General features: G+C 39.8%; 1 long non-coding RNA gene and 1 pseudogene across 1 annotated transcript; both read right to left on the minus strand.

Annotated features, from left to right (window-relative positions):
- Window positions 1-23968: 23968 nt before the first annotated feature.
- LOC139035916 (uncharacterized) lies at window positions 23969-101412 on the minus strand. Its single transcript, XR_011488568.1, has 4 exons — window positions 101284-101412; window positions 85268-85361; window positions 26146-26309; window positions 23969-24099 (listed from the first exon to the last, which is right to left on the minus strand). It is a non-coding gene; the product is annotated as an uncharacterized lncRNA (long non-coding RNA).
- On the minus strand, window positions 79626-81153 carry LOC139035943 (S-adenosylmethionine decarboxylase proenzyme 2-like; annotated as a pseudogene).
- Window positions 101413-144179: the final 42767 nt, after the last annotated feature.

Below are 144179 nucleotides of genomic sequence, written 5' to 3' on the forward strand. Positions count from 1 at the left end.
AAAAAGGTGATGTTGTCTACAGCGCTAGTGACTGTTTGCTCGAGCACTATATGAAAATTATTAGTGCATGACTCAGAACCTCCAGTGATAGCCAGAAGCTTAAATCCCAGTGCTGACCCTATTCTTATAGTTTTATTTTCTTTTTATCCCATAATCTAAAAGGCTGCACTGAAGTCCATTGCTGCTGAAAAACTGGAATGAATTTAGGAGACAAAGTATTTATTTTTGCCTATATATAAGTCACCTGGGCTTCCCAGGTGGCGCTAGTGGTAAAGAACCCACCTGCCAATGTAGGAGAATTGAGAGATGTGCGTTCAATCCCTAGGTTGGGCAGATCCCTTAGAGAATAGCATGGCAACCCATTCCAGTATTCTTGCCTGGAGAATCCCATGGAACAACCCTGTGGTCCATAGGGTTGCAAAGAGTTGGACATAACTAAAGTGACTTAGCATGCATGCATAAGTCACCTATTATAAACCTACTGGATTTAGTCCACTTAGTCACTGGATATAATTTTGTGCATAACAAAAGTAAATAATTTTAAGAAAGAAATTTTAAAATGAAATAAATATATAAAATATATTAAACATTTAAAAATAAATATAGCTTTTTTGGTCACATCACCTCTTGAATCTCCAAATCTTAGTCTGTTCTGTTTGGTGAACACACTTGGACAGTTTTAGAGAATACACTCACCTACTCATCAATATTCCAGTTCTAGATCAGAATAGAAAATGTTCCCTGGCCCAAAGATAGAGCTAAATTCCCTAAGAAGTATTCTTGGACTTCTCCAGAAAACTGAATTTCTTGAGCCTTAGATTGCTTATTGAATTGACTTCATAGATTAACAATCATAAGAGGGAAATTCACCAGTGACTGAGAACCTGTCAACTGAGGGCCACGCTGCCCAGTTGAGTACGATGCATTTCCCCTACGAAAAGTGTGTCTGTGTGGGAGGGAGGTGCCCATGGCTGTAGTTCTAGAGTGCCAGGGCCCTTTTGAGTGTAGGTAGAGGCCAGCTACAGTGGAAAGGTCAGTCCGACACCTCCATGGAAGCCACAGCCTGAAAACCTAACACTCTTGGTCCCTGGACAAGCAGATCCATGGACAGGACAATAGACTGAGTGGCCCATCTGATAAAACCAATGAGACATGTGTGAAATAGATTAAGGAAGAAAGGCAGTAAACAGAATGAATGAGTCTGTGAGCTGATCCCCATGATGAATTTTGAGGATACGCTTTGATTTATCCAAGTTCAAATCTGAATGGAATGCTGCAATATTTCCAGAAACATGAGGCAGTGATTTGTCACCAGGAGAGGAAAGACTGGTGCAGACTTTTGTGATGGGAACAGAGATTCCTGTCCCTGTCCCACCCTCCTTTATCAGAATGACATTTAGAAAATCTGGCACTAAAATAAAAGGGAAACCAAAGAAGAAATGGAGGGTGACAGCTAGAAAAAATATCCTGTCAATAAAATCTTGGGTGCAGTTTTGAGCCCTACACCTCAGGATGCACTCCTGCTTTGGCACAGTCAGTAATACCAGAAATGTATTCACTAATCAATGAATATTTAGGGAAAGGAGATGCTTGATCCAGAGATCTGGTTCTCAATATGGACTATACAGTGGAATCACTGGGGAGGTCTAACAAATACTGACCCTGATGGAACCCCTCCCAAACATGCTGATTTATTTGACCAGTGTGCAGCCCAGGCTGTGGGATTTTTTAAACTCCAGGTGATTCTGAGAGGCATCGAGCACTGAGGATCACTGATCCAATGTGAAAGCCAGATGAGTGCAGTCAGAGGGAGAGCTGCTGGTTATTACAGTATTCCCTTTCTCCATTCCTCAGTTTCTCACTGGTGTCAATGAGGATATTAACAAGTAGTAGCTCAACGAAGGTCTGTCTGGTCAAGGCTATGGTTTTTCCAGTGGTCATGTATGGATGTGAGAGTTGGACTACAAAGAAAGCTGAGCACTGAAGAATTGATGCTTTTGAACTGTGGAGTTGGAGAAGACTCTTGAGAGTCCCTTGGGCTGCAAGGAAGAACCAACCAGTCCGTCATAAAGGAGATCAGTCCTGGGTGTTCATTGCAAAGACTCATGTTGAAGCTGAAATTCCAATACTTTGGCCACCTGATGCAAAGAACTGACTCATTGGAAAAGATCCTGATGCTGGGAAAGACTGAGGGCAGGAGGAGAAGGGGACAACAGAGGATGAGATGGTTGGATGGCATCATCAACTCGATGGACATGGGTTTTGGTGGACTCCAGGAGTTGGTGATAGACAGGGAGGCCTGGCATGCTGCGGTTCATGGGGTCACAAAGAGTCGGATACGACTGAGCAACTGAACTGAACTGACTGAGCTCACGTAATTGCTACTAAGGTGAAATAGAATTATCTATGTGAAAGCACTTTGAAAATTTCAAAGCACCATACAAATAGGATGTAGAAATAATTCTCAGTCCACATCTACTGAATAAGCTACTTAACCAGGCATCAGTTAGATTTTTTTTTTATTTTTAAGTTTGTATTGGAATATAGACAATTAACAATGTTTTGCTAGTTTCAGGGGACTCAGCCATATGTAACCATGTATCCATTCTCCCCCAAACTCCCCTCCCATCCAGGCAGCCTCATAACACTGAGCAGAGTTCCCTGGCACTAGCCAGGTTATACTAAGAGGGATTAGGGTGAAATAATGTAAAATATACGCCAAAAATCATATAAAATATCCTCAAAATTGTGTGGAGTTTTTTTAAAAGGCATGAAAATGAGGTGCATCTAATGGACTGTCCTGGGTGTGTGAGCATCTATCTGTCAAGAAGCTCCTCTCAAGGGCAGAAGTGGATGCTGAGGAAAGGTTTGAAGAAGGAGGGGGAGAAAAAGGAGCGAGAGAAGTGGGCAGAGGAAAGGGAGAGACAGGCCTGGAATTGAAGTCTTGGTTACATTTGCTTACCTGACTTATTCTTTTCCAGATTAATAAATACCTAATACAATGCTGAAGGGTTTTTGTTTTTTTCTAACTTTCAATCAAAAAGGCCCATTTAAATATATACATATATATGTGTGTGTGTGTGTGTGTATATATATATATATATATATATATATATACATGCTCTGCTCTTTACTGCTTTACGCACACAATTGATTTTATTAATGTATGTCTGACTCTATGCCTAAAAGAGCTAAAAGTTTATTCCTGGAGAATCCCATGGACAGAGGACCCTGGCGGACTACAGTCTGTGAGGTTGCAAAGAGTCAGACATGACTGAAGCAACTTAGCACACATCCAAAATATTAACTACTAGGAGCTTCCCAGGTGGTGCTAGTGGTAAAGAACATGCCTGCCAATGCAGGAGACATAAGAGATGCAGGTTTGACCCCTGGGTCAGGAAGATCCCCTGGAGGACAGCATAGCAACCCACTCCGATATTCTTGCCTGGAAAATTCCATGGACAGAGAAGCCCAGTGAGCTACAGTGACTAAAGTTACATGTCCACATGTAACTACTAAAGAACAGGCATATGCATGGCATAAACCTTTTTCAAATATGAGAATATGTCATACTTAAAACCCTGTATGTTAACGGAGCACAATTTTGCACAAAACAAAGCTTTAAAAATAACCATCAATTTATATTAAAAGATCAAACTTTAGTCAATGAATGGAGCAATATCAGAACCTATTCTCCATACAGATTGAAGTCAAAAAGAGAAAAACAAGTTACATATATTAATGCACACATATAGAATGTAGAAAATGGTACTGATGAACCAAGTAGAGAACAAACTTGTGGACTCATCAGGGGAAGGTGAGGATGGAATGAACTGAGAAATAGCATTGATATATATACCCCATCATGTGTAAAATAGATAGTGGGAAGTTGCTACATAACATGGGGAGCCCAGCCTGGGATTCTGTGATGACCTAGAGGGGTAAGCTGGGGGGAGGGGAGAAAGGCTCAAGAGGGAGGGTATATATATATACCCAACTCTTGCGACCCCATGGGCTGTAGTCTGCCAAGCTCCTCTGTCCTTGGGATTCTCCAGGCAATAATACTGGAGTGGGTTGCCATTTCCTTCTCATATAAATATATATATATATATATACACATATATATATATAGTCGTGTATATATGCATATATGTATGTATGTATATATATGGTATATATATGATTGAGTTGTTGCACAGCAGAAGCTAACTCAACGTTGTAAAGCACTTTTCCAGCAATTAAAATATAAATATTAAAAAAGGAACCTATTTTCTAGAACTAACTAGACACTCATTCTTAAGAAGATTCTGCCAGAGGGAAAAAAAGAAATGTTATATCTATTTCTATATAAAGGTTCTTTCCAGAGAAATTTCTCAGAAATGTGGTCCTCATCTCTGAACACAATGCTGTAAGTGCTGCCTGATTTGACTCCGACTGTCCCCCACCACCCTGGGGCTTTGGGGTTTTGCTCTCATGACACAGAAAACTCCTTATTTATTAAATGTGTTCAAAATAAAATACAAACAGCAAAATTTGATTCTTTCAAACTGATCGCCATGTCTCTCAGTTCCTAGCTAAGCTATTTTAACAACCTCTTTCAAAATTATCTGCAAAGAATTGAAATGATGATCCCTTCAAAGTTTGCTTTTCAAAATCTCTGCTTTGTTTTCCCTCTGAAATTCAAAGTTACCATTACCACACTACAGATATATAGTGACTTTCTCTAGAAAGCTCTAGTGGCCAAGTAGAAATGTTTCTCTTCAGATCCAGGAAACAGCGCTTTATAATTAAATTGTTTTGAGCAACACAGCTCTGCGTGTTTTATATTGCAGAACAGTGATTTTCTAGTAAATGGCTTTCATATTCTTATTCTAAAACAAGTTTTAGTTTTCCAACTTCATTTAAGATCTTTAAAATGTTTGCTTTGGAAGGAATTGCTATACAAGGGAGAAAGAACCATGAGCAATACCTTATCATTTAGGGAAAATATTCCATAAAGAAACTGGATTTCATTATGGCCTGTTTTGTGTAACCAGGCTACAGGTTCAGTTGCTACACATGTCATTAGGGTATTGCAAGTATCTGCTTTTCGTTACTGGGGTGCACAGCCCAGCCCCCTGCATCTGACTGCATTCATGCTGTGATTCATTACAATAACAGGAATTTGCTGCTGTTATTATTGAGATAAATCAACTTTGTGGTCTGGGCAGCCTTTTTGATAACCATGGCTCCACCTTAAATTTGCTACATGGTCTTAAGTCATCTGTAATATAGTCTGACTGAAGAAGCAAACATATACTATATTATCTTAGAATTTTTTTTTAAAGTAGTAACTGTAGGCCAGGAATTTAACTAATGCCTTTCCCTATATATTAATTCATTGAATCATCACAATGGCCTTAGGGGATTTAGCCTTTTCTTATTTGCTTTAAATAGATCAAGGGATTGCTATCCTCGGTTCAATAATTTGCCCAAGACACACCAGCTGATATGAAGCTCAGGTAGGCCCCAGGGCCCTGTCTCTGAACAACTTTTCTGATATACTGCTCCTGCCCCCAACATTGCTGGATCCAAGGTGAGGGCTAGGATCCACCCCTCACTGTTCACTTATGTACTGAGACTTAGTCTCCCACACTTTCCCCCACTCAACCAGCTACCTGCCCCCGGCTGGGTTCATCACTGACCATGGTATAGACAGGTCTCTGCAAAGCTGAGGGGAGGCCAGCCAACCCAGAGGTTTCTACTTGGTCACTCCTTCTAACTAGGAATGTCATCTGTGACTTCTCTCCTTTCTTCTATCCATTCTTGTATTTACTTACACAATAGAGAATTTTAATATTTTCTGTGCTGTGTGCGTAGTTGCTCAGTTGTGTCTGACTCTTTGTGACCCCATAGACTAGCTCCTCCGTCCATGGAATTCTCCAGGCTAGAATAGTGGAGTGGGTTTCCATTACCATACTTATATTTTTAAAAAATTACTTTTTGTTTATCTGAAATTCAGATTTAACTGGGTGTCTTATATTTTTATTTGCCTATTCTGGTCATCCTAACTAGAGGCGAACCAATAAAGAATGCCATTATACTCCTCAAAAAAACAGAAAAAGGCACAAACGTGGGGCAGGGGATTGGGGGTTCTGTCTAGAGACTACATTCTTTCTCTCTTCCCTGGTGCACTTTTGCTTGAAGTCCAGCATCACGGCCAGCTCATCACTCCTTTTTATGACCTTGGACTGTGCCAGCCCTTGCTGTCATCTGGTCTCAGCTTGGATGTCACCTCTTCATGAGCCTTTGCCCAAGCAGCTCCATCTTGCCTGCCCAATAATGCTACTTTATAGTCTCCAAAGCCTCACCATATTTGTTTAATTTGTGCGTTTGGTCATGCTCAATACTACCCCATTAGAAAGCAGGGATCTAGCCTGTTGGGCATTGGGACAGCCCTCTAACCAGAATAGTGCACATAGTGGAGTTCCTACTAGCAGTTGAATGAACAAATGAATAAATCCCCCAACGGGAGCTTGCACATTCATAATGAGTCTCTTACACACATTTCCTAGTAAGGTTATGTATCAGTGGTCTTAGCAACTACCTCTTCTGGTATGAAATGCCTCTAGCCATGTCAAGAACTCTTGGGCAGCATGCTAACACTGCACATCCTTCCACTCCAGGGCCGGTGTGCATCCTCCTCTGTCACCACAACTGTCTTAGAATTCCTTGCATATCTGTATTATCTTCTTAGCCAGACTGAGTTCACACAAAGAAGAGACCACTTCCCACTTGCCCCAGCAGCATGGAGGGAGCAACCAAAAGTCACCAACTCCAGAGCTTTGGGATGCATTGTTCAGGCGCTCATGCATTCAGATACTCCCTAGTCTCTGTCTAGACCAGGCTGACTGGGATCAGGTCACAGGGATGGGGTCATTAGGCAGACACTACACAGACACATGTGCAGACAGGGCCAATCAGGAAAGAGCACCAACACCTTGTAACTCCTGGGCAGTGTAAGCCAGGCAGGACAGCACGAAGCGGGAGCTAGAGCTCTAGTTACCAGCCCATGGTGACACAGAAAGTCCTAGATTTTGATGTGGGACATAATCAGAGAAAAGCAAAGGAGTTAATGTGTTTTTCAACTCTTTCAACTGTATCTAAGGAGTGCCAGCTGCTCTACCAGTCACTAAAAACACAGATGAATAAACTCCCCTAACCTTGGGGAGTTTGTGGTTTTCTCCCTCTCTCCACTCAGCTATGGTGTTCTTGGCCACACAAGGACATGTACTAATCACCTGGGATGTCTGGAACCTACGAGATAGCTGGCCTTAGTAAGGAAGATTCTGCCTGTTTCATGTTTCTCAAGAGAACAAACTAGAACAAAAGGGAGAAAGACTCAGAGCAAAGGAATTTGTCTAATAATATGAGCAAGATATTTTTAACAGCTTCAATTCTCCAGAGACAGAATGGGCTTCCCTTAAAGAGGTTGCATTTCCTTTTTCTGGACATGGTCAAGTATACATTGGGCTATCTCATAATGAGAAACCTCTAGAGGAAGTGCAGCCCCATTGGACATGACTGTCAGCTCTCTTTCATCCTACGGTTTACAGTGTTCACTTGGTGATGACAGTGCTGTTTTCAGATACTCTTTTCAGGGACTGGTATGGCGATACGAGGTGATTCTCTTAATGTTTATCAATTAATTGGCAAAAGAGGGCAGAAGCACAGAACAGTTCTTTCTGGGTGGTCAAAGTCTTTATTCATGGACACTGCGCTTAGCAAGAAAACAACTTCCATCCATCGTTCCCTCCACTGGCTCAACTTCTCGTCTTTCCCTGATCTCCCTTTACATCTGGCATCTCTACAGTGGGACTCCATCACCTTACAAATCACAGCCATGCAACGAAAGACTCCACAAGTGCAGAAGATAGGACTAGAACTTCTCCCTCTAGGGTGCAGAGCCTTGTCACACACTGTGGTCGCATTCCATACCAGTGACATATGTATTTGGAAGGACATGTTCTTTTAGGCTCAATAAAATTGAATCTCATCTCCACATCTGGTGCTAAGAAGGAAAACTGCCTTAATTAAACACAGCAGAATCCAGATTTATTGCTCCACACATGGAGTACTCTTAGTCTCTGAGGACCAAACCTGATATTCCAAAAAAGACATTTTCCACTGGCACTTGTACACTTGTCCCTCTACAGACTTCAGATGCATGAAACCAAGAAGAAGAAATGTGTTCCTCAATTTTCAATATGGTAAAAAGATTTACAATGTAATGAAAAACATAAGGCCAATACAACTAGTTGAAAAGTGAATGCAAAGTCAATTAGCTGTTTAAGCCATATTTCCTTCCAAGCAAGTAGGTGGACTATTTGTTCCCCCTCCTCCCATTGGAAGCATAGATGATTTTCTTTAACTTGTGCTTTGGTATCCTGAAGGTTGTTTTTAGTTCCAGGTACTGAAAACTATTGGCTGTGGGAAAGAGATTAGAGAAATAAAGTAATAGATCAACAGTACATAAAACTGAAGCCCTGAGAAATGAATTGTTTTCCCAAGCAAATAGGTCTAATCCGGAAAGGAGGAAACACACAAAGTGCCCGGAACAGAGTGAATGGCCCAATTGTACCACAAGCAATTCAGAAAGGCAGGCAACAAGGCTTGCCCATCTAGCAGTTCTCCCCTCTGAGTCATTCCTTTTAAACACCACTAATAATAAAATGCTGGAATTTTCATTGAATATGAAATAAAAGGTACTTTATAGATAAAGAAATAGTTCAAGTGTATATTAGATCCTTACTGTACTGGCCTTGACTTTGATCTTCCTCAGTTTGTTTTCTTTGTCTCAACCTGAGATTCCACAGCACCCAGTTGTGGGTGTGACTGGTGATGGAAGTAAAGTCCGATGCAATATTGCATAGGAACCTGGAATGTTAGGTCCATGAATCAAGGTAAATTGAAAGTGGTCAAAGAGGAGATGGCAAGAGTGAATGTCGACACTTTAGGAATCAGCAAACTAAAATGAACTGGAATGGGTGAATTTAACTCAGATGGCCATTATATCTACTACTGTGGTCAAGAATCCCATAGAAGAAATGGAGTAGATATCAGAGTCAAAAAAAGAGTCCAAATGCAGTACTTGGATGCAATCTCAGAACCAACAGAATGATCTCTATTCATTTCCAAAGCAAACCATTCAGTATCACAGTAATCCAAGTCTATGCCCTGACCAGTAATGCTGAAGAAGCTGAATGATTCTATGAAGACCTACAAGACCTTCTAGAACTAACCCCCAAAAAAGATGTCCTTTCCATTATAGGGGACTGGAATGGAAAAGTAGGAAGTCAAGAAATACCTGGGGTAACAGGCAAATTTGGCCTTAGAGTACAGAATGAAGCAGGGCAAAGGCTAATAGAGAATTAGCCTTTTCTCTTTGCCAAGAGAATTAATGCACTGGTCATAGCAAACACCCTCTTCCAACAACACAACAGAAGACTCTACACATGGACATCACCAGACAGTCAATACTTAAATCAGATTGAATATATTCTTTGCAGCCAAAGATGGAGAAGCTCTATACAGGCAACAACAAAAAAAAAGACCAGGAGCTGACTGTGGCTCAGATCCATACATACAACTCTCACATCCATACATGACCACTGGAAAAATCATAGCTTTGACTAGATGGACCTTTGTTGGCAAAGTAATGTCTCTGCTTTTTAATATGCTATCTAGGTTGGTCATAACTTTCCTTCCAAGGAGTAACCGTCTTTCAATTTCATGGCTGCAATCACCATCTGTCTAGTCAAGGCTATGGTTTTTCCAGTGGTCATGTATGGATGTGAGAGTTGAACTATAAAGAAAGCTGAGCACTGAAGAATTGATGCTTTTGAACTGTGGTATTGGAGAAGACTCTTGAGAGTCCCTTGTATTGCAAGGAGATGCAACCAGTCCATCCTAAAGGAGATCAGTCCTGAATTTTCACTGGAAGGACTGATGCTGAAGCTGAAACTCCTATACTTTGGCCACCTGATGCAAAGAATTGACTCATTGGAAAAGACCCTGATTCTGGGAAAGATTGAAGGTGGGAGGAGTAGGGGAGGACAGTGGATAAGATGGTTGGATGACATCACTGACTTAATGGATATGATTTTGAGTAAACTCCGGGAGTTGGTGATGGACAGGGAAGCCTGGCGTGCTGCATTCCATGGGGTCGCAAAGAGTCAGACATGACTGAGCAACTGAACTGAAGTGAAACTCCACATCACCACCACAACCATCTCTCAGGCAAGGACTCAATTCCTGACTCCTCCTCAAGGCTGCAGAGTCCCATTTCCTGCGCTTAACCGGATGTCCATGCTTATCTACTGGACCTCCCTAACATGGGTCCCACAAGACCTCAAATTCCATATACCCCCAACTCAACTCATTTTTTTCTCCTAAGTGTGCCCCCTCTCCTTTCTTCCCCATGCTGGTCAACTCTTCCCAGGACCTCAGGCTGAGAACTCAGCCATCACCATCATTCTCAGCCTGAATCCATCATGCCAGAGCTGTGATGCTCCCTGTCTGCACTGACCAACCTCCTGGTGGTGTCCCTGGCTCCCCCATGCAGGACCTCACCTGGCTTCTCCCCTCATCCAGCCCACATCCTCATAAGCACAGGTGAACAGGTGAACTCCTTTGACCAGGATTCTGACCAGGCTTATCAAGGTTGGAGCCCATCTTGCCCTGCAGTGCTCTGAGAAAGGGATCCAATATGCTCTGCTGTTGTGACAAGACCCATGACAACTCAGGGATGCCTCCTGTCTTTTCAGTTTGTTTGAGGAGTGCCACCTTGCCAGCACTATCTTTGCCCCGGAGGTGTATTCCTACGTTTGTCCCAAATAGCCAATGACCGTCCTCCACAGCATACACTGGCACCTAATACACCTCTCCAATCATGCCGCTGCCTTCCTGAGAGCATTACATCATTCCCGATTGTCTGTTAAATACAATCCAACTATTTCAGAAAATAAGACTCTTAAAATATCTGATCTACCCACTCAGCTTGCTCAACAGAATCCCCCAACACAGGAGGCTCAAGTGAACTCTGCACTTCTCTGCCTCTGTGCCATTTGTCACAAATACTGACACTTTCATGACTTCCAAATTCCCTTCTCCCTCTGCTGTGTTGCTGCAAAACCAGGAGTATAACTCTATTACCTTTTACTCTCTGCCTACCCCACAGCTACCCTGGAACTGACTCTCCCCCACCAACCTCCACAATCCCAGGTTAAACACTAGGCCAGAGGAAATGTCACTGTGAGTTGGCATCACTGACTTGGTGCCAAGCAGAAAATAGGGAATTTTCTAATGAGCTTATTTCAGTAGAAATTCTGAAATACCCCATGTGACAGATGAATTAAAACCCAGAAAACTCTTAAATCTACACTCTTTAAGCCTCATTGATTTATTTAATTCTGGCTCTGGAATCTCTGCCAGTAAGTTGGAAAGGGAAGAGGTAGGAATCAGTGTCCATTGCTACCTCATCTCCCAACAAAGTCTATAAGCAGATTTCTGACCCCGATGGCAAAATAGGTCACATGTTTACCTCTTCCTTCCCTCAATCCCATTGAAATACCTGAAAAAAAAAAAAAGAAAATAACGGCAAATGTTTACAAGCATAAAACAGGAAAGGTTCCCATCAGAGGACCAGAACCTCCAGGGAATTGCTGACTCTTGAGTCAAGGGGAAAGCACAGAAGGGAGGTCTCAGAAGGCACTGGGTCAAACCAAGGAACATGGCAGTACCGCAGGAACATCCCCTCCCCTCATGGATACAGGATGAAAGGGAAAGCAGCATCTACCTGGGACAGTAATAGTATCTGCCAAGGATCTCTGCCCCCAAACCAATACCTTCACTGCTGTCCCTATGGAAGGGGTCCCAGCCCACCTGTCTCCTCCAAAGCATCACCCTCCAGCCAGGGAAGAAGAAACTCAGATGGAGGGCAGGGTGGAGAGCTTGGCAGAGGAAATCAAACTCTGGCTTCACAACCTGTACACTAGTGTAAAATCACTACCCAATGTTCAATCTAGAACTTTCTCTACAAGTGTAAATGATACATGGTCACCCCAAATTTGAGGAAAATCAACTGCCTAAGGAAGATACAACAAGCTGGACCAGTAGAATAACTTGCCTTTGAGTAAACAGAGGTATTGCAGGCAATACAGAACTCAGAAAGGTTTATCAAAGGATACAAAATTATGAACAGATGGACAAGTTCTAGGAATCTAATGTACAATGTGGTGACTACAGTTGGTAACACTGATTTATATTCTAGAAATCTGATGTGAATAGATCTTAATTGTTATCACCAAAAAAACAGGTTAACTATTAATATGTGAAGTGAGAGGTATACTTCACAATGTATACATATATCAAAACATATTCCTACACCTTTAACATATACAGTTTCTCTTTGCTAATTATATTTGAATAAAGCTGGAAGAGGAATGATTTCAGTTGGCATCCTCAGAGAAGTTCAAAAGTAATCATGTGTATTAACACTCCTGTTCAAGGATGAGAAATAAATAATGTCCCACATATTAAAAAAAAAAAAAACCAGCAGAAAAGCCAAGCAATGGTACAAACTAAGGATAATACATAAAACATCTGTTAAAATGTCAGGAATGAGACAAAATCTATCAAAGATTATTACACGTGGATTAAATCCTGTACAACAAAACAAAAATTTCCTGATGGGGTGAGGGAAGTAGGGAGAATTCAAGATTAATGTTTTATTTATAAGACCAACAACAAATGATATAAAAATGCTGATACCTAATTGCATGGTTTGTATGACTGCATGAATAAATATGTGTATCATGTAAGTATCAACAAAAAGAAAACTGAAGCATCAATATTGCTAATATAGAACTCAAAAGTGAAAATGAAGTGACTCAATCATGTCCAAGCCTTTGCGACTCCGTGAACTGTAGCCCACCAGGCTCCTCAGTCCATAGTATTCTCCAAGCAAGACTACTGGAGTTGGCTGCCATTTCATTCTCCAAGGGATCTTCCCGACCCAGAAACTGAACCCTGGGTCTCCTGCATTGCGGACAGATGCTTTACCATCTGAGCCACAGGGAAGCCCGAACACTAAATGAGAGAGAAGCAATTTCATACTAACAGAAGATACTGTTCTCTCTGCCTAGAGGACCGCCCCCGCACCCAGCTTTTCAAGGGGCTGATTTGCCTTGTCTTTTGGCCTCCATTCAATATACCCACCGCAGGCTGGACTTTCTGACAGTACCAGCTTGATATCTTTAACAGTTGTCCATTGGTTTTCTTTATAGCACCAATCACAATTCTTTCAAACTAACATTTACTTATTTACTTCATCATTATTTGTTTCCATAAATATACATGTATGAATCATGAAATGCAGGAAACTGAGGGCTTTTTAAAATTTGCCATTGTATTTCTAGTGCTTACTTAGCACAGTACCTAAAACATAAGAAGCATTCAGTATTTTTAAAATAAATCCCAATATATAACATCACAAACCCTCAAGTACTCAAAAACTTCAAGAATACCTTACCAAAGTATGTTCTAAATAAGGACAAATTTAACAAAACTACATGATCAAAATAAAATAATTTAGTACAACTCTGAAAACAATGCTTCATATAGAAGTAAAACTAAGGATATATATTTTTTAATTCATTCAACAAATATGCTTAATTCCTATATGAGTCAGATCCTGTTAGGTATTTGGGGCAGAGTTGAGAAGGAAATGGACACATCTACCTCAATGAATTTGCACTGAAATGAATCCAGAACTCAGCTAATACAGCCCACCATCAGACCAAATATATAAATATAAGCATATGACAATGTGTATACCTGTGTTACTATACCCTAACACATAATATAATGGACTCATTATGTATCTTTGGAACACTGACAGAAATTGAGCATGTTCTAGGTGACAAAAAATACATTTTTTCTAAATAGAAATCCTTCAGACTACTTTCTTTAACCACAATGTAATAAAACCAGAAATTAATAAACAAAGAGAAGCCAACAACTCTAAGTATCCGGACATTCAAATAAATTTGGAGCCAAACATGGAAACAAAATTGTAATTAAACCACAATTAGGATATTCTGTACATAAACATCTGGGATTTAGTCAAGGTAACACTTAGAGGGAAAATTTACAGAATTAACTACTTTTTAGAAGAAAAGAAGTAAAATAAATGAATTAAGTATCCAACAAAATGATATAGCAAAATGATAATGAAATAAACTAAATAAATATGAAAAAACATTAATAGTAAATTCATAAATTAAAAATATAAAGGGGAAGATTACTTAATAGATAAGTAAAATGAAGAGCTGATTATTCTTGAAAATTAAACATTAAACAGACCTAAGTCAGGTCAAGAAGAAAAGAGATCATAACCATACCTGAGTATTGATTCTTATTGCTCCAATAGAAGGAATTCCATAATAATAACCTAAAAGAGACATGTTATATCATATTATAATAAAGGACCACAAAATTATTTTATGGCTTTGAAGGAGAAAACAGTATTTTTTTAACTTCTAACTGAGCAATCACCAATGAAATATCAACAACACTGACAAAGTTGGGAAATGTTTGATTAATGTTTACAACAAACACAAAAGCTTTCTTAGAAATTTTTCTTAGGTTATATAAAATAAATGTCATTTTTCTACAAAATAGTATGGAAGCTGGCATCTTTTTTTTTCATTTATTTTTATTAGTTGGAGGCTAATTACTTTACATCATTGCGTGGTTTTTGTCATACATTGACATGAATTAGCCATGGATTTACATGTATTCCCCATCCCGGTCCCCCCTCCCACCTCCCTCTCCACCCGATACCTCTGGGTCTTCCCAGTGCACCAGGCCCGAGCACTTGTCTCATGCACCCAACCTGGTCTGGTGATCTGTTTCACCCTAGATAATATACATGTTTCGATGCTGTTCTCTTGAAACATCCCACCCTCACGTTCTCCCAGAGTCCACAAGTCTGTTCTATACATCTGTCTCTTTTTCTGTTTTGCATATAGGGTTATCGTTACCATCTTTCTAAATTCCATATATATGTGTTAGTATACTGTAATGGTCTTTATCTTTCTGGCTTACTTCGCTCTGTATAATGGGCTCCAGTTTCATCCATCTCATTAGAACTGATTCAAATGAATTCTTTTTAATGGCTGAGTAATATTCCATGGTGTATATGTACCACAGCTTCCTCATCCATTCGTCTGCTGATGGGCATCTAGGTTGCTTCCATGTCCTGGCTATTATAAACAGTGCTGCTATGAACATTGGGATGCACGTGTCTCTTTCAGATCTGGTTTCCTCAGTGCGTATGCCCAGAAGTGGAATTGCTGGGTCATATGGCAGTTCTATTTCCAGCTTTTTAAGAAATCTCCACACTGTTCTCCATAGTGGCTGTACTAATTTGCATTCCCACCAACAGTGTAAGAGGGTTCCCTTTTCTCCACACCCTCTCCAGCATTTATTGCTTGTATACTTTTGGATAGCAGCCATCCTGACTGGCGTGTAATGGTACCTCATTGTGGTTTTGATTTGCATTTCTCTGATAATGAGTGAAGTTGAGCATCTTTTCATGTGTTTTTGTGCCATCTGTATGTCTTCCTTGGAGAAATGTCTGTTTAGTTCTTTGGCCCATTTTTTGATTGGGTCATTTATTTTTCTGGAGTTGAGCTGGAGGAGTTGCTTGTATATTTTTGAGATTAATCCTTTGTCTGTTGGGAAGCTGGCATCTTTAAAGATTTTTTTCATTGGAGAAATTATTAAAGATGCCTGATGGGTATATAATACTTATTATATTTACATCAAATATTTGCCTAAATATAATGTTCAGAAGTTTAGGGTCATTGTATTGCTACGTGATCACAGTTCATTTTTTAAATAACACTTTGTTTTTTTCTGAGTACAAAGGAAACATGGACTCACTAATAAAATGTGAATGTTCTAGGCATGTATAAAAAGATATTTTTTAATTCAACCACTCAGAGGAAAATGTCACACATTCTTATATCTAAGTTTTACAAAATTTATATATTCTTTCATTCTTAATTTTTATATAAAATTATATTTGATATATATTGAATCATTATGTTGTACATCTGAAAGTAACATAATGTCATATGTCAACACTTCAATAAAAAAGCAAGGAAATGAAAAGAGATACACTTGATAGATGTCATTAAGATTCATTTAATAAAATAATATCCCTTCATGAATGTGAAAAAAAAAAGAAAGAAGAAAGGGCTTGTAAACACAGACAGAGTGGAGACTAAATAGTTATAAGAGAGCACTATATTCAACCCCATACAACAAATGTGATTATGAACTAGGCAGTTTTTTAAGAAATCAAATATAAACAAAATTAAGCAAAAATTACAGAACTTGAATAGACCACAGAGAAACTACTACTGGGTTCAGTTGTGTAGCTCAGAACCCAGACCCTGAATTTTGGACCCTGCCTGGAACTTCTGTGCCTGCAGCCTTGGGTCACTACTTTCAGTTTCTCTAATGACACTTCCAAAATTGATGTTGTGTGGCCCAGCTTCTGTTTCAAAGCTCAAGCAGGTGTACCTGGTTGTCAAAGTCTGGGCTACATGGCCACATCATAGCTCAAAGGAGCCTTATCACATCTTCTGTGGAAGGTGGGCTCTATGTATGCATAAATGCACAAAACCTCTGCCTAAATACAAGTATGGGATTCAGAGACTCAATAATCAGAAAAGACACTCAGTCACCACAGTGGTTATATAAAATCTTTATTGGGGAGTAAAGCAGATTTTAATCAGCATTTCAGCAACCTCACCCCAGTGCCCAGGAAGTTGTATAATAGACACTTATCTATCCTCTCAAGTTCAGTACTATCACTGGAGGGTTTGCTTCCATATTTATATCTCACCCTGATTTCATCCAACACTTATTTACAGAGTTCCTGATATGAGCAAGGTGTGATTCCAATTGTTCTCTATATCGCCACCTATACACCTCCTATGATCTCAGTGTCAACAAGTCTCAAACCTGCCCATGACCTCCTTTACTCTCTGTAAAATAAGGAAAATCAAAGGACTCAATAAAGAGATTACAAGGTTTGAATGGGATCAGGCATGCAGCACTGTACCTGAAACATAATTAGAGATGAATAAACATTAGTATTATATATTATCTTTATTATTATCCTTTCTTGCCTCCAACCTGATCCTCCCACATCATTATAAACCCACTTGACCTTCATGTAGTTTTCAATCCCTCAAGACCTTCACATGCCACCTGCTCTGTGAAGGGCTGTGGCACCCAGGTAGAGTCCCCTCTCTGGACTGCAGTACTGAGACAGGCTCTCTGGACACTCCTAATCTCCAGTCACAGAGCTCCAGCCATATTCCCCTCCTTTTGTTCCCTGAACACTCCAAGATCTTTCATGCCTCAGGGTCTTTATTTGTACAGCCTAGAAGATTTTGCCCCAGATCTTTACCTGGCCGCACCCTTATCTTCTTCAGTTATGAGTTTATCCCTCCTGTCCTTTGAGAGAATTTCCTTAATCACTCTACCTGAAATAGAACTCTCTTCTTGCCTCATCCCTCTCCTCATTTCTTCACCTATTTCTTCTTTATAACTTTTTATTTTATATTGGAGTATAGTTGATTAACAATGTCACACTAGTTTCAGGTGTAGAACAAAGTGATTCAGTTATACATATACATGTATCTACTCCTTTTCAAATTCTTTTCCCAATTTGGTTGTTACATAATATTGAGCAGAATTCCCTATGCCACACAGTATATCCTTGTTTGTTATCCACTTTAAATATAGCATATAGATATAAATACAGCAGTGTGTTTATATCATTGCCTGCAATGATTCTTCTCTGTTAACCCAGATATGGTCTATCTTTCCCCCATTAAGCAAGCTTAGTCCCAGGACTTCAATAAATGATACATGGATGGACGAATGGATGGATGCATGCATTCATGAATCAATAGGCGCTTCTGTTATTCTGTCATAACACTTAAAATCTAAATGACTCTCTGCTTAATGTGTTAGAAAGAGTGTTGAAAGACAGAGACTGGATCCCTGTACACTGGTGCCTAAAGCCATGACACAAGCCTTCTGCTGACGTAATTTAACTCATTTTCTTTGTACCAAGACAAAGAAAAAAAATGGGACACTAGAGTACCATTCTAGAAGGCATCTTTAATGGTTAAGAACTCAGGCCTGCTATAGTGTCAGAATTGAGAAACCAAGGTGCCAATAATTAACACGTGTCTATTAGAAATAGGATGGTGACCCAGAGTCGAGTAACAGAAAGGATTTTGTGGTTGTATTGTTTCACTTTGTTTTGTTTTGTTTTGTTTTGTTTTTTAAATAAAGGATATGATGATGTTGGCAAGTTGCGCATTACACAAGGAGAGGGCTACAATCCAATGCAGGCTGATACCCCTTCCAGCTCTGATATAATAATTCCAGAATTCTGAGCCCTTCCCTTTCTTTCTAAAGCAGAAACCTGATCATGCAGCTCCGCTGCTGAAAAGCTATCAGGTTCCGATTGTCACAGCAAAAAGCAATTTGAAGCATGTGACCTTCTCCTCCCTCACCACCACCACCTCTCACCCTCTAGATCCCCCTCTGGTTTTATGCTGAACCAAAGGTCCTCACTATGGTACTCTGCTCCTTCTCCTCAGTCTCTGTCTCCCAAACAGCAGGGACTGAGTAAAGGGTTGATGTGCGTGTTGCCTTTGCTGGCTTCTATGTTACTCCTGGTCCATTACCCGTTGAAATTCCCTTAACTAAACTGTCGTTGGACTTGGAAATGATTTAGAACCAGACTGCTTTAAGACTGCCGTCCCTTGGGGTAACAGCCTGGCTTTGCACTGACTGTTTGCCATGCAGATTAGTTTTGGATTTACCTCACTGTTTGCATACCTTCCTCAGACTTGGTGAGCACCCCCATACTTCAGCTGAGAGTAAGAAGTTCCTCATCCCCTTCCCCCTCCACAGCCCTGTCAGATGCTTCTTCACTCAGTGCTGCAGAGAGAACACGCCTCACTTTATGCACTGCATGCACCTCTGCCAGAATACCCCAGCTCCTCCTCCGCTGTCAGCATCAGGAACGCTTCTACTGTCTGCTTTTAGTGCTTCCTGTTCTAGGAATGAGCACTTAGCACAGAGCTCAGCCTTAAACAAGGAGAAGGAAATGGCAACCCACTCTAGTATTCTTGCCTGGAGAATCCCAGGGACAGACGAGCCTGGTGGGCTGCCGTCTATGGGGTCACACAGAGTCAGACACGACTGAAGTGACTTAGCAGCAGCAGCAGCTATTTTTAACTTATATGCAGAGTACATCATGCGAAATGTTGGGCTGGATGAATGACAAGGTGGAATCAAGATTGCCAGGAGAAATATCAACAACCTCAGATATTCAGATGATACCACTTTAATGGCAGAACGTGAAGAGGAACTAAAGAGCCTCCTGATGAGGGTGAAAGAGGAGAGTGAAAAGAGCTGACTTAAATTCAACATTCAAAAAACAAAGATCATGGCATCTGATCCTATCACTTCATGGCAAATATGTGGGGAAAATATGGGAACAGTGTCAGATTTCATTTACTTGGGCCCCAAAATCTATGCAGACGGTTAGTGCAGCCACAAAATCAAAAGATGCTTGCTCCTTGGAAAAATAGCTAAGTCAAACCTAGACAGTGTTTTAAAAAGCAGAAACATCACTTTGCCAACAAAGGCCCCTATAATCAAAGCTATGGTTTTTCCAGTAGTCTTGTGTGGATGTGAGAGTTGGACCATAAAGAAGGCTAAGCACTGAAGAATTGACACTTTTGAACTGTGGTGTTGGAGAAGACTCTTGAAAGTCTCTTGGACTGCAAGGAGATCAAACCCATTGATGCTAAAGGAAATCAGTCCTTAATATTCATTGGAAAGACTGATGCTGAAGCTGAAGCTCCAGTACTTTGGCCATCTGATACAAAGAGCTGACTCATTGGAAAAGACCCTGATGCTGGGAAAAATTGAGGGCAAGAGGAGAAGGAGGTGACAGAAGATGAGATGGTTGGATAGCACCAATGACTCAATGGACATGAGTTTGAGGAGATTCGGAGAGATAGTGAAGGACAGGGAAGCCAGGTGTGCTGCAGTTCATGGGCTTGCAAAGAGTTGGACACAATTTAGTGACTGAAAAACAACAACAAAGTTATTTTTTATATCATTTCCTTGTCTACTTTTAAAATTATATAAATAACTTTTGGATAAATAATACATGGACAATATAAAATTGAAAAGTATTTTTGGTTAAGAGGCACAAAATTGGAAGCTTTTAACTACATATTGATTTTATCCAGCTTCCTAGTATTTGTCAAATCCAGGTGGTTTAAAATGTACCCCCAGGAGGCTTCATTTTCTCTTTAATTTGCTCAATAAATTCAGGATATCTTTCTTTTGGCATCATAAATGTATATTCCCAACATGTACGTGAATACAATACAATCAGCGTCAAAGTGTCTAGTTAGTCTAGCTATTCAGTCTCCTTACCTGTAACATTAAGATGAGGAAAACTGAGTCAGCATAAGCAATCTGCCCTAAGTAACAAGCTAGGAGGCAGAGACAGGCCTCGGAGCAGGCATCACAGCTATAAGCACTATGATCTTAGCCCTGGAGGACTCCAGCTCTGGGGCTGAGTTCTACCCTACTGGGTGAAGCAATCACACACACAGGCTAGGTGGAGGACAGAAAGCAAACCCTGGCTTTAGAAATGGTGGTGTCTAATAGCTAATAACCAGTAATATGCAGATCTTGCCTCAACTCACTGTCAGCCCCCCATGCTTAGAGAGGCAACTATGCCCAGGGCACCAGTCAAATGGGCAAAACAATAGTGCTTGGTTGACCGCTATACTGTGTGTGTGCTATACCCTGAAGCAGAACTCCTGTCAGTGCTGGACAAGAAGGCCTGATCCTTGGTCTGAAGGGCCTTCCTTCTCTCTAACACCTATCACTTCCTCCTGCTCCAACAAAAACCAAACCTCCCCTCACTCCAGCCACACAGAGCAGGGGAAATGACCAAGAAAGGTATTAGGCTGAGGCCTGATCAGGGGTCACAAGCCGTGGTTCTGGTTCTCACATCTGTGATGTGTGCAGATAATTTCAGAGAGGGAAAGAGAGAGGGGGCCACTGCTGGCCTTCCTGTGCTGCCCCAGGAAGCAGGAAGCAGGAAGTTTCCACCACACAAACGAGAGAATAAGTGAGTAAGTATATCCCAAGGACACTGCCCAAGAGCATGTCTGGCTCCACCAGAGCCCTGAAGGTGATGTCTGAGTCTATTTCCTCCTCCTGGCAGTGTTGTTAGGGAGACAGGGTGCCAAAGAGGAATCAGCCAGAGGGAACTTCTGGAAAGTTTCTAACAGCTGGCATTTCAAGTTTGCCCTTTCCTGTTCCCCCAGAATGTTAAAGAATATGGACATAAATCGGTACTAAGAGCATAGAAGGGCCTGTAAGTGAAACCCCAGTTCAATCAGGCAGAATATGCCTAATTTTTTCAGTCCAGAGAGTCAGCCTCCCTCAGGGAATAATGCACAGCCTTCTGAGGGTAGCTGTTCAATCTGTCTCATTCCTACTATTTTCCCTGGCTTCTCTCCTAGACGGTCTCTGGGTGTGTACTGGGAGGAGTCACATGCCTTGACAGCAGTGGAGGGGAGGTAATGAGTTCCAGAGTCTACGCTCAGCTGCCAAGGAACTACTCTAGTGTCTGAAACTGTTGTCGGCCCCATGCTAGGAACCAGATGCCCGTGTAGCAGTCAGAGTGGAAGTCTGTCCTGAGCTCAGTCAGCTCCTGCATTCCCTCTCCGCTGATCCACTAACCACAGAACATCCCGCGATGCTGCCTTACTCACTGTCTCCCCTGGACAAGCCCCTGACATGTACTAACTGCTTCCTCATCGTGATGAACACACTGGCAGAGCCACTGGCTCTCAATCCAGCATCCACTCCAAACAGGAGCCCCAGGTTGGATGAGGAATCTAGAGACCCTTCTCTGGCTGAGCCTGCCTTGCATGACCATTGCCTACCAGAGCCCCAAACTGGGAGCTCCCCCACACTCCCTGGGTGTCCCTACCTGCTGACCCAGTACATCTGCTTCCCTGGGTAAAGCCAGGGGAGCAAATATCAGTGCGCTCATCTGCTTGTCTCCTCCTGCCCCCACTCTTCCTCCAACCCTCCACCAACAGAGGATAAGAATCTCACCTACTTGCCCTGCCTTCATCAATGCACACTCCAGACTCATGGTTAATCCTTCATGGCAGGTTTCTTCTCAGCACTGTGGGAGGATCTCTGTCTAGGAGGATGGATATCCAGGAGAGAAAGTTATGTATATGGAACACATCAGAAAGAGAGCACATTTTTCTTAAAAAAAAAAAAAAATCCTCCTTTACAATGTCTGGGAGATTCTACAGAAAGAGCCCCTTCTTGAAGCTGGAGCCAGAATCCCACCCAGTGTCCCCTCCAAGGGATGCTCAGTTCAAGAGGACCAGGTTCCAAGAGGAAAAGAAGGCTTAGTGCACCTGGGGGACCCTGGGCTCCAGAAGGCTTCATGGGTAAGCCCTCAGCTGTCCCATCTCTCTCATGGGTGACATTTGGCCCTAGAAGAGCCAACTCAACCACTGTCCTGGGGTCTAGTCAGTATGTTAAGTGGGTAATCAGTGAGTGATGGGGACTTCAGTGAAGTGCAGGCCTGAGCACCTCACTTGCACACAATGTGGGGAATAGGCTAATAGGCTATACCTCCTCTGCAGGTAAACTGTAGTCCTAGGACATTAAACTGACCTGCCACTACTGGGGAAAACACAGAGCCCTGGAAGCTTCCGTTTCCAAAGTAAAAGAACAAGAATATCTCCCGGGTCGTGAACACTCTTATCAGGAAATAACCACAGGGCCCTGCCTGCCAATTCTCCTTTGAAGACAAATGGCAAAAACAAACAAAATCCTAAAACAAAGACTATAAACCACTAAGAAAAATTATTTCAAGGAGGGGTTGTAAAGAGACTGCCAAGGAGGATTAAAAAAAAAAACAACTGAGGTGTGTTCTAAATCAGCGGTTCTTTTATGGACATGCCAGTGTTCCAGGTTGCAACAGGGAGGGTCACTGAGGATGTGCAATCATTCAAAGTAGAAGTGCTGAGCCCAAGCTTGGAGTTCAGGCAGGAGAAAATGCCAGTAGATTTTCTCAAACAACTTGTGACCCTATCTCATTAGCTGAAATATTCAGAGGAGACCTCTGGGTTCCAAGAACAAGAAAGAGTGGGCTGATGATCAGCGTAGGTGAAAGCCACAGTTTCTAACATTAGAGTGACTGTGGCTCCAATGCACCCTCAGTTGTTCCTTGCTTCGGAAAGGTGATGGGCCAAAGGAAAAAGCAGAGAGATCTGAGTCGACAGATGCTTGAATCTTGACTCAGTGGCCACTGAGAGCTCGGGGGTGTGGCCTGGCAGACTGGAGAGAATCTGGCAGGGCATTTAGGATAACTGGGGGAAAAGCCAAGAGATTGAATGGATCTCATAGCTGGAGTGAGGAAGACAGGAAAAAAAGTTTTTTTTCTGGCTTTGGAGGATGGAGAAGGAGATGCTGGCCAGGCAGAAGGCATGAGGATTAGAGGTGAGCATCATATCTCCCAACTCCATGCCAACGCCCAACCCCAAAAGCTGCCTTCAACAATCCTATATTCTGTGCGAGGCCCCATGCTAGCAGCTGGAGAAAGGGATGCACTCTCTTAGTCACTGTGGCCCGTGGGGTGATTATCATCTGTGACCATCGTTGATCGTGACCTTTCTGTGTGCTGTCCTTTTTCCAGCCGTTCCCGCAGCCCCTATGCCTGTACATGCCAATTCATTTCAGTTCTTTATTTGATTCTCCCTTTGTCTACTTGAAAGAGGCTGTGCTCTGCTGTAACTCTGAGCACTTCATCTTCTAAGGTTATTTTCAGGCCCGTTCTATTGACTCATCCTCAGTTCAGGAACATTGGGAAAGTCCTTCTCCTCTCTGCAGGTAAACCTGCAAGCCAAGTAGGGGAGTTCAGGGAGATCTGAGGAATGGAGGCTTTGCCCATCAGGATGACCTCCCGGATTGAAGGCCACACTGTGAAACTGTCAGTTACTGTGTCCTTAGCATGGAGGAGATAACCCCACTTCCTAGTCCAAGAACAACACCCAGCTCCTTGTCTGGACAATTCTCACTTACAGGCTCACAATGCTCACTGTTTGCTTTTACTTCTGGACCGGCGACCTTGAGCAGCTATTATTGAGTGTGGTTATGCACATACTGTAATTATAACTTGTGACTATTATTGGTTTTCCCTCCAGCTCCACTATCTTTAGCCTTGGTCCTCATTATCTCTCACACTGACTTTGCCTTCTTGAACTGTCTTACCGTGTGTGTGTGTGTGTGTGTGTGTGTTTGTGTGCGTGCGCGTGTGATGGGGTATGTGTATGCTTGGTGTAGAGGGGGATTGTGGTGTTTGGTGTAGTGTGTGTGTGGTTGTGTGTGGGGGGGGAGGGAGGTGTGTATGTTGTATGTGTGTGTGTTTGTGTATGTGTGATGGGACAAATGCGTCTGACCCTTTTGTGACCCCAAGGACTGTAGCCCACCAGGCTCCTCTGTCCATGGGGTTTCCCAGGCAAGAATACTGAAGTGGGTTGCCATTTCCTACTCCAGGAGATCTTCCCAACCCAGGGACCAAACCCATATCTCTTACGTCTCCTAGCAGGTGGATATTTTACCACTAGCACCGCCTATGAAATCCTGCCCTGGAGGATGAGACTTTGGGGGAAAAAACTGCCCCACACCTGTTCTACTCTAGACAGGTGTGAGCAAACCTGCCACCCAGCACCTGCAGCCTGCTCTCCAGGACCCCAGTCCACAAATGACAGGTCAGCGTTTCCCTTTCCATAGCTATTTGACACGTGGATGTGGGGAACATTCTAGACCCACTGGATCTCTTCCCCTTCTGGCCACACAAACTACTTAAGAGATATCAATCTTGTCTTTGAAAATATCTATCATAAAGGTAAGAGCTTTTTTGATCATTTTTACATCTATGTAGCTAATGGGAGTTCTGAAAATTTGAAACAAATCATTAAGTATCAAAAAAAAGAAACAATGAAATCATTTCTGGCTTCTCATCTCATAATCATTATGACCAGACTGTATATGAAATCTCACTGTATCCTTCCAATGACACCATGTATAGTTATTACTATCCACTGCTTACACATTGAGGACCTGAGGATCAACTCACCCAGGATCACAGGTCCTGGCAGCCAAGACTGCCTATTCCATCTTTTTCTATGGAATGAATACATTTGTTAGGTGGTGGTTTAGTTGCTAAGTTGTGTCCAACTCTTGTGACCCCATGGACTGTAGCCTTCCAGGCTCCTCTGTCCATGGGGTTCTCCAAGCAAGAATACTGTAGTGGGTTGCCATTTCTTTCTCCAGAGGATCTTCCCAGCCCAGGAATTGAACCTGGGTCTTCTGCATTTGTTTAGTACACGTGAAATAAAAACTCCTTCACTGAACATGTTGGGTGGTGGTAATAACACAGCAGACAACAGGAGTGGCAGCATTTTAAGTGCCTGTGAAACAGGGCTGGAAGTGGGTCAGGGCTTCTCACAGGCATCTCTTTGGAATAATCTCTTAATAAAGGGAATTTGATGGCAAAAAGACATTAGATGTCACCCAAACTTACCTACCAAGCAATGCTTCTGTCTCATCCTGAACAACCACCATGAACATATGACTTTACAAAGCAACTTAATCACATTATGTCTGGCCTAATAAGTGGGCGGTTCTTTCCTCTATATGTTTGGATGAGATGCAATTAATCTCTTTCACATGCCAGCAGTCACAGACATTCTTGTTCAATCCTGGACTGTGACCAACATATTTTCTATTTTTGTCTGTTTTATATCAATCCCACATTAAGGCAGGAAACCATCAACTGTCTCACTGAAACACCTCTGGACAATTTCCAATTCCAAAAGATATCGGTCCTTTGAATACATTTGTTCATCCAGGTGCATACAAACCTATCTTTTCGCTTACCATTAAACAAGTGGTAGTCAGCATCAAGTGTGTGTTAAATGTTGGCTGTCGTGACAGTAAATGAGATAGTTAACTGAAGCAGTGAGCAGAAACATTAAGGGTCCTTGTTGATGGCTTGAAACTCTAACATTCAAACAAAATCCTACTCTCCCAGGTCAGTAATCCTGTCAAATAAAGAAAAGTATTCATTTAAAATAACTCAGGATTAATGGTCATATGAAACCCACAAAAGCAACTGATGATTCCTGCTTTATCTAACTGTGGCTTACAAGCTATCATTTCTAAAAATCCATCATGAAATATTTCCTGAGACCACTGTTACTCATTGGTCTGTTGTTTAAATAAATCATGTTATTTTGTTTTATTTTGTTGTAGTTGTGTTTGGTTTAGGTGGCAATGGATTTATCTGCCTAATATGTACTAACACATTTCACTTTCTTCAAGCCTCTATGTATCCCCAGTGCTAACGAAAGTGACCATACTGGGCAGGCTGGGAAATAATTCTTAGCAAAATAAATTCTGGGCCCAAGAGGCAAGGGAAGGTGAGTGGTTTATGGGCCAGATGTGGTAACATGGGAGTGAGACTTATAGACAAAGGCAGCAGCAAGTGCAATGGATCCATAGAAGACAAGATCATGGCATAATGTGAAATGAAGTCCCATATAAGACCCATAAGAGAAAAGCTGTTATGTATAAGACCAACATGCAAAAAAAATTAAATTCACCATGGACAATTAACTACAAAATGTATTTTAAGAAAGAGGACTTCATTTATAGTTACAAGAGACCATATGAAATCTGGTTTTAAAAAAGAATCCAACAGAAGAGACACAAAACCATTATGGAGAAAATTTTTAAACATTTTTGAAAGGCACAGAAGAAGACCCAAAAAACCAGATTGGACATCGAAGTTATGATTGTAAACACGTAGTATTGTATAGATGTCAATTTCTACTCAAATAAATCACATATGCAATGAAATTCCCATTACAATTCCAAAAAGCATTTTCATGGAACTTACTGGAGTGATCTTATAAAGGTCACTTGGAAGAGCAAAGGTACAAAATAATTTTGAAGTCAGAGTAAAAAGAGTAAGAAAAGAATAATAAAAAGAGTAAGAGTAAGAAAAAAATCTGACATACAGTATCAGCTATGACTTTTTTAAAGCTCTAGTGATTAAAGTAGTGTGGCATTAACCTATGGACTAACTTAGCAAAACAAAGAACCCAGAAATAGACCTTCACATTTATGGGAACTTGAAATATGACAGAGAAGGAATTATAAATCAATTGGGAAATTATAGGCTATTTAATAAATGATGCTGTGATAACTGGTTACCATATGGATAAAGACAAAACTATCCAACTTTATATCAGTTAATTTCAGATAAACTAAAGATTCCACAACTTACTAGAATTGTGATCTTCAGCAAGTTGTTTAACTTACTTACCCACCAGCTTCCTCATTTGTCAAATGTGAATAATACTACCTAACTCTTACGATTATAGGTGGGCTTCCATGGTGGCTCAGACAGCAGAGAATCTCCCTGCAATGCAAGAGACCCGGGTTCAATCCCTGGGTTGGGAAGACCCCCTGGAGAATGGAATAGCTACCTATTCCCTGGGTACCTACTCCAGTACCCTTGCCTGAAGAATTCCATGGACAAAGAGCCTGGTGGGCCCCAGTCCATGGGGTCTCAAAGAGACATGACTGAGCAACTAACACTCACTTTTCATTTTCATAAGGTTATCTTGAAGATTAAATGAGGTGATTGTTTGGAAAGCACTTAGAACAACATCATGCACAATAAAGTGTTTATTAAATAAATTAAAAGACAAAACTAAAAACTCCTGGAAGAAAATATATGCACATATCTCTATGACATCAAGGAAAGTGAGAAATTTTTCATCTAGATGCAAAAATCATGAACCTAATGGCAAAGATAAAGCAATGTGACTACATTAAAGTTCACAAATCTCCACAACCTAAGATATCATAACTAACATTTAAAATCAACCCAAGATTGAGAGAAGATATATGCAAGAGGTATAACAAGCAATATACTAATTACATAAAGGAATTCCACAATAAAGAAAAAGGATAATCTAACAGAAAATTGAACAAAAGATATGAATAGACAGTTCAAATGAAAGGAAATTCAAAAGGTCAGTATGCTATGAATTGGGTTCAACTGCACTGGCAATCGGGGAAACACAACTTCAAACAACTACACAATATCCCTTAACATCCATTAGCCTAGAAATCCTTGTGAAGAAAGCAGAGAAATGGGAATGCTCATATTCTGCAAGCAGAACTGTAATTTAGACAACCAAGTTGAGAGAAATGTGGAAATATCTGGTAAATGTAAGGCTTAGCATAGCATAGAATCCAATATAACTCCCCTACTATCACAAAGGTTTCCCGTCTCCATCTTTCCAGATACTTAAATCAAAAGTCTTGGAACCATCCTGATTTCTCGATTTCTCTCATTCCACATCTGGTCACTCAGAAAACCCATTGGCTTTATGGCAAAATATATCCAGAATCCTACCATGTCTCAACCTTCAGGCCCAAGGCCCCACCTTCTACTTCTGGGACCATCATAACAACCTCTGACTGGTCTATCTGCTTCCACACTTTCTGCCTTTTAATGAATTTTCAGCATATCAGCCAGAGGAGTCCTATAAAAACTCGAGTCAGATCAAGTTACTCCTATGTTCCCATGGTTCCTCATTTTATTCAGAATAAAATTGTATCAAAAGGTCACAAGTCTATGACCTGGTCTCCACGAGACTCTCATGACCAACTTTTCTGACCTCATCTTCTACCATTCTCACCCAGCCCTTAGTACACAGACTTGTGCACTGGTCTTTGAATTTGGGATGTGCTTCCATTGCAGCCCCTTTGCACTTGTGATTTTCTGTGACTAGAATGCTTTTCCCTCATAAATCTATACCTCCTTGATAACCTTACACTAATGACACTCCTCAATTAAGCCTTTCCTGGACCACTCAATATAAATTGCATCAGTGCTTTTCCACATTCTTCCACCAAAAAACATATACTCACATCAGTTCAGTTCAGTCACTCAGTCATGTCCAACTCTTTGCGACCCCATGAACCGCAGCACACCAGGCCTCCCTGTCCATCACCAACTCCCAGAGTCCACCCAAACCCATGTCCATCGGTGATGCCTTCTAACCATCTCATCCTCTGTTGTCCCCTTCTCCTCCTGCCCTCAATCTTTCCCAGCATCAGGGTCTTTTCCAATGAGTCAGCTCTTCGCATCAGGTGGCCAAAGTATCGGAGTTTCAGCTTCAGCATCAGTCCCTCCAATGAACACCCAGGACTGGTCTCCTTTAGGACAGACTGGTTGGATCTCCTCGCAGTCCAAGGGACTCTCAAGAGTCTTCTCCAACACCACAGTTCAAAAGCATCAATTCTTTGGCGCTCAGCTTTCTTTATAGTCCAACTCTCATATCCATACATGACCACTGGAAAAACTGTAGCCTTGACTAGACGGACATTTGTTGCAAAGTAATGTCTCTGCTTTTCAATATGCTGTCTAGGTTGGTCATAACTTTCCTTCCAAGGAGTAAGCATCTTTTAATTTCATGGCTGCAATCACCATCTGCAGTGATTTTGGAGCCCATAAAAATAAAGTCAGTCACTGTTTCCACTGTTTCCCCATCAATTTGCCATGAGGTGATGGGACCAGATGCCATGATCTTAGTTTTCTGAAAGCTGAGCTTTAAGACAACTTTTTCACTCTCCTCTTTCACTTTCATCAAGAGGTTCTTTAGTTCTTCTTCACTTTCTGCCATAAGGGTGGTGTCATCTGCATAGCTGAGGTTATTGATATTTCTCCTGGCAATCTTGATTCCAGCTTGTGCTTCCTCCAGTTCAGCGTTTCTCATAATGTACTCTGCATGTAAGTTAAATGAGTAGGGTGACAATATACAGCCTTGATGTACTCCTTTACCTATTTGGAACCAGTCTGTTGTTCCATGTCCAGTTTTAACTGTTGCTTCCTGACCTGCATACAGATTTCTCAAGAGGCAGGTCAGGTGGTCTGGTATTCCCATCTCTTTCAGAATTGTCCACAGTTTATTGTGATCCACACAGTCAAAGGCTTTGGCATAGTCAATAAAGCAGAAATAGATGTTTTTCTGGAACTCTCTTGCTTTTTTGATGATCCAGAGGATGTTGGCAACTTGATCTCTGGTTGCTCTGCTTTTTCTAAATCCAGCTTGAACATCTGGAAGTTCACGGTTCATGTATTGCTGAAGCCTGGCTTGGAGAATTTTGAGCATCACTTTACTAGCTTGTGAGATGAGTGCAATTGTGTGGTAGTTTGAGCATTCTTTGGCATTGCCTTTCTTTGGGACTGGAATGAAAACTGACATTTTCCAGTCCTGTGGCCACTGCTGAGTTTTCCAAATTTGCTGGCATATTGACTGCAGCATTTTCATAGCATCATCTTTCAGGATTTGAAATAGCTCAACTAGAATTCCATCACCTCCACTAGCTTTGTTCATAGTGATGCTTCCCAAGGCCCACTTGACTTTACATTCCAGGATATCTGGCTCTAGGTGAGTGATCACACCATTGTGATTATCTGGGTCGTGAAGATTTTTTTGGATAGTTCTTCTGTGTATTCTTGCCACCTCTTCTAATATCTTCTGCTTCTTTTAGGTCCCTACCACTTCTGTCCTTTACTGAGCCCATCTTTATATGTATGTATGTATGTGTGTGTGTGTGTGTGTGTGTGTGTGTGTGTGTGTATACACCTTTATATATGCTCACATCTTTATATATAGTCTTTATACATCTTTATATTTATACTCACATAATCCATAATATTCCCCGCCTCATTGTTTACTATTAGTCTTTCTCCCTTTTTTTCTAAGTCCGTTTCATCCCTATTAAATGTAAGCTTTGAGAGGACAGGAGTTTTTGTCACTTCATGGCAAGTAGAAGGGGAAAAAGTGAAAGCAGTGACAGATTTTTATTTTCTTGGGCTCCAAAATCACTGCAGATGCTGACTGCAGCCATGAAATTAAAAGATGCTTGTTCCTTGAAGGGAAAGCTATGACAAACCTAGAGAGCATATTAAAAAGCAGAGATATTACTGTGCCAACAAAGATCAGTCTAGTCAAAGCTATGGTTTTTCAGTAGTCATGAATGGATGTGAAAACTAAATCATAAAGAAGACTGAACACTGAAAAATTGATGCTCTCTAATTCTGGTGCTGGAGAACACTTTTGAGAGTCCCTTGGACTGCAAGGAGATCAAACTAGTCAATACTAAAGGAAATCAACCCTGATTCATTGGGAGGACTGATGCTGAAGCTGAAACTCCAAAAATTTGACCACCTGATGTGAAGAGCTGATTCACTGGAAAAGCCCCTGATGCTGGGAAAGATTGACAGCAGGAAGAAAAGGAGGTAGCAGAGGATGAGATGGTTAGATAGCATCACCAACTCAATGGAAATGAATTTGAGCAAACTCCTAGGAGATAGTGAAGGACAGGGGAGCCTGGCATGCTACAGTCCATGGGGTTGCAAAGAGTCAAATGTGACTTAGCAAATGAACAATAACATACTAATTATAAAACTACAGTCTTCCGGGCACTGTATTAGGGCTGGTAAATAGAAATGGGTTGGGGGCGGGGGTGGTGAGTAAAGGCCTCATTGTCAGGGAACTACAATTATCTGGAGGAAAAAAATCAACTAATAGACACATATATGAGTAAATAATTTAAAATAATTAAGGATGCTACGAAAGAAAATTCTGTTGTTTCCACCTCACCAAGCTGGAAATTTTTGTTGTGTTTTTAAGGTGCTATATTAATCATAAAAGTGTGTCATCTATCTTATGAGAATAGATCATTTCTTGGTATTCTTACTTGCTCCACTGTAACTATCAGTCAAATTTCAAGAAGTCAGAATACATGTTTCTGTCCTTTGTTCTGGTGTCAAAGGGGATCTCACTCAAATTTTTCATTGATGACTACAAGCTTGAGTGACAAACTAGAGAACTTCCTCTTCTTTTTGTAGACACAATTCAGCATTTCAAATCACAAGAATGCAAACAGCTATCTACCGAGTGGGGCAGATATTGTAAGAGGTGGGACTTCATGTCACCTTTTGTTGGAATTTCATGAGTGTTCTAGAACAAAAAGGAGCCCCAAATTGCTAATTTTTCATCATTTCTTCCAGCCCAGCCCAAAATCCACACTTGGTTGCATTTTAAAAGTAGGTGAAAGATCTTGGGAAAGAAGCCATAGAATACTTGAAGATTATGTTGGATGAAGTGAATTATCTTTATTGAACCCAGATACAAAGAGAGGCGCTTGCTCACGAGGAATTCCACCACCAGGCCAGGGCGCATTCTCTCTTGGCGTGGTGCACCCTGAACTGAGCCACTTATATAACTCAAAGGGTGAGTCTTTCTACCTCCTTATTTGGCAGGCACAAATCTGTTTTCCATTGTCTTCACCACATGTTCTTCCTCGGTGCCTGTAGTGATTGTTGACTCATAGAGCATCAAAAAGAAACAAAACAAATCTCTAAACAGCAGAATTTGGCCAGAGCCAAAAGCAACTCACAGAGTTTGAGCTGAACTTACTCAAAGCAAGGCAAGAAGACAGAGGCTTATAAAAATGCCAAAGACTGAATGAAGCCAAGCCATTGTGTCCAGAAGTTCTTGTGCATGGATGAAACTCCCATCTCAACCTCCCCAAGGCCAGCTAGACAAGGGAGACTGACTCTTGGCAATTGTGTTCCAGAGAAATGAAGCCACAACCTGCGTTGTCTTAGCATTCAAGTGTCTCCAGCCCCATGGAGCTTGGAAAGTTCTAACAGATTCCCTCAGCCATGGCAACAGTTCTATGCCTGAGTCTAAAATTATGCTCACATTTCAGACACAATGCATCTATTAGCTCAGTGACGCATTCTGTCATTCTACTAATTCTATCAGTCATAATCCAAACTGCCCAAAGATGCCATGCCTGTTGGTAAGACTTCAAATTTAAACAATCTAGGCTTCCCTGTGTGTCAGGCCTAAGGAGTCAGCACTGAGCTCAAGAAATGGAATGACTGGCACCAGAGAAGCTCTCCCCAAATGCCCTCCCAGTCCCCACACTGCCAATAGTAGCCACTGTCTGACTTATAGCAGCATAGATGAAACCCCTATAGACCATTCAGATTACAATTTCCTTATCACTAAATGTGCAGTCAGTAAATTACTTATGCTGCACATCTTAATCCCCATCCCCAACCTTCATTCATTCATTCACCCATACCAAGCAATAGAATGAGAAGTCTGAATCCAATTGTCAGGATTTGACTTCTGGCTCCATCACGGCTTACCCTTGTGACACCTCTGTTTCCTCATCTTTAAGATGACGGTGACAAAGTGGAATTATCACAAGAAGACAGTATGTGCAGCATGGTTAGAACTGTACCTAGAACTTAAGAAACAATCCCTGAATTCCTTTTCCCTTCCTTCCTCTCCTCCTCCATTCATTCCTTCAGTTCTTTATTTCTTTTCTTTTCTTTCACTAATTCATTCCTTTTTGTTTTCCTCAACAGCATCTCCTGGAAGCAGTCTCTGGTACCTCCTCCCCTTGGCAGCCGTCAGCATAGCCAGTTCCCAGAAAGGCAGGTCCCTGACAGCTCTGGACCACTTTCTCTGTTCCCACATAGTGTCCCATATCCGGCGGCAGAACTGCTCAGAGAGAAGAGATCCCAACCCCAGTGGGGCAGGATGCAACTGCAGGGCCTGCAGCTTCCTCACTCCCCTCTTTTGTGCAATCACAACCTCTACTTCCAGTCGGGTGGTCCCCAGAACCCAGGCTCTTCCCTTGCAGTCCCTCCTGCCCTGGTCCCCCTTGTGCTTCCTCCCTACTTAAATGGCATCACCATCACCCCAAATTTCATGGGCATTTCCTGAGCATTTCCTCTCTCAGCCCACCCTCCAATCAGTCTCTAGACCCTTTCTGGTTTGTCATTTTTAAATTTCTTCAGCCCTCCCCCTTCTCTTTACCCACTTTTCCTGCCTCGATTCATTCCAACATTTTTCCTCTTGGATTATAATGATACCTTCATAACAGATCCCACCTCCAATCAGGGTCCTTACCAGTGCCTTTCCAACCAGCAGAGCACTCAGGCCTTCTCAGGTAGCCCCTCCCACTTCCCCAGCCCCACCTACCAGCCCTACTCCCTGAATTTCCCAGGTTCCTTCCTGCTCAGGTACCTCAGCTCACACCTAAGAAGTTCAGCCTGGAGCTCCCAGCTCTTCACCACTCTTGAGGCCTAGTCCACATCTCCCTGGCCCTCAAGCCTCTACCCAGGTAGGAAGCCCTCTTGCCACGGGCCCACATGTCCAGGTAGGAGAAGAGTCATGCAGTCTGATTCACTGCCTTGTGCCTAGAAACCCTGTGGTCTGCACAGAAGAAAGCAGTACCCTAACCCTTCTATACCTATCGAGCTAGGACAATACTATGCCAGGCAGGAGTGAGGACAAAGGGACATGTAAAAGTGTGAAGAATGGTCGTTAGCATGTAGAATTCATGGTCCAGCATCATGGTCTTACCAGCCAAGGCTGGAGCAATGCTTTTAGAGTACTCCGTGAGCACAGTTACCTCCTTAGTCCAAAGCACCCCTCATCACGGGGACACCAGTCACCGTAGCCCTGAATAAGAGAGACTCCATGCTAGGGAAATGTGGGAATCAGATGGAAACATCTCTCCTTATTAGGAAGACCACTTAGGCTGTTACTGGGTTGGACTAGGTTGGCTGAAAGTTCATGGCAGGACAGTTAAGTGGCATGTTCTTGGCAGCCTCAGTGTCTCAATGTGGGTCACCAGCATCCTGTTGCTACCTCCTCTTCCACTAGCCTGTGAAGCACCAGCCTTTAAAAGGTGAGCTCCTTGCGGGAAACTCCACAGCCCTTCCCACATACACTGTAGCCCTCTAGTCCTAAATGTTGCCTCACAAAGAAATAAAAAGAGATGGTACACCTTTTCAATGACCAAGAGAAAGAAAATTCAAAAACAGCATAGGCCATTTAGTGAATATAGAAAAAAAATAAATAACCATTTGAAAAAACACAAAATCGAAAATGAGAAGATGGAAGTAAGAACAAGTATCTGAGATAATAGAGTATGTAAATGAGAGACATTTGGTTGGGGTAAAAGTACTCTAGGCTACAGAGATGAGGACTTCCTCAGCAAAGCAGCTCAGAGACAGGGAGAAGGTGAATCAGACATGAGTCAACAGAAAACAAAACAGGGCTTCCACAGTAACACAACAAAGCCAGTGGAATTTAAAGTTTAAAAAGGCATTAAAATTACATGAAAACCTGATAATGAAATAGATAATCCAAAATAAACACTTGACAGTCGTCATAATCCTCTGTCAAATAATATATCATTAAATATCAGGCAAACCTTGCTATAAATAGAAGACACTTCCCAATGTCTACAATGATCCTATATGCTAATCGTTCAATGCATATTTATTGAACAAATTAATTAATAACAAAATGAGAAAAGATTCCCCAAATTAGAAATGAAAAACAAGATTTTATGCCAAACATAAGGGATGCTAAAGCTGTGTTAGAGAATATTTTGCTCATCTATCTGGTAATAAATGAGAAAATTTGCATAAAACCAAAAAGTTTTCAAAGAAAAAGATAATTTACAAGTATTACTGCTTCTTCAAACTTTTTAAGAACCTAAAGTATAGGTTCTTAAAAAGAGGTATTATTATTTGGCTAGTCAGAGAGATAAATAGGTAGATAGATGACTGGGAGAGAGATATGGCAACATGAATATATATATGTGTGTATATATGTATATACATGAGACAAATATATGTGTATATAAACATATATGTATATATACATATATTTTTATACATATATGTATACATATATGCATATATGTTTTGAATACTTTATTTTATTAATTAGAAAAATATGATTGGAAAATTAATATCAAGCAAGTCATAAGGTTTATACTCAGGAGACAAATTACCAGATGATTAGGTAATCACATATTCAGTTTTAATAGGTTATGCCATATTTTTTTTCCAAAATGATTATATTATACCTCCACCAGCAATGCATGGCTTCCTATTTTACCAACAGCTGGTATGATCATACTTTCAATTTTGCCTAGTTGTGGGATTTAAAATTTTATGTTGTGGTTTTAATTTGCATTTCCCTGATAGTTAATGAGGTTTAGCATTTTCCATATGCTGGATGACTTTTGATATTTCTTCTTCTACAAAATATATCTTGAGTTTTTCTATTGGGTTCTTTTGGCTTGCAGGTTTATATATATGCACTAAATATAAATCCTTTGTGGTTATAGCTATTGAGATTATCATTTCTGTTCATGGTTTGTCTACTCACTTTTTGCATGGTACTTTTGATGAACATAAGTTCTTGATTTTAACGTGGTTGGATTTATTACCCTTTCTAGTTCTGGAGTGTATATTTTGTATTTCGTTGAGAAATGTTTCCAAATCCTGGAAGTCATAAAGATACTCTTCTATATGTGTTCTTCTAAAAGTTTTTGTATCTTACCTTTCACATTAATGTTACATACCAATTACTATAAGCCAAGTACTGTTCTCCACATTTTGTATTACTCTTTTAACAAACATATCAGGTAGGTATAATTATTATCCTGTTATCCTGTTTTACAGATAAAGAGACTAGGCCATGGAGAGGTTAAACAATGTAACAAAAGTCACATAACTAGAAATTATGGGGAATTTGAAACTGAGTTCATGTCATTAATCACTATGCTCATAAATTTCAAATTTATTATATTAATAATAATTACTAATGCTATTTTTAGTGTACAGAAATACAAATGACTTTTGTATATGGATTTTATATCCCATATATTTGCTAAGTTCTATTAATTCTAATAATTGTACCATGTATTCTGTAAAATTTAACATATAGACAACAGTATATATGCAAATAATATTTATATTGCTTCCATTCCAATTTTTATACATCTTAATTAGTTTTCTAGTTTTATTGTGAACCTCTCAAAGTCTTTATGTAAGATTAAAATTTTCAATCCCCTGAGCATCCAGGCAAATTACTTACCTAATTAACTGGGTCTGGTATTTTCCTCAAGGACAGAATTTTGTTTTATTTTTTTAACTAAGAATTCATGCTTTTCATGGACACAAGTTGATTGAGATTTAGTATTTCTTCTTAAGTTTTAGTAATATTTCTACTTTACCTAATTCAAATATATTACATATTATAAAGTTGTTCCTTATATTCTATTTCAGTATATTTTAAATCTCAGTTCTGTTTGTGACTAAGTCCTCTTTCATTCCTGGTATTGATTTGTTTTTAGTGCTTGTTTTCTCTTTTCTTATTCTGTCTTACCGGAGCTTCGTTAATTTTTCAGGCTTTCCAAAAGAACAACTTTGATGTTTTTTATCTGATATATCATATCTTTGTTTTTTATCCCACGTAATTCTATTCTACACTTATGTTTAGTATTTATTTTCTTATATTGGCTAAAAAAAAGTCTATTTTTACCCTTTTCATTTTAATATAAACATTTAAAGCTATAAATTTCCCTTAATATTAGTTTAACTGTAACATGCAATTCTGATACAGAGAACCTTATTTAGTTTTTAGTCCTAAAGAATTTCCATTATGACTTCTTCTACATTTCATGAATTATTTTGAAGTGTGCTTTTAAAACTACCGAACAGATGGTTACTTTATTAAGTATTTTTTGATTTTGAGTGCTGATTTAATTGCAGACCATAGACTATGGTCTGTGACATGAATCAAAAGGTTGCATGCACCCCAGTGTTCACTGCAGCACTGTTTACAACAGCCAAGGCAAGGAAGCAATCTAAACATCCATCAATAGAGGAATGGATAAAGAAGATATAGTACATTTATACCATGGAGTATTATTCAGCCATTAAAAAGAATGAAATAATACCATTTGCAGCAACATGGATGGACCTAGAAAGTGCCATGCTGAGTGAAGTAAGTTAGATAGAAAAGGAGAAATACTGTAATAACATCCCTTATATATGACATCTAAAAAGAAATGATATAAATGAACTTATTTACAAAAGAGAAACAGCCTCACAGACTTAGAGAATGAACTTACAATTGCCAGTGAGGGAGAATGGGGGAAAGAGGCAGGAAGTTTGGATCGACGTGTACACACTGCTATATTTAAAATGGATAACCAACAAGGTCCTACTGTATGGCACAGGGAACTCTGCTCAATGTTATGTGGCAGCCTGGATGGGTAAGGGGTTTGGGGGAGAGTGGATACATGTATATGCATGGCTGAGTCCCTTTGCTGTCTACCTTAAAATATCATAATATTGTTAACTGGTGATACTGAAGTATATTTTTTTAAAAAAAGAAGAATATGGTCTGTATAATAATGACTTATTAGGTGAACTCAGGTTTATATCTTAATATTATATCTTCCTGGAAATGGAATATTTTATCAGTAGTATCCTCTTTTTTTCCAGTAATGCATTTTTCCTTAAAATCTTTCTCAAGTTACTACTGCAACTAGATCAGCTCTCTTTTAGTTACTATATGTCTGGTACATTTTCCCAACCTTGTTATTTGAACTTTTAGTGTCCTTATGTTTTAGGTGGGTCTCTCAATAGTCATTCTATGCCTACATTTTGTTTTATTTAATCTAATGTGAGCTTTGTTTTAAAACAAAGAAGAGATACCATTTACTTTTTTATGATTACAGATAATTTATTATTTCTGCTACATTATTTCTGTGTTTTTTGTTTTTATCTTTATTTTCCTTCTTTCAGACTAGTAGAGGGTTTTGTTTGTTTTTAACTTCTCATTTTACTTTTCCATGAAGTTTTGTAGTTAATTTCTATACTTTTGAATTGTTATTCTTTAAATTGTTATAGACATTTAACTGAAAGCAGTTCAGAATATATTAGCATATTTATCTTTCTTCCAAATCATTAAAGAACATTAAAATGTTTTAAATCTGCTCATTCCATTCCCAGCTTGCTTGGTCTTCCACAAAATTTAGGTTTCATTTGTTTTCTTTAAACGCTAAAAACTGGACATTATCAATAGAGTCTGTGTTGTTTACATTTTCACTCATTTTTACTACTTTCTTTGTGCTGTTATTTCTTCTTGTGTTATTTCTTCTCACAGGCCTTTCTCATGAGATCATTTTCCTTCTTCCTGAAATGTATCTTACGGAAAAGTACCATTGGTTTTGCCTTTTTTCTTGAAAAATAACACCATGGGCTATATAACTTTATGTCAGTTCTTTGATTTTTCCTGTCTCTTCTTTTTCATGGAGACATCAACATATAACTGTTAAGACCACTGGGTCTACGTGAATCTGAATCTTGATTCTGCTTTAGTTCTTCTTTTCTATAAAGCAATAAACATTAACAGTTTATAAATTTAAGATTAATAAAAGCTTACCTCATAAGGCTTTGTGGAGATTAAATAAGCTGACAATTTAAAACCAATTAGAAAAGAAACCACTTAGGACATCGCTTGGCTTCTAGAAAAATCCCACCACCATTTTCTGCTCTTGCAGGTGAGAAATCAGCTCTCATTCTGGCTGTCATTCCATTACAGGCACCATATTTCATTAGAGCCAATATATAACCAGTTGTTGATTATATCACTTTTCTATTTATTATTGAGAAAGAAAAATACTGTCAATTAAACTATGACACAATGTTTTCTATCTACTGGTTACAAATGTGAACATGCTCAATTGTTAAAATGCTCCGTTTAGATTTGAAGAAATATGATGGTATTTTTCTCTCTTGCTCGCTTCTTTCCCACTCTCAGCATGTAAGATCTTTTCTTTGTCTTTGAGGTTCTGGACCTTTCCTATATTTCTTGATGAGAATTTTATTAAATAGTGCCTGTTTTTCTGACCTTTCTGAATCTAAGGATTGATTTTTTTTTTCCCCTTTATCCCTCCCTCCACTCAAAAGCAAGACCAGTCCTATCTCAATTCTAATACTTGAGACCAGGAGTCAGTAACCTTTTTCTGTAGAGAATCAAACAAGAACCGTGTTTGGCTCTGTTGTCCATACGACCCTCACTGCAACTACTCAACCCTGTTCTTCCTTTGCAAAATAGTCATAGACAATACACTGACAAATGGGTGTGGCTGTTGGAGGGGATGACAACACACCATCCAAACTCTGCCACTTTGGCATTTTGATTATTTTTAAGTGACAGAAATTGAGAAACAGCAAATGTAGGGGGAACTCTCTAAACTTCCCCTTCTGCCTAAGAGCAGGGCATACATTTCCTTTTGTGAAGATATCACCCATGCCCTCTCCTGTCCCAGGAAGAACTGATGATGCTCATCACTGGGATAGCACCAACTTGAGTCTGGACAAACCTTTTTAACCCATATCTTCCACTAGTTTCCCTGCATATTTACCTCCCCATAATTTGCCACTCCCTTGGAATGTAAGCTCATTTTTCTGTTTTGTCACTTCACAATTTGTTGCCCTTTGTTGAAATGGTAAATAAGCCCCCAGGTCTATCATCTCTTTGGGTTTTAACTTCTTTTCTGTGAAGGGCCTATGTGCATGCATAGCAAAGTCTTTTCTCTTGTTAATCTGTCTTTGGTAAATTTAATTCACAAGACCCAGGTCCTGGATATAAGAAAGTAGAAGAAAGGGTTTTTTCTTCCCCTACTCTGTGTTCCAGTAAAACTTTAGAAAATCAGGTGGTAAGCTCAATTTGGCATGATAGCTGTAGTTTGCACATCCTTGCTCTAGACTCCAGGTCTGGATTGTTCAGTGTGGCAATCACTTTTAATATTTAAATCTGTGACAATAAATTAAGATTAACAAAACAAAATTTCTAGCATAGCGCTTCAGTTACACGAGTAACATTCAAGAGTTCAATGCCCACACACAGCTACAGATACAGAGCCTTTCTATGATCCCAGAAAGTTCTCTTTAAGAGTGCTGCTGTAAATCCCACTTCTGGGCATACACACCAAGGAAACCAGATCTGAAAGAGCCACATGCACCCCAATGTTCATCGCAGCACTGTTTATAATAGCCAGGACATGGAAGCAACCCAGATGCCCATCAGCAGACGAATGGATGAGGAAGCTGTGGTACATATACACCATGGAATATTACTCAGCCATTAAAAAGAATTCATTTGAATCAGTTCTAATGAGATGGATGAAACTGGAGCCCATTATACAGAGCGAAGTAAGCCAGAAAGATAAAGACCATTACAGTATACTAACACATATATATGGACTTTAGAAAGATGGTAACGATAACCCTATATGCAAAACAGAAAAAGAGACTCAGATGTATGGAACAGACTTGTGGACTCTGGGAGAAGGAGAGGGTGGGATGTTTCAGGAGAACAGCATTGAAACATGTATATTATCTAGGGTGAAACGCATAACCAGCTCAGGTTGGGTACATGAGACAAGTGCTCGGGCCTGGTGCACTGGGAAGACCCAGAGGGATCGGGTGGAGAGGGAGGTGGGAGGGGGGACTGGGATGGGGAATACATGTAAATCCATGGCTAATTCATACCAATGTATAACAAAAACTACTGTAATGATGTAAAGTAATTAGCCTCCAACTAATAAAAATTAAAAAAAAAAAAAAAGAATAATTGCAATGTGATTATTGAATGATACATTTAAGAAAAAAAAAAAAAAGAGTGCTGCTGTAGAGAATGGGTATTACCTAGGTTTATCCACTGAAGTTGTCATCTTTTCGAATCCCAGCTTTATGTGAAACTCTCTAGTTGTCCTAGAACCTTGATAAGATCCCAGATTCTCTCTTTCATCCTATTGTAAAGCCTATAAAAAAAAACCAAGCTCTAGGTTCTACCCTAGACTCAAATGCCTGTCCCCACTCCACTCCCAGGAGAAAACAGGATGAGGTTTGCTTGCCTTTCCAGCTTTGAACTTCCTTATCATTTCTGACCTCTGTCTGTATGTGTTAGTCATTCAGTCATGTCCAACTTTTTGCAACCAGTCTCCTCTGTCCATGGAATTCTCCAGGCAAGAATACTGGAGTGGGTTGCCATTCCCTTCTCCAGGGGATCTTTCTGGCCCAGGGATCAAACCCAGGTCTCCCACATTGCAGGCAGATTCTTTACCATCTGAGCAACCAGGGAAGAAGAGTAGTCCTAATTTTCACATATGTTTAACATGCATTTAAATTTTGTGACATTTTATCCAGTATTTTTTGGTGTTCTATACCGGTATGGTTTTTCCAGATACCTAGTCAGTCAGACTGCCAGAAATGGAAATCTCTTTAAGGGTTTTGCTATGTACTCAGTGGCTCAGTTGTGTCCAACTCTTTGCAACCCCATGGACTGTAGCTTGCCAGGCTCCTCTGCCATGAGATTATCCAGGCAAGAATACTGGAGTGGGGTGCCATTTCCTTCTCTAAGGGAGCTTCCTGACCCAGGAATCAAACCCACATTGCCTGAATCTCCTACATTGGCTGGCAGATTCTTTACCACTGAGCCATCTAGGGTTTTGCTGTAGAGCTCCTTTTTTCCTTCCTTCATTGCTTCTTTTCTTCCTTCCCTCTTTTTGTTTGCATCCTTTCCTCTTCTTTCTTGCCAGCTTGCTTGCTTCTGTCCTTTCTTTCCTATGTTGGAAAGTAGTAGAATGGAGCAAGTCTGACTCCTAAATGGAAATTCTTCCATTCTTAGGCAATTATTAGGGAAAAAAATATTATCTCAGAAAATAATATGAGGGATCTGACCTGGTTGCAATAATTTGACACCAGATTCCAAACACTGGCTTGCATTTGCAATAAGCATCATAAATACCTATTTCCAGCAACTCTTAATGTTGATCCTTAGATGATTAAATTGGTCACTTCTAAGGATGAACTGGTCAGAGTTTAATTGAGGACAATGTGAAAGAACATTCTATTATTCAGTGAGTAAACAGTCCTTTGGGAAGACTCAAAGGGAAAGAAAATAAGTAATTTGGGGGGCGGGGGTGCACAGTATTTTTCCCAGCAAGACCAAGATTGAGATATAGCTGATCTTTCAGAGCCTGAACAAGTAGTAAGAGTTCAGGGGAGATACTGGAGCAGTGAAATACCTAGAAGCTAAGAGGGCTGAGATGAGTTAGGAAATGATCTCACACTTGGGGAAAATCTTGTGACCCAAGTAAGGAGACTCCAGTTTTCCTTTTTTCAGAAAACTTGAGAAGGGTGATATTTATATTATCAAGATCATGTGTGTACACTCAGTCCCATCTCTTTTTGACCCCATGGAGTGTAGCCCACCAGGCTTCTCTGTCCTTAGTATTATCCTAGCAAGAATACTAGAGTGGGTTGCCATTTCCTCCTCCAGGTGATCTTCCCCATCCAGAGCCAGCTCATGTCTCTTGTGTCTCCTGCTTTGGCAGGCAGATTCTTTACCACTGAGCCATCTAGGAAGCCCAATATTTGTATGAAGACACATGAAAAAAATCAACACTTTACTTAAAAATTCTGGAGTTTTAAGGTTTATTATGGTTTGCATTCAATAAAATTCTTTATAATCTATTTCAAGTAACAAATTGCCAACTGCCCAACCAAGTACTTACAATGAGAGGCATTGTATATGGGTATATGCTAGCATATGGGTATATGCTAGATAAATTATGTGCTTTTTTATAATAGCTATTATTTATTATTAAATATCTACTGTCTGCCAGGTATTGCACTAAGCATTCTACATATACTATAGTAATTCTAATCCTAAAAGAATAACAAAAAAGAATTTTTAATGTGGGTAATATTCACCACATTTTACAGAATCAACTTGTTGTCCCATGAGTATTTCTGGTAAGATGGAGAAGTCATATATTTGCAACTTTTAAAATCACTGTTGTGCAGTTATTTGTTTTACTAGAAAATGCAACCAAATTACAGTATTCATTTACCATGCACCCCCACCCCCACCCCATCTGCAGTCCCTGGGCCTGCCTATTGTTTGATCCCAAAGTTCTACTGACAGAGCTGGCCTGGGAGACACACTACAGCTCTCAGGCCCAGCTTCAAGATGAAAGCTGCTGTTCCTTCAATCCTTCCTCTCCTTGGAACGATCGAGAACTTTGGGACTTTTTCTTGCATTCAAATGGGTACATAAAAACACAGTTAGCAAAACAGGCCTAAGAAGATGCACTGATGTGCCACATTCATGCAGCCTCCTGGAGACAATGCATGGTGATGTCTGTGGCACTGGCCAACCATGAAGATTGACCAAGAGACTACAGGCTGCCATGCTGTCTTCCTGTGGCTCAGCATGGGGGTTGGCCCCCAGGCTTGTTTTATCGTGATACAGTGAGGGGTCACGGACCCAGACATTGGCGCCAGACTCCTGGATTTGCATCCGAGTCCCAGTTCCGAATTGTGTCACCTTCCTAAAAGAATGTAAATCTCTGTGCCTCCATTTGCTGAACATGAGCGCTACTTAGCCATCAATCAGCACTACATTAAACGAAACGGAACCTGGAGAAGAACATCCGTGCTCAGCAGGTCAGCCAAGTTCTAGGTAAGAAGGTGCTCACCAAAGGTAACCAGAGCCACGGATGTGGGCACTGTGCGCCCTGCACGCCTCACACATGCGCAGTGGAAAGAGTGTGGATTAATTTGTCAAGTGCTCCTCCTCTCCACCGTGGTTTCCAAGGAGCTTTCTTCTACATTCAGAATGATCGCCTGGATGGTGAGTTCTGACGTCTTGCCCTGACTCAGACACTTACACTCTGATCCCAACTCAGAGAAGGGGATGCAGTGAAAATCAGCAATAAAGACCTCTGACGGATACCAGGTTTATGATACAGGCTCTGTGCCATTTCTTCTCCCTTGGGGCTTTCTTGGCCACCAGAATTTCCTTCTTTGTTGACTAGCTAGTTTTACCAATATCACAGTTACTATATATTTTCTCTTCCTTCCTTTCTTCCTTGCAAACGAGGTGAGCTCCCCCAGCAACTATAAGCATATGCAGCTATATGGTTAGAAAGCAACAGGGAAATTCTTATACATTGCCAGGAAGGGTCATCTATAAATATTATTGAGGGGAAGTTTCTCAGTGGGAATAAAAAAACCCGAGTGGTAGGCAGTGGGGAACGTTCCTGAAGAGCTGCTCGGATGTGGTTTCCAGTTACTAAGAAAGCATCCCATGGATACAGCCCAGGCCCCTTGTAACATGCAGGGAAGGGGCTCTCTGCAGTTATTAATAAGCATGACATTATTAGAACAAGAGAAGGTAAAATCGAGAGCTTCTAAGGTGTCTAGAATTCACTCTGGCATTAATGACTGTCATCCCAGCCTTCCCTCTGTCTGTTCCTTAGGGAGGCGTCTGCCTCTCCCACTCCGCTCTGTAATGCTCTTCCTCAGCTCCCTCCTCCAAGAAGCTTCTTTTCTGCCACTTAGATTCTTTGTAACTTTATTAACTCAGCACTTGGAATAATGAATTAACAACAAGGAAGAAAGGGACATCTTGGAGGGGGCTGGAGTTGGGTGGTGAGGTTAAAGCGGGTTTTCAAACAGCTAACCAGCCTGAGGCAATCTGAGAAACAAAAAGAGGTTCCAGCTCTAAGACTTCTTTCTCCCCTTCTCCTGCTTATCCTCATCCTCCTCCTTCCCCCTCTTCCACTCCTCCCTGCCCCCTTCGCCTTTTTCTTCTTTTTGAGAAACATAAGAAAAGAATTATTTTGAAATAACTGTTAGTAGCTGGACTGTGTTCATTTGACCACAACACTGCTCTGGGACTGAACCACATGGGTATCAGCTCTTTATAAGTGTTACATAATAATAGGGACCCCATGAGATGTTAAATCAGCTTCAAAACAAGTTTCTTCCCATAACCTCCTGGACAACATCCAAAATAAGGTCTAGGGTGGCTCAAGGCCCCACTATCCGCTGGAGCGGCCTCACTCTAAGCTGGCTCAGTGAAATGAATGTGCCCAATAATTTAAGACTGTTCCTACTTATGCAGAAAAGTGAACCACAGGAAATGTACTAGAGGGTTGTATTTGGCAGGTAGAAAATCATCAAAAGAAAATTGAAAGCAAAAGAACCAGAACATATTGGGGGAAATAGATATATAATGGCATTTGGAACCAAACTTTCAGGATAGTGCTTATTTGAGAAAAATTGTTTCTTCCATTGCCCTTTAAAATTTCTAATGGTTAGGATGTAGATCAAGAACATGTCCACACAGTTTTAAGCATGTGAGTAAAGCAAGTTGAATCAGTTACAGAATTCACTCTGCATAATACTGTCAATTGTCTAGATACATGGAAATCATATATCTGTTCAATTTGAGTTTTTTCATTGAAAGCAGGTAAACATAGACAAATAATAAAGTGAATTTTCAATCCCAAATGTTAATCTTATACCCAGAGTGGTATTAGAGAAAGGCTTTTTAAATAATAATCATAGAAATAACGCACTGTGCTTTTATCCCAGTCGTTCTTAGCAGTTCCAAATATATAAGATATTGTGTGCTAAAATTTCTTTGTCATGAAAGAGTTAGCAAGTAAAATTAGAAAAAGAAAATTCAAACTATAATATATTGTCAATATATTTATAACAAAATCCAAGTCTGTGGGGTTGGACCTGGGAGGGAGATTCAAGAAGGAGGAGATATATCTATACCTATGGCTGACTTATATTGATATATGGCAGAAACCAGTACAATATTGTAAAGCAATTATCCTCCAATTAAAAATATTTAATTTTTTAAAAATCCAAGTCTGTGATTCTTTCCTTATGATATTATAAAGCATAATACATTTCTCAGAAAATGCCACATCTTATATACGTGGCCAAAAGCTCACTAGAAACAGCATTCTGATAACACCAGTGACAACACTGTTAAAACACTCTAAGATTATACATTAATATTCTCTATTAAGGCCTTTTAGCTCCCATAATTTCCCCCAAATAGCATTATGAAGTCATATAAGTGTAGTGAGAAGGAAACAAAACTATTGAAAATATCCTCCAAAAAAATGAAAACATGCCAAAAATCACACAAGGACTTAATAACTGCAGTATTTACAATGGAAAATAATGCTTCTGCCAGAAACAGTAATCTGTTTTTACTAGCCAGGCATTTTTTTCATGTTTAATTTTATACACAGGCTTTTTGCCTGGATTTATCATTAAATTACTTTCCTTTCAACCTCCCCTAAGTTTTGTTCCCCTACATTTACTAATACCAAATCGTTTGAATTCGGCATCAACAGCAATAAAAGTAAAAGCTAACTTCTATATAGTGCTGATTGGGTCCAGTTCTCATCACTGAAACAACGCTGGGAGCTAGATACTATTAAGCCACTTTTTACAATGCAAGAGCTGAAGTACATACAAGAGAGGTTAAGTAATTGCCCAAAGTCACACAGCTGCTAAGCGGCAAAGTTGGGATTTGAACATTGGTGGGCTGGCTCCAGAGCCCATGCTTTTATCACTATTCTCAATTGCCTTCTTACAGCTATTATAGAACTCACAGAGAGCTGCAGCTCAGTGATTTGAGTCCAAATTCATCAATTTTGCAAGTCACAAAACCAATTTTCCCTTTGAACAAACCTCTCCTGAACTCAGCTGGATTTATGTTTTAGCATCTGTGCACAAGGCACAAGGGCAGACTAACACAACACAAAAATGTTGGTTCTAATCCTGAAAGATTCAGACTCCTTGAGTAAGATGAAGTTGTGGACATTCCATCTGTCATTTGATGAGGGGAGGAGCTATAGGATGGTCTCCTCTTGCTCGCCATGTCATTCATGCCTGGAGTTAGCTGTGAACTTTCTTCCTGTCCATCACGCTCTGGAGCCCACCTCTTCTGCCTGGGGTCTTGTCCCAGGACCACCCTCACACATTAATTTATCACCATGTCTCCTGTCTCTGATGCAGCAGGTAGAGCTGTCATCAGTAGAACATCTTCAGGTTCTCCTGTCTGACTCACAGGGTAGAGTCCAGACTCCTTAGGCAGCACTGGATACCCTAAATCATCTGCCACAGCCCCCAGATTCCACTCCTATCAGCTCCTCAGGACCCTCTGCTCTCTACACACAAGCATCCCTGGGCTCATCTGCCTTTGCTCAGGTCATCGTCTCTCCTCTCTCCCTCGTTCTCAACTCCTAGTCATATGCATCCTCTCAGATCCAACTCATGTGCCATCTTCTCCATGTGGTCTCCCCTACCTCTAAGTCCCTGAATCAGAGGTAAGAGGTTCCTTCTTTCTGTGTTCCTGGGACTTTGAACCTGCCTCTAGCAGAGCAATCACAGCAGTTTTGGCAGCCTTCTGGCACACAAAGGGGTCTTCCACAAGGAACCCGCCTCTGTGCCTGTGTCCCTGGGTACTCATCACGAAGTGCCGATTGAACTGCGGAAGGCTCTGTTCTGGGGCAGCGTGTGCTTCCAGGGAAGCCACTACCCCCCACTGCCACCTGCTCCCCCCTTCTGTGCACACAGATGGGGAGCCAGTGTGCTGGGACACATACAATGGCAGAAGTGGGCAGTGGGCTCCTCTGAAGGTTAAGTTTAAGGGCTATACTGACAACCTACTTCCTCCCTTCCAGAGGAGGTGGAAAAGGTCACACAATGTCCCATGAAACACGGCAACCCCACATGCTCACCTGGATGACTTTTCTTCACTCTCCCAGGTTTTATTAGTTTCTCTATATGCAATACCCAGAAGTGAAGGAGCATGTCTCTGAAACCAGAGTTCAAACAAGCTTCCAAAGGTGGCTCAGACCAGGACCAGGAGTTGCACAGGTGAGTGGCCTCTGGCCGGGTCAGTGGGGCCTGGTCTGGGCACTGTGGTTTCCACCCATGGAAGCATCTTCTTGCATATATCCTTTTCTAATCCCACATCCCAATCACATTCATCCATCCCTCCAATCAATACCTCATGCTGTTGTGAACAGAATGGATCAATCTCAATTCTAATCCCTTAAAACGCTCCCAACTTAGGTGAAATGACACACACATTAACATTAAAATACAATGTGGGGAGCAATGTTATACTGTGGTCTTTAAAGAAGCCCCAAATGAACAGGAAGGATCTGTCCTTGGCAGGGAAATCAGAGAAAATTTCCTGCAGATGGTGGCCCTCTAATTGAAGGACGAGGTCAAGATGTGACCTTCGGCTCATCCCCAAATGCCAGTCAGAGCTTACTTTGCCTCATTCCATAGCATCAACTCACTCACCCCATGCAGAGCCTATAGCATACAAAGAACTCACAAAGGCCAACAAGACGCAGGCCCATGGAGGCATCAAGAGGGTAGTGGGGAAAAGGAAGCACGGCACACAACTTCAGCCGAAGCCAAAGCTTATTACTCTTCCTCCAGCAACACTGATTGAACACACATTGCCCGCCTGGCATATTAAGGCTAAGATGATGAGCAGACCTGAGAGCATACCACCTTCCCTCACTCAGAGGCTGGGAAGGGGGCAGCCGTGACCTCATATGCATGACCACCTGCCCCCAGTGCCACGTGTCCAACTTATGTGACACATGACCTTGGCCATCCATATTTTTTGAAGCCCCACTGAGATTAAAGAGCCACAAAAAGGAATTAAACATTGCCATTTACAGAGATGTGGGTAGACCTAGAGACCATCATACAGAGTGAAGCAAGTCAGAAAGAGAAAAACAAATATTGTATAATATTGCTTATATGTGGAATCTAGAAAAATGGTACAGATGAACTTATTTTCAAAGCAGAAACAGAGGCACAGATGTAGAGAACAAACTTATGGATACCAAGGGAGTAAGGGGGAGTGGGATGAACTGGGAGGTTGAGACTAACATACACATACTACTTTGTATAAAATAGATAATAAATGAGAACCTACTGTACCGCAAAGGGAACTCTCCTAAGTGCCCTGTGGTGACCTGCAGGGAAAGGAAATCTAAAAAGAGGGATTATATGTATACATGTAGCTGATGCACTTTGCTATACAGCAGAAACTAACACAACATTGTAAAGTAACTACACTCCAATAAAATTTTTTTTAAAATCTTGCTCCTTGCTCATTCTGGGGCACCTTCCAGCCTGGGAATAATTCCTCACCTGGTTTTAGAAAGACTGAGAACACTAAAGTGTCCACTAACACTTTAGCTAGGGAATGCCACAGCCAATGGGGAAAAAAGCAGATGGCTGCTTCTGGAAGCTCTGTGATGAACCCCAGAGCCTCCCCATACATCTCACAGGCTCACCAAGTAATTCCAGCTTCAGAGGGAAAGCCAGAGGCAGCGATGTTTATAGAAAAGGCCAGCTGTCATTTTAAAAGTGAAGAACACCAACTTCCAGAAAGCTAAACCCAAGATATTTGATAATGGAATCATTAATCTACTATTTGGTGACTTTTCCAACTCACTTTCCCTGCCTATAAATTATCTATCAGCTCTGCAAAAATTTTTTTTAACTTCAAGGTGCCTTTGCAAATGGCCTTACCTCGGCCTCCTCCACATCCTTGTGGACACCATCAGAGGGAGAAATGTTCCCACTATGAGCCGCTCTGCCATGCTTCTGGCCACACCCTCTTTCTGGGCCCCTCAAATCACAGCTGCATCTGAATCCCTTCATTACTTTCATGAGGACTGTACTATTGGATCAACAGTGACATCCAAGCACAATTGTAGCATAATTTCAGGCTGGTTCAGTAGACATACTCAATCAAAAATTTGTTATCTAATACAGAAAATGGGCTTTGCTTTCTATTCTTCCAAAAGTATTACAAAGGAAAGCATAAATAATTTCTAGACAAAAAGGGACTTCTCCCAGGGCAGGTAGAAACATCACACATCCCTCTTCTCACCTCTATTGAAATCTGCAAAGTCCATCTTCTACAAAGAGACACACACATACAACCCATCTCTCCCTTGCTTAAGGACATGGTCATTGCCTGTTACCCACATTTTCTTCCCATGCAAAGGAAGGATTGTTGTGAAGGCATTCCAGAGCCTCCAAAGTGTCTCCTACAAAAATGCCAGAACATTTACCATGTGCACACACATACACACTTCACACTGGTGTTAGAAGAATTCCTGAAATATGAATGTCTTAAGATGAATCCTGAAAATGAATTCATTTCCCCAGGCAGAAAGGAAGGACAAATGAGAAAGGGAGACCCATATGACTTTGACATTTAATGACCTACCTGAGAGGTCTATTACCAGCTTAGGCTAGGGCATCAGAGGATGCTCACTGAGCCTTAGATATGCCCGTCACTCATTGTGACCTTACCTGTCACTTAACACCCTAGCCTTCAATTCCACATTCGTCTGTTGGATACCATATTAATCCTAGCCCAGTTACATCACATGGCACATATGGTAGAAAGATCTAGAAGCTTGTGTAGGGAATAATTTGCTAGAGTAATGTCAGTTGTTTCTATCATTAAAGTCAGTCTAGGACTTCCCTGATGGTGCAATGGATAAGAATCCACCTACCAGTGCAGGGAACACAGGTTCAATCCCTGGTCCAGGAAGATCCCACATGCAGCGGAGCAAATAACCCAGGCACCACAGTAGCTGTGGAGCCCAGCCTGAGAGCTCTAGAGCCTGGAAGTTCCAACTACTTAGCCCTCATGCTGCAGCTACTGAAGCACATGTGCCCTAGAGCCTGTGCTCTGCAGTGAGAAGCCAATACACCACAACGAAGAGGAGCCCCTGCTGGCTGCAACTAGAGAAAAGCCCTTGAGCAAACAAAGACCTAACGCAGCCCAAATAAATAAATAAAATAAAGTCAGCCTAATGTTCGGAGGTGTTAGTAGTTTACATTTGTTCAATAAGATGAGGGGTCAGATGTGGAAGACTTTGAATGCTAAGCTGATTCACAAATAGAACTGGTTGTTGTTTTTGTTTAGTTGCTAAATTGTGTTTGACTCTTTGCAACTCCATGGACTGTAGCCCACCAGGCTCCTCTGTCCATGGGATTTTCCAGGCAACAATACTGCAGTGGGTTGCCATTTTCTTCTCCAGGGATCTTCCTGACTCATGGATCGAACTCAAATCTCCTGCATTGGCAGGCAGATTCTTTACCATTGAGTCACCAGGGAAGCCTTTAAATAGTACTTAGACAAAAGGAATCCACAAAGGATAAAGAGAACTTGTATTTACTGAGCAACTGCTGGTGCCAGGCACAGGATTTTGTGAAGCTGGTGCTAAATATTTGAATTTCACAAAAAAGAAAATGGAGGCTCTCAGAGGATGAGTGATTTACACATTGACATACACCTGGTGAGTGGAGGGGCCTTACCTGAGAACCAGGTCTCTGTTCTCCAAAGGGAGTTATTTAGCAGGAAGGAGTAGATCACACCCCCACGGCTCTTGTACTAAAACTCCTGACAGTGCAGAGGTCCCAGGAGTATCTCACTTGTGTGCTTTCTTACTTAGTTGAGCTGTTAAATTGAGTTGTTTTCCGTTCCCCAAACCTATCTGCCTTCTCTATTTCTGTCCAGTGACCATTTCCCCCTTTGGGAGTGTCTCCTCATCGTTTGAGTCCTGCCCAGTCTCCTTCCGCTCCATTCCCATAAACCCCCATGTACAGCACTCCTCCTGCTGTGGGGAAATGCATCTGTTTTGTGCATTCTTTGAGGAAAAAAATTACCCTCATCTTCCAAAATATAGAACCAACAACTAATTATTCCACATCTGCTTTGTTTCAAAAAATGAGCATGGACAAGGCCAGGGTATTATCTCCAGACTATTCTAAAAAGCTCTCAGCACTTTCAGGACTCACAAAGGATATATGAGCAATCATTCAGTTAATAGATTATGACCTATTTCTGTATGACTCCCACAGATAGCCTCATGGCCAGGAATCCGGAAAGATCCAGCAAGAAGAAATTCACTCTAATCTTGGTCAGACCAAAGACCGAGGAAATAATTAAAATTCTTATGCCAAAGAGGATTGACACAAAAGTCATACTCAGGTACAGAAAAGGAACAGAGAATGGTTTGAAAATGCATTTTCTTAAGAGGTTGAATTGAGAGAACACAAAGGCTGAGCAAGTTTCAGCCTTCTGTGTAATATTAGCAAATCTACCCCCATTGTTCCTTGCTTCCTCCCCCTGCCACCATGTCAGTCTTACCTTCTCTGTAAAAGTTCATCTCACTCTAGCTAATCATCTAAACCTCTATTTTTTTAAATTGAAAGTGATTTCTGACATGCAGTTCCATTCACATCTGGGTTTCAAGCCACCTGCTTTCAAAATTCAAAAGCACTAACAGGATGGAATTCAAATTTTCACAAAACTTAGGACTCATAACTTGGCCAATTTTGCAAATTACAATTGAGTTTGGAGAGATATTCTATACTATTTGTTTGCCAAACATTGATGATTCATATCTCAGATTTAGTCTTAGGTTTTCAATCTAATTCTCTTATATTTATTTATTGAAATGTAAGGCAAGTATGTGTTAGAAAAAATCCAATACTACATAAAGGTTAAAAAATGAAAGGCAAATCAACCTCACAAATCAGACCCCCAAACTCCTTGCAAGATGTAAGCATCATTCACAGTTTCTGTATGCCTCCCCTGACACCCTGCATGTGCAACCCATATGCCCATCTGTGTATGTTTATATATACTCATGTCAAATGAGAGCATCAGAACCCATTCCTCTGCACCTAGCTTTTCTTTACTATAATAATACATTTCAGCACATACAAACCAACTCGTTCTTTTTCAAGATTGCATGGTATTTTATTTCATGGGAGAATGAGAAAGCATTTTGCCAAACCCCTATATAGCTTGGCATTTAAGCGGTTTCCTTCATTGGTTTTGCCAGATGGGTACAACACCCTTGTTTAAGTGCCTTTTTGGACATAAAGGAATGTGCCTTGTGGAATAAATTCTTAGAGGGGCAATTGTAAGATCCAAGAATCTGTCTTTTGTTCATTTGTTAGAAACTGCTAAATCACTCTCCAAAGGCAATGCACAAATTCGCACTCCTGCCCAAATGTAAGAGGCCCTTTCCCCTCTCGTTACCAAACAAACTGCAGGCATGCTGAGTTGCTTCAGTCGTATCCAACTCTTTGAGACTCTATGGACTGTAGCCCACCAGGCTCCTCTGTCCATGGGATTCTCCAGGCAAGAATACTAGAGTGGATTGCCATGCCCTCCTTCAAGGGATCTTCCTGACCCAGGGATGGAACCCACATCTCTTGAGTCCCTGCATTGGCAGTCGGGTTCTTTACCACTAGCACCATCTGCCAAACAGGCTATTCCTCTTGGCCAGGAAATTGATAGGTGAACAATTGATAGCTGAAACTGACAGGTGAACAACTGTATGATATAGGTTGTATTGTTGTTGTTTTTAGTCTTTTCTTTGTGGATTGGTCAGTTTTTCTGTTGGGTTTGGTTTTTGGTGAAGGGTGAGAAATTTCTACATTTACACTAGCATTATATTCTTTTCTGACATGTGTGGCAGATACTTTTCCAGCTTGACTTGTCTTTTAGTTTTTCTTTTGGTAATTTTTTTTAATGTGTACTCATATCTGTTAGTCTTTTCCCTTATAATTTCTGGGTCTGGTTTTGTTTTGCTTAGAAGGCCGCACCCACTCTCTTGAGAGACATAAAATAAGACTCAAGTAAACAGAGAGACATGCTTTTGTCTGGGAGAGAATATGTCATTAAGTAATAATTAATTTAACACAATCATAATAAGAAACCAAACATTTTTAGAAACTGTTTTTAAATTTTTTTTCAATATCAAAACTAAATATATGAGTAATCAAGAAAAATCAGAGAAATAAGTAGTTGGAGGGGGAAGGGTAATGAGGTTTGCACTACCAGATGTTAAAAGCTAGAAAATAACTAAAATCCAGGGGTTTCACTGCTAAAAAGAAATGACAATTATGTAACATGATAGAAGTGTTAATTATTGCCATAGTGGCAATCATATTACACTATATAAACTTACCAAATTAACATGTTGTACACCTTAAATTTACACGATTATGTCAAATATATTTCAATTTAAAACATCCAGTAGTTCAGATTCCAAAATAAGCAAATAGGACAGAATCAAGAAATGCAAGCAAGATTGAAATGAAAGTATTGACTTTTATAAATGTGACATTTCAGTAAGAGACAGCAGCTACTGAATAAGCAGTACATGGGCTTCCCCGGTGGCTCAGACTGTAAAGAATCTGCCTGCAATGCAGGAGACCTGCATTCGATCCCTGGGCCGGAAGATCCCCTGGAGAAGGGAATGCCTACCCATTCCAGTATTCTTGCCTGAAGAATTCCATGGACAGAAAAGCCTGGCAAGCTATAGTTCATGGGGTCACAAAGAATCAGACACGACTGAGTGACTAACACACACACACACCATGAAAATCGGCTACATTTGGAGGAGAGGGCCGATCATAGAAAACTCTCCCTCCTAAATCCTCATCCCAAACTTATTTGCAATTGTGGCAAATGCTGCTAAGTCACCTCAGTCGTGTCCGACTCTGTGTGACCCGAAGGACTGTAGTCTGCCATCTGTCCATGGGATTCTACAGGCATTTGTAGCAAATATTCAAATATAAATGAAATTATAACTACCAGAAGAGAATTTACTTTTATAATGCTGGGATATATAAAATCTTTCTTGAAATGCACAGAATTAATAATAAAGGAAAAAATAAACAAATTTGATTATGTAAAATGTAAGTAGTTCTGCAAAATCATCATAACCAAAATCAAAAGGCACTATAAAAACTTGGGAAAGTATAATGCACATGACAAAGTGACATACCGCAAGAGACAAAAAATTTTTCAAATAGCTAAGAAAGTAAGGAGATAAAGGTAATGATAGAAATTAATATATTAGAAAATAAAAAGAAAATGGATATATAAAACCAAGAGTTCAAATTTGGCATAAATACATTAAACATAACTATTTGCTTTCTTACTAGTCTTTTTCCTTTTTAATTTTCTCCTCCCTTTCTCTTATCTTTCCTCCTTGCAGCTACATCGACCTCCAAGCTCACATCCCCACACTCGAGCTGTCCAGGTTTACAACCAATTACGTCCACTTCCAAATGTATACTCATCTTTGGTGTTTGTGAGTATAAAGGTACAATACTTAAATACTAGCGAGGATGGTAGATAAATAGATATGACTCTAACAATTGTTTGATTGCTCAAATGGAATCAGATTATATGTGATTTCTTCATTTTGCTCAGTGGTATCAGATGGAAACTCCTCCAATTTAATTTCCCTCCTTCTTGCCCTCTTTCCCACTCTTTCTCTTCTTTCCGCTTCTCCCCTCCCCCTCCTTCTTCTTTCTCTCTTTCTCTCTCCTTTTGTCAGCTGCATAATAGCTTAAGATATAAACAGAATTATTGTTCTTTAATTGAAAAATGTTCAGTTTGTTTCCAATGTTTAGCCCCTATGAACAAAGCTGTAATAAACATCTTTGTCCAAAGATCCTTATATATGGTACTTTCATTTTATGGGACATGGAACTTACCCATATTTTAAAAATCTTACCATATTATTAGTATAGAAAAGGTCATAGATTATGCTACAGGAATTAGTTTTTTCTCTGTTTATTTGAAATTTTCTTTTCATATCTTCTAAAGTGACTAACAGCCTGAATATATGGAGTTTATGGGTTACAATATTTCTCTCTCATTCTCTGTAGGATTTTCCTCCTTAAATATAGTTGGAACAGTTTGAGACAAGAATTATCTTTTCCCCCTTATAAATGATTTTCTTCTTCCTGGATGCTTATTGGATTTATATTCATTTTTTAAATGTAGTCACTTTGAAAGAATATGTCTTAGCTAATGATTACTTTCTATGAAAGATGTGATAAACTCAATCTAACAGTATAGTTCTTTTTGTCTTTTCAACAAAGCCTTTTTAAACTCTTAAAAAAAAGTCCTTCCTAGATAAAATTTTCCATTTTGATGTATTTTTTTTTGTATTTCAAGTACATCAACTAATTTGTATGAAGGAATGTATTTGCCTGTCATTTGTACTTAACAAAAGTTTCCAAATTACTCTTTATCCTCATATCCTGTGTAATTTCTAAAATATCATCCATATTTCAGTTCCAATTTTTTCTTCCTTAAAGACTTTTTAAGAGTAGTTTTAGATGTACAACAAAATTGAGAGGGAGGTACAGAGAATTCCCATATATCCCTACCCACATGCACAGCTTCCCCCATTATTGCACCCCCAGAGTGGTGCAATTATTTGTTACAATTGATGGACCTACATTGACATCTCATAATCACAGAGTCTATAGTTTGCCTTAGGACTCCTTGTTCATATTGTACAGTGTATGGGTTTAAAGTGTTAGTAGCTCAGTCATGTCCAACTCTTTATAAACCCCTGGACTGTAGCCCACCAGGCTCCTCTGGTCATGGGATTCTCCAAGCAAGAGTACTGGAGTGCGTTGCCATTTCCTTCTCCAGGGCATCATCCCGACGGGATGGAACGAAGGTCTCCTGCACTCCAGGCAGGTTCTTTACCATATGAACCCGTATGGGTATAACCAATGTACAATTATATCACTAAACTACCATACAAAATATTTTCAATGCCTTAAAAATCCTCTGTGCTCCATCTATTCATCCCTCCCCCTTCCCTGTCCCTATCATTGATCTTTTTATTGCCTTCATAGTTTTGTCTTTTCCAATACGTCATATAGTTGGAATATTATAGTTTGTAGCCTTTTCAGATTGGCTTCTTTCACTTAGTAATATGCATTTAAGATTTCTCCATGTCTTTTCAAGGCTTGATAGTTCATTTCTTTTTAGTGCTTGGTAATACTTAGTGTGGTCTCGATGTACCAGTGTACTTGTCCATTCACCTACTGAAGGACATCTTCTTTTGCTTCCAAGTTTTGGCAATTATGAACAAAGCTGATATAAACATTCACATACAGATTTTTGTATTTTGTTTTGACATGTTTTCAGTTCCTTTGGGTAAATACCAAGAAGTAGAATTGTTGGGTTATATGAGAAGATTATTAGTTTTGCAAGAAACTACCACACTGTCTTCCAGCATAGCCATACCATTTTGCATTACCACCAGCAGTGAATGAGAGCTCCTGTGACTCCACATCCTCACCACCATTTGGTGTCACCAGTGTTCTTAATTTTGACCATTTACATAGATGTGCAGAGGTATCTTGGGCTTCCCAGGTGGCTCAGTGGTAAAGCATCCACCTGCCAACTCAGGAGACGCAGGAGAGGGGGGTTCAATCCCTGGGTTGGGAAGGTCCCTGGAAAGAGGAAATGGCAATCTACTCCAGTATTCTTGCCTGAAAAATCCTATGGACAGAGGAGCCTGGTGGGTTACAGTCGATGGGGTCAAAAGAAAAGAGTCAGACACAACTTAGCAACTGAGCACACACACACACGCAGTGGTATTTCATTGTTGTCTTAATTTTAATTGACCTGATGACATATGATGTGGAGTATCTTTTCACAGGGTTATTTTCTATCTGTACATCTACTCTGGTGAGATATCTTTTAAAGTCTTTGACCCATTTTTTTAATCAGATTATTTTTTCTCACTGTTGAATTTTAAGAATTCTCTGTATATTTTGGATAACAATCCTTTATCAGGTGTGTCTTCTGCAAATATTTCCCCCCCATCTGTGGCTTCTCTTAATTTTCTTTTTTGTCTTTTGAAAAGTGTAAGTTTTTAATTTTGATGAAGTCTAGCTTATCAAATATATTTCATGGATCATATTGTTAGTATTACATCTTAAAAAGTGTCACCAGATTCAAAAAAATCTAAGTTTTCTTCTATGTTATCATCTATGAATTCATAGTTTTACATTTTACGTTTAGGTCTGTGATGCACTTTGCATTAATTTGTGTGAGGGAGATAAGGTCTGTGTCTAGGTTTCTTGTTTTGTTTTCATTTGTCTGTCTCTGGATGTCCAGTTTTTCCAGCATCATTTGCTGAAGAGACCATCTTTGCTCCATGGTATTTTCTTTTCTCCTTTCACTATATTTATGTGGCTTAATTTCTGGGCTCTCTGTCTCCTTGTCTATTCTCTCACAAGTACCAGACTGTCTTGATTACTGTAGATTTACAGTAAGCAGGTCTGAAAGTCATGTCGTGTCAGTTCTCCAGCTTTGTTCTTCTTAAGTATTGTTGACTTTTCTGGGTCTTTTGACTCTCTATGTAATATCTTGCTGGGATTTTTGGTGATATGCCAATGAATCTATAGATCATGTTGGGAAGAACTGACTTCTTGACAATAGTGAATCTTCCTATCCATAAACATGGCCTATCTCTCCACTTATTTAGTTTTTTTTAATAATTTCCTTCATCAGAGTTCTATGGTTTTCCTCATATAGATCTTATACTTATTTTTTAGATTTATACCAAAGATATTTCATTTGGAGGGTATTAATGCAAGTGGCATTTTTAATTTCAAATTCCACTTGTTCATTGTTGGTATATAGGAAAACAACAGGCTTTTATATTATCCTTATATCCTGCAACCTTGCTATAATCTCTTATTAGTACCAAGAGTTTTTTCATGAATTCTTTCAAATGTTCTATGTAGACAGTCAAGTTGTCAACAAAGACAGTTTTGTATCTACCTTCTTAATCTGTATACCTTTTATTTTCTTTTCTTGTCTGACTGCAACAGCAAGAACTTGCAGCATAATGCTAAAAAGGAGTAAGAGGAGACACCCTTGCCTTATGCTAGATCTTAATGGGAAAGCTTCAAGTTTCTCACTTAAGTATGATGTTTGCTATAGAGTTTTCATAGGTAGTCTTTACCAAGTTGAGAAAGTTGCCCTCTAATCCATGTTTACTGAGAATTTTTATCACAAATGGGTGTGGGATTTTGTCAAACACTTTTCTGTATCTATTGACATGATCATGTGATTTTTCTTCCTATTGATGCAATGGGTTACATTAATTGATTTTCAGATGTTGAACCAGCCTTGCATACCTGGAATAAGTCCCACTTAGTTGTGGGGTATAATTCTTTCTATATTTTTTTGGATTTGACTTGCTAATATTTTGTTGAGACTATTTGCATATATGTTCATGAGAGATATTGGTCTTTAGTTTTCTGTTCTTATAATGTCTTTGTCTGGCTTTGATATTACGGTAATTCTAGACTTAAAGAATGAGTTAGGAAGTGTGCCCTCTGTTTTAATCATCTGAAAGAGGTTGTAAACAATGATATTAATTCTTCCTCAAATGTGAATTCACCAATGAATCCAGTTGGGTCTGGTACTTTCTGTTTTAGAAGGTTATTAACTTTTTGTTCAACTTCTTTAATAGATATAGGCCTACTCAAATCATCTATTTCTTCTTCTGTGAGTTTGGCAGGTTGTGTTTTTCAAGGAATTTATCCATTTCATTCAGGTTATCAAATTTGTGGATACAGAGTTCTTCATAGTATTCTTTTATTATCTTTTTGATGTACAGTTTCATTTTTCACAATGTCAATCTTAATAAATTTGATAGTCCTAAAATGTTATAATTGTTCTTCACTTATTAATTCTCTTTCCATTTCATTCTTTAATCTCTAGGGTATAGAGCTCAAGGCTGTATTTCCTTGAAGGTATAAGTATTTATCTTCTTAATTATCCTATTAGATAAGATATTTAGATATCTTAAGCAAGTGTTTTTTCAGATGGATTTTAATCAGTATTCTACAAACTGCATTCTTTAATATTTTAGGAAAGGAGGTATAGAAGTTTTCCATTTTCTTTTTGTTTTTCTTTGATTTTCTGCTTAATCTTCTTTTGACATTCATCTCAGGTCTGTTATTTGCCCCCAGAGGGTTTAAATAAATTATCCTCAACTCTATTCTCTGTTTATTTGAATTATATGGAATTCCATTTTAAATCACCTATTGGCTTTTTAGTCATACCTCATTGCATTACATTTTTAGTGATTACTTAGAAATTATTCTACATTTCCTTAACTTTTACAGCCTAGAGTTAATACCACCTTACATAAAATGTAGAAACTTTTAGGCCACATAGGATTTAGACAATATTTGAACCTCTCCTTAACACAGGAAAATGAGTGCTTGAAATTTATGAAATTCTTCCTTTCTCAGTTTCTTTCTTTTTTTTTTTTTTTTTTCATTTTTGAGCCATCTGAGGAAGAAACTAGAAGGAAATTATTTACCTTGAGTATTTTTCTTAAATTCCAAAAAGAAACAAACTATTCCCTTGCATTTCTTGTTCTTCCTCTCCATGAGTGAACACATGCAAGCAAGAGTATTCACACATTCACACACACATGTGCATATGCGTGCACACACACACTTATTCTACTACATACTTGTATAAATGAAGTTTCTTTTGTTGCATATTTTTGTTTTCGAATATCATTGTCATACGGAAATCAATAAGAAAATATTTTAACCTTAATAGACATAGTCATTGTGATAAAGAGCCAAATGAAGTGGAAAATGCACTGTAGTATGATGTATCATGGGCCCCAATTGTGTGACTACTAAGTTCCCTCAAATACAAAGATGTTCTGGCTCTAGAAGATGCTGTGTTCAAATATGTGAAACATCCCATCAGATGTTTAATTTGGTCTCATGTGCCCACAATGACCAGTAGGCTGACTTCTGTTTCATAAAATCAACCAGTGGCTTTGCTTGGCAGAACAGATCTGACTGTGGGCATCTCATGCTGAAGCACAGGCATCAGGGAGAGAGGCAGGACATCAGTACTACTCTGAGCTCCTCTGAAAGGGCAGAAATGGTTCCTGTGATAGGTGATCAGGCAGAGCCATGTTCCACCTGAAATTCTCAGGATCTTTGACAGCCAAAGTTTTCCAACTATAGCCAGTAAGCCATCTAGATAGTAACAGAGATGTTAATGCTTCCAAGCTTTTCCATGGACAGAAATTATCAGTCATCTTTTTTAAAGAAAAAATAAATTTCAAACTGATGTTGGGTTCAGGTATATGAGATGCTATTGGCTATCAGAACCTTCAATAGGTACTGAACTGATGTAACAACATTGTTAGGCAATTACTCATTCACTGGAGAAAGCAGAATGAATAAAACTATTTCTCTTGTGGTGACTGTTTAACTCCTAACATTTTCAGAGGCTGCCAATATTTTCACAGCTGCACTATTTCCTCTTAAGAACGCACTAGATCATCAATGTTCCATTAGTTAGCTTTCCACTTCAATAGATCCCTCATTCTTTCTTTCCCTCTCCTGCTGCTCTTAACTAACCTTTTAAAATTTTTTATAAAAGCAGTACATGCCGAAAGTAAAATATTAAACATTATAGAAAAAAATATAACACAAAAATGAAAAGAACTTCTGCTCTCAGACCCTGCATTTCCAGAGGTAGTCATTACAAACACTGCTTTCTTTCTAGAACTTTCCCTGCATACAATGTAAGAAACACAAATCAATAGATTGATTAATTAAAAATGGCTGAATAATGCTCTGTTAGTTGTTCATACTTAACATTTGTTAGACACATTTCCCTAGCAATTCACAAACAGGTTGATTGCCCTTTTCAAAATTTGCATTTTGTTACACTATACAATTGTGCCATCATATATTAACCAATATTCCATAGGTCACTATTTAGATGCAGAGGGCTTAATATTAAATGTTCCAATGAATATCCTTACACACAGTTTTTGAAAAATTGGGCTAGTGTATCAAGAGGAAATTTTTTCCATAGGTCTTCATAAACTTTTTAACTGATATAAAAATTTAATAATTTTCAAATATAGGGGAAATTGGGTTTTTTTTTCCATAGGTCTTCATAAACTTTTTTACTGATATAAAAATTTAATAATTTTCAAATATAGGGGAAGTTGGGTGTTTTTTTTTTATTTTGTTCTTTCAAAGTTTCTGTTCATTCTCAAATGACACTATTTCTTATTTTGGTCTTCTATAAGCCTACCCTAAGCTGTGACAAAATTAATCTTTTTAAAAAGTTATGTTGATCAGTAGGATCCATAATTTCTTCTTTATAGATCACTTAAATAATTATGTTTCATGGACAAAGCTCAAGGCTGGGGCATAACAGCAGCCTCCCCTGCCCCTTTGAACTGGGTATTCTGGAGATTTCACCCCTCAGCCTGACTGGCTGACCTTTGTTGATTTTACTTGAAGCTATTATTCTAATTGACTCAGTCCTGGCTGACATCTGGATGTGTTTTATAACAGACTGTTTTCATAATTCCACAAAAAAGTTCTCAGGATTAATACTTGTTTATTTTCATCTTCCATTGGACCTTAAATAAACTGGCAGCCAATTGTAGCAGAACTCCTTACTGGAAGCCATTTTACATAAATAAAGGGGATGGTAAATCCATCAAACCTTGGGCTTTCTGTTGCTTTAAAACTTCTTGCCAATAGAGCATTATTCAGGAAGCACCATAAAGGCAACCAATAGCAAAACATCCAGGAATAGTTACAGGTTTGTTGGAGTAGGAGCCGTCAGATGTACGAGTGGTCTATGCAGCTACCTTCCCGTTTGAGTAGAAGGGCAGCGGTAGGAGGCAGGAGTACACACATGCACATTTGGGCAAATGACCCAGCACACAAGTGGCGAGATATCTTAACAGTATTTTGTTCTCTCTGTTGTAGGCACTTTTTTTTTTCCTGTCTCATCTGAAGATTTTTCCAGTTTCCCTTTAAGTTTTCTGACTCTAAGATCCTAATTCAAGAAGCTTCCCCAAACCCAAAATTACAAATTGTTCTCTTGGATTTCCTTCTGATAATTTTTGGCTTTAATTGTTTATATTTAATTAACCTGATAAGGATCTAAATGTATTACTACTGTTATCATTTTTGTTGCTATTATTTTGCCAAATATAGCCAGTTGAGCTAATGTATATTTTACTGAGTAATAAACCTGTGCTACACTGATTTAAACACCACTTTTAGAAAGAAGATTTCAGAAATCTTCTTGCCTGTATACATCTGTTTCTAGATGCATGTTTCTGCTCCATCTCTCCCCACTGATCCATCTCCTCTGAGGTTAGTTCAAGGCTATCGGATCACTGAAACACTGTGATGTGCTTTAATAGCTACACTGCAATTACCACACAATTACCTTCTCCTTTTCCAGAATTTTCTTGGCTTTCCTTGCATGTTTCACTTCCAGATACACTTTCGAATTTGGGGGTATTGATATAAAATCATGTTGGGATACTGACTAGAGTTATATAATAGCATGTTTGCATATTAATGAAAAGAATAGACATCTATATATATCTGAATAATTCATCCTGACGATTGTTCTGCAGGTTAATTTTGAAGAGATATTTGTACTATGTTATCAGGCTTATGGTATCCGTTAAAGGGATTTGGCAATTATTTCTTTTTGCAGCAGCGTCTGGAACAGTTTCAGCAAAATAATTATCTGTTCCTTAAGTTTCAACTACATATTATTTTCTACACAGTCTGTAATGGCAGTTTTGATTTTCCCTATAGCATAAGGAGTTGTTTTTTATAATATTTTTGAGCTTCCAACTTGTCCACTTACCCTTCTGTCATTTAATTCTAGTTTTGCTCTACTTTCGAACACTTTTGAACTTTCCATGTGACCTGCATCTATAACTCTAACTTTTCTATAACAATTCTGCAACTTTGTGGCCTGTTGCTGTTCAGTCACTAAGTTGTGTCCAACTCTTTACGACCCCATGGACTGCAGCACGCCAGGCTTCCCTGTCCTTCACTATCTCCGGGAGTTTGCTCAAACTCATGTGCATTGAGTCAATGATGCCATCCAACCATCTCATCCTGTCACCCCCTTCTCCTCCTGCCTTCAGTCTTTACCAGCATCAGGGTCTTTTCCAATGAGTCAACTCTTTACATCAGGTGGCCAAAGTGTTGGAGCTTCAGCTTCAACATCAGTCCTTCCAATGAATATTCAGGTTGATTTCCTTTAGGATTGATTGTTTTGATTTCCTTGCTGCCCAAAAGACTCTCAAGAGTTTTCGCAAGCACCACAATTTGAAAACATCAATCTGTGACTCTCCTGCTACAGAATGTACCCTTAGTACACGGACTTCTGTGGCTCTGACCTTAGCGTCTCATCTTTGTCTTCATCAACCTTGTATCTCTACAAATTTTCTTTTCCTGAGGGAGGGCTTTTATGAACTGCTTTAATAGCCATACAGCAATTACCAACCAATTATTTGCTCATGAAAGTTTCTGCAGTACCTAATCAGTTCATCATTGCTTCTGTGCCATTTTCATTTGGGGTAATTATGTTTTTCACTTTAAATTCATCCATTTCTTGTCAGTTTCTTCTCCTTCATAAATTCACAGTACTCTTACATTTCACTGAGCATTCAAATCCAAAGTTTTAGGTGATTTCTACTTTTTCTTGGAGTCAGTCTGTTGTTCTGATTCCAAATGAAACCAAGTATAGGGTGTGTTTTTTCTATTTGCTTATCCTTACAAAGGGAAGTCCACACAGCATTGTGAGGGATCTGTCAGAGACCACTGGCTTCCAATTAGAATCTCTCAAGCTACAATCAAAGAATGGAAAAGCTGGAATTTCTAGGCATTCCCTTTTTCCAGGTGAGTTTCCATAGGGCTTAGGAGGTAGGCATGGATTAAGAACTGGAGATGGAGATAACAAGAGGTTTAAGCACAGTGCTAAATAGTTTATATTCAATACTCTTGGGGCACTGTCAAGGCCTCCCTTGATACGAGGGGACCACTCCTGCCACTGCATTTGATTTCACAAGGGCTTCTCTCTCCACCGCTTGGACTTCCCTGGTGACTTTAGTAAAGAATCTGCCTGAAAAGTGGGAAACCTGGTTTGGATCCCTGGGTAGGGAAGATTCCCCTGGAGAAGGGAATCTTCTACCCACTCCAGTATTCTTGTCTTCACTTTCACTTTCTCTCTGCACCAAGGCAAATACAAGTAGGTGAACAAAACTTTAAGGCATTTCATTTGGGGCCCCTGAAGTTTGATTCTACCCTCCCCCCCATAACCCATACATTCTCCCTGTAGCTTTCTACTCTCATTCCATAGACATCAAGTCTTCTTGTTTCCTTTGCGAGGATACCAAACAGATGTTTTCTGAAACATTTTTCTCTTTCCTATAAGTGATTTTAGAGATCTGCTCTTTCTCTAAGTCCTCTAGATAACATGCTATTTTCCTTGAGCTGCAGGATCATGCCATGGAAACTTCTTTTTAATGTTCACTCATACAAGGAAAAACTGTACCTAGGCCTGGCCTCCCCTGACAGACACAGGATGTGAGTTGCCCTGAGTCACCGTCCATTTTTCTCTTGAGGAGTTCAATGACCACCTCTCCAATGACTGTCTGGAGAGGTGGTAAAGAGAGTCCATAGCCCAATTTTCACTTTAGCATAGTCATTCAGATAGAGCTGGATCACAGATCTTCCTTAGTATGGCTATGACATCCCCCACCATGGACAGCCAGGGTCTATGGTAAGAGAGTCAGATGCAGTCTATGGACCTTTTTAGTGTTCACCATTTCCTGAACGTACAGAACAGTGGATTTCCCTGGTGACTCGGTAGTAAAGAATCTGTCTGCCAATGCAGGAGATGCAGGTTCAATCCCTGGGTTAGGAAGATCCCCTGGAGAAGGAAATGGCAACCCACTCCAGTACTCTTGCCTGAAGAATCCCATCAACAGAGGAGCCTGGCAGACTACAGTCCATGGGTTGCAAAGAGTTGGATACAACTTAGTGACAAAACAACATTTCCTGAACATACTATGCTCCTTTGTAAAAGTTGTCACCTCAGTCAGGAATGTCCTTTCCCCAGCTGCATCTACTAATCAACATTCGGAGCCCAGATAGATGAAATGCCACTTCTTCAGTGGAACTCCTGGGTATCCCTTCCTTCTTATCACCCGTGACCTATCACCTGTAAATTCTGACCTCGGTGATCCATGTTTGAAATACGGAGCTTCACTTAGCTGTCTACCTGCTCTGCTCTGCAGGTTAGTCTATAACTCATGCTTGTGCTACAGACCTAGGACAAGCCACAAAGCACAAGGGTTATGCAACACTTGGAGTAAACATGTTCACAAGGACACTGTAGCCAATTCCAGTAATGTCTTTGCCCTGCAGATTCTTTCAGGAACAATTTTAATAGTAGGAGCCACATATTAAACTGACTGGCCATGAGAAGAACCTCAAATCCTGCACAGCATAAGGACATAATTATAATACATAAATAGTAATCATACGTAACAACCAGTAACAATAATGGTAACTAATAATAATGGGAAAAATTGACTTATGATCATTAATAACTATCATCATGAGAAATGTTACTCTGGAAGGGGTTGGGTTATCTCCAGAGCTGAGTGCTCCAGAGTAGAGACAAAGGACAGAACAAAGAAAATTTGCAATAGAAAGGTATGATTCTCTGTGGGAAAGGTAAGGAGAAGCCCATAAAAGATCAGTGTTACTCCAGGAGTCACTATTTTTATGGGGCTGGCAGGCAGTAGACTATCATTTCCGAATTCTACAACTTCTTTTCTTTTCTTTTAAATGGGGGAGGCAGACTACATATCTCTAGGATCTCTTTTGTTCTGGAATGTTATGAATATAAATCAAGGAAAATTAATTTTCACTCTTGCTATTGCTAAAAAAGAATCCCATCTTCTTGGCCAGCATTTTATTCTTCCTGAGCTGATGATGCTGGAGTCCCTCAAATTAAGTCCTAGAACCTCTTTACTCACTCGGTTCCCTTCCTCTGGGTATGCTTCTCCTGTCCTGTTTGTGTCACAACCTCTATATTGATACCTCCAGAGGTTCAAAGACATGCACTCAAATAAATTTCCCAATATCCCCATCTTTGGCTTCCCAGGTAGCTCAGTGGTAAAGAATCCATCTGCCAATACAGGAGATGTAGGACACACAGGTTTGATCCCTGAGTCAGGAAGATCCCCTGGAGGAAGAAATGGCAACCCACTCCAGTATTCTTGCCTAGAGAATTGCATGGATGGAGGAGACTGGCAGGCTACAATCCATGGGGTCATAAAGAGTCAGGCATGACTGAGCATGAGCATGCATGCATTCCGTCTCTTAGAATCATATCAAAATGTCCCAAAGTGATGGTCTCCCCCACCTTCAATCTGATGCTCTTCAGTGTCACCATTAGTAAGCTAGTTGCTTATGCTTAAGACCTAGGAGCTATCCTGGAGACCTCCCTCTTCTTTCTCATCTAGTCTAATCCTTCCATCCAATAATTCTGATCCATTCTACCTCTCAACGAACTCAACCTGATTCTCCTCCACCTCTACCCCACCACCTCAGGTTGAGCCACTGTCATGAATTTCCTGAAAATAAACAATCAATCATCTCTGCTGCTATTCTTAGTACTTCTGCTCTCATACTTCCCAATTCATACTGGACACAGAAGTTGGAATGATATATTAAAGAATAAATAGGATCATACCATTTGCTTAAACTCTTTAGTGGCATCCTCTTTAATTTAGTATTGAGTCCCCAATCCCACCAGATAGCTGCCAACTGCCCTTCACACACACCTCCCATTACATCTCTTGTCACCCTCCACTTTGCTCACAAGGTCTAGCCTCACAATCCTTTCACAGCTTGAAAAGTTATCCCTTCTTCTGCCTCATCACTTTTTCCCATCATTTTCACCATGCCTGCCATGTTTTTATCCACATCTTTGCCTGACCCATCCCCAACTCCTTCTTCAGTCACCAACTTAATGATCATTTCCTCAGAAAGGCTTTCTCTGCCACTCATTCTAATCTATTAAAAATCCCCTTCAGGCTGCTCCTTCTTTTCCTTACACTACTTATCACTCACTTTAATTATGTTTATTTCCATTGTTAGTCATTTGCTTTATAACAAACCCACATCTAGCATCACATTTAATGATGAAAAGCTGAAAGCATTTCCTCTAAAATCAAGAACAAGACAAGTATGTTCACTCTACTTCTATTTAACATAGTATTAGAAGTCCTAGTCTCAACAATCAGACAAGAAAAAGAAATAAAAAGCATCCAAATTGGAAGGGAAAATGTAAATGGTCATTATTCGCAGATGACATGATAGTACATTTAAAAAACTTTAAAATATTCAGAAAAAAACTATTAGAAATAATTAATTAATTAATTCATAGAATTGCAGGTCACAAAATTAATATTCAGGAATCTCTTGCTTTATGTATAGAAAATATGTATAGAAAATACATTAATAATGAAATATTGAAAAAAAGCAAGAAAACAATTGTTCAAGTGGGAGGGAACAAGGATAAACCTATGGTTGATTCAAGCTGTAGTTTGGTGGAAACCAACACAATACTGTAAAGCAATTATCCTTCAACTAAGCATAAGTAAATTTTAAAAATAAAAAAATTTAAATAAAAAGTAAAAGAAATTTTAAAAAATAATAAATAAATAAAATTGCATCAAAAAGAATAAAACAGCTAAAAATAAACTAGCCAAGAAGGTGAAAGACCTATACCCTGAAAATTATAAGACACTAATGAAGGAAACTGACGGTGATACAAAGAAATGGGACAATATCTCAAGTTCATTGACTGGAAGAATAAATATTATTAAAATGCCCATACTACCCAAAGCAATCCACAGATTTAATTCAATCTTTATCAAAATACCCATGACATTTTTCATAGAACTAGAACAAATAATCTTAAAATGTATATGGAACCACAAAAGACCTTGAATAATCAATGTAATCTTGAGAAAAAAAGGAACAAAGCTATAGGTACCACGCTCCCTGACTTCAGACTATACTACATAGCTATATTAACCAAAACAACATGGTGTTAGCACAAAAACAAACACATAGATCAATGGAACAGAATACAAAGCCCAGAAATAAACCTATGCACATTATGGTCATATTTTTCTTATTCAAATAAAAAGAATTATGTACTTTTTAACTCAACAAAAAAATGTATTTTCACTGAAAATACCTAAGGCAGTGAAAACCAAGTAGCAATAATCACTCCAAGCATGCAGACCTTAGTATTCAGGTCCCTCCCTGCAGAAATATTTGAGATGATTCTAGACTGTCATATCAGAAAGCAAGGAAGTTAACCAAGACTACAAAACAAAAAAAAAAAAAGTCAAAGGACCCAGCAGCCAATTTGAAAGAATTGCCAAGGATGGGACAATTTAAGCATCAAAAAGTACAATGCCTGCAATGAACTGAACTATATCAAAGAATTTAAAGTCTGTGAGTCAATAATGATTTAAAAAAAAAAGGCCACAATGTTCACATTGGAGATTGCTAGAAAACAAAAGAATTTTCTGAAAAACTAGTAAATAACTGGAAAGAATCAAGCATTTATTTGGGCATTCCTGGATAAACTATGTTTTAGGAAATCCAGCTGATGATCAAAAGTTCTTAGTTATAAAATAATTACAGCTGATAAATGCAGAGAGAATTACTGTTACAGAGAATCCCCACTTTGCAACCTTAATAAAATAATGAGCCTGGAAAATCATCAATAGCTTCCAAATCCATTAGGTGGAAGATTGATGAGAAACTTCTTACTGGATGGATCAGGCTGATATCGCCTGAATCCACTGATGAATCTTCACATCTTGAAAGGGAGAAAAAAGGTGCCAGTTTCCCAGTGCTCCTGATGAAATGCAATAGAAAAGACACAAACTGGGAAACAGTCTTAGAAAAAATCCAGATCTGATAAGCCTCTAGATCTAATTATTAATTTAAACAAGACAAGACAAAGGAGCAGCACCACAGAGTAAAGTCACCTAATGCAGAATGTGGAAAATTCTATAGGACAAATAACCCAATTTCTTCAACAAATAAATAACAAAGGGAAAAAAGGAGAAGGAACTTTTGGTTGGGAGATATATTTATTTTTATATATATATATAAAATGAATGAATATATATTATATATATAATGAATATATATAATGAATGAATATATATAATGAATGAATATATATATAATAGAATGAATATATATTATATATAATGAATATATAATGAATATTAAAATGAATTAAATATTTAATTTAATATTTAATATATTAATATTTAAAATAAAATATTTAATTTTATTTAATGAATATAAATATTTATATGTAAATATTGCACTTTAATTCATTTTTTAACTGAAAAAGAATCAGGGAAATTTAACCATAGACTGGCTACCAGATGATATTAGTGGATTATTTTTCATATTTTTAATGTGATAAAGGTAAAACTGGCATGTTTTTAAAAATAACCCATTTCTCTTAGAAATATACAGTTAAGCATTTATTAATGAAATAATGTAATATCTGGGTTTTCTTTTAAATGATTCATTGGGAGGGGACAGTTAAAGCAAGGATGGAATGGATGGGGTATAAGTAAAACAAGAAAAAATTATAGCTTAGTGCTTAACCTTATTTCTCTAATCTGAGTAGCTACTCTCTACACCACTTCATGGGAAATAGATGGGGAAACAGTGGAAACAGTGTCAGACTTTATTTTTTGGGGCTCCAAAATCACTGCAGGTGGTGATTGCAGCCATGAAATTAAAAGACGCTTACTCCTTTGAAGAAAAGTTATGACCAACCTAGACAGCATATTAAAAAGCAGAGACATTACTTTGCCAACAAAGGTCTGTCTAGTCAAGGCTATGGTTTTTCTAGTAGTCATGTATGGATGTGAGAGTTGGACTGTGAAGAAAGCTGAGCACCGAAAAATTGATGCTTCTGAACTGTGGGGTTGGAGAAGACTCTTGAGAGTCCCTTGGACTGCAAGGAGATCCAACCACTCCATCCTAAGGGAGATCAGTCCTCGGTGTTCATTGGAAGGACTGGTGCTGAAGCTGAAACTCCAGTTCTTTGGCCACCTCATGCGAAGGGTTGACTCATTGGAAAAGACCCTGATGCTGGGAGGGATTGGGGACAGGAGGAGAAGGGGATGACAGAGGATGAGATGGCTGGATGGCATCACCGACTTGATGGATGTGAGTTTGAGTGGACTCCGGGAGTTGGTGATGGACAGGGAGGCCTGGTGTGCTGCAATTCATGGGGTCACAAAGAGTTGGACATGACTGAGCGACTGAACTGACAGATACCAATAAATTTGTTCTTAATTCTATCAGAGAATATAACTTACAAGTGATTTTGTGACAATAATTTTAGTTATAAATCTAAGACTATTTAAGATAATTCCGAAATATTATTCATGAGACCCTCACCCTAAGTACATTGGATTGGCAAAAATAATAGCCACCTCCAACCTTAAGTCTCTTGTTGGAGAAACAACTCAACTGTAGCCTCAATCACCATGTTGCCCGTCCCCCGATCCTGGACCAGGTGCTTCAGTTTGCACAGGCTTGGTAGTACAGAAGCCCAATCACCTGACCACCCAGCTCCAGGCTGTAGAGCCTTCTCTTCTGCCAAGCCCTAAGGACTCAAAACAATGTTTTCTATTCATTTCCTTAGTATCTCATGGCCTTTACCTATCAACTTATGTTGGAGATTCCACAATGACACCTTCCCCTGCTTCTTTCTGCTAAACCTCCTTCCCTTTGCTTTTAGAACTTTCAGCCATGTGCTTCTCCTGAAAGTCTCCTGTCATGATGAAATGGTTGAGACAGTCTCTCTGTCTCATCAGTACAGGGGAAAATGCGGACTTCCCTCTCACTTCCAACAATGAATGTGTCATTGCCTTTAAACCTTAGCCAACGTGAAATCATTTCAAGAAGAAACAATGGGCCTCTAAGATTAGATATACATAACAAGGCCAAAGATGCATCATGCATCATCTATCCAGCCCAAAGAATCTGTGGGTGTTTAAAGGCAGTGGGCAATCAGTGGTTAAGACACTACTGGCTAGCATCTGTCTGGTTCATGGAGACCTGTCAGCCTGCTGAGGAACACAAGATGGTGTCACAGAGCACGCCTGAGTTTTGGAATCAGACAGATGTTGGTTTGAAATGTAAATCAGCCTCTTCCTAAATATTTTCATTTGGACACTAACTATTGCCTTCTGAGCCTCTGGCTCCTCCTTTGCTCTAGGGGTTCAGTAACCCTGCACCACTTGATTACTGTGAAGCCTCATACACCAGCCCTGAGCACAAGCTCGCACGTGGGAGCCCTGATGTGGTTCTTCGTGAACTCTAAAAGGGTTACTTTGGCAGCTAAAGTTGATTTTTCTGGAACATCATGTCCATTCTCAAAGCAAATAGTTTATTCATCGTCTCATCTTGTTCCAGAAGCCTTCATTTATCTTTTGGGGGTTCTGGCATAGTTCTCCAGCCCTGGAAGTCTTTGGCCCCAGACCCCTTCCGAGTTCAGGCTCTTGCATTCAGCAGATCACAGGGCAGCACCATCCCAGTCACTTATCTGGATAAGGCACCGTGGGAGGGAAAACTCTGGCGAGGACAATCGCATCTGTCACACTGGTTCAGAATGAGGGAGGACAGATAGAAGGTTCTGCAGTTCTCTCCTCATCTGAAAATGATGAATGATTTCCTGCCAAGGCCAAACAAGTTGCTAATTAATGATCCAGTAATGGCACCCACTATCCGCTGTCTACCTCATTTGTCTTCCCTGTGTGGACGGATTAAGGACTGTAAATACAGTCTGGTACTCTTGTTCATTGCATGGGCTTCTCATTCTCGTTGTTTTAAGGCTGGTATCTTGGAGTAGGTGCCAGTGGTGAAAAGCTGAGTGTGCTTCACAGGAGTTCCCAGGGAGGCTGAGGCAGAAGGAGGAAGGAGGTAGACAAGAAAAGAACAGGTCCTTAACATCCCTTATTCCATTGAATCTTCAGGAGGGAGATGAGGTGGGGAGAATTACTCCCATTTGTATATGCTCAGATGCTCAGAGAGGGTAAATAATGTGTTCAAGACCACATAGCTAGGAAATGGTTCGTCTGAGATCTCGACCCAATCAGTTTGATTTTAAAACCATTATTTCTAATCACTGTACCACATTCTCCCAAACAAAGCCAGTATCTTCTGAATCTAAACATTATATTGTTTGGAGATGTAGACATATATGAGACAATTATGGATATATGCATGCGTGTTCAGTCACCTCAGTCATGTCTGATTCTGTAACCCCACGGACTGTAGCCTATCAGACTCCTCTATCCATGGAATTCTCCAGACAAGAAGGCTGGAGTTGGATGCTATTCCCTCTGCCATAGGATCTTCTCAACCCAGGGATCAAACCTAAGTCTCCTGCAATCCCTACAATGCAGGCAGATTCTTTACCACTGAGCCACCAGGGAAGCCTTTACGAGTATATACTAAGAATAAAATTCAGGATTTCAAAAAAAGGAGGGATAAGAGCTGGGAAGAACACAAAGACTGCCTTTCAAGTTATGTGGTAAGTTCATAGGTGTTCATTTTTATATTGGGCCTCTTTATTGACATATGTTATATAAAATATATATCAAATAATTCATAGAAGAAAAAAATCTAATGTCTTTTTTAAAACCTAAGTAGATACTCTCATGGGCAACAGTTTTCATCAAAAATAAGGTAAAAATAAATCCATTAGTCAGAATTAATGCACAGAATATTATACTAAGTTCTGTCAGAGATTAGAAATAACAATCAATACAGGCATACATCAGAGATTTTGAAGGTTCCATTCCAGGCCACAGAATAAAGCAAATATCACAATAAAGTCACACAAACTTTTTGGTTTCTCGGTGCATATATGTTACATTTACCCTATACTGTAGTCTATTAAGTATACAATAACATGCCTAAAAATGGACATACCTTAATTTAAGATAGTTTATTGCTAAAAAAAACACTGACCATCTGAACCTTCAGCAAGTTGTAATCTTTTTGCTGGTGGAGGGTCTTGCCTAGATGTTGATAGATGCTGACTCTTCAGGGTGGTGGTTGCTGACAGTTAGAGTGACTTTCAAAATTTATTAGAATAAGACAAAAATGAAATTTCCACATTAATTGACTCTTCCTTTCATAAACAATTCCTTTGTGGTATGCAATGGTTTGGCAGCATTTACCCACAATAGAAATTCTTTCCAAGTTGGAGTCAGTCCTCTCAAACTCTGCTGTTATTTTACCAAGTTTATGTAATATTCTAAATCTTTTGTTACCATTTCAACAATCTTCACAGCTTCTTCACCAGGAGTACCTTCCATCTCAGGAAGCCACTTTCTTTACTCATCCATAAGAAGCAACTCCTCATCTGTTATAGTTGTATCATGAGATTGCACTGTTTCAATCACATCTTCAGGTTCCACTATTAATTCTAGCTCTCTTGCTGTTTCCACTACATCTGCAGTTGCTTCCTCCCCTGAAGTCTTGAACCCCTCGTAGTCATTCATGAAGGTTGGAATCAACTTCTTTCAAACTCTTGTTCATGTTGACATTTTTGACTTCTTCCCATAAATCACAAATTTTTTTCTGCACTGTGGCATAGGGAATCTTAGTTCCCTGACTGGGGATAGAACTCGGGAACCCTTGCATTGGAAGCACAGCGTCTTAACCACTGGAACACCAGGGAAGTCCATGAATGTTCTTAAAGACATGCACTTTGATGTGACTTCCTTCTTTAAACCTCATGAGCCAGCCTCTGCTAGCTTCAAACTTTTCTTCTTTAACTTATTCACCTCTCTCAGCCGTCACAGAATTAAAGAGAATTAGGACACATGGAGATGAAAAAGAAAGTGACTAAGAAAACCAAAGCAGCCATCAATTACAATGAAGCCCCTTTGTGAGTGTGCGGGATAGTAGACAAGTGGGTTATGTAGGAAAGGTGGGTTGGAACCATGCCCCCTTCTGCGCCCTGGGGTGGGGGCCTCCCCAAGTTCCCTGAAGGGTAAGCCAGGGTGTGGTCAGCAAGGGTGGTGCTGGAGGAGCACAAGGCCAGCAGGGGACTGAGCAGGCTCTGTGCATACTCCTCCCTCCCACTGGTTCCTCAAGAAAGCACACATGTGCAGAAAAGAGAGAGAGGTCCTTGCTCTGAATTAAGCTTTCACTTAAGGCAATGTTGTGGCTGGTTTGATCTTCTATCCAGAACACTAAAATTTTCTCCAGATTAGTAATAAGGCTGTTTCCCTTTCTTATCATTCACGTGTTCATTGGAGTTCATTTCCTTCAAGAACTTTTCCTTTGCATTTATAACTTGGCTGACTGTCACAGGAGGCCTAGTTTTGGGTCTGTCTTGGCTTTGGACATGCTTTCCTCACTAAGCTTAATCATTTCTAGCTTTTGATTTAAAATGAGAGACGTGCGACTATTCCTTTCACTCAAACACATAGAGGCTATTGTAGTGTTGTTAACTGGCCTAAATTCAAGGTTCATGTGTCTCGGGGAATAGGAAGGCCAGAGGCAAGGAAGAGAGACAGGGAAACATCTGTCAGTAGAGCAGACAGAACACACAGAACATTTATCAATTAAGTTTGCTGTCTTACAAGGGCACGGTCTGTGGAGTTCCAAAACAATTGCAATGGTAACATCAAAGATCATTGATCACAAAAACAAATATAATAATAATGAAAACATTTGAAATATTGCAAGAATTACCAAAATGTGACACAGAGACACAAAGTGAGAAAATGCTGTTCAAACCTGCTCAACACAGGGTTGCCACAAAACTTCCATTTGTTTAAAAAAAAATCTGCAAAGCCCGATAAAGTGAAGTATAATAAAAGAGGTATGCCTATATAAAATTCCTGTTTGCATGATTCAAAATGATGAGGAGGCCAGGCTAAGGCACATAGAAATGACTTATTATTTCAGAGACTTTATTAGAATCATCTGCCTATCGTCTATTTTGCAAGGATTTTCTCTAGTCCAGGGAGAGGATGCTCAGAAGACCAGAATCCCAACCTCACTGCCGGGGCTGCACTTTTCAGCCCTGCCTGTAGTTCAGAGCTTGACTGCTACCAGCCCTGTCAGTGCTGCTGCCTGCCCACCTGTAAGCTTCCACCCTTGTCACCCAGGTGTCAACAGCCACGGGACTTGAGAACACTCTGGTGAGGAGAAGTCTTATTCCTTCTGCTTCTGAACTCCTTTCACAAAGGAAAGGTGAGCCCCCTCAGGATAGACCCTTTCCAAAGGTAAATGACAGCCAACACTACTCACAGGCACCAGGAACACTTCTCTTTTGCAAATACAAATGTGGCCCAAGTCCCACTCCAGTGGCCCTGCAGGAAAGGTAAGTCCTTGAAGGCAGGCAGTGCCTGTTCACAGTGCCCAGCCTGGAACAATGCTCACAGGACAGGTACAAAGATAACATCAAGGAAGTGAGGTTTGCCTTAACCACCTCTGCATCTTCTGTCTTGAGGATTCCAGGGCCCACTCCCCAAGGTCTGGGTCTTATAGACCATGCCCACCTTCTGGATTTCTACCACACCCTTCCCTATCCTCTACCACACCCTTCCCTATCCTCTACCACTAGTGTCTCTCACCTCAGATCATTTCTTCCTCTAATAGAATAAGCACTATCTCAGGAATTAGATGGGAAAGTGTTCATAGCTAATAAGTAACTGGTAGCAATGGATGCACAGGACTGGGCATGCACTGTAAAGAAAATAAACTTGTAGGTACATTTTAATTGAGCAAACTTTCATTGATACTTACATTGTTGTACAGAAACGCATTTCAACTGGTTTAAATCCAACACCGTGAAGGAAGAAATTATGGCACCAAATGTTCTCTCTTCAATTATACTAAGATTAATTTATATCCCTATGTAATCTACAGTTATCATTTTTCCAGGCTTTGCTGCAATGTGTATCAGTGTGTGCAGTTTTTCAACATTAGATATAATTCTTAAATCTATGAGATGAAGAAAACAAACTTTGAGCCAACAAATGTTATCATATCCACTAGATACTGTATAAGAACAAAATCTACTCTGAACACTGGTCCTCAAAAGCAGGACACCAAAGCATTAGGTGCTATGCTAATTACAGAATCAAGCTGATCACACTGATTGAAAGCTTCTTAAATGAAGGTTTCAATTAACAATATTCTTTAAGTCAAAACAGTATTCCAACCACTTGATTTCAAACAAAATAGATTTTATGTTTAGAGACACCAATGAAATGTGGTTCATTTATAAATACAGAAGAAACCAAACATCACTGCATCAACACAAAAATAAAAATAAAACATTTTGAGGACAAGAAGAAATACAAAATTTAGTTAACTTTGCTGTTCTCTTGGCTGCCTAAATCCCATAGTATTTGCAAATATAGCTAGAAGATGCTAACTCTTGAAAGCCTATATTTAGGCATTTCCCATCAACTATACTGGAACACTGTACATTATGTTTTATGAATAGCATTCTGCCTTCCCGTGCAGTCATTCACTCAATCCTGTGAAGCCACAGTGAAGGGAACACACAATGAGGGGAGCAGATGAATTTAGATACTATCATGTGCATCACAAAATCCTAGGATTTTATGTCACAAGATGAAAAAGACACTGATTCTGCTTTAAAACAAGGTACAGGAAATTACCACTAGAATTTCATGGAAATGGCTACTAATGTAAAAGTCAAAGTGAATGACCCAAGCCAGCTTGATGTACTGAACCCAGTACAACCTTTACACTCAATCTCCCTGAAAATAAACTCAGTGATAATAAATCCTTGCATACCACTATTTTACACATTAGTAAAGGCCTAGACCAGGAAAAGGAACTGAACTGAACTGAATCTCATTTACTGGAAACACAAGATGTCATATGATTTCTGTACAGTTATGTCTGTTCACCCACATCTCAATCTATAATACTCTATGGGTCATCCTTGATAATCAACAAAATAAGTTTTTGTCACTATCTTTCAAAAGAGCCCATGCCAATTAAAAGGAAATCAAATTCTCTAAATCTTAAATGAATATTAAGTCCAAGATCTACCCCAGCTTCCCCTGTGGAGGATAAGATTAGTATAAACCCACAGTGTAACAGTGCATTGCTTTATTTGAGGGGGAGAGGGGAGACACACAGGTGAGGAAAAAAATCAATTAAAGTACTAGGAATGCAGGGAGCTATAATGTTAAAATAGTAATACAAAAAAATGAATAACTGCAATCATTTTCTTAGGAGAACTTGATTCGTGGAAAGAAAGCCAATTGCTATAGTAAAAAAAAAAAAAACTGTATGAAGTAGAAATTGGTTTCAATAACATTAGTAAAGAATATATTCTAGAAAGTAGCAGTAAGCAGAATGTAAAATTCTGACAGCAATTTAACAGACCAGTCCCAAATGGTTAGGTTGAGGCCAACACCTAATGAGGACAAAAGCTTTGTCTATGGGGAATTTTGGATGATCCCTGGAGAAATATTACACTGTACATAAACCAAACTGAATTGTTTTCATATCTGTTATAAAGTTTCATAAAGTGTTGTTTCTACAAGCACTTCAGTTTCACAGCAAGAGTGGTATAGAATATCTAAACACACAAGAGAGCATTCATGCTAGATATCTAACTCCTCAGTATAATAATACATACAATCTAAAATGATTAGACTGTCATCACATCCAGGGCTTTCTGCATCTTGAGGTGGTGGTTATGGAAAGCATGGACCTCAGTATCAATACATAGAAAGGAGCCATCATTTCCTTCTATATGTGTTTTGTATTTTTTCTTCATTTTTTCTAAATTAGTTCTTCTGTTACTATCATTTCTTAGCCAAACTGGTAAAAATAAAATTGTAATCACTAAATATAGAGTTCCTCTGTCAATCAAGACATTTAAAACTTCTATCTTCTGGGGCAAGGAAAGCAGTGTGGGACATTTAAAACTCTGATTTACAAACAAGGTGGTCAAAAATTTTCCTGGCTTAAAAACTCACAACTTTCCTAAACAGGTCATTATAAGAGTTCTAGCTAAAGTTTGACACGACTGAAGGACTTAGCATGCATGCATGCACTGGAGAAGGAAATGGCAACCCACTCCAGTACTCTTGCCTGGAGAATCCCAGGGACAGAGGAGCCTGGTGGGCTGCCATTTACGGGGTCACACAGAGGTGGACACGACCCAAGTGACTTAGCAGCAGCAGCAGCAGCAGCTAAAGTTTGTTTCAAAGCTACTATGAGAAAATTCTGGTTATGGGAATGGCGTGAACAGTCCAATAAGTTCCCTAAGACTTCATGCCACTCACTGAATCCCCCCAAGGGCTGAACAGTGTGATATCAGTGACAGAACGTAGCACAAATTCTGCTTTCATGAATGACATCTTTACAGTAACACCATCTTTTGTGTAAAATTGGTCCATAACTTCTGGGTCAAGCTCACTCATTGGTATTTCCTGGATTTGATCCAACTGACTGATTACCCAAGTCTCTGGGAAATCCAGCCTATACCAGTATGAACTCTCAGAATTCATCCGTCCTATACAATACACTGTGAAGAAAGCTGAGTGCCGAAAAATTGGCACTTTTGAACTGTAGTGTTGGAGAAGACTCTTGAGAGTCCCTTGGACTGCAAGGAGATTCAACCAGTCCATCCTAAAGGAGATCAGTCCTGGGTGTTCACTGGAAGGACTGATACTGAAGCTGAAACTCCAATACTTTGGCCACCTCATGCGAAGAGTTGACTCACTGGAAAAGACCCAGATGATGGGAGGGATTGGGGGCAGGAGGAGAAGGGGACAACAGAGGATGAGATGGTTGGATGGCATCACTGACTTGATGAACATGAATTTGAGTAAACTCCAGGAGTTGGTGATGGACAGGGAGGCCTGGCGTGCTGCGATTCATGGGGTTGCAAAGAGTCAGACACAACTGAGTGACTGAACTGAATTGATACAATACACTGCTGCATTTGGTAAAATTACATTAAGAAACTATTTCTTCCTGTAAATTCCAGTGTGGATTCCCTTGATTAGATGGCTTCATTAAATTCTTCGGAGAATAAAAGAACTTTGAACTGAGTCAAAATCACTATAATTCTGAGCAAGGTTCAACAGGGAAACCAGTGCTTTCAACAGAAGGTGGTACCACACATCTTTGTCTCTTGGAGATAAACATGCTATTCTCACTGAATATGTAAGTTTCAGTTTTTGCCACACTCATGACTAACCACTAAACATCTTTCAAAAATATATCCCACTGGAATCATGGGGTGATTTGAAGATTCATCAGATCCTTGGTTTGTGACAGGTTGCTACTGGGAGAACCAAAAGTCCAGCAGCTTCTTGGATGCTTTAAAAAAATTGTGCCATTTCCATCACCATAAGACTAGCAAACAACCAATAGCCACAGAAAATCAACTAAATCCTTTCTCTCCTTGCTGTGAGTGCCACCAATTCAACTGTGTTACCAAAATCTAGTCTCCTTTTATTGCTTTAATTTTACATTGACTCTTTTTTAAGAAAAGAATTAATAAAATTTACCCGGACTTTCTTTTTTTCTTTTGAGGGCAGAGAGAGACGAAAGATTATGAGTTTGTTAGAAACAGAGGCAGACACAGTTTGGTGTCTCAGCGGCCCCTGTTTGCCATCTGAGGGAATAGAGCTGGCAGCAAGCAAGTGACCCGGATGTGATGGGGGCGGGGCAGGTGCACAGCCCTTAGTGACGCAGTTAGTGCCAGACACTTATCGCGAGACACAGCACAGCAGCTAGAGGTTCCGCTCGGCCAATAGTCAGGCTCGCAGTGGTGCCCCCAGCAGAGAGTGTGGTGAGAGGTGGATTGCAACTTCTCCCAGGGCCCTTCAGGCCCTGGGGCGGTGGGGCCGTCAGATGACCTGGTGGCCCGCGTCAGGCCAAGGGCTGGGTCCTGCAGAGCTGAACAGAGCTGTCTGTGTCTTTGCCACAGCTGCCCACTGGCCAGGCCCAGGACTTGAAGCAGCAGTGAACAGCCCCCCACCATCCCCACTTCTGTGACCTAATGGCAGGGACAGTCTCCATGGGTTGCAATCCACGAAGGTCTCAGCAACTGGATACATGGACACTTCCAATAAGCAAAACCAGTGTCAGGCTCTCTGTTGGAGTTTCAAAAATCGGTCCATCTTAGATCACCGGTCTACCCCTAGGAGGTGACCAGAGGTCAGGGTTAAGTTGCAAGGATGCTGTACCTCATTACTTCAGGTCCCCCTCTGTGACTGGGGCTATTCTCCAAAAAGGGCAATTGTTGTGAGGTAGGAATTCACTTGATTGGTATTTGTTATAACATGTGCTTCTATTGGTCCTATACAAGTGATTCTGTCCAGTTTAAATGAAAAACCTAAGGGCCGGCTGGGTCCTGGGTGCCTGGCTCCCTCAGTTACGATGGCTGGGTAGGGTCTGTGGGATCTAGCCCTGCAGGCACCCCCATCTAAGATCTGACTCTTCAGCCGGGCTTAGCACTGGTGGGAGGACCCACACTGGGTGCTGGACCAGCTCTCCCAGGCATGCTAACTGTCCTGGACAGGCACCTCCCTCCGTTAGTCAAGGCCTGGACCTCAGAGGGTGAAAGTCAAACCTTGGGACTTGTTCTTTCTTGCAAGAACTGAGAATAACATTTGTTTCGGTGAGGTTCACAGGAATATCATGACCTGACCTCAAAAAACAGAGGATCTGACACTAAGAAGTTTGTAACAACTAACCACATCTCTTCCTCACCTTTCTTATAAAAGGGCTTTGCTGCATGAGCCACCCATTTCCTTGCATGGCCCTGCAATAAAATTTTCTCTGCTTCAGACTCTGACATTTTGGTATTATTTGGCCTCGCTGGGTGTTGGGCACACAGACTTGAGTTCAATAACACATCTAAGGTCACACAAAGATTTTGCACTGGACCTCATTCCCAGTTCAGCCTCCCTCACCACCAGAGCATAAAGCAGTCCTATTCCTATACACAACATGTCAAATACCAACATTACACAACTGAACGTGACCTGGTGAAACCTTGTTATACCTTGTTCAAACTCGCCCATGCACAGTGGATGGAAAGCAACACAATATCTGCTCCTGTCTGATTGGCATTGGACAATCAGCTAGTTGAGAGCCCTTACCTGTGAGGAGTAGACATCCTTTTCTACCTCAAAGATATCTTCATTTTTTGAGACTTTCTACCCCATGTCTCATCCATAGTCATTCCCTCTCCTTTTTATTCCCCAAATGAGCATCTCCAAAATAAAGGAGGGAGTCAGGACACAGTGTTGTATGTGTTGAGAAGGATGAGGGAATGATGGAGAGTAAGTGGTGTGAGGAAGGAAAATCAGGCAGACAGTAGAGGTTGCTCATCCTTCCCCTGGATGAAGAGACAGGCTGTGATGACACACTCTGGGGGGCCGGAGTGTGCCCTGAAGCAGAAGGGAAACGGTGCGGGAATCTCCCTATGCCTTCATTTTGCTCCTAAGTATCCCTATGTCCTAAGCTCCTATGTGTCTGCATCCCAAAAACTCAACAGTGCCTAGCACAGCATAGACTCTCCATGACAGCTTGTGTTTGGCCTTTCATGGGAACTACAGGATATACAATGATGCCTCCCCAGGATCAGAGCAATGATAATGCCTGTCTCAGGAACACAAGGTGCTGCTGTGAAATACACAGTCCTCTTCAAATGTTACAGAAGGATATTGAGGGTTGAGTAGGTCTTTGACTCCTTTACAAGGTCTTCATCCTAGTTCACAACTTCATTCTCTCTAACATTTCCATCAAGTAATGACAGATGAATCCAAAGAGATGGTGAGTCATTATATCTACTAAATGCTAGGCTCTCTGGAAGACCAGAAGCCCCCTCTGTACACTCTGGGTTCCAGTAGTGCCAGAGGGAAATCTTGATCTATTGTTTTTAAATCAATAACCTAGATTTTTTTTAATAGTTCAAAACAGACAGAAAAAAATCTTGCGTAATCATTTTGCGGCAGCATCTCTGTCAAACCAGTGAGCAATGACAGCTTCCCAGAGCTCTTATCTTATCTGCCCAAAATTACTCTTATCTATTCCAAATTAAAGGAAGTTTCCATATCAGCAAGTGGAAGCAATTCAGAGAAGTAATAATCTGACCTTCAGCAAAGAAAATTAGAAGTTGATCTTTCTCCATTTCTTCTTTTAACCAAGGTTCTCTCCCCTTTGGATTTTATAAGGGCCACAGACCACTCCACGGATCCCAATCCAATTTCCACTTACTTATGGGACAGAGGAAACATCAACCACATGATGGAGAAAATCTCAAATGTCCTTTACTTCTGTTCAAGCACAATTGAAGCTCCTTCAGGGTCCATATACTGTGCCAAAATAGAGGCTGGGGATGGGGAGGAGAGAGTCAGAGATGGATAAGAATGATGCCTTCCTTCTAAGAGCTCAGCAGTGCAGTGAGAAAGCAAGCACAAGACGCAAGGCCCACTAGGATGTGAACAAAAACTATGGGCATCTATGGGGGGTGGTGACTGATAAGATCTGGAAAAGCTCCTGGGGGAGGTGGGATTAGAGCTGAATCCCTCAGCAGTGAGATGGTAGACTGTAGGAAAACATTTTCAGGGAAGTAAAATAGGCAATGCTCAAAAAATAGACCAATGTAGCAGAAATGTGGAGTGCAGAAAAATTGAAATGTCCACAGTCAAGAAGAAATTAGCATCCCTGACCGTGACCTCATCCCTAGGTCTCGGGCATCTAGAGTGAAGAGACAGAGAGTGAAGTCGCTCAGTCGTGTCTGACTCTTTGCGACCCCATGGACTGTAGCTTACCAGGCTCCTCCATCCAGGGAATTTTCCAAGCAAGAGTACTGGAGTGGGTTGCCCTTTCCTTCTCCAGGGGCATCTAGAAAGAACACCAAATTAGACAGCAACTAAGGGATTGGGGGCAGGAGGAGGAGGGGACCACAGAGGATGAGATGGCTGGATGGCATCACTGACTCAATGGACATGAGTTTGAGTAAACTCCGGGAGTTGGTGATGGACAGGGAGGCCTGGCGTGATGCAGTCCATGGAGTCGCAGAGTCGGACACGACTGAGCGACTGAACTGACTGATGATCCTTCTAGGCTCCTTGTACTGCACTGGTGATCTGAAAGTACCTGCCAGCCTCACCAGACCACTTAAAAAGCAATTTTCTGGCCCATGTCAGTGGCTCAACAGAGATACTGCAGCATAGAATGCTTCTTCCTGAAATCAGAGCAAGTTATCAAAGAGATTCGGTGCCGAGTCATGAACTGCAAAGGGAAGGTGCCGTGATGCAGACAGAGCTGCCTCAATGAAGGTACCTGCTAGCAGCTCTCCAGGTCTTCTGTGGTGTTTCTGAAAGGCTGCAGGCCTGCAGGTTTGCCTCTGGAACTGCTCCTGATGACAGGTTTCCACCTAGGAGGCAAACATGATCAAAAGATCACTGTCATTCCTTTTTTAAGTAAAGCAAAACACATTCAAATAAGTTCTCACATAATTTATGATAAAGCAGAATTGGTGAAACAGAAATTTGCATGCCATTTGAGTAAGAAAATTTACTGAGTGTAATTTTGTCCCACCCAAAGTTTTGTCTTGTTTTCAAATAGGGGGCAAAATTTCTCTAGTGATTTCCAAAATGCTCTTCCAGTTAGCTAAGTTTTGTTCAGTATAGTAACATTTCAATGTTGTGTTGGGTTTTTTATTCTTAATTTTAAGGTGTATTTTTTAAAATTTTTATTTGTATTGCTAAGTAAACTGTATATTTAAGAATAATTCATATCAATAACTAGGGTGACTTGACTAGCTGGAAGAGGAACATGGTCTACTGTTGTATTCATGACTGTCAGTGTTTAAACAACTAATTTGGGTTGGAGGGAAGGCTGGAAAATTACCCATCTTGCCCCTTGCATTTGTGTTCGGTGGTATCACCTGGCAAGAATACTGGAATGGGTTGCCACTTTCTTCTCCAGGGGATTTACCCAACCCAGGGATTGAACCTGTGTCTCCTGAGTCTCATTGCAGGTGGATTCTTTACCATGAGCCATCAGGGAAGCCCATCTTGCCCCTTGCTGACTGGGAATATATGTCAGTCACATACGTCCCAAGGGGTTGTGTCCCACTCTGTGAAACAGTGCCAGTTACACTGCCAACCCTCATGCTGTTGGAAGTACCTAATGTAAGACCATACAGAAATATTCTCTATGAAAAGCCGATAGTATCCAATTTTTTTGTTTCTTTATGGAAAAGGAGGTAAGGCTATATCTAGAACTCTTACCAGGTACCATTTTCTGCAGAAACATAAATATATTTTTAGATCATGTAGACTTAGTCCCTTCTAGTTTTCTCTTTTAAAGTTTACTAGTTGCTTTTATAAGTAGGTTTTGTCTGATTAACTTGAAAAGTGTCTTAAGAGGTCAAGGTGGTCCTGAGTTGAGAGTTTGATGCTTCTCCTGGAAAGGTATGCAGGTATGCACTTCTCCTGGGTGAGAAATGACTAGTTTTGGAAAGAGCAGTCAGCAGGCCCTTTCTGTGACTGCACCCGCGCAGGATGCAGTGGACCACACCATCACAATAAGCAGAATATTCGGTTAATTGGACACTTAGACTTTGGTTTCAGGCCTACTGTACTGTCAGGAAACCCAGACTACACATGTCTATGAAAGGATTTGTCCCCCTCTGGTTACACATCGGGTGGGGTGAAGGCAGGTTGGGTCCCAGAAGAAAAAACAAAGGAGGAGCAGACCACAGTGCCCTTAAGCCTCAGTGTTCGGTGGTGGAAGATCAGCGCCATGAGGTACAGACTTGGTCTGTTTTGTCCCCACTAGATCTGCAGCCCAGCCCAGTGTGGACATGCCTGGGTCCGAATAAAAGCCAGTTGGTGATATTGCTGAATATCAAGCAGTCGAAGTGGTCTCTACAACAACTGGCATGATAGATTTTGGGTCTGAGTCAACACTTATTGATCCCAAAGTCTATTAATGCTTGGTTGGGAGGATAAGGCATTAAACTCTTGACTTGTTGCACAGGTCCTGGGGGAAATGATCTCTGTTCCCCAATCCCTTACCTGGATCCCAGCATGGGGGAATTTGACTGACTAGCGTCTGGTAGGTGTCTGGAAAGAGCAGCAGTGAGGTTATGGCCGGGCACATGCCCCACCCGCTTTCCACCGCTGAGAAATCCTCTGTTTAATTAGGCTGCCGCAAGCATTACTTTTTTATTTTTTTAATTATCTTGTAGGTTCTGACTTTAGTTAGGCTAGTGGGCAGTTTTACGGGCTCCTTCCCTCTCCTGCCTCTTCAACAGCAGTGCTTCAATAAGTTACTGCTCCCTGAAGAGTGAGTCCTGGCACCTCCAGCCCACACTGATCAGGGCAGGATGCAGGCTCTTCCCCAGCCCGCGGCTCCGCCCACACTATGCGCAAAGATGACTTGCACTAAGGTTGCTTTTATGTACCGAATTCCATAGACAGAAGAGCCTGGTGGACCACAGTTTCCATGGGATCGAAAAGAGTCAGATACCACTGAGCACAAGCCCACTCCACTCAGTGATTTTTCGTATGGTCTTCTGTTTTCTCAACTTTATCATTTTCACTTGGTTCCAAGGACTTTTTCATCACTTCACTGGTTCCTGGACTAAATAATTAGAAGGCAGTTCAGAAACTTCAGATAGTAGATTTGGCCCAGATGTTTATGGTCTTGGGAATAACTGACTCTATAAATTGTGGAATAAGAAGTTATGCTCATAGAATTGTACAAAACAGAGTGAACCCTAATACAAACTAGAGACTTCAGTTAGTAACTTCTCAATATTGTTTCATCAATTGTAAAAAATGTACCAACAACACTAAAGCAAGATGTTAATAATGGGAGACACTGGGTAGGAAGGAGATGTGGGGACTCTACATAATTCTCTGCTTAACTCTTCATGAACCTAAAGCAACTCTAAAAAATTAAGTCTATTAATTAAAACATAACAAAATTGGCAGAGTGAGTAGATGAGAGTATCAATGAAACAAAAGTAGTCAATCATTGATAATTTTTGAAGCTGAATGATGGTCCATGAATGGGGATTCATTATATCATTCTATGTCTATTTTTTATTTTAACAAATAAAAGTTTTAAAAATCTTATTCTATTTCCATAGCATGTCTTTTCTTATTATAAAAATAATTCACACACATTGTACGCATATGAAAAATATTAGAAAGTACCTATAATGGATTCACTCAAAAATATCACCTATAGCATTTTAGCATGGAGATATATACAAACAACAAAACTGATACACAAAATAAGAAGTTTCAGTACTACCGTGTTTTAAAACTTAATATCACCATAAACATCTTCTCATGTCTTAAAATAGCTCCAAAAGCATGCTTGTAAATAGTCTCAGTAAGATTCCATATTATGGCCATACTACATACAGCCTAGAAATTAAATAGCTACCTGTATAGCCCTCATCCCAGATGGCTGGGATTGTCAGAAGTGTGAGATTTGTAATGCACACCTAATCCTGCCACAGAGCAAACTGACAGCAAGAAAACCTTTTGGCCTGGGTCCCCAGCTGGTGAATTTCTCACACTCCAAGTTGTAAATTCACTTCAAGGCTATTTTACAACATGGAAGAGCAACGTTGCTTCTTCATCACACCATCTCTTGTGGATTTGTTATTTACAAAATGGAAGACAGGCGGGATTTGAGTGTTGAAAGCCGTGGCATGTGTGTAGTTGCTCTCTCTGGACCAATGAGCCAGTGCTCTCTGAGGGTGCCCAAGGATAAAGGCAACTTTCCTGGCACACACTGAAGCACTCTGACTCTTCCCTCCTACTCAAGAAAGCCCATCAGAGGTCAAGTGAATGACAGTGATGTTATGGCAATAAATTTCACTTAGAAACTGTGGCAAGTCTTTGAAATCAACCTCAACCCCAACTATGACTATTCAGCACCTAGGGGGGGTGACCCACGGGCTCCAGGAAGACCCTGCCAGTCCACACTAGATAGATCTTCTCAGATAACCATCCAGCTCACGGCACAGAGATTCACAATTAAAGCAGCATTGCAATGGGACCAAACAGCCAAGTAGTTAGAACACACACTGGCCAGAGGGTGTTATGTTTGACTGCAGATGGTACAATCAGTGAGACTTCTAATCCGATCTGGAAGAAGCTGGTTCTTATTGCATGAGCCAGTTCCTGAGGCTGAGCAGACACAGGTGCCAGCCCACCCGACCTTTGCCAAAGGTATTTTCTTCCACAAAGCTGGAGAGAAAAGAAGGCTTAAAACTTTAAATTTGAGGAAACGTGTTTTCCTAAGTCCATGTCTCTTGCCAAAATATCGGACGCTTTATCTTGCAGAGTTTATCTAATCAGACAACTAGAATATGCACTGTGATGCAAACATTGAGAAGCAGAATCAGGCATTGGCTCCGTCCCCACTGGACCTGTGGGACCTGGGAGGCCTCAGCTCCACTGGGGCTCTGTGTGTCCAGATGACGGGAAGTCTTTCAGGTCAACTTTTCTGGGAAAGAGGAATCTATCAACGAAATCTCTGAGGATCGTTGTACAGCAGGCTTTCCAGGGCACCCACAGGGGGGTGTCTATCATGTGAATTGGCACCGCGTGAAGAATCACATGGACAGCGCCGAAGGCCATGAAGTTGAGCAGTGCAGGAGTCAGTCAGAGATCCAGGCTGTCGGCTCAGAGAGAAGAGAAAATGTTCACACAAGAGCAGTCAACTCCTCCTGACCCGGAGAGAGCAGAGAGAAGCCAATGGGAAGAGCACTCAGGCAAGGCAGGGAGCTACGACTGTGGACACCCCGCAGGGGCGTTCATCTTCTGTTACCCCTTGAGATGCAGAGAAAGAGCATCCCATTGACAGCTATCTCACCACACTTCTTATTAAATTTTATTTAGTTGTTTATTTCTTTTTGGCTGTGCTGGGTCTTTGTTGCTGTGCGGGCTTTTTCTCTAGCTGTGGTGGGGGAATTCTTATTGCAGTGGCTTCTCTTGTGGAGCACAAGCTCTAGGGCATGTGGGGTTCAGCAGTTGTGGTGCAAGGGCTAATAGTTGTGGCTCCCAGGCTCAAAACACAGGCTCAGTCATGGTGGTACACAGGCTTAGTTGCTCTGAGGCAACTCATCTTCCCAGATTAGGGATGGAATCCATGCCTGCTGCATCAGCAGGTGGATTCCTTATCACTGAGCCACCAGGGAAGCCCCGTCTCCACACTGTTAAGAAACAGTCCTCTTCTTTAACGAAGATCTTTTTCATGCAAAAGGATCTCAGATCTCTGGCACTGAGGTCTGCGGGAATAACCCCAGTTTCAGTCAGCACTTCCTTGGATCTGATCCAGGGACAGAGGGGACTTAAAATTATTACCCTGCCTCAAGAAGAAATCAGTAGAAAACTTAAAGTATAGAGACAGAGGTTGAGGGAGAAAAGTTGCCAGCATTCTAGCTACGAATACTGCACAGAGCAGCTTCCCCAGGACAGTGTACTTTCACTCTCTCGGCCCCTCACACTGAACTGCGTAAGAGGGTGACATTCTTGCATCCCCCATGGCAGAGGCTGGACATGTAGAAGACTCTAGAATTCAGAATATTCCTCTCCTCAGGAACAGGTGGCCAGAAGGTGATTCCAGAGGGCACTGAGACTCAGCCAGTCACCAGAGAAAGTCACCGTTGTCCTGAGGACTTTCTTTAAAAGAAGGGGTTTCCCAGAAAGCCAGGATGGAGCTTCGAGTGGTGAGGAGAGGAAGCGACTGCAGATCATGACTCATACTGTCGTTGCCCAAATGACCACAGTAAAGAGTCTATAAAACACATCGTGTAAAAAGGAAATAATTTAGGAAATACAAAAAAGGTAAGACATAGCCAAAGTTAAGGAATTAAAGGCAAACATGTGATGACACTAAACCGCTTAGAGAAAATGGCCTTCAAAAGTCACAAGGACGAAAGACTAAATGGTGGGTAAGATTATATATAAACTCTATGAGCAAAATAAGCCAGAAGAATTGGAATAGAGAAAAGAGGTGTTAAAAATTAATAAACCAAGTAGATGAAAGGAATGAAATTTTCACTCAAATAGAAATGAAAAAATATTTCTTAATGTCCACAATAGCAGACAAATTAAACAAATTGATATGATAGCAGATATGATACAATATTAAGATGTTGTTCAGTCACTCAGTCATGTCCTACTTCTGTGACCACACGGATTGCAGCACGCCAGGCTTCCCTGTCCTTCACCATCTCCAGGAGCTTGCTCAAATTCATGTCCATTGAGTCAGTGATGCCATCCAAACATCTCGTCCTCTGTCATCCCCTTCTCCTCCTGCCTTCAATCTTTCCCAGAATCAGGGTCTTTTCTAATGAGTCAGCTCTCTGCAGCAGGTGGCCAATATTAAGATGCCTCTGAACATAAATGCTTTAGATAAACAATGATACATCACATGCTCCTGGCACAGTATATGACAAAATTAAACAGTATAATCTCAACTACATATATATGCAAATACACAGAATTATGTATTCTTTTAAAAAGTGTGCATGCACATGTATGTGCTTATGTAAAAGTCTGGAAGGAAATATATCAAAATGCTCATGGTAGTTAACTCTGTGGGATTATTTGTAATTTAAATTGGTTGTACCTTTAAAAATTTCTCACAATGTTTTACTTTTACTGCCAGAAAAAAAAAATGTTTTTCAAAAAACAAAAGCAGAAAACAGTTTGAAAATATATCTGTAGAAAATGGAATTTTTTGTGTTGTATTCTGTTAGAGCTATTTATTTTTACTTGAAGAGATGTTATGAAAGAAAGAATGCCTTCAAATGAAATCCTTAATTGAACAAGAGGATATAATGTCCATCCATTCACTAAAAGATAGTTCATACCACATCAGTTCACACCAAATACTTAAGAGCCAGAGATACAACAAACTAGATAAAAATCTTGTCCTCTAAAGGACATTCTTGTTGGGGGGAATATACAATAAACAATTAGAGAGTGTGTCCAATGGGGGTAAGGATTATGGAGAAAAGATGGTGCAGCAGAAGGGAATCACCTTCCTTGATTTTGGGAAGTTGTTGCATTTTTACATAGTGATGGACAAAACCTCGAAAAGGTGACTTCTGGACAAAGACCTGAGGTGGTGAGTGCGCCACCCCATGGACACCTGAGGTAAAGCATTCAGGCCAAAGGAACACTGTTGTGAAGGTGTGAGAGAAGGACCTGGAAGGAGGAACAGGCAAGGGGGCCTGTCTGCTAGACAGAGTAACGGAGAGGAGAGTAGGAGATGAGGGCGATGTGCAGTGTGGGCCGGGACTGTGACGGGGGTCACCGGAAAAAGCTGAGAAGAATATAAACAGAGGGTAACTGAGACGGATCTACTGTTGAGTGCTCTCATATGTGTCAATACCTGTTCGTCCTCTCAAGGCACCTTGTTATGTACTATTGAGATGGTAGCTTCAGCCTTCAACTATGACTTCTATTAAGGCAGATGCAAAGAATTGAGGGCTTATAATCATTTATGTCCATTAAATGAATTAGTCATTCAGTGTAAAACCAACTTCAAAATACATAATTTGGAGCAATAAAATATGCTAAAATAACTTGGACAAAGACATAGAAGCCATAGGATCAATGAGGTGGAAATTTCTAGAAAGTGAGTGAGGAACTCAGACCCTCAAGATCTGGGATATGTTATAAAGCTGTAACAAGCTTTAAAGCTTTTTTCAGATGAAGCCTAGGACTACCAGAGTTAAAGGCAGCAGGTTTTTTAAGCTGGTCATAATGGTGAAGCTTCCTGAGAGGGACTGCATACATCTATAGTAGCTTCAGAGCTGCCAGAGGACACACAAAAATGAGCTGCGGGGAAAATTCTTTCATTAGCAGCTTCAGAAGGAAGCAGAGCTGTGTTGTCTCCAGACCTAAGTATCCACTGTGTGGTCATGCGGGGACAGTCATAACAGCAGTGGCCTGCTAAGCTTGGGAAACATGGTGGGTCATGAAGGTCACCATTAACTTGATGGAACATCATTATTCAAAGAAGTGTCATTGCTGCTCCTTCTCAGTGTATATCACTGCCACATCTTCCACTTGAGTCCTTCCAGTGAATATTCAGGGTTGATTTCCTTTAGAATTGACTGGTTTGATCTCCTTGCAGTTCAAGGGATTCAAGAGTCTTCTCCAGCACCACCATTCAAAATCATCAATTCTTTGGCACTCAGCCTTCTTTATGGTTCAACTCTCACATCTGTACATGACTACTGGAAAACCATAGCTTTGACTATACAGACCTTTGTCAGCAAAGTGATGTCTCTGCTTTTTAATATGCCATCTAGGTTTGTCTTGCTTTACTTTCAGGGAGCAAGGGTCTTTTAATTTCATGGCTGAAGTCACCCTCCCCCGTGATTTTGGAGCCCAAGAAAATAAAATCTGTCACTGCTTCCACTTTTAAGGAACACTAAAGCCCTTTACAGTTGCCTAGCACTTAGTCATTTACAAAGCACTTCAGATTAATATTCCCTTTGAGACTAAAACCAACTATGTGAGTTAAGTGACAACCACATCAGGAGAGTTAGTAACTTGCCAAAAGCCACTGAGACCCAGAAGAGGGTCTGAACTTCTGAAATTCTGACCCCCAGTGGATTCACTTCAGGGAGCAGCCCTGTCCACTGGGCCGCCCTGTCATTCAGGACCCCGCACTGTGTGCCTGAATGGGTGCAAATGGCCTTCTCAAAGAATCAGTTCAGGCTGAGTATCCTTCAAAACGGTGAATCTCCTTTGCTAGACTTCCTCCAACTTCCTAAAGCTTAGCTGGTCCCCTCTCCTCTGTGCCACATCTGTACTTTAAATGTTCGTCTGTTGCTTCTTACTACTTTTTACTGTAATTTATTTATCTACATGTCAAACTGTTAGCCTGTGAATCCTTAGGACAGTGAATCCTTCTGAGGCAGGTAGAAGGAGCAGAATTCTTGGTCTTTGGAACCAGGCTGCCTAGGGTGGAATCCCAGGTTCACAACTTACTAGCATTGAAAAAATTACTTAAACTCTCTGTCTTCATTTCCTCATCTATAAAATCAGGATAATAACAAAATTGCCAATCTCATAAGCTATTGTGAAGATGAAAGATGAAAATCACTAGAATAATTAATAAACATTGTGAAAGAATCTAAATGTGAATGAATAGGGAAATTGATAAATTAAATACAATCCTTTTATACAATGGAAAAGTACCCTCCAGCCATTAAGAAAATACACCTATACACACCACCACCATAATCAATATCACCATCTTCATTGCATCCTTAGCTCCTATCAGCCTGTCACACAGACGGTGCCCCATAAAGTTCTGTCAAATATGTGAACAAATAAATGTACTTGTTAAACAGTGACTTGGGTAAAAATAGAAATTTTACCTGCTCTATTTTGGGGTAGTCACAGCTGCCTGGACTATATCTAAGAATACTAGGATCACTGCTTTCCTCCACAAAAGAATACACAGGAAATTCAAGGAATTGAGCTCAAGTTTCCTAAATTAATCCACCCAAATGAAAAGCACAGGCCTCCAGGCCAAAGAATCAGGCTCACTTGTTTGTTAATAAAATATTATGCAACTAAGAACCTTTATTTCAGTTCAGGCTAAGCGGCTTGGATGGAATTGCTTGGATCAGAAACCTCCGGGACATGGATAGCTAATGGAAACCCCTGTAAAGGAATTCAGTATACACCTCCTCTTTCTTTTTAGATTTGATTTAGAACAAACTACAAGAGTAATCACCATAGAAATCTACTAACATAGGGATTTTCACACAAGGTTCTCTGATGTGTATGTTTCTTTATGGTCTGTTGAGCCATGAAGGGGAAAGGTAGCAGATTCAAAGAACCTGCAAAGGGGAAGGAGATGTTTACTTTAATAACCTTTAATTTTTAAAAAATAAAACAGGCCTTTCCTATCCAAAAGAGTGAATATCAAAACATAAGACAGCTTTTGAAAAGACAGGAAAAGGCCAGAATCTAACATAATTAAAGTATCTAATATTTGTATACCATATTTCATTTATAAAACTTTTTCATATTATTTAAATTTTAAAAGATTGAAGATAATCTTTTGTAAATAAATTCTATAGCAACTCTCAGACATGATTTCAAAGAGAAATATGTCAGAATGTTTGTTTCAGTCTTTTTTGTTATACTGAAATACTTGAAAGAGCTGAAATGCAAATGAACAGGAAAGTTGGTAAATTAAATGTGCTGTATTAATACAACGGGAAAATATCACACAGCAATTAAAGAAGTTATATATACAGATTTGCATGTATGTATTATCATGGATAGGTTTCAAAAACAATTTAAGTATAAAAGAGGAAGTTGCATAACAACATAGTAATGTGTATGGAATAACATTTTGGCAAAATTTTTTTTAAAGCCATGAACTTCCTCTGATATGACTAACCACAGAGGCCAATAGGTTTTTTTTATAATCTTCCAACTTCCTTAAAACTAAACAGACCAAACATAAGAGTGAGGAAATAAGTCCATGAATAATATCGTCAGTAACACTGAGTGATAGGGAATCCTCTATGAACGTGAATAAGGAGCATGGGTGAACAGGACCATTAGGAGATCAGCAGCTATGGGGCTCAAGTTAGGAAAAAGAGAAGAAGAACCCAGTACTCTGTAAGTGTTGTCAACCAAAGACCAAAACCAAAACAAGCAAACAAAAATACAAACAAATATATCCAAGATTTTCAATATATATTTAGAGGATTCTGAGAAAACAGCAATGATGACAACTGCATAGATTGTGAACCCTCCTAAGAGCCCCCCTCTCATAAACAGAGCAACTAGGATAGCAAAACCAAGGCCCACAGGCAGTATCTAACAAAGTAAGGAGATGCCAACATATCTTCATGATCCTAAATCAGATGTAGGCAGGGATAAACCACTTACCCATGACCTGCATAAGATAATGAGACTTCTGATAACACTGATAATCAATAAACAAAGAATGCCCAACAGATACTAACTTAGAAAGCAAGAGCGGTCAATCTGAAAAGAGTAGTTAAAACTGAGAAAGGAGCATACAATTTAGAAGAATCATTTTGTTATCCAGACAACACTATCAAACTACTGAAAAGGGAAAAGAACTCAAAGTGAAATAAGTCAGACGGAGAAAGACAAGTATCATATGATAAATCTTACATGTGAATCTAAAATTGACATTACTAACCCACCAAAAAATACCAGAATACACATTCTTTTCAAGTTCACATGAAATAATCATCATGAAAGAGCAGATTCTGGACCATAAAATAAATTTAATAAATTTAAATTAATTTAATTGATTAAATATTTCAATAAATTTTAAAAGATTTAATTACATCAAATAAGTTCTCTAACCATAATGGAATTAAACTAGAAGTCAAGAACAGAAAAATCTCTGGAAAATTCTCAAATATTTAGAAATTAAGTTACTTTCTAAATAACCAATTGGATAAAAAAGACTAAAGGAAAATTATAAAACATTTCAAGCTGAATGAAAATGAAAACATAATATATCACAACTTCTGGATGCCACTAAAGCAGCATATAATTTATAGCAATAAATGCCTACATTTGAAAAGAAGAAAAGTTTCTAATCAATTATCTGAGCCTTCATCTTTAGAAATTAGAAAAAGAAGAAAAATTAAACACAAAGTAAGCAAAGGAAAAGAAATAACAAAGATAGCAAAAGATAAGAAAATAAAAAACTGAAAGATGGTGAAGAAAATGTAATGAAACAAAAATTTTTGAAAAAAGCAATGAAGTTTATAAACTTGTAAACAGACTACTAAAGAAAAGAAATAGAAAAAAATTCTCAAATGTTTGTAATGATAGAATTGGAATTATTACAGATTCTACAGATATTAAAGAAATAATAGGGGATATTATGGGCAATTTTACACCAATAAATTTGATAACCTCAATGAAATGGATGATATATACTACCACAATTAACTCAAGAAAAAAAAAAAAACAGATAACCTGGGGGGGAAAAAATCTATATTTATAAAGAAATTGAACTTGTAGTTTAAAACTTTCCCACAAACAAAACTTCAAATCCAGAAGGCTGGTGAAATCTATTACTGGTAAATTCTATAAAACAAGAAAGAAATAATACTAATTCTACACAAATTCTCAACTAATTTAACAAAAGAACACTTCTTCATTTATTCAGTGGGGCCAGGGAAGTATTTCACATCTCATCCCTATTTATTCAGTCTCATCCCAAACATGTTATGCATTCTATGCATTATACTTAAAGTACAATTCACTATCCCTCATGAGCATAAATAAAACACTTCTTTTTTAAAACATACCAAGTAAATATAAAGAATAACATTTCATAGCCCAGTGAGACTTATCCCAAGAATTCAAAGCTGATTTAATATTTTAAAAATCAGTCAATATAATTAGAAAAACTCTATGAATATTAAGTGGTCACATAAAAACATTTGACAATCAACATCCATTCCTGACCCAAAAAAAAAAAAAAAAAAAAACCTCTCAGCTTACTAGGAATAGAAGGAAACTTCCTTAACTTGATCAAGGGCATCTATTGAAAAAAATCTATAGCTAACATCATACTTATTAGTGAAAGGCTAAATGCTTTCCCCCAACATTGGAAACATGCCAAGGACATCCAGTCAGTGCAATAACTCATGGAAGGGAAAAAAAAAAAGGCACCCAGATTGCAAACCAAGAATAAAACTGACCTGATTCACGGAAACATTCATGTGATCATATACCCCCAGAAATTACTATGGACCTACAAAAAAAAGATTCCTAGAACTAGGATCTTAGAATTTAAGATCAGTATACAAAACCAATTATAGTTCTATATACTAGCAATGGAAAAGCAGAACTTGAATTAAAAAACAAAAACATTTACACTAGCATAAAATTATGAAATATTTAGGAATAGATGAGAAAGATGTGAAACTTATAAACTTAAAACTATAAAACACTGTTGAAGAAAGTTACAGAAGATGTAAATAAATGGAGAAATATAACAGGCACATGAAGATTCAATATTAAGATACTAGTTATTCCCAAATTGATCTATAGATATAGCACATCATCCAAGGCAAAGCCCTTGTTAACTTTTTTGGAGATATTGGCAAGGTCACTGTAAAATTCATGCAGAAATTAAAAGAACATAGAGTATTCAAAACAACTTTGAAAACAAAGGGCCTGGTTCATAACTCATTGTAAAGTTAAAATAATCAAGACCAAAAAAATTTTTTTAATAAAATAATCAAGACAGTGCTATATTGGTACAAAGATACAAAAAGGGGTCAGTATAACAGAATAGAGAGACCAAAAGTTGACCAATGTATATAAATAAATTAAAAGAAACTTGATCCTTGGAAGAAAAGCAAAGACAAACCTAGACAGTGTATTAAAAGCAGAGACATTACTTTGATGACAAAGGTCCTTATAGTCAAAGCTATGGTTTTTCCAGTAGTCATAAACAGATGTGAGAGCTGGACAATAAAAAAGACTGAGCAACAAAGAACTGATGCCTTCGAACTGTGGTGCTGGAGAAGGTTCTTGAAAGTCCCTCGGACAGCACGGAGATCAAATCAATCAATCGTAAAGAAAATCCACCCTGAATATTCATTAGAAGAACTGATGCTGAAGCTGAAGGTCCAATATTTGGGCCACCTGATTCGAAGAGCCGACTCATTGGAAAAGATCCCAATGCTGGAAAAGACTGAAGGCAGGAGGAGAAGGGGACAACAGAGTATGAAATGGTTGGATAGCATCACTGACTCAATGGACAAGAGTTTGATCAAACTCCAGGAGATGGTGAAGTACAGGAAAGTCTGGCATGCTGCAGTCCATGGGGTCGCAAATAGTCAGACATGACTGAGCAACTGAACAAGTGCACAGACAATACAACAGATAAAAGACAGTTAATTTAGCAAATAAGATGGAAACCATTAGATAGCCAGATGTAAAAAATAACTTTGACCCATTCCTTGAACTCAAAATGGTTCATAAAACTTCTAGAAGAAAATACAAGAGAAAATCTTTGTGATTCTGGCTTAAACAAAGATTTCTTACCTTGATCTAGAAAGGAAAAAAACTGATTAACTTGACCTCATCAAAATTAAGAACTGCTCTTCAACTGTTAAGAGGACAAAAAGATTAAATATTTGCAAATCCCAGTTTTTTAAATGAACTTATATTAAGAACTCTGCAAACTGAATAATAAGGAAACAAAAACTCGGTTTTAAAAGAAAAGGAGCAAAGTACTTGAACACATTCTTCATCAAAGAATAGATGAGGAGATAACAAAGTAATTGTAAAGCAAAATCACTGACTGTCTGTTACCTGAGAGTAAAAAGATATCACTTGAGGCTGGCCAGTCAAGTAAAAGAAGTGTAAGTTAATTGAAGAGTACAAAGGTTAGCAATAAGATAAAACTTGTGCCTAAAATTCAAAACTTAGAAAAAGGGAGGGAGGAGAAATGGCTTCTATAATTTCCCTATTGTTCAAAGTAGAACACCAACAGATAGATAGTATCTAAAGAAAAAGAGAACTAGGAATTTTATATAAATCATTAATTAGCATAGACACACAAATCTTCCTGAATAGTAAAGCCAAAACGAGATAAAAGAGTAAGTAAAAGAGAAAGTTTGACCACAGCATGGTAAAACTGAAACTGAACATGTCATTTGTGTCAAGTGGAGAAGGAAATGGCAACCCACTCCAGTATTCTTGCCTGGAAAACCCATGGACTGAGAAACCTGGTAGGCTACAGTCCATGGGGTCGAAAAAAGTTGGACATGGCTGGGCGACTTCATTTTCACTTTCACTTTCACTTTGTGTCAAGGAAAAAGAAAGAGCTAAACTCATCTATAAAAACCAAAGTTTTATCAAGTTGACTTACAAAGCAATATTCAACTCTCTGCTCTTAGACAAGAAAGACAAGTAAGCAAAGAGGTTCAGAAAGGATAAAAGTTAAAGATGAGAAAATTCATACTAGGCATATCTTGATACCAGACAAAGTAGAATTCTTGCCAAAAAGCAATAAATGGAACAAAGAAAAACACTCTTTAATGCTAAAGGCTATAACTCATAATAAAGATATGCTATTAATATTTACGCACCTGACAACACAGCAAGTTTGCCAAGCAGAAATCATAGATGAAAGGAGAAATATGCAGACACATGCTGGAGACTATAGAACATGGTTAAGCTGTGCTCAGAGAGCAAAAAATCATAGTATTAAATATCTATATCATTAAAAAATAGAAAACTAATGCAAGACAGCAGAAAACATAAATTAATAAGGATAAAGAGCAGACATTGAGTTAGAAAAGCAAAAAGCAATCAAACTAACAAATATATCAAAAAGCTATTGTTTTGGCGGCGGGGGTGGGTAGAGAAACACTAGCAAGAAAAACAAGACAGCACAGATACACAAATAAAATGAGATAAAGGGGCAATTCTCATTGAAATGGAGAATTTTAATATCTTAAAATTGCTAACTTTGAACAAATAAATTTGACAACCTAACTTAAATACATAACTTTTAGGGAAATAAAACTGACCAAATCTGAACCTTTAGAGATTAAAAAAAAATTTTTTGAAAAGATGAATTACTATAGAAGTTACAGAAAAAAATTGTAAAAATGTTCTCACCAAATAATTCACCAGACCCTGATGGTGTCACAGGGGAATTCTGCAATTTGTTCAACTGCAAAGCTACTTGGACTGTCACAGAACACAAGAAAAGAATTGCAATTTCCAAATTCTTTTTATGTGGCAAATGTAATTCAGATATCAATATCTGATAAATAGCGCCCCCAAAAGAAAACTGTAAGCCAGTTTTACATATGAATACTGATAATAAAATCTTATCTAAAGTATGAGCATACAGTACAGAATTTAAAAAGTAATTCATCATGACCAAGTGAGGACAGGGAAGCCTGACCTGTTGCAGTTCATGGGGTCACAGTCAGACACGACTTAGCTACTGAACAACAACTATTCATTGTGTTGGAGGTAGTAGCCAGGGCAACTGGACAAGAGAATGAAAAACCTCCATATCCTGATTCAAAAATAACCTAAAGAACGTGTTACAGGAAAAAGAACAAGGAGTAGGGAAAATTCTGAAATCATGAAGCACAAAATAAGGTCTTCTGGAAGCATTTAAGTTCCAAAATGATCAATGCAAAAATTAAATGTCTGAAGCTACATATCTTTAAAAACAAAAATTTGCAGAAGCAGAGTTCTCCCAGGGGACTGGTAGAAATTGAGATGCAAGATCTAGTAGCTCTCAATTACCTCCGAGGGAGTTGGGTGTGTCATTGTTGATAGGATCCACTTCAGGCCTTGATTGGTCAGCAGGAGGGAGCATCAGAGAACAGGCTGAATGAGGAATTGCATAGATAAGCCATATTTCCAGGAAGCAGACAGCCTGTGAGGCAGGGAATTAAAAAAGAAAAAGAAACTCTGTATTGTGAGCAGCTCTTAGCTTCCATTCCTGTTAAGAAGTAAAGGAGTAAGTGGCCTGAAAATAAAAACCTTATTCTCAAAAAAGAAGAATACAAAGAGAGATACCATGAGCCCAGTAGAAAAGTAGGCAAGTCACATGGATGTTTTGCTGAAACAAAATGCAAATTCTCTCAAACATGGGAGAATATTTTTAATCTCATTCTTGAAAAGAATGCAAAGTCAAGCTATAGATGATATATTTTTCACTTCTGAGATTGGCAAAATTTTTAAAATTGTAATAGCAATCTGTGTGAGTATCGGGTGCATGCTACATGCTGAATCACTCAGTTGTGTCCAACTCTTTGCAACCCAATGGACTGTAGCCCAGCAGGCATCTCTGTCCATGGGATTCTCTAGGCAAGAATACTGGAGTAGGTTGTCATGTCTTCCCCCAGGGGATCTTCTCAATCCAGGGATCAAGCCTGCATTTCTTACCTCTTGTGCATTGGCAAGCAGGTTCTAGACCTATGTGTGGGGAAATCAATACCCTGGTATATCTCACAAATGGGAGTGCGGACTGAGACTAGTGGAGAGCAGTCCAGCAACAGCTCTCAACATATGAATCCTCTGACCCAATTGTGCCACTCTTAGGAAGACATGGTATTTTTAACATCAAAGACCTAAAAACAATCTAAATGTTCACATAGGGGATTGGATAAATCATGGTACAATCATATGGTGGAATATTATGAAACTTTTTAAATGAACTAAATAGACCTGTATGTTCTGATATGGAAAACTTTCCAAGATATATTGTCAAGTTAAAAAAAAAAAAAAAAAAGGAAGGAGGTCCACAAAAGTACTGCGCTATGCTACCACTTGCATATGAAAACATAAACACATAAATACATTAATAAACACTAGCACGTGGGGAGAGTATGTCTAGAAGCTGGCAGCAGTGACTGCATGTAGGGGGAAATAGGTGGTCAAGAGATTAAAAAAAGAGGCACACAAACCATTAAAATGTGTGTATGGGTGTGCATGTGTGCATGCATGTATAAATAAAAGAAACATTAAAGTTCCCAGGAAACTTTTACTGCAGTTCTTTCCATATTGTAAGATCATTGGTGATTTTCCTTTTCTTCCTTGTGGTATTCTGAGTTCACAAATACTTCACAGTGAAAACGAAAGTGCCTTAAAAAAAGCAGGATTTTTTTTTTTTTCCTCCTAAAATCCTCAGCTATTTCCACCAAACAGAAATACTTGGCCAGTTCCCTCAGTGAAAACACCTTTTGCTTGCATGGCTCTCAGGGAATACCCCAATTTCAGTGCTCCGCTGTGCATTGAGGGTCTCACCTCCCCGATGCTCTATGCAGTCCTGCAGCCCTAGGCTCCCTGGTTCGAAATGCCCTGCAGGCCAGAATATTTGGGGGCAAGAGTTCCACTTATTGTTTCTCTCAGGTAAAGACCTTCCCCAAATGGTGCTATCAGAATTAAAGACTTGGAGCTATTTTGGTTGCATTCTTGGCCTTAAGAGACAGGTTTCCTGTTAATACTGCTTTGACTCAGATTGTTTGGGTCTTTGCAGCAGGAGACCAGATTTAGATCAAACACACAGGATCCTCCTGCTGAAACAAGAAGGGCCTGGAACACCCAGGGAAGTCAAAGTCCCCGTGTGTTAGAGGGTGGGAAACGGGATTGGGGCACTTTCTCTGCTGCCTTGGGAGGCCCCGATGAAGAAAGGCCCGCCTGCTCGGAGCCATTCAAAGCTAAGGCTGCAGGGACGGCAGCCTGGAGGTCAAAGCATCCTGGGCCCCCCGCAGAAGGCAGGTCCAATGCCCGTAGTCCTGGGCCAGGATAAGGACACCCACTCGGCTATATTCAGAGGATCAGTCTCAGCAGGAGCCTCCTTCAGGGCTACTTAGGCCATTGGTTGGGATTATTTGAGTTGACAGCCAGGAAGCCCGGGAATATGGAACCAAAGAAGACAAGAGGGAGGGTCTGTCCAGGCCCGTCTCAAACTCGGTCAGTCTGGCAGATGCTCCCATACAGGCAAGAAGGATGCTGGTGAGAACCCGGGCATTGGACGGTGAGTGGGCACCAGAGGCCATGAGCAGATTTGCCTGCCCCAGCCCAGGTGGGAGACATGGATCCTCACAGGAACATCTGTGAGGTAGCTCTCGGGACACCCCACCCTGGACTAGCCCCAGACTCTGATGCAGGTGAAAGTTACCAAGCTGGTAACCAGAGCCCCCAGAGCAACTGAGTGCTCTGAGTGGGACCTACTCCTTATTCCATATGTGGGCTCTTTATGTCCTTTTGCCAGGGCTGAGGGAGTGGCTGTAGCATTTGACTTTTCACAAGAAAATTCATTTTCACAGAGTTGGTCCTGATGAACAATGAAACCTTTAAAATTGTCTCAGAACTTGGCTGCAACCAGCTGACATTTTGCTTCTGTAAGATCCAAGCATGTTTGTTTCCAAGGCCTTTCCCTTTGAATCTTTGTTTGAATGTGGACCTGGCATCTACAGTTTCTGTGCTGATGAGATCTTAAATCATCCAATGACTGTGGGGAGGTGGCTAGTGCCACCCAGCCTAAGCCTCTCATAAAAGGGGCGACTCTTTAGCCCAGAGGCAGGAAGCCGGTATTCACCAGCAGTAAACAAACAGGACTCCAAGGACAGAGTGCAGATCTTTCTTCTGAGACTAAGGGAGCCTGGCCAAACTGTCTTCTCCCATTGTAGATGACAAACTGTGAAGAAAAGTCTTGACGCTTGGCAAAAGTTCCCCTTCCCTTGTAAAACTAATAAAAGAAAACCATGTGTGAAAACAAGCTAGCCTTTTTCCTAACACTCCTGCATCATGAAGCCACTGCTCCAAATGTCAAAGAAATGTCTGTGCTTCAGTGAAGCAAGGAGACAAAAGTAATACAGCAGGGTAGAAAGAATTCAGATCTCAGGAGAATGGCCCTTAACACATACCTACATGAAAATGCCTTTCACTAAGGCCTGAGTTCTTTGTATCAGGGGTCCTCACTTTACTTATGGGGACAATGACCCTTCCTCCAATGCAGGGTGGGCCAGGTTGTCTGAAGCTCACCAGTTGACCCCGTTCCCTTTACCCATCATTGGCTCAGGGTTAGTCATGTGACAAGCACCCAAGCAGGGTATGTCTCACAGCTACTGTTTAGAATGCTGGAGTTTTCCACCTTTCCTCTGACATTGTAGCATGGGGAAGTAAGCTGGGACTTTTTTTGCATCAGGAGGAAAGTCACTCAAGCTAGACTTAAGCCCAGAGTTGGTGGGAATGTAAAATGGCACAGCAGCTTTGAAAAAGTCTTGCAATTCTTCAAAAAATTAAACATACAAATACCATATGACCCAGCAACTCCACCTCTAGATATACATCAAAAGAAATGAAAGCAGGGAATCAAAAAGATATATATACAACCATGTACATAGCAGCATTATTCACAAAATATAAATCACAAAAGCCAAAAGGTTGAAGCAAACTAAGTGTCCATCAGTGGATGAATAAATAATCAACATGTGGCTATAAATACAGCAAAATATTATTCAGCATTCAGAAGGAAGGAAATCCTGATGCATGCTACAACCTGGATGAACCTTGAGGACATTATGGTTAATGAAATAAGTCAGTCACAATAGGACTACTACTGCATAACTCCACTTATAAAGTTCCCAGAGTAGTCAAATTCAGAGAGACAGAAAAGCAGAATGGTGGTTGCCAGGGGCTGAGGGGAAGGAGGAAGTTATTAAATGGGCAAAGAACTTCAGCTGTATAAGGAGAAGCGTTCTGGAGATAGGAGCAACGGCTGCACTACTAAGTGAAGGTATTTAATGCCACTGAACTGCACACTTAAAAATGGTTAAGGTGTTCAATTTTACGTTATGTGTATTTTACCACAATTTTTAATTTAAAACAGATTTAAAGAGAATTAATCCCACCCACACAGGGGATGACCAAGCTGAAAGCAGAGAAATAGACCTGGCGTCTCCAAAGCTGACCCCAAAGGCGAACATCTCATGTATTTCCATGGTGTTTAAACCTATAAGTTTTAGTCCTTCTGATGCTTATGCATTAAGCCAACCTCATTGCCTTATTATAAACAAAAGAAGACACTACCTTTAGCTTCTAGAGAACCAAGCCATTGGAGCTTCCAGGCCACCCTCTTCTCCATCAGGTAAGGCAAAGGATTTGTCTAAATGAGAGACCAGTCTATGGATGACACATTGCAGCACCTAATACTCTATTAATCAGTGGATATCACTGAACTTCACCTACTGGTCTCATGGGGTTAAACAAAATGGATGCTGAGGCAGCGGTGGCACAGAGCAGCATAGTTAGACTCTCACCAACTCTTTCATCATCATCTGCTATCCCTATACTCTTCTCACTTCCTCAATCCCACATTCCTACTCTAATGCTGCTGCTGCTGCTAAGTCAATTCAGTCATGTCCGACTGCGCAACCCCATACAGGGCAGCCCACCAGCTCCCCTCCCTGGGATTCTCCAGGCAAGAACACTGGAGTAGGTTGCCACTTCCTTCTCCAATGTGTGAAGGTGAAAGTGAAGTCGCTCAGCTGTGTCCAACTCCTAGCGACGCCATGGACTGCAGCCTACCAGGCTCCTCCATCCATGGGATTTTCCAGGCAAGAGTAGTGGAGTGGGTTTCCATTGCCTTCTCTGACATACCTACTCTATAGCACTCGAACTCTGGACTCCACTCTCCCACCTAAACTTTATGATGTCATAGATCAGTTGATAACTTCCTTAAGTGCCTCAGCTGGGTTTGGCAATCAGTTCCCTCCCCCTTCCCCTAAAGTGGATCCCCCTTACCACTCTGCTAATACCCTGGGTACACCCCTTCCATGTGACACATCTTCTCTCTCCTATGTTTTTGAGTATTTCTCTCATACTCATTCTTACTTTCAGCTTCTTTCCTACCATCTATAAACATACCCAAGTCTTCCCGTTTCCCATGATTAAATCAATTCATTTCTTGACTTGTTATTCCCTTCTAGCTGCCACCTTATCACTCTCCTTCCCTTCATAATCAAGCAACTCAAAATATTTGTCTGTGTTCCTTATCTTCATTTCCTAACATTTCCAGCTGATGACAGTCAGACTTCCAGTGACAACCACTCCCATGGAAACAGTCTGTTAAAAATGGCACCAACATCTTAATTGCTAAATCCAGAGGACCCACTTTCTAGTCATCCTCCTGCCTGAGTTCCCTGTCACATGTGTTATGGTTTCCTTGGTAACTCCTGCTCCAGTAGCTTCTGGCACAATACTGCTTAGAGGCTGTCCTCCTACCTCTCTGAGACTCTTCCCAGAGCCCCTTGGTGAGATCCTCCCTGAGGGCTGGAAACCTAGGCAGTCATGCCCACAGCAATCTTCTGTTTCCACACTCCGTAGCCATCCCAGTGACTTCATCCAAGCCCCCATGCACAGGAAAGGGCTGACTCAGCAGGTCTGGTATCTTCAAACTGTGCACCTTCCAAGGAAAGGTCTGACCTTTGCCTGCCTCCTGGAAGATAACTTCTAAGCCCTTGGAATATCCTGTCTAATGACAGTGTCTAGTTTTCTGGATCATGCCAGATAGTTTATGCTCACAATGTGATGTATGGCAGGGTTTTTTGGGCTATGCAGTATCAATGTGAACTCCGAAGGGGCTGGAGACTAAGAAGCTAAGGTAAGTCATGTGGGCATGCCATATTTATCTGACCAATACCCCCAAATCCCTGAACATTATGGCTCTGGTGAGATTCCCTGGTTGGCAACCATCCATAGGTGTTGTCACACATCACTGCTTGGATAAGTAAGTCCCACCTGCACAAATACACTAGAAGGGACAATTCAAAGCTCGTGCCTGGACTCTGCCCTCACAAGTTTTTAGCTTTGCTGACTTTGTCTCCTCCTTTCATTGTAATAAACCATAACCATCAGTATGACCTGGAACCTTCTGATCTGTAGTCAGATGCATTACACATTGTGCCACTGGCCCTGATAGCTCAGTTAGTAAAGAACGGCAATGCAGGAGACCCTGATTTGATTCCTAGATCAGGAAGATCCTCTGGAGAAGGGATAGGCTACCCACTTCAGTATTGTTGGGCTTCCCTTGTGGCTCAACTGGTAAAGAATCTGCCTGCAATGCAGGGGACCTGGGTTCAACCCCTGAGTTGGGAAGTTCCTCTGGAGAAGGGAAAGGCTACCCACTCCAGTATTCTGGCCTGGAGAACTCCATGGACTGTATAGTCCATGGGGTTGCAATGAGTTGAACACGGCTGAGCAACTTTCACTTTCACATGAGTATAGCAGCTTTTCTGAGTTCTATGAGTCCTTCTAGTGAGCTTTTTTGTTGAGCCTAAGGGTGGTCTTGGGAATGCCTACAACACACTACATCATCAAAAGTCATATGCTGATGACTCATGAGGCTATGTTTTTTTTTTCCTGTCCATCCCTCCTGAGCACCAGTTCTATAGAGACACTACAGCTAGGATGTCTTAGTCGTGCTACAAATTCAAACTGTCCAAACTGTACCTCCTAATATTCTGCTCCAAATTCAGTTCTCCTTATGTTTTGCCATAAATTCAATCTGTGCTGTGTTTAGTCATTCAGTTGTGTCTAACTCTTTGCGACCCCATGGACTGTAGCCCACCAGGTTACTCTGATCTGTAGTCAGATGCATTATTCATCGTGCCACTGGCCCTGATAGCTCAGTTGGTAAAGAATGGCAGTGCAGGAGACACAGCTTTGATCCCTGGTCCGGGAGATCCCACTTGACCCCACACGCCAGGGAACAACTGAGCTTGTGCCCCGCAGTTACTGAGCCAGTGCTCTAGAGCCCAGGAGCCTCGACTACTCAAGCCTGCGCACCTAGAGCCCAAGCTCCGCAACAAGAGAAGACACCACAGTGAGAAGCCTACACACAGGAACGAAGAGTAGCCCCAACTTGCAGCAACTAGAGAAAAGCCCTCAAAGCAACGAAGACCTGTAAAGCCAAAAGTAAACAAATAAATAAAATTTTTTAAAATATTAATAAAATAGTGAGGAGAAAAGCCATTAGTGAAAAGGACATTTCAACAATTTTTTGACTTAAAAAGTGAATAAGAGAAGGTTAACAGGTAAATCATGATAAAGAAAGACTCACCCCATTACACAACCCTGAGAATTCTTGCTTTGGATTTCAATGTTTCAACAGAGTTGATTAAGGGTGTTTTTTAAAAGAAAGTGAACTTGGGACCACTGCAGTGAGGATGAAGTTGAGCTTTTCTTCATTCAGGGATCTGGAAAATCTATGTCCAGCTTCCTACTCTCATGCTATGAAGTTACACTTGTTCAGTCTCTTAGTCAGTCTGACTCTTGGTGACCCCACAGACTACAGCATGCCAGGCTTCCCTGTCCTTCACTGTCTCCCGGAGTTTGCTCAAACTCATGTGCATTGAGTTGGTGATGCCATCCAATAAACTCATCCTCTATTGCCCCCTTTTCCTCCTGCCCTTAATCTTTCCCAGCATCAGGGTCTTTTCCAATGAGCTGACTCTTCATATCAGGGGGCCAAAGTATTGGAGTTTCAGCTTCAGCATCAGTCCTTCCAATGAATATTCAGGGTTGATTTCCTTTAGGATTGGTTGGTTCAATCTCCTTGCTGTCCAGGGGACCCTCAAGAGTCTTCTCCAGCACCACAGTTTGAAAGCATCAATTCTCCAGTGACACCTGCTCACTGCCAGTTCCCCGTCACAAACTTAGAGTATCCAGCCACCCTGTCCTCATCAGGAGAGAACCCCACTTGTAGAAGAGACACCATGAAACCTCTATCAACCACCTGCACCATGGAACTGAGTCCTTTATAGCTAAATATGTACTATTAGATTGGTTACCATGGGAACGTGTTAATTTATATTATTTTGGCTTAAAATATTGCTGCATAACTGGTTTAGGTACTTTCCAATTTGAAATGCTTCAATGGCTTTGCATGGCCTACAAGTTAAAATTCCAACTGCTTTCTTGGCATCAAGAGCCTCCTAATCCAGACCATTTTCTCATCAAGCCCCAAGGCATTTTACATTCCATACATACTGATGAACTAGCCGTCATATGCTTCTTGCCTTTATTCATACTATTCTCTCTGCTCAGAATACACTTCTCCCTATCCTTTCCCTTGGGCAAATACTAGCATATCTCAAGATTTCGTCCAAATGAAGTGTTTAATGACAGCCCCCTCTTTTCTAAAACTCTGTAAAGTCATTCCCTTCCACACATGTTTCTGTCAGTGACCCTGTGACACTTTACTGCACTTACAAATTTACTTGTCTGTATTTAGTGCTCTCATGTACTACCCATATCCTGTAAGCCTAGAATACGGGAGGACTTCAATAAATCCCTAATAGATGAATAAGTAAATGGCATTTCAGCTTGAGCTTGACATTTACTGTGGGTCTCATACTGACTCCATCAGTTGTCTTATGTAAGCAACATTTTATCCATCAGTAAAAAGAAAAGAGTGATAGTAGCTACACTGTAGGACTTTTGTGAAGATAATAGCAGCAGAGAAAATTTATCTATGAGTGAGTGAGTGAAGTTGCTCAGTCGTGTCTGACTCCTTGTGACCCCATGGACTGTAGGCTACCAGGCTCCTCCCTCCATGGGATTCTCCAGGCAAGAATACTGGAGTGGGTTGCCATTTCCTTCTCCAGAGGATCTTCCCAACTCAGGGATCAAACCCAGGTCTCCTGCAGTGCAGGCAAATGCTTTAACCTCTAAGCCACCAGGGAAGCCCAAATTTATCTATAGATGATATCAAATACTATCCAAGACACTTTACATATTTCTAAAATTCATTTTTATAAGCACTCTGCAAGATGGGTTCTATTATCTCCATTTTACAGTTGATAAAATTATTGTTCAAAAGTTGAGTGAAACAATCAATTTAACATCTAAAAGAGGATTCCCTTGGACAAATAGGAGATCAAACCAGTCAGTCCTAAAGGAAATCAGCCCTGAATATTCATTAGAAGGACTGAAACTGAATCTCCAAAACTTTGGCCACCTGATACAAAGAGCCGACTCATTGGAAAAGACCCTGATGCTGGGAAAGATTGAGGGCAGGAGGAGAAGGGGACGACAGAGGATGAGATGGTTGGATGGCATCACCAGCTCAATGGACATGAGTTTGAGCAAAGTCCAGGAGATAATGAAGGACAGGGAAGTCTGGTGTGCTGCAGTCCATGGGATCCCAAAGAGTCGGACACGACTGAGTGATTGAACAACAAACCATTTCTGTTATACTCAGGACAATAGATAGATGCCAGCTCTCTCCCTATCCAACTCTTTTCTAAGACACTCAGATGAAATAATGGAAGAGAGAGGGAAGGCATGAACTTTGTTTGGGAGACTACACAGCAAAGAAGTTGAATTTGTTAACAATTTCATAACTTTCAGGAAAAGATATCTCCCAGACCAGTGTAAAATTTATGACCATATAGTGCGGTGATTTTCCCTGGGTGAGTGAGTCTAGGCTCAGATTAAAGGGTTCATGCTCCCTCCACTTTTCATTATGTTCTTAATTACAGTCTCATACCAGTGAGATTTTTTTTCCTAAGGCAATTTTGCTAGATTGTAGTAATAATGACAGTTACAGTAGTAACAACATAGCAGCCAGAACAATAGTACAACAGAAAGAGGAGGAGAAATGATATTAATTGAGTATATACTAACTGCCAGATGCTGTCTAAGAACCTAATATTACTAACAGTAATAGTATTAGGAGTAGTATTAGTAGTGATCTCATACTAATTATCATATGCCAGGCTCTACTCTAAGCCCTTTACAATTATTAGCACATTTTACTCCTATGAAAAAATTATTATTATTACCTACATATTACAAGTAGACTTCCACTTCTGATAAACAGGGAGTAACAAGATCTTGATTTGACCTCTTGTCTGAACCAACAAAAAAAAAAGAAACAATAACTTTCAAGACACTATATAACAGGTGGTGGAGGACTGTGATCCCTGGGAGACAGGAGAGAAATGAGGTGATTCCTATGTTTGTCCCAGCTTACTAGTGGCCTCTCCAACCACAAGGCAGGGAGATGGATATCAGATGGACTCCCTAACTTGAGGAGACAAAGTACTCAACAGGTACCAGCTACACTTCCTCTTGAAGTATCTATGCAACAGCACTAAAAGTGGGGTTTCTTTTAATGTCATAAACCTGTGAATACAAAGAGAATAGGAAAAAAGGCAAAAACAATGATATTTTACCAACTAGAGGTTGATGCTAACTGAAGTAACTAACTTCTGAACCTGAGAAAAGTGACTTTTAAGCCAGCCATGGGATTGGAAATGTGCCACCTGATTTACACCATTGAACTCCCAACAGGCTCAGGAATTAAAGCACCAGAGAAGATGGTCAAGTGGGGTGATAATAGGCTAAAAACAAGAGAACTGATTGAAAGTCTATTTAAAGAAAGTTAGTCCCCGTCTCCCCATCAGATCTCATCTCCCGCTAAAAGTGACAGTAGCTGTTCTTCCCCCACCCAGCAGGCATTAAGATATATATGCTTAGAGAGGATAACACAAGATGTCTAGGCCAGGAGATAGTATGTAGAGATAGAGGTGAGTTTCTCATACTGAAAACAAGGAGATTAAGTGAAACTTTGAATACCAAATGCTGAGACCCTCTCCTTTACTCAGGCTTCTTCTCTCTCTTGCCTTTTTCTGGCAGCCAGGCTTTCTACCTCCATGCAGAAGGTCACAGAGCCTTCTCTGGCTAGTCTGACCAGCCCCAAAGGAAAGACTATCAAAATGGACCAGTCAAATCACCCTGCAATGAAGCCAGCTTGTTAATAAGCATATTTGTGTCCCATTCTTATGTATGTGCACCCAGCCAAGGTTGAGAATAACAGCCAATATTTATATTGCATTTATTAAGTGCTAGGAGCTACAAGGTAGGTTGTATTACAATTCCCACTTTACAGATAATGAAAGAGAGACAGAAAGATCAAGGAACATGTCCCAGCTGCCACCATTGGAAAGTGTGGGATTGCAGAGCCCACACTCCTCTTCTTGGTCATATACTACTGTTGATGTTTTAATGGATCTTTTCCCCACCCTGCACAATCCCTCTTGGTCTACAACCATGCTGCCAGGCCTCCTAGCACGTCCAGGTTTCTCCCACACAGCCTTCTTCAGGAAGCTCCTAGGATGACCTGTATCAAATGAAGCAATAAGCCGAAAGAGAGGAAGAGGTGAAATACAGAACACGGGAGACGCAAAGCAAGAGGAAGGTGAGAGGAATTTCAAAATAGTGATGCCAGCACACTGAAAAGGCAGTCTTTCTAGACCAGAGCAGCTCATAATGCTTCAGGGACAGTATCCTTTAGAAAACTTCAGGAATAAATCCCTAATTTGTAAGAGCATATTCAGAGGAGATATACACACTGAAGGAAGTGTGGGGTGGTATTAGTGATACCAGAGAAAACTAATCAAACAAACAAGTTTTTAACTACAGGGGAAAAACAGTGCAAGAAGGAAAATAAGTTCATCTTAATTTATAAAATGGCTCAATTGTGAGTAATGTTTGCATAGCCAAAACAATATAGACACTGGGTATTAATCCAAAGATAACGTACTACGAGTACATTTGGAAGAGATGTGAAGGGAAGTATGAGTTCATCCAAGAGGAGGAGTGAAGAAATGGCTAGCATCTCAGCCTCCACATCAAAAAGTCAATGGATAATACCTACAAGCAAAAAGTAAGGAACTAATAAGGCAGCGTGTTTGGTAAAAATACAAAACAATCAGCTAAAAGGAAGGCAAGACCATTAAACTATCTCACTCTTTCTTAAAAAGTATTTAAACAATTTTTAAATAAAATATAGTAGGAGAAAAAATCCATTTAAAATAGCAACAATAACATATGCCAAAAAAGGAGAAGCCCTAGAAATAAGTTAGCACAAATATGCACATCTTTGATACACAAAACTTTAACAAATAACATGAAAGAAAATCTGATTAAATAGAAAACCATGTCTTTTTTATAGGAAAACTAAACATTTAAGGTCTAAATTCTCCCTAAATTGATCTAGACATTCACATGATCCCAATAAAAATGACAAAAATACTTGGAAGAGGGGCACCTTAGTCTGCTTGGACTGCCATAGAACGTACCATAGACTTTTTTAAGGCAGTTTAAACATCAAAAATCAGTTTCTCACAGTTCTGAGGAGCTGGAGGTCCAAAATCAAGGCACTGGCAGGGCTGGTTTCTTGTGAAACGTCCCTCCTTGACCTGCTGATGGCCAGCTGGTCGTGTCCTTCACTTGACCTTCCCTCTGGGCACATGCCCTCCCAGTGTCTCTCTCTTCTTATAAAGGATAAAGACCTCTTATGACCTCATTTAACCTTAAGTACCTCCCTAAATGCCCTATCTCCAAATACAATCATACAGAGTTAGAGCTTCAACAAGTGAACTTTGGGGCGACACAGTTAGACCCATAACAGAAGGAAATGACAAAGAGTAAATCTGTCAGGGAAAAAAAAAATTGAGAATAACCAGGAAAAAATACTTTTTTAAAAAAGAGTGATGGAGCAGCAAAAGAGAGATGTATAGAACTCACCCTATCTGATATTAGGTTGAAACATATAAAACTGCCACTTTTACATCAAGAAATGTTTGAACATTGGTGATTTCATAAATTTCAATTAATAAAATTTATTCTAAATCTATAATAGTTACAAGTTTGTGAAGCCAGAAAAAGATCCAAATACACATATGAATTTAATATATGACAAAGTACCACTGAAAACAATGAAAGAAAATATGTGTATTCAATAAATGGCATTTGGACAGGTGGCTAGTACTGTGAAAGTGGATTTTTACTTCATTCCTTAAAACAAAATAATGCTTTAAAAGTTCTGAAAATGGATAGTGGTGATAGTTATACAACTTTGTAAATGTTGTATGCCACTTAATGCCACTGAATTGTGCACTTTAAATGGTTTAAAATGATCAATTTTATGTTATGTATCTGTCACCACAGTAAAAAAAAAAGGATGGGTGTGGACAGAGAAGAGAGTGCGCGCGCAGGAAACTCAGAGGGAGGTAAGCCATCCACAGAGGAAAAGGTGACTGCCTACACCTGTCAGTCCCACAGCACAACCCTAGAAGCCAGGTAAATCCTCCTAAATGTCAAAGTTCTGCTATCATCTAACTCCTGTGGTCTGTGGATCACAATGCAGATTCTGATTCAGTAGGCCTATGTGGGACCAGAGATTCATTTCTAACAAGCTATAAATACCAGGTGATGACTGGACCTGCAAAGTTACAGAGTTATGAGTCTCAGCTTTGGCTGAACACTGCAATCCAGGGAGATATTTTAAATATTACTGGATAGGGCCTCTCCAGACCAGGAACTAGAACCTCTAGGGGCAGGACCAGATATGTTATTTTTGGAGTTTCCCAAGCTGGTTCCAATGTGCAGCCAGAATACAGAGCTGCTAATGTTGAGACACAGATATAAGTTTGGGAGGTAGAAATATCTGTGTTAGTAAACTTTCTTCCTGATTCCCAATGTTTCCTTTCTCTATGGGAGGACTGGTTCTCTCTCCATCTTTACTCATACCATATGGGAAATGGAAACTTGGGAAGAAGTTTCCCAAACTGTTCAGCTCTGCATTTTCTATCCTGGGAGCAAGGCTCCCCACAGAAAGCACACATTTCCATGTTCCTCTATGACATGACCCAGCGGTTTTCCAAATGGGATCTCCAAACCAGCAGCATCTGCAACACCTGAGAATGCAAATTTGAGGTCTTCATCTCACACCTACTCAGTCAGAAATTCTCAGGCTAAGGCCGAACAGTCCATGTTTTCACAAGCCCTCCTGGTGAGTCTGATGCTCACTCAAGGTTAGGGAAGCACATTCAAGGGCAGTTCTGTCTGGGACTGGTGGGAAAATGTTAGATTCCGAACTTCAGAATTAGAAGCTACCTTGGCTAACAGACCTAAAGCTACATCCTCCAACCAGATTTTAATCAGTAATAAAGGTAATGGTGTGATCTTCAGAATGATGGTAATAATAATATTTAAGAGAAGCAAATAGTTTAAAGGAAAAAATGAAAGCATAAATGCAGTTTTGATGGTTTTAGAGTATGAAAGCAAACTGAGAAGCTAAAAAGAAGACTAAATTTGTCTACATACAAATTAAAATCATTCACCAGTCAATCCACTGATAATTCGGTGGATTGTAAGCAAGATCAAAAGTGAAAGTCGGGGATTTCCTGGTGGCTCAGTGTAAAGAGTCTGCCTGCCAATGCAGGAGACATGATCCAGAAATCTTCCCTGATCCAAAGATCCCACAGACTGCAGAAAAACTAAGCCTCTGCACCACAACTACAGAGTCTGTGCTCTAGAGCCTGAGAATAGCAACTACTGATCTCGCAAGAGAAACCACTGCAATGAGAAGCCTGCGCACTGCAACTAGAGAGTAGCCCCAGCTCACCACCACTAAGGAAAAGCCCGCGCAGTAGTGAAGACCCAGTACAGCCAAAAATAAATACATGCTTTTTTTAAAAAATGAATATGGTGCAAAAAGAAAGTGAAAGCCAATTTGAAAAAAGTGTAATTGCTTAGAAATCAACAAGCAAAGAAAACCAGCCCAATGAAAAAGCAGGCAAATGACTCAAAGACAGTTTAGAGCTTTGCTGTTCACTGTGGTGTTTTGCCGCATGTAATTGACCCAAATTGAGGTCTGTCCTAAGTGTAAAAAACACACTGAATTTCAAATACTTAGTGGCAAAAACATAAAGTATGTCTTTGATAATTTTTATATTGGTTATATGTTAAAATGATAGTATTCTAGATATATTAGGTTAAATAATAGCTATTATTAAAATGGATTTCACCCATTTCCTTTTACTATTTTCAGTGTGGCTTCTAAAAAACTTTAAATTATATATGTGGCTTGCCTTTTATTTCTTCTGACAGTACTGATTTGGAAAATAAGAGATACTGATTGTCATAGATTTATTAACTGGAAAAAATATGAAAAAAAAATATGATTCAGTACTGGTTAGAGTGGCATTTTAAAGAATAATATGTTAATATCTATTAATATTTTTAAAACACATACCACTCAACCCAGAAAGTTTTCTTCTAGGATTTTTTTCTACAGAACCACTAGCCTAAGTGCATAAAGACATAAAGAATGTTCATTGCAACCCTGTTTAAACTAGGGAAGAAGGACCCCAGGCAGGGAATGCTCTAAGTGCCTGAAAAGGAGGAGCTTCAGAGAAAGATTGGCCAAAGATGCCTTCTGATCGCCAGCCTCAAGAGGCTTGAAAAAAGACTCTGATAGGGCCATAACTCCTGCTGCGGAGGCAGTCTGCATCCCTGCACACTTGGCACCACCAGGGTCCCTGCAAGCCAAGAAGCTGTGCCACCTTCATGCTCAACTCTCACTGGGGCAGAGCTGCCACAGGCAAAAAAAGTCTTGCATCTATGTGCGCAGGGTCACTTCGGTCATGTCCGATTCTTTGCAATCCTATAGACTGTGGCCTGACAAGATTCTCTGTCAGAGAGGGGGTTCTCCAGGCAAGAATACTGGAGCATATTGGCCAATACTGGTTACCATACCCTTCTAGAGCACTATATTTCCTGCTGCCCTAGCCACCAACCCCCCTGAGTACCTGGTGCTGCCAGAACCTCTGCGACCCAGGCAGCTGCACCACCTGCAAACCTGGCCCTCTCAGGGGCAAATCCAAATCCTCCAGGGCAGCCTCAGGAGCTAAACTCCAATGGATGACCCACATGTAGAGGTGAGAGTAAAACCACAATTGAAATCCAGGGGCAATGTGGCTAAGGAAGAAGACCCAAAACCTTCCCACCAGCTGTACAAGTTGTAGATAAATCCACACAAGCAACTAAGCAGATTCTATGTCTATGGAATATATAAAAGGCCACTGAGAGCTCCCACAAAAAAAATAAAAAAGGGCTAGCTCTGATAGCTGCGGACGTTGGCAGCAAGAACACATAGGAGCAGGACCAGATTAGAATCTGAGCTGCCCCCACGGCAGGTCCAGAGATCAGCACGGTGTTGAAGGGCATGCAAGGGAGGTGAGGTAGACTGTGATTCCCAACGAGGGAAAGGACTCTGACAGCACTGACTCAAGAAACATATTTATTATTCTTATGTTTTGACTTGTTTGGTAGATTCTTTTGGATTTTTTTCTCTCTCTCTTTTTTTTCCTCCCCCCCCCCCCCCCGTTGTAGTTGTCAGTTTAATTGGCACTAAGAAATCCAATTAAGCTTTTGATTTTTTTTTTCCTCAGTCACTTTTTTATTGTTGTCATTAACCTCTGCCTCTACATCGGGCTTTTGCAGTTCTATGGGATTTTCCTCTTTTTTTTTTTCTTTTCTTTTTTTCTTTTCCTTTTCTCTTTTTCATTCTTTTATCTTTTTTAATTTAAATTTTAATTTTTTAAACCTATTATTATTTTATCTACATTTATTCCTTTGCTTTTCCTACTGTTCTTTTCCCCTTGAAGTTAATCTTCGACATATATAAATCTTTATCTACCTCTATTTAACTTTGCATATCTATTCTTGTTTTCTTTTCTTTCTCTCCTTTCCTCTCAACATATTTGTTAGTTTTATTTTCATTGCTTTATTCCCAATTGGCACCTTCCTTTACTTTTGTTTTCCAGTTTGTGCTTTAATTAGTTTTGTTCTGGTGAATATAACTTTTGGTTTCTTTCATTCACCAGGTCAATCTATTTTACTTTATTTTTGTTGGACTGTTTTGATTTTGCCTATGGGTGTATATGTATATGTATATACTCAGACACACTTTCTATTGTTAATATAAACCTCTGCCTCTACATGGAGCTTTTGCAGTTCTGTGGAGTTTTCCTTTTGTTTTCCCTTCTTTCTTTCTTCCAAATTTTTTTCTCTTTTTTATAATTTTAAGTTTTAATTTTTAAACCTATTATATTTTTTCTACATTTATGCCTTTCTTTGCCTTTTCTACTGTTCTTTTCCCCTTGCAGTTAATCTTTAATATATATAAATATTCTTCATCTACCTCTATTTAACTTTGCATATATATTCTTTCTTTCTTTTCTTTCTTTCCTTTCTTCTCAAGATATTTGTTAGTTTTGTTTTCATTGCTTTATTCCCCACTTGGCACCTTCTTTTAGTTTGTTTTCCAGTTTGTGCTTAAGTTAGTTTTGTTCTTAACTGGTAAATATTTTTTTTCCTTTGTTTTCTGGGTCAATCTATGGTACTTTATTTTTGTTGGACCATTATCACTTTGCTCATGGGTGTACATGTGTATGTGTATATTTCATTATTTTAATTATTTGCTTGATTTTGTAACTGCCATTTGTCTGGGGTTCATCTTTGGTGTCTCCTTTTTGGATATTTGTTTTAATCTCACTTAATGCCATAACAAACCACTTGTGAAATCTTTGTTCCTGACCATAGATCTAGCCCTGAGTCTTTGGAAAGGGAGCACTGACTCCAAGATCCTAGACTACCAGAGGACTAACCCTAGGGAGTATCACATAGTGAGGACTCACACAAAGGAAACCACTTGTATACAAGACCCAGCATCACCCAACCATCACCCAACCAGCACCCTGCGCTGGATGCCTCATCTAAACAACAAACAAAACAAAAATATAAACCCAATCATCAAGAGACAGGATTACCACCTCACTCAGCCTTGCCCATTAGAGGAAAAACAAACAAAAACTCAGCACAAATCTCACACTATACAAAGCTCAAACAAACCACTGGACCAACCTTAGGAGGGCAGAAACCAAAAAGAAGAAAGAATTCAACCTTCTTCAAGGAAAGAATTCAATTTTCCTTGAAGCCTGGGAAAAGAAGACCTCAAACACAATTACTTAAAAAAAATGAAAAAGCAGAGAAATACTGCACAAACGAAGGAACAAACTGGAAACACAGAAGTCCAAGTAAATGAAGAGAAAATAGGCAAACTACCTGAAAAATAGTTCAGAATAGTGATAGTAAAAATGATCCAAAACCTTGAAAACAAAATGGAGAAAAATGCAAGAATCAATTAACAAAGATGTAGAAGTATTAAAGAATAAGCATACAAAGACAAACAACACAATTACTGAAATTAAAAATACTCTAGAAGGAATCAATAGCAGAATACCTGAAGCAGAAGAGTGAATCAGTGAGCTGGAAGATAAAGTAGCAGAAATATCTTCTGAAGAGCAGAATAAAGTAAAAAGAATGAAAAGAGGTGAGGATAGTCTCAGAGACCTCTGGGACCATATCAAATGCACCAACATTTGAAATATAGGGGTCCCAGAAGAAGAAGAAAAAAAGAAAGGGTATGAGAAAATTTTTGAAGAGATTATAGTTGAAAATTTCTGCAACATGGAAAAGGAAATAGTCAATCAAAATCCAAGAGGCACAAAGAGTCCCATTCAGGATAAACCCAAGGAGAAACATGCCAAGACACATACTAATCAAATTAACAAAGACTAAACACAAAGAAAGATATTAAAAGCAGAAAGGGAGAAGCAACAAGTAACATATAAGGGAAACCCCATATATTTAACAGCTGATCTTTCAGCAGAAAATCTGCAGGCCAGAAGAGAATGGCATGACATATTTAAAGTACTGAAAGGAGGAAATCTACAACCAAGATTACTGTACCCGGCAAGGATCTCATTCAAAATTGATGGACAAATAAAAAGCTTTTCAGACAAACAAAAGTTAACAGAATTCAGTACCAACAAACCAGCTTTACAACAAATGTTAAAGGAACTTATATAGTCAAGAAATACAAGAGAAGAAAAAAGATCTACAAAATCAATCCCAAACAATTAAGAGAATGGCAATAGGAACATACATATCAATAATTATTTTAAATATAAATGGATTAAATACTCCAACCAAAAGACACAGACTGGCTGAATGGATACAAAAACAAGACCCATATGCACTCTGTCTACAAGAAACCCACTTCAGACCTCAAGACACATACAGACTGAAAGCAAGAGGATGGAAAAATATATTCCATGTAAATGGGAAGCAAAAGAAAGCTGGAGTACCAATCCTCATATCAGACAAAATAGACTGTAAAATAGAGAAGATTACAGGAGATAAGGAAGGACACTACATAATGATCGAGGGATCGATCCAAGAGGAAGACATAACAATTGTAAACATCTATGCACCCAACATAGGAGCACCTCAATACATAAGACAAACACTAACAGACATAAAAAGAGAAATTGACAGTAACACAACAATAGTAGGAGACTTTAACACCCCACTCACACGAATGGACTGATCATCAAAGCAGAAAATTAATAAAGAAACACAAGTCTTAAATGATACATTAGATGAGATGGATCTCATTGATATCTTCAGGGCATTCCATCCAAATGCAGAAGAATATACTTTCTCAAGTGTACATGGAACATTCTCCAGGATAGACCACATCTTGGGTCACAAATCAAACCTCAGTAAGTTTAAGAAAATTGAAATTGCATCAGGTATCTCTAGCCACAATGCTATGACACTAGATATCAATTACAAGAAAAAAAGTGTAAGAAACACAAACACGTGGAAGCTAAACAACACATTTCTAAATAACCAACAGGTTACTGAAGAAATCAAAAGGGAAATCAGAAAATTTCTAGAAACAAATGACAATGAAAACACAACTCAAAACCTATGGGATGCAGCAAAAGCAGTTCTAAGAGGGAAGTTTACAGCAATACAATCCTACCTCAAGAAACAATAAAAACATTGACTACACAACCTAACTTTACACCTAAAACAACTGGAAAAAGAAGAACAATAAAACCCCAAAATTAGTGGAAGGAAAGAAATCATAAAGATCTGAGAAGAAATAAATGAAAAAGAAATGAAAGAAACAATAGTAAAGATTAATAAAACTAAAAGCTGGTTCCTTGAGAAGATAAAATTGACAAACCTTTAGTCAGACTCTTCAAGAAAAAAAGAGAGAAGAATAAAATCAACAAAATTAGAAATGAAAAAGGAGAGGTTACATCAGACAATGCAGAAAAACAAAAGATTATAAAAGACTATTATGAACAACTATATGGCAATAAAATGGATAACCTGGAAAAAATGGACAAATTCTTAGAAAAGTTCAATCTTCCATGACAACCAGGAAGAAATAGAAATTATGAACACCCCAATTACAAGCACTGAAATTGAAGCTGTGATCAAAAATCTCCCAAAAAAACAAAAGCCCAGGACCAGATGGATTCACAGGAGAATTCTATCAAACATTAGAGAAGAGATAATGACTATCCTTCTAAAACTCTTTCAAAAAATTGCAGAGGGAGGAACACTTCCAAATTAATTCTATGAGGCCACAATCACCCTGATACCAAAACCAGACAAAGACAACACACACACACACACACACACACACACACACACACACACACAAAACTACAGGCCAACATCACTGATGAACATAGTTGCAAAAATCCTCAACAAAATTTTAGCAAACAGAATTCAGCAAAACATCAAAAAGCTCATACACCATGATCAAATTGGGTTTATTCCAGGGATGCAAGGATTCTTCAATACATGCAAATCAATCAATGTGATACACCATTTTAACAAATTCAAAGATAAAAACTATATGATCATCTCAATAGATGCAGAAATAACCTCTGACAAAATTCAACACCCATTTATGACTAAAACTTTAAAAAATGGGCATAGAAGGAACCTACCTCAATATACTAAAGGCCATATATGATAAGCCTACAACAAATATTATTTTCAATGGTGAAAAACTGAAAGCATTCCCCCTAAGATCAGGAACAAGACAAGGGTGTCCACTTTTGCCACTATTATTCAACATAGTTCTGGAAGTCCTAGCTATAGCAATCAGAGAAGAAAAAGAAATAAAAGGAATCCAGATAAGAAAAGAAGAAGTTAAGCTCTCACTGTTTGCAGATGACATGATACTGTACATAGAAAACCCTAAAGACAGTATCAGAAAATTACTGGAGCTAATCAGTGAATTTAGCAAAGTTTCAGGATATAAAATCAATACAAAAAAATCACTTGCATCTCTATATACTAACAATGAAAAATCGGAAAGAGAAATTAAGGAATCAATCCCATTCACTATTGCAACAAAAAGAATTAAATATTTAGAAACAAATCTACCTAAAGAGACAAAAGAACTGTACACAGAAAATTATAAGGCACTAATGAAAGAAATCAAAAATGATGTAAACAGATGGAGAGATAGTCCATGTTTCTGAGTAGGAAAAACCAATATTGTGAAAACTACTATACCACCAAATGTAATCTACAAATTTAATGAGATCCCTACCAAATTACCAATGGCACTTTTCACAGAACTAGAACAAAAAATTTCACAGTTCATATGAAACAAAAGACCCCAAATAGCCAACGCAGTCTTGAGAAAGAAGAATGGAGCTGGAGGAATCAACCTTCCTGACTTCAGATTATACTACAAAGCTACAGCCATCAAGACAGTATGGTACTGGCACAAAAGCAGAAGTATAGACCCATGGAACAAGATAGAAGACCAAGAAATAAACCCATGTACTTATGGGTACCTTATTCTTGACAAAGGAGACAAGAATATACAATGGGGCAAAGACAGCCTCTTCAATAAATGGTGCTGAGAAAACTGGACAGCTATATGTAAAAGAATGAAATTAGAACACTTCCTAACACTATATACCAAGATAAACTCAAAATGGATTAAAGACCTAAATTGAAGACCAGAAACTATAAAACTCTTAGAGGAAAGCATAGGCAGACCACTCAATGACATAAATCAAAGCAAGATCCTCTATGACCCACCTCCTAAAGTAATGGAAATAAAAACAAAAGTAAACAAGTGAGACCTGATTAAACTTAAAAGTTTTTGCACAGCAAAGGAAACTATAAGCAAGGTGAAATGACAACCCTCAGAATGGGAGAAAATAATAGCAAATGAAACAACTGACAAAGGATTAATTTCCAAAATATACAAGCAGCTCATACAACTCAATACCAGAAAAACAAACAACCCAATCAAACAGGGGGCAAAAGACCTAAACAGACATTTCTTCAAAGAAGACATACAGATGGCTAACAAACACATGAAAAGATGCTCAACATCACTCATTATTAGAGAAATGCAAATCAAAACTACAATGAGATATCACCTCACACTGGTCAGAATGGCCCTCATCAAAAAGTCTACAAACAATGCTGGAGACGGTGTAGAGAAAAGGGAACACCCTTGCACCATTGGTGGGAATGTAAATTGATACAGCCACTACAGTATGGCGATTCCTTAAAATACTAGGTGTAAAACCACCATATGACCCAGAAATCCCACTCCTAGGCATATACCCTGAGGAAACCAAAATTGAAAAAGACACATATATCCCATTGTTCACTGCAGCACTATTTACAGTAGCTAGAACATGGACGCAACCTAGATGTCCATTGACAAATGAATGGATATAGAAGCTGTGGTAAATATACACAATGGAATATTACTCAGCCATAAAAATGAATGCATCTGAGTCAGTTCTAATGAGATGAATAAACCTAGAACCTATTATACAGAGTGAAGTGAGTCAGAAAGAGAAATATAAATACCATATTCTAATGTATATATATGGAATCTAAAAAAATGGTACTGAAGAATTTATTTACAGGGCAACAGTGGAGAAACAGACATAGAGAATAGACGTATGGACATGGGGAGAGAGGAGGAGAGGGTGACCTGTATGGAAAGAGTAACATGGAAATTTATATTACCATATGTAAAATAGATAGCCAATGGAAATTTGCTGCATGGCTCAGGAAACTCAAACAGGGGCTTTGTATCAACCTAAAGGTACGGGATGGGGAGGGAGGTGGGAGGGAGTTTCAAAACGGAGGGGATGTATGTATACCTATGGCTGATTCATAGATTCAGATTTCTGAGATTTGACAGAAAACAGCAAAATTCTGTAAAGCAATTGTCCTTCAGTAAAATATAAATTAATTTTTTAAAAACCTAGAGGGAAAAAAAAAACCTAGGGGAAAAAAAGGAAAAAAACTAAATGCCTGTTGAAAAGATGACTAAATGCATTATTAAAATCCCACACAGTGGAATATTACACAACTACTATGTAGAATGAGGGAGATCTACATGCACTTACACAGGTGTGTACTTGTGATATATATGAAACAAAAAAAGATTTCAAGCAATTTGCATAACATACCTTCCATTTCAGTTTCTAAAAAGTCATAAATATCATATGTGTTGGGGAGCCTTTAGCTTTTATGTTACTCTTATATTTTGTTACAATAAGCACATACTACCTTTATGACTCTATAAAAGCAGCTGTGAATAAACATAACAGTACAAGAGAACCATCACCCAAGCACCAGTTCCTACATTTTGTACATTAGAGTGGATGCAGAAGTGAGTGAGAACATTCTCTTTCTTGATTCACTACCTTCTCAGTGCAGGCTACTATCCAAGGTCTCCCTCTGACTTAGAAGGGACAGGATACATTACCACCAAGTTTGCCACTCTCCTAGCAGAGAGCTTTATCATCTTCCTTCCCTTCATTTAGGCTTTCCCACCCAGTCCTCTATGAAAGAGCAGTGAACCCCAGGATGGGGCTCAAGTCTCTGCTTTGGGGAGACTCCACCTGTGGAATTGCAGGTCTCTAATTATGGAGTATGTCAAGGCTGTATATTGTCACCCTGCTTATTTAACTTATATGCAGAGTATATCATGAGAAACGCTGGGCTGGAAGAAGCACAAGCTGGAATCAAGACTGTCGGGAGAAATATCAATAACCTCAGATATGCGGACGACACCACCCTTATGGCAGAGAGTGAAGAGGAACTAAAAAGCCTCTTGATGAAAGTGAAAGAGGAGAGTGAAAAAGTTGGCTTAAAGCTTAACATTCAGAAAACTAAGATCATGGCATCTGGTCCCATCATGTCATGGGAAATAAATGGGGAGACAGTGGAAATAGTGTCAGACTTTATTTTGGGGGGCTCCAAAATCACTGTAGATGGTGACTGCAACCATGAAATTAAAATATGCTTACTCCTTGGAAGGAAGGTTGTGACCAACCTAGATAGCATATTAAAAAGCAGAGAAATTACTTTGCCAACAAAGGTCCATCTGGTCAAGGCTATGGTTTTTCCAGTGGTCATGTATGGATATGAGAGTTGGACTTTGAGGAAAGCTGAGTGCCGAAAAATTGATGCTTTTGAACTGTGGTGTTGAAGACTCTTGAGAGTCCCTTGGACTGCAAGGAGATCCAACCAGTCCATCCTGAAGGAGATCAGTCCTGGGTGTTGAAAGGACTGATGCTGAAGCTGAAACTCCAATACTTAGGCCACCTCATGTGAAGAGTTGACTCATTGGAAAAGACTCTGATGATGGGAGGGATTGGGGGCAGGAGGAGAAGGGGACAACAGAGGATAAGATGGCTGGATGGCATCACCGACTCGATGGGCATGAGTTTGAGCAAACTCCAGGAGTTGGTGATGGACAGGGAGGCCTAGCATGCTGCAATTCATAGGGTCGCAAAGAGTCAGATATGACTGAGCGACTGAACTGAACTGAATTGAAGTGAATTATGGTTCCACTACTTCTTGGCCTCTAGTATTTTCATGTTCAGAAATACTTGTTTTTGTTCTGTTCACAAGGGAAAGATCAGAAGAGGATTTTCTAATTCTCTCCTGTGCTTTCAAAAGCAAGAGTGAAATTCATACCTTTTTAAGAGCTGGGGACTTATCTAAGAATGTTGTGGGATGAGCACCCAGAATAAATCCCTGATGCATCTAGATAGAGGGACCTTGAGGGTAGTTGTTCTCAAAATGCCAGAGTAACTGAACCTCTACCACCCCTCTGTCTATCACTGACCTGGTCAAGAAGCGAAATGCCAGGCTTTGTTTTGGTGGATGTGATAGGCAAGATGAGAGGTGGTTATAGGGCAGGACACAGAAAGCCAGCAGAAGGAGAGAGATTTGGTAAAAGGAAAAAAAATAGGAGAAGTGAGTCAGCTGCTCCAGGGAGAAGAATTTGAAAGAACTGAACTATTAAAAGAGGATATTAAGAAATGTTATGGCTTTGACTTCAGACTATACTACAAAGCCACAGTCATCAAGACAGTATGGTATTGGCACAAAGACAGAAATATAGATCAATGGAACAGAATAGAAAGCCCAGAGATAAATCCAAGAACCTATGGTCACCTTATCTTCAACAAAGGAGGCAAGGATATACAATGGAAAAAAGACAACCTCTTTAACAAGTGGTGCTGGGAAAACTGGTCAACCACCTGTAAAAGAATGAAACTAGAACACTTTCTAACACCATACACAAAAATAAACTCAAAATGGATTAAAGATCTAAATGTAAGACCAGAAACTATAAAACTCCTGGAGGAGAACATAGGGAAAACACTCTCCGACATAAATCACAGCAGGATCCTCTATGACCCATCTCCCAGAATATTGGAAATAAAAGCAAAAATAAACAAATGGGACCTAATGAAACTTAAAAGCTTTTGCACAACAAAGGAAACTATAAGCAAGGTGAAAAGACAGCCCTCAGATTGGGAGAAAATAATAGCAAACGAAGCAACAGACAAAGGATTAATCTCAAAAATATACAAGCAACTCCTCCAGCTCAACTCCAGAAAAATAAATGACCCAATCAAAAAATGGGCCAAAGAACTAAACAGACATTTCTCCAAGGAAGACATACAGATGGCTAACAAACACATGAAAAGATGCTCAACATCACTCATTATCAGAGAAATGCAAATCAAAACCACAATGAGGTACCATTATACGCCAGTCAGGATGGCTGCTATCCAAAAGTCTACAAGCAATCAATGCTGGAGAGGGTGTGGAGAAAAGGGAACCCTCTTACACTGTTGATGGAAATGCAAATTAGTACAGCCACTATGGAAAACAGTGTGGAGATTTCTTAAAAAGCTGGAAATAGAACTGCCATATGACCCAGCAATCCCACTTCTGGGCATACACACCGAGGAAACCAGATCTGAAAGAGACACATGCACCCCAATGTTCATCGCAGCACTGTTTATAATAGCCAGGACATGGAAGCAACCTAGATGCTCATCAGCAGATGAATGGATGAGGAAGCTGTGGTACATATACACCATGGAATATTACTCAGCCATTAAAAAGAATTCATTTGAATCAGTTCTAATGAGATGGATGAAACTGGAGCCCATTATACAGAGCGAAGTAAGCCAAAAAGATAAAAACCATTACAATATACTAACACATATACATGGAATTTAAAAAGATGGTAATGATAACCCTATATGCAAAACAGAAAAAGAGACACAGATGTATAGAACAGACTTTTGGACTCTGTGGGAGAAGGCAAGGGTGGGATGTTTCAAGAGAACAGCATCGAAACATGTATATTATCTAGGGTGAAACAGATCACCAGCCCAGGTTGGATGCATGAGACAAGTGCTCGGGCCTGGTGCACTGAGAAGACCCAGAGGGATCAGGTGGAGAGGGAGGTGGGAGGGGGGACCGGGATGGGGAATACATATAAATCCATGGCTAATTCATTTCAATGTATGACAAAAACCACTGCAATGTTGTAAAGTAATTAGCCTCCAACTAATAAAAATAAATGAAAAAAAAAATGTTATGGCTTAACATTTTCTGTAACTTCCTCCTCCATCTCCCCCAAGAACTTCCATTTCAAGTAAATATCTGCATTCCTTCTTCTAATTGGGGATTAGTGATTTTAAAAAAAGAAAAAGGTAAGACTAGCCCAAAGGGAGGTGATTGGTGCCAGTTACAAATTATACAGATAAATATGTTTTATAATCATTGATTCATTTATAATCATTTATTTCATTGGCTTATTCATTCCTTTAATAAGTATTTATTGTCTGTGTGCCAGACAACTGTTCTAGTTGCTTAGATGTAATCAGTGAACAGCACAAATATCCCTAAACTCATTAAATCTACATAGTTGGTGAAGAATGGGTGGGGCACAGGTGCACTATATTATAAATGTTGTAGCATAGTATGTTAGAAAGTGATGAGTACAATGGAAAAAAACTGCTTAATGTGGGAGAAGTTACAAATTTGACTAGGGTGTTAAGGTCTACTCCCTTGTAAAGTGACATTTGAGCAAAGATTTAAAGGGGGTGAAGGAGTGGAGGACAAGACTATCTGAAGGGAAGGCAGAGGGAAAAGCCAGTGCAAAAGTCCAGAGACAACAGGTACAGCTGTCTTTGGCATATTGAAAATGTTCTGGAATTAGATAGTGGAGCTGATTGAATGACCTTGTTCATTTACTAAAAACCAACAAGTTGTACACTTTAAAAGTGTGAATTTTACAACGCATGAATAATAACTCAATTTTTTAAATGTCTCGGAATAGGAATGTGCCCGGCATATTCAGGAAACAGCATGGAGGCCAGCAGAGCTGGGTGGAGTCCAGCAAAGAAATGAGGCCAGAGACAGGGCGGGGACTCAGTAGAGCATCTTACTGACCCTTATATAAGAACCATGATTTTTACTCCCATGAAATGGGGAACCCCTACAGGGTTTTGATGTGTGTAGTGACATGATGTGACTCTGTTTAAAGGGTCACTTTGGCTGCTGTGTTGACAACAGCTACAGAGGGACAAGAGTGGAGGCAGGAAGACCTCTAGGAGGTTCCCGCAGAGATTCAGAGAAAGATGATATGGACTCAAGCAAGGGGAAATGGTGAGAAGGGACTGAACTCTGGGCAAAGGTTAAAAACAGAGCCCAGAGGATTTTTCTGGCTGAATGGATAAAGAATGGGAGAGAAATAAGTCAAGTCTGGCTCCAAGATTTGTGACTTGACCACAGAAAAGGCAGACAAAATAAGAGAACCAAGGACTGAGCTTTGGGGCTCTGTAGTGTTAAGGGAGTAAAGAGAAAAGGAGAGATTTATCGCAAACACTGAGAAGTAGGCAAGGAAGTAGGAGGGAGAATTATGAGAATGTGGAGTCTGGAGAGCCAGAAGATGATGGCACGTCAGGAAGATGTGTCAGATGCTGCTGGCGGGTCAAAGTAATAAGAGAACTAACAACTGATTGCTGTTGCTGGTGAACTTGATGAGAGGATTTACAGTAGCATGATGAGAGCAAAAATATGAGTAGTGAGGATGTAATAAAGAATGGGAAAATTTTTCTGACCTAAGAGCAGGCAAGGTTTTTGTAGATGGCAAAAAGCATTAACCACAAAAGGGGAAAAAATGATAAATTAGGTTTCATCAAAATTAATACCTTCTGTTCCTCAAAAGACTCTGCTAAGAAAATGAAAAGCTGCAGACTGAGAAAAAATATTTCTCAAATCACACATCTGACAAAAAGCTTGATTCTATAACATAGAAAGAACACTTCCAACTCAATAAGATGACAAACAATCCAGTTTTTAAATGGGCAAAATATTTGAACCAATGCATCACAAAACAAGATATACAAATGTTTAACAAGCAAATGAAAAGGTACTCAATATTTTTAGTCCTCAGAGAAACACAAATCAAAACCACAATGAGATACTACTACAGAGCAGTCAAAATGGCTAAAATTTAAAATATTTAAATTGAAAAGATACCAAACAAATGCTAAGTTTTGGCAGGAAATGTGCAACAACTGGAACCCTCACACATTTTTGGTAAGAATGTGAAATATCACAACCACTTTAGAAAACAATTTGACAATTTCAAAGTTAAACATATAACTACCACACTACCCAGAAATTCCACTCCTACATATTTAATCAAGAAAAATGAAAACATACACCCTCCCAAAGACTTGTCCATGAAAGTTTACAGCCATTTTATTCACAATTGCTAGAAATTGGAAATAATTCAAATATCCATTAATTAGTGAATGGACCTAAGAACTGTAAAACATCCATATAATAGAATGTTACTTAGCAATTTTGTTTAAAGAACAAACTATTGATACAACAACAATATTTTGGATAACTCTCCAAAATATTATTCTGAGAAGAAGCAAGACAGAAAAGAGTTCATAGTACGATTCCATTTATATAAAGTTCTAAAGCAGGCAAAAATAATTTATCCTTAGGTGATGAATACACTCTACATCTTGACTTAAGCAGTGGTTAGTTTATGCATTTGTAAAAACTCATAGAACTGTACACTTGGTATGAGAATTTTAATGCATGAAAATATACCCCAATAAAGTTTACTTTTTAAAAAGAAAGTGGAAGGACAAAATGGGCAAATTTTTTTAGTTTTCTGTGTAGGAGAACAGAAGAACTGGGCAGTAAGAACATGAAATGCGGGGTCAAAATACAGATTTTTCAAAAGAAATAGCAGCATTCTGTATGGTAAGAGAATGATCCAGTAAAGATAAGATATTTGTGAAGTATTAATAGAAAAGCTTCTTTCAAGCTTCCAAGAGCCAAGTTAGAAGTGTATTAGTACCATCTCCTGGGGTCCTTCCCACAGTGTTAAATTCTCTCTCATGAAAAAACGCTATCATATCAAAATACTCTCATTTTTCCAACTTTATATCCCGTCGTGATCCAGTCCCATATACATTCTACTGTTGCCTGCTGGTAAAAGTTGGCTATGTCCGATAGATCTTGCAGTTTGCAATCGCCTTCCTTCCTTGAAGGCTTAGCCTGTCCCTAGCCAGTTTATATTGTGATTTAACTCTAGTTATTGGTCTGGTGACTACGAAGGGAAGTGGAAGTAGACACCCAGCCCCATCAAGGGGATGCACATTTCTTATAAGCATTAATCTCTACATTACATTCAAGCAGGGGGAGCTCTAGCTATTAATAGAAAAGAGTAGCTATTAATGAAGGCCTGGAGGCAGAGCATTCAAGATTTTTGAAAGTCAATACAGGTATCTTTATTACAGACTCAAGGTCTCATTACTTCCCAATCAAAGCTCTACTCTTGATGAAGCAGATCTATCAAAGTTGAAAACTGAACTTTCTCTGGAGCTCTATTTCACCTTGGTTTTTCTACATTTTGGCTTAAAGAGAGGAGAGACTCTCTGTATGCTTTCAAAAAGATCATCTGACTTTTACGCTCTATGTTGCATATGTGCTCAGTCGTGTCCAGCTCCTTGTGACCCCATGGACTGACTGTAGCCCCATGCACCATAGCCCACCAGGCTCCTCTGTCCATGGAATTCTCTAGGCAGGAATACTGGAGTGGGTTGCCATTTCCTTCTCCAGGGGAATCTTCCCAACCCAGGGATCGAATTCACATCTCCTATATCTCCTGCACTGTCAAACAGATTCTTTTTTTTTTTTTTTTAATTTTTTTTTATTATTTTTTTTTAATTTTTTTTTCCATTTATTTTTATTAGTTGGAGGCTAATTACTTTACATCATTACAGTAGTTTTTGTCATATATTGAAATGAATTAGCCATGGATTTACATGTATTCCCCATCCCAGTCCCCCCCTCCCACCTCCCTCTCCACCCGATCCCTCTGGGTCTTCCCAGTGCACCAGGCCCGAGCACTTGTCTCATGCACCCAACCTGGGCTGGTGATCTGTTTCACCCTAGATAATATACATGTTTCAGTGCTGTTCTCTTGAAACATCCCACCTTCGCCTTCTCCCAGAGTCCACAAGTCTGTTCTATACATCTGAGTCTCTTTTTCTGTTTTGCATATAGGGTTATCGTTACCATCTTTCTAAATTCCATATATATGTGTTAGTATACTGTAATGGTCTTTATCTTTCTGGCTTACTTCGCTCTGTATAATGGGCTCCAGTTTCATCCATCTCATTAGAACTGATTCAAATGAATTCTTTTTAATGGCTGAGTAATATTCCATGGTGTATATGTACCACAGCTTCCTCATCCATTTGTCTGCTGATGGGCATCTGGGTTGCTTCCATGTCCTGGCTATTATAAACAGTGCTGCGATGAACATTGGGGTGCATGTGTCTCTTTCAGATCTGGTTTCCTTGGTATGTATGCCCAGAAGTGGGATTGCTGGGTCATATGGCAGTTCTATCTCCAGCTTTTTAAGAAATCTCCACACTGTTTTCCATAGTGGCTGTACTAATTTGCATTCCCACCAACAGTGTAAGAGGGTTCCCTTTTCTCCACACCCTCTCCAGCATTTATTGCTTGTAGACTTTTGGATAGCAGCCATCCTGACTGGCGTATAATGGTACCTCATTGTGGTTTTGATTTGCATTTCTCTGATAATGAGTGATGTTGAGCATCTTTTCATGTGTTTGTTAGCCATCTGTATGTCTTCCTTGGAGAAATGTCTGTTGAATTCTTTGGCCCATTTTTTGATTGGGTCATTTATTTTTCTGGAGTTGAGCTGGAGGAGTTGCTTGTATATTTTTGAGATTAATCCTTTGTCTGTTGCTTCGTTTGCTATTATTTTCTCCCAATCTGAGGGCTGTCTTTTCACCTTGCTTATAGTTTCCTTTGTTGTGCAAAAGCTTTTAAGTTTCATTAGGTCCCATTTGTTTATTTTTGCTTTTATTTCTGAAATTCTGGGATGTGGGTCATAGAGGATCCTGCTGTGATTTATGTCAGAGAGTGTTTTGCCTATGTTCTCCTCTAGGAGTTTTATAGTTTCTGGTCTTACATTTAGATCTTTAATCCATTTTGAGTTTATTTTTGTGTATGGTGTTAGAAAGTGTTCTAGTTTCATTCTTTTACAAGTGGTTGACCAGTTTTCCCAGCACCACTTGTTAAAGAGGTTATCTTTTTTCCATTGTATATCCTTGCCTCCTTTGTCGAAGATAAGGTGATCATAGGTTCGTGAATTTATCTCTGGGCTTTCTATTCTGTTCCATTGATCTATATTTCTGTCTTTGTGCCAATACCATACTGTCTTGATGACTGTGGCTTTGTAGTAGAGTCTGAAGTCAGGCAGATTGATTCCTCCAGTTCCATTCTTCTTTCTCAGGATTACTTTGGCTATTTGAGGTTTTTTGTATTTCCATACAAATTGTGAAATTATTTGTTCTAGTTCTGTGAAAAATACCGTTGGTAGTTTGATAGGGATTGCATTGAATCTATAGATTGCTTTGGGTAGTATAGCCATTTTGACAATATTGATTCTTCCAATCCATGAACACGGTATATTTCTCCATCTGTCAAACAGATTCTTTACCACTCAGCCACCTGGGAACCCCACTCTCTACACTGGTGATTAATTATTCTCAAGCTTTCATTGGTTTTCTCCAAGGCCTCCATGGCTCCCACAACAGTCATCTGATTATAGTTCTTATAATAACTACACACCCATCCCCAAACTCTTAACTACCTGATAGATTGCATCTGCCCATGTGCTAGCTGCCTCCCACCAGCGCCCCATCTCAGTTGACCACTGTTGAAAATGTCAACAGTTGTATCACATCTTCAGTATCAGTTCTCTACCTACCCCTAGTGATGTGATCTTCACTGCCAGAAGGCCAATGGGTGATCCGTCTGCAAAATCCAGTTTTAGATGGTATTTCCTAGGGTCATTTCTGATACCAAATGTCAAGTGTCACCAGAAAAAATTAGCCTCTAAAGCTCTGAGATTTTCATATAAATGTTTCTTAGGATTACTCTGGGAAATCACATCTTTAAGAGCAAGAGAAGCAAGACCAGGCATAAGTTGAACTGCAATGTGAATGGCAAGGTGATCTCAGCTGATCCTATGAGAATCTTTGTTGCTGGAATGGTACTTTCATTATCCTTCCCTCTTGACACTAGAGGTCTGGGTCTTGATACCTCTCCTCACCCAACCAGTCATTGGATGCAGGCTGTCCACAGGAGATAGGCAGCCTCGCGCAAGGCAAAAGGCAATTCCCAGAGAGGATTTTGGCTAAGAATTTTTGGTTGCCAAGATGGATTGCCTCAGTCCTGAAGGGGGATCTGGGTGGCACACAACAGCATCCACTACCCTCAGATAACACTGTAAGGGAAACCAGTCATTTTGCTACCATTTTAAGATTGGAAGTGAATAAATACTTTAACGGTGTTCTCTTTTTCCAACCCAGGACTCTTTCCAGGGAGAGGCTGAAGAGTTTATATTGCTCTAGACTTAATAAAAACAAATGAAGACCAGATGGCAGGAGGCTCCAATCTTAATCCAGGAAGAGTATCTTTTAGTCTGTCTCCCCGTCTCCATTCTGGCCTGAACAGTTCACAAAAAGATTCACAAGCTTGCTAAAAGGAAACTGAATAGTTATGTACTATTTAATACAATTCAACAAATGACAGCTAATATTTATAGAGTGCTAGAATGTGTCAGGCCCTTTTCTAATGTTGTATGTGTAAATATATGTGTATACATGTATATACACATATATATACATACATGTGAACATATACATGATACATATATATGTGCATGTACATATATATTCACTTAACCCTCAGAAGAACCCTCTGAGGGAGGCACTATGATTATTCTATTACAGATAAGGAAACAATACAGAGACATGATTTGCCCAGATTTCTGACAATTCGAAAGAACACTTCCTTTAGCTTCCAGTTCATTCATCCTTCCCATATGTCTTTTTTTGAGCTCTTGATCTTTGCCAGCTCTAGAGCTAGAGTCTAGTCCTTGGGTACCCTATAAATGTGATCATTTTTCCATATATATAATTAACATAAGGATTCTACTATGGAAGACTCTACTTAAAGGCCCTATTAACTGTATGAGAGATCAAGGCATGAATAGCATTTCATATATGAATAGCTCTCATGGATTACAGATACCATCTTACCAGCATCATGACTATCCCCATGTAAATGCCTAGGAGTACAGAGTGTGGGCAGGAACAGGGATATGCTCTCCTGTAGGATACCTGGGTGGAACTCTGTGCATAGGACAGAGTTAATTAGGTAGAGTGTGCTCAGGAGGAAAAAGGATCAGTAAAGTGGCTGGCTGTTCACTTATTCTGTATGCCCTATTCTTACCACCTTTGGGTGGTTGCATTCACAACCCCAGTGTCCTCTATGACCTACACATGGATGACTCCATAAAACTCCCAAACCACTCTCCCAAATGCCAGACGCAAACACTGAACTGCCAGGTAAACTTCTCACTTAAACATACCAAAGAAACATGGCTATCTCCAAAAATTCTCTCACTGTTTTTCTTCCCTCAAACTTGCTTCCGTATGTGCTCAGTTCTGGCTATTGGTATGTTTAGAATCTCTCAGTGGTGCCAAAGAAAGGAGTACCCAGACTTCTTAGCAGCTTGCTCAGATATATGGTAGAAGGGTGAGGAGAGAGGCAAGGTGTTAGCAGCCAAACAGAAAAACAGAAGATAGATTCTCTTATAAACTTATTTCTTCACATACATGCAAAGTTTGTCTCTCACCTATTTTTTATAAATATACATTTTCGAGAGTACTATTTTAATTCCCTTGTTGTTCTCTAATATATATTTTGAGTTATTTCATTAGTGGCTGCCAACAGGATTACAATTAACATCCTTACTCATAACATCCTTACTAGTTCAGATTAATATCAATTTAGTGTCTATAATACATGAAAACTGTGTTTCTATAGAGAGAAATTAAGAAAACAACCCCATTATCAGTATCATAGGAAAGAATAAAATACATAGAAATAAATTTAACCAAGGAGGTGAAAGACCTATACACTGAAGTCTATAAGATAGTAATGAAATAAACTGAGAAAACACAAATAAATGAAAAGATGTTCCATGCACATAGATTTGAAAAACAAATAGTATTAAAATGTCCATAATACCCAAAGAAATTCAGTGTAATCCCTATCACAATTCCAAAAGACTTTCAAAGAAAATGCCATTTTTCAAAGAAATAGAATGAACAATTCTAAAAGTCATATGATTTACAAAGACTCTGAAGAGCCAAAACAGTCTCTAGAAAGAAAAATGCAGGAGGCATCACACTCCCTGATTTTAAACTACATTGTAAAGCTACAGTAATCAAAACAGTATGTTATTGTCATAAAACACATAGATCAATGTAACAGAACATAGAGCCAAGAAATAAACCCATGTCTATATGATTAGCTAACAAAAAAAGAAACCAAGAGTATACAATGTGGAAAGAATAATCTCTTCAATAAATGGTGCTAGGAAAACTGGACAACCATATGCAAAAGAATAAAATGGACACCTATTTTACATCCTTCATTTTTGAAAGATATTTTCACTATATATAAAGTTCTTGGTTGACAAACATTTTCTTTCAGCATTTTTAATATTCCCTTCCACTGCCTTCTATCTCCCACTTCTTTTTTCAGCTTTATTGTGATATAATTGACAAATATGTTCCCATTTCTGATTTAAAAATTATCTGCTAATTTTATCAAAGATACTTAATGTGTGATAAGCCACTTCTCTTGCTTGCTTTCAAGACTCCCTTTTTGTCTTCAGCTTTTGATAGTTTGATTATTATTTGTCTAAGTATGAATCTCTTTGAGTTTATCATACTTGGAGTTCATTGAGCTTCTTGTATAGGTCAATACTTATCAAATTTGAAAAGTTTTCAGCAAGTATTTCTTCAAATGTTTCTTCTGTTCCTTCCTCTATCCTCTCCTTCTGAGACTTGAATAATGCATATTTGTTTGCTTGATATATCTTTAAGTTCACTGATTCTTTATTCAGCCAACTCAAATCTGCTATTGAATCTCTCTAGTAATTTTTTCATTTCAATTATTGTAATTTTCAACTCTAAAATTTCTTTGGGTTCTTTTCTATAATTCTATCTCCTTGATATTCTTTATTTGGTCAAATACTACTCTCATACTTTAGTTTTTTAGATGTGGTTTCCTTTGGTTCTTCATATTTAAAATAACTAATTTAAATGCTATTTAGGAAGTACAGTGTGTGAACTTCTTCAAGGACACTGTCTTACTGGCTTTCTTTGGGTTCTTTTCTATAATTCTATCTCCTTGATATTCTTTATTTGTTCAAATACTACTCTCATACTTTAGTTTTTTAGATGTGGTTTCCTTTGGTTCTTCATATTTAAAATAACTAATTTAAATGCTATTTAGGAAGTACAGTGTGTGAACTTCTTCAAGGACACTGTCTTACTGACTTCTTTTCCCCTCTATATGGATCATATATTTTTTGTTTCTTTGCATGTTGAAAGGGACATTTTAAATAATGTAACATGGCTACTCTGGAATTCAGATTCTCTCTACTTCTCAGGATTTATTTTTGTTGCTATTTGTTGCTGCTTGTTTGTTAGCAACTTTCCTGAACTAATAATAATGTTAAAATCTGTATTCATTATTGTATGTGAAGTTTGTTTAATTAACTTAATGGTTTGTTAATGGTTGTACATAGATTTCTTCAAATGGCTGGAAACAATAATTCTTCCCATCTTTGTCAAGAGTCTCTGTGTGCATTTGGGGGCATGACTCAACACTCAGGAAATTTGACAGCTATGCCTTAGCCCAAAGCCAGAAGCTTAAAGTTTTCTGAGATCTATGCACAGCTTTGTGTATGTACATAAGCCTATGCATGAATGTGGCCTTCTAGATTCACAGGAATATAGCAGAGCTTTTCAAAACCTCCAATGGAAATATCATTCTCCAACTTTCCCTTTTGGGTTTTTTTGTTTGTTTGTTTTTTGATCAGCTTGTTGTTTGCTCCACTGCTATCATCATCTCAGGGAGATTGTTTTTTATAAATGCCTTTTTGTTGCCCTGGGAAAGTGCTAAGTCACATCAAATAAAGAAAACTCTTGTGAATGGGGAGCCATTTGACAGGTGAAATTGAAGCAATGACAATTCTCTGGGAATGGGTCTTTGGAAGTGTTCCAACCCCATTCTGCCCCCTCCAAAGGGTATTATTAGTCTGCTGGCTTTCACCTTTGTTGTGGGCTGTTGCTTTCCAAGGCTACTACACAGCTGGGAGGGGGGATGGAAATACAGCAAGTTAAAATGCCACAAAGCTTGCTGCTTGCAAGATTCCAATGTTTCTCCTTCAAAATATTTTTAAGTGTTTTAGATTTCAAACCAAGCACATCTGCAAGACATATATGGCCAAGGAGCTATTGATTTTCCACCTCTGTCCTATGCCATCTAAATGCAGAAATCTTTATCAGAAAGAGTAAACTCCAAGTCAATATTTCCAATAGCTCTGTCTCTAACTAATGATTCCTATAAAAGTTCGCCTAGCCCAGCAACAAGCTGCAAGTGGGGTGACACCCAGCAGAAATTCTGAAGGGACCACATGACCAGATTTGTCTGTAGGGAGGCCCCTTTGGCAGCAAAGTCAATTCTGCCCACACAGGGAGAGACCCTGGGGGGTTCAGGCTCTTGTCCAGATAAAAGGTGGCAAGGATATGATCCAGAGAAGTAGCCAGGGAGATGAATAGCACAGACCCAAGGCATCCTCCAAAACTGTAGCTTTTAATTATTGCCGGGTTTTTTTTTATTTTTTTGTTCATTTGTTTTTGCATATCCCCCAGGAATTTTGAAAATGATATACATTTCAAAGACACTTGAATTATTTTATATTTCTATAACTGTAAGGGATACAATTTGCATATTATAAACACTGACAGTTTAAAACAAACATATTACAATACTCCTTTTAAACACATCTGATAGAATTTAAATACCGTATAATTTGATGCTATTACCTATTTTAAAATACATTTGAAAAAAATAAAGAAAATATATTTGAACCTAGGATTCCCTCATAGCTCAGTGAGTAAAGAATCTGCCTGCAATTCAGGGGACCCAGGTTTGATTCCTGGGTCAGGAAGATCCCCTGGAGAAGAAAATGGCAACCCACTCCAGTATTCTTGCCTGGAAAATCCCATGGACAGAGGAGCCCAGTGGGCTACAATCCATGGGGTTACAAGAGTCGGACATGACTCAGTAACTAAACCACCACCAGCACTTTAACAGCTGGAAATTTATGTGCTCCTTTTTTTTCTTGAATTGCATTTCCATTTCCCATTTCCACCACTGAATTTTCTTCTAATGTGTTTTCATGGCTGAAAGTCTATTGCTGATTACTTTATCACACTCCCATTTATATGTATATAAATGAAATATAGATTTTTAAAATATTTCCTGTGATTACAAGGCCCTAGTAGTTGCTAATAATGCTTATCTTTAGGTAACTATTATAATTATAAATAGCATGTAATTGATGGCAAGAATACAAATATTATAAATTTGGATAATTAAAGCATGTGAAAAGCAAAATTTTATGGTAATCTTGTTGCCTAATGAGATGAGTGAGATGTTTGTAGAAATCAGTTCATGCGTACAAAGATGAACATTACTTATTTTTCAGCTTTTATAAATCTAAGTCTTGAAAAACTATACTCTTAAATAAGAAGAAAAGAACAGAGTTGTGCTACGGAGATGTCTCTCTGCTCTCTGAACTCCTTCCTAGTTATTTGCCAAAAAGCTGCATGTACAGGCATTCTCTGTACATTTTTCCCAGTTTTTCTGTAAGTCTAAAGTTATTTCTAAATTGAAAAAAAAAATTAATTCCTACCCAAGCCTAGCCTCAGAGAACTCAGTCACCAAACCAAAGGCCTGAAGTGAAGGGCCATAGTGCACTTGTGCAGGGTGCTAAAAGGCCTCAGTATAACCCAGGTAACTCATAAAGGTATGCGTGGCTTTGTAGCAGCTGATACCCATTTGAATCGCTCCAATCCTCTGCCCTCCTCCTGCAACTGCAGTCAAAATGCATGACCACCTTTCTTCCCTACTTCATCGGCTCCTCCAGACAATTCCCACCCTCTGCATGGGCATAAGTAAGGGTGGCCTATCTTCTGACCCAGGCTCTTGGGAGGAGAGAGGAGTCAATACTGCTACATTGATTATAATGGTCAATTTTTTGTATCAACTAGACTAGGCTATGGGATACCCAGATAGCTTATAAAATATTATTTCTGGGCCTGTCTGATATTGTTTCAAGAAGAGATTAGCATTTGAATCAGGCAACTGAGCAAAGCAAATCAACCTCCCCAGTATAGATGGGCAGTGTCCAATTTATTGAAGGTTCAAAATGTAGAGGGATGCTCTGCTGGAGCTGAGATACCCATCTCTGCCCTTGGACTCCAGTGCTCCTGGTTCTCAGACTTTCAGCCTCAGATTGGAATTCACATCATCAGCTCCACACTCCTCCCCAGTTCTCAGGCTTCAGCCTTGGACTGAATTACACCACCGACTCCTGGATCTCCAGCTTGCAGACAGCAGATTGTGGGTGGCCCTTCTGAGCCTCCATAACCACATGAGCCAATAACTCCCATATATATATACTGGTGGTTCTGTTTCCCTGAAGAACCTTGATCATGAAGGCAAGCGATCTTTTAAAGGTAACCCTGATTGAGAATTCTTTGGCAACAATACCTCTAATGCTTCTTACCTCTTGGTGTAATACTCAAAAGCCTGACCTGACATTTATGTCTCTGCATAAGCTGCCTCCAATGTAGGCATCTCAGAGCAGATAACTTTGCATGCCAAGTAACAGTCATGCTGACACCTTTCAACCCCATGGCTAAGGATTCTCACACTCAGGTCTCAGGCCCTCTTCCCCAACTTTTTGCCTCCTCAGTCAGCTATTACCTCTATCATCCACTCCATATTTCAACATGGAGCTGTGCCTCTAAAAAGCCAGTTAAATTGCTGGGATTCCAGCTCACAGGAAGTTCATACCTATTTTTCTCATTCGTTTCTTCTCTCTCTTAGATACAGCTTGGAGCAACTAATGAAAGGTTCTTCCTAATCACTTCCAGCCTTCCCTCCTGGGGGATACATGGCATCTTTAAATTCTATTCTCCTTGTAAACCCTCGGAGTGGTAAACAGTATCAACAGAGATGCTATACATCCTGTCAGCAAAGGCTGAACATAACTTAATTTTACATATAAAATTTTAATTCAAAACTGATGGATCAGAAACCATTTCAGACATTTCCAACTTCTCTTAAGATTCTGTTTTCTTTCTAAAATCCATGCCATCGACCCTAAATTCAGTTACATACTTTCTTCCCAGAACTTATTAAATCTTTCTTCCACTTTCATTTCTTTTCTCATTTTCCCCTCTCAGTCTCTCTCTCCAATTTTGAGATTTTTGTTTTCTTTTCATCACCCACAGAAATAACTTCTCAGTTCTATGCAGCATTGTTCTTTCCAGAATTACTAAATCATGCTTCCACTTTCGCTTCTTTCCTCCATTTTCCCCTCCTGCTCCCACTCTGATGGCATTGGTTTATTGACCTTGGATCTGCTTGTGCTTTAAATCTTCAGGAGGTTGGAGAGAAGCCTTGCCTATTCCTCTCCCACTCGCGTCTGCCACATGTTTAGTGATCAGACTGCATTTGGTGACAGCTCAGACACTGCTGTGTGGCCTTTCTCAATGCTGTTTATATGTCTGTTTGTTCTTAGGTTGTTTAATAGGGGCCCCTTGCCAACATAGTTGAGAAGGGGGCTGCTTGGATATCTGATCTTTGTGTCATCCTGACCCTAGTCCACTCTTCTCTCACTGGAAAGCAACTCACAGTTTTTATCCCAGTTCCCACAAGCTCTATCCCTTCCACACCACCCTCCAGCTTATCACCATATGTCTCACTCCTGTAAGCCCTGTTCAAGATCCAGCTCCATCTGGCTTGACCCTGTTTGACAACAACAATTTCCCCAAATGAACCAGTCAGGGCTTCTGTGTACACCAGGCACTCTCGAGCTTCCATGGTAACTTGAAAATGTGGATTTTTAGCTTCAAAAATGGTCTTAAGCACCTTCTGCCATATTTGCCGTCTCTCCGCTAATACAGAGTTACAGAGCCTGCGAATGTGCTGGTCATGCACAACTGAGTCTCTGGCAGTGGAGCATGATAACTCAGAGTCCTGTGACATGTGAATGGATACAGCCTGAGCGCTGGACTAGGACTCAGAGGAAAGATCCAGTGCAAGTCCCAGATCCTACTTCCCAGGCAAGTAAAATCATGCTCCAAATACCACTGTCTTAATTTTTTCAAATAGGATAAGAATAAATCCTATGCTTAATTCACAAGGCTCAAATGAAAAGTAAATGAGATGCGATAATTTGTGTTGGGAACACATTGCTGAAAATACTCTATAATGAGAACATACAATTGCCATTATCATATTGTTGTGAATAAGTAACTGTGTTGTCATCTATCCAATTCTAGTTCTTGATCTCAGGCTTGATCAGTGACAGAAAGGGACACTTAGAGGCACTGAGGACCCTTTAGCCAGGAGAAGGCATGGTTGAGGCAGAGAAAGAAGCTGTCATCACTGCCAAACGTCTCAAATACTTCATGCAACAGGAGTCAGATGTGTTCTTGTTCCATGTTCTGTGCACAGGAGAACTGATTTCAGCTTAACTACCAGGAGACTGGCTTCCCTGGTGGCTCAGAGGGTAAAGCGTCTGCCTGCAATGTGGGAGACCTAGGTTCAATCCTTGAGTCGGGAAGATCCCCTGGGGAAGGAAATGACAACCCACCCCAGTATTCTTGCCTGGAGAATCCCATGGACGGAGGAGCCTGGTAGGCTACAGTCCACGGGGTCACAAAGAGTTGAACATGACTGAACGACTTCATTTTCACTTTCACCAGGAAACTGATTTCAGCTTAGGTTAAGGACACATTAACCAGAAAAGAGGATGACAGAGGATGACATGGTTGGATGGCATCACTGACTCAATGGACATGAGTTTGAGTAAACTCCAGGAGTTGGCGATGGACAGGGAGGCCTGGTGTGCTGCAGTCCATGGGGTCACAAAGAGTCGGACAAGACTGAGTGACTGAACTGAACTGAACTAAGGACATATTTTTAACAATGGGACTGGTTTGCCTAAAACAGTGGTTCCACACAATAAGCAATGCCCAGGCCAATTCTGCTTTCCAGATGGCCTGCCATAAAAACAACTATCTGGGCTTCCCTGGTGGCTCAGTGGTAAACAATCTGCCTGCCAAGGCAGGAGACACAGGTTCGATCCCTGACCCAGGAAGACACCACGTGCCGTGGAGCAACTAAGCCCATGCACCACAACTACTGAGCCTGTGCTCTAGAGCCCGGGAGTCGGAACTACCGAGCCCACATGCTGCAGCCACGGAAGCCCAAGTGCTCTAGAGCCCGCACTCTGCAACGAGAGAAGACACCGCAGTGAGAAGCCTGTGTACCCCAACTAGAGAGTAACCCCCGCTTGCCTCAACTAGAGAAAAGCCCATGTGGCAATAAAGACCCACACAGTCAAAACCTAATTAAATTTTTTAAAAACTATCTAAAAAAGAATAAATAAACTCTCTACTACAACTGCACATTCCTCAAAATATTTCATAAATATTATTCATTTGGCCTCCACCATGACTCCACACATAGGTATTATAATGCTATCTCTGAGCTGAGAATCAAACAGGTTATATAACTTTCCCAGAGCCACAAAGCAGAGCTGGGACTGGAGCTCATTCCTATCTACCCACCTAGAAAACCCAGGCGTTCCCTACCACACTGTACTCCTCACAGATGTGCAGAGGTCTACATTGCAGAAGGATCTCAGCTGCCCAGGCCACTTTAAGGCCACCCCAGCCCTAAGCTTCAGAGGTCTTATATCCCTTTTTCATGAGGTGAAGTTTCTTCTGACTGTCATTTTTTTCCATGATTGTAGTTTATAGGACTTGTGCTTCAGACTTCTGAGAGTCATGAGGGTATATAGGTAC

Source organism: Odocoileus virginianus, chromosome 7 (genome assembly GCF_023699985.2).
Source record: "Odocoileus virginianus isolate 20LAN1187 ecotype Illinois chromosome 7, Ovbor_1.2, whole genome shotgun sequence".
NCBI classification, from domain to species: domain Eukaryota; kingdom Metazoa; phylum Chordata; class Mammalia; order Artiodactyla; family Cervidae; genus Odocoileus; species Odocoileus virginianus.